Source organism: Balaenoptera physalus (assembly GCF_965194825.1).
Source record: "Balaenoptera physalus genome assembly, chromosome: 1".
Taxonomy (NCBI): domain Eukaryota; kingdom Metazoa; phylum Chordata; class Mammalia; order Artiodactyla; family Balaenopteridae; genus Balaenoptera; species Balaenoptera physalus.
Genome location: NC_138882.1, coordinates 1,924,223 through 2,046,658, shown reverse-complemented (window position 1 = coordinate 2,046,658; position 122,436 = coordinate 1,924,223). Strand labels below are relative to the sequence as shown.

Here is a 122,436-nt window from a genome sequence, read left to right as displayed (position 1 = left end):
CAGGTTTCCTACCCTCCCAGTGGGACCAGCAACCCACCTGGTGACAACGCTGAGTTCTTCCTGCTCCTGTGCCTTGTCGCTGGCATCCCCTCTCCCTCTGACCCCCTCACCCAGCAGAATCCTCCCAATCCTCAGGCTCCAGCTTGACTGCCATTCTCCCAGGACCCTTCTGCAAGCACATGCCAGCCCCCCCAGCACTCTCTCCCCTCCGAATGCCTCTAGCATTTAGCACGTTCTCTGTCACACGCTGGCATTTTACAATTTTGACCCAACAGCTATTTCTCAAGTGCTTATTCTTTCTCTCCAAGTACGTTTTGAAGACCCTGAGGGTAGGAACCACGTCGATATTTTTAGTATTCTCTCCACCCCAGTCCTTACACTAAGGCAACTCTGAGCACAGGGGAAGGGTCTTACAGTTGATTTGGGATTACCAATCCCTCTTGTTACTTTCTCGGTTCAGCACAACCTTGGCACCCTTAATATCTATCAAATGGCCCTGTGCCCAACCCTAGCCTCTGAAAGTGGTCCTTCCCCAAGAAAAAAGACAAGTTCTACTTGTCCAAGAGCAGAAGACGAATGAAAGCTTATTGTGGGGTGGGGGACGGATGGGGTGGGCAAGAGGCATCAGAGTCACTGCTGGCCCCGCCACCTCACGTCCCTCTGCATGGTTTCTGAGGGAGGATCTTCCTTCCTTCACTTTGTTCGGTTGGGGGAAATCTCACAGCAAAACGGGCCCCGGGTCACAGCTCTTTCGTTCACACAGGGAGCTGCTTTCCCCAAAGCAGTACCCGGAGGACCTGGGTCGCAGGGTTCCAGCGCAGCCTTACACTGGGCCGAGCACACCGACTTTCACCAAACGTGCCCAGGGGTGTTGGGTCACCATCTCAGACTCCCCTCCCCTTCAGGCCAGGTCCCTCTCAGGACCCCACTCCTTTCCTCTGTTGGTCTTGATGTCATTCCTTCATGTCACTGACCGTTCAGCTCTGCAGACTTCTTGAAGACTCACTACGCTCTTTTCTTCCAAGATGGATAGGGATATTTTCTGGGGGTGTGGGGGGCATGGGGGCAGCTTCCTTCTCTGACCAAAGGCGAAGTCCTAGGCCTTGCCCAGGCCCAACTCTCTGCTCCACCCTGTTATCTGCTGCAGTTACACAAAACAGAAGGTGAGAAGTCCAAGAACGCTTGCTGGCCACGTGAGCAGTGCCCTCCAGAATGGTAGGCTGCTCCAGGAGAGGGACTGTTGGGATGAAGTGAGCCGGGTAGCCACAGCCTAGAGTCTGGCCCTCAGCTTCGCAAACTCAGCAGCTTGGTATGATCACCATTCCTGGCGACTGATTTGATTCAAGGGAACCAACCTCACAAGAGGTGAATGCATAAACCAATATAACCACCGAGTGGACAGGAATAGTTATGAGCATTCTCTCTTAAGGGAAAATCCATTCAGAAACCAAATAACAATCAGAAGACTGCATAATGAATATGGAATAGGAGCTAAGGGATATTTCCTCTGGGTCCTGGAGAGACCAGAACCTCATGAGAACGCAAATCTCTAGTTACTGAAATACTTATGCCCACTAGGACTCTTGCTGCCTGGTGACTCTTTCCAGGTCCCAGGTTGCCCGTCGCCCACATTATCTTCAGGCTGTCAATTAATTAGATTGAAGCGTTCTTAATCAGAGTCACATTCCAAATAAGCCCTCTTGGACTTAGGCATCCAAATCACAGGACTGGTTTGAACTGTTCTTTTCAGTATGAGACACATTTTGCTGACAGTCTTCATTTGGTTCTACGGAGGGCTCAGTTTATTTGCTCACCTTATTTCCAAGATTTTGGAGGGAACGTCACTCTTCCTTGCAGTTTCCTATTATTTATTACACTAACTTTCCCAGGAAATAAATATACACAAGTTTTAAAGTCAGCCTCATAAGTGCAGGATGGGGAAGAGCTCCCATAGCAGCTGTCACATGACAGGTTTTGCTGCCTGCACGCTGAAAGGGCCCGGGGTCCCCAGCCTTTTGCTACCTCTTCTCTGAGCTAAACACCCCTCACGTCTCCCGGTGATCATTTGGAGTGAGGTCTGAAAGAGGCTTCGTTGTCGCTGTCCCCCACGTCGAGGGCGCCCACGGGACACGGCGCCCCAGATGTTCACAAACATTTATGCAACATCCACTACAGTCCGGCCCCGAGACTCTAAAGGACTCGGGCACCGCCTGCCCTAAAGGAGCTCCGGGTAGTCGGTGGGGCTTCACCAACTCTGACGAAGTAGGCAGCATTTAATCCACACTTGACAGCCAGGTACTAGAACAAAGAAACGTGTTCGGAAGTTCTGGGAACCCTAGCGGAGCAACACCAGGTTTGTCTTCGGCCTGGCCCCGCAGCTTCAGTGATGGGTACCTCTCCGCACCTGGGGGCCCCGGGCGCCCCGCCCCCGCCCGGAGCCTTGCCTTCCGCCCGGAGCCCCGCCTTCTGCCCCGCAGCTCTATCCCCGGCTCCCATTGGCTGCGGGAGGAGGCGGCGAGCCAATCCCCGCACACTCTAACGCCCTCCGCCTGGGATCACTTCCGCCGCCGGGCCAGGTCCCGCCCCGCTCGCCCGGCGTCGCGGAGCGGCGGAGTCAAGATGGAGGAGTACGCGCGCGAGCCTTGGTGAGTCTGCCCGCCGCCCGCCGCCTGCCCCTCTGCCCCTGCCCGGCCCCCGGAGCGAGGCCGCTCTCAGCCGCGGGCTCGGCAGCGCCGGGGGCCGTGGGCACCCGGGCGTGAGCAGCCGGCTAGTCAGCGGGGGCCGCGGGGGCCGCGCCAGGTGACCTTGCGGCAACTCGAGGGCGCCCCGTCTCGGCTGTGTGGCCCCGGCCCCTGCCCGGCCCGCGGGTCGGGAGCAGCCCCTCTGCCCGCCGGCGACCTTGGGCTCGTCCTTGCGCTCGGGCGGCTCGGCCTGCGTGGGGAGGAGGCGGTGCCCGGGGAGGGTCCGCGTGGGCGCGGCGGCCGTGGTCCGGGCTGGGGTTTCCCCGTGGGGGAGGGGCGGCGCGGTCGGGAAAACGGGGAGAGTAGCGTGTGTTCTCGAAGAGCCGGCGACCGGGCTCTGTTCATTCGGCATTTAGCGAGGGGGGGTGGTCTCTGCCCCGCGCTCGGTCGGTCCCAGGAATGAAAGCATAGAGGAGTCAGGCACGCACACAGTTTAAGGCTTCGGAAGTCATGAGTGAAAAATCAAATCTTGTTTTTTGGGTTAATCACCTGTGTTTTTTGTAAGAGCAAGAACCAAGGTATTCTCCAGCTGTGTGAAAAGGCCCAGGGCTTTACATTCTGACCTTGCCAGCATTAGCCATGTTGCCTGCTTTGTGCTTTTTTTCCTCCCTGAAATAAGATACAGAGTGTATGTTTCAGCGCCTCCCAGCTCTTTAAATTTACCTTCTCCAGAGGTAGTGGCCCCCCTTCCTGAGTTGTGCTCAGGTGTGCTGTACGCTGCTGTTGTCACCTGCTCTTGGCTATGATATCGTGAAGCAGGTTGGCAAGAGGGGAAAATACTTGACATTCTTGGGTTAAAGATGTTATGGGAATCATGAATTTTCATCTACTACTTCATTAGGTGGCCCCTTTGCTTTCTCAGTACATATGTCCTGAAGCAGTACAGTCAGTAGTCTGGTTGGTTTTATACTCGAAACTGCTTTGATCTTCTGGACTCCCCTGTTTTGTGAAGTCATCCGAGCGCAAACTATAAGCATATTTCTCCTCCCTCTGCACCCGCCCCAACGCCATAGGCAGCCTGAATTCTTTCAAACCTTCCACCTTTCATTTCCTATTGTCAGGATCTTACCTGGCAGCCTTAATGCCTTTTACAGTAGTTTCCTAATTGCTTTCCTTCTCTTCAGTCCTTTTTAATACATCATAGGTACTTAATCGTCCTAAATACTTTTTAATCATGTGTTTTCTTTTCAGAAGCCCTAGTCTGTAGGATATAGTGGAAAGAATTTGGGGCCTTTGGCGTACTAGATTTTGTATTTAAATTGGTTCTACCAGTTATTACCTATATGACCTTGGGCCTCTGTTCATCTGTAAAATGGAGAGGAGACAGGAATACTCTTCTGCAAAGTTAAAAGATTAGGGAGTCTCTAAGAAAATAAGCTAGCTTTCTTGAAAATCAGGTTATTTGCACTATAAGGCACCTGAAACATAGTTGATACTTAATAAATGATAACTTTAATCTTGTGGTTAGTTATTGGTTCCCTGTTGCCCTGTATTTGTCTGGCATTTACATTTAGAGTCTGGCTTCAACCTTCTTTTTCTGTATCCATCACTTCCCTGCAGGAACCTTGATTTAGCCAGACTTAGTTCAGAAACTACTTCCATCTTGCCTTTGTTTTGGACGTCCTCTCTTGGAATACTGTGGCTGCTCTCTGATCTGAATCCTGCTATTCTTTACTGATTTTTTAAATACTCGTTTTCATTCTAACTGATTGTAGGATCATTTAGGTTCGATCGTTTAGAGTTAGTGACTCTCCTTTGTCTTTCCTTTTTACTTTTTTTTTTTTTTGGCCGCAGCACACAGCTTGTGGGATCTTAGTTCCCCAACCATGGATCGAACCTGGGCCCCGGCAGTGAAAGCACCGAGTCTTAGCCACTGGACCACCAGGGAATTCCCTATCTCTTTACTTCTATTAATGTTTATACCATTTTGAAGGAATTTTCCTAATCCTTTTTCGTCTCTCAGAGCACTGCTTCTCAAACTTTTAAAGTGAAATCAAGTCACCCGTGGATTGTGTTAAGCTGTAGACTCTTGATTTAGTAGGTCCTGAGTGGGATCTCCCCAGAGCCTGCATTTCTAATGAGTTCCCAGGTGTTGCTGATTTTGCATTTACGGCTGCAGGAAGCAAGCCTTGGGTAGCAAGGCCCTGAAGCATCAGGCTGACAGTTGGAACATCTGCTGCATGAGATCGTCATTCTGTACAAGCTCCTGATTTATTAGACTTGGAAAGGACAAGGTGTTTCGTGTCGATCTGGCAAAGTGAGAAATTACTTAGTATTCAGATTCTTCAGCAGCAATGATGCGCTGAACTCACACGTTTACTTGAGCAGTTGGATTGCCCATAGGGTCGGTACAGCATTTTACCCTTGACACTGGAAAAGACATTTATGAATTGAGCTATTCACAGGCTTGTTTTTGTTTTTTTTTCTTTTGGCCATGCCGCGAGGCTTGCGGGATCTTAGTTCCCCAACCAAGGATCGAACCCAGGCCACCACAAGTGAAAGTGCCGCGTCCTAACCACTGGATTGCCAGGGAATTCCTATTCACAGACTTTTTAATAAGCCAGATTCCTAGAATAGTGGTTCTGTTCTACTGATCAGATTACTCATGTCATTGTGCTGCATGAGTTAGGGTGCTGCATTTGGAAGCCGGGTGTACACATTTAACCTCCAATTATCAGATGTTAGAGGTTACCAGTGTGTTAAGTGGATCTGATACAAACTTAAGTTCCAAATGCTAACTTGGACTCAGTAAACCCAAAAAGAAGTTTTAAAATTTAAATAATGTGTCTTCTTCTGCGCCTGTTGAAACTTTATTCTTTGGGTCTCAGCTTTAAATTTTGCTACAGCTGGAGAGCTTTCCTTGATCCCCAGGCGACTGGGTCACCATTGATTATAGTGTAATTTCCTAATGCTTGTTTATTTGCTTTTCACGGTGCCTTGGAATAGATGCACTAGTAGTTGAGCGAATGAATAAAATGCTGTGAACAGTAGGGAGTTGAAGCCAGTTCCATTCCCTGTAGCTTAGAAGACTTGGGCTGAATAGATGTGGATCTGTTTAGAATCCTTAATCTTTGTCTGTATTTTATGGGCCAGATGTTACTGGTTGCAGTGAGCCCTGCCCTGGAATCTGTTGTATATCCCTTATTAACAAAGAGGGTTTTATGGTTTATAAATGAGAAATACGCTCATCTTTTTTTTTTCTCTCTCTTTTCTGTTCTTAGCCCCTGGCGCATTGTGGACGACTGTGGTGGGGCCTTTACGATGGGAACCATAGGTGGTGGAATCTTTCAAGCAATCAAAGGTTTTCGCAATTCTCCGGTGGTAAGTGGGTGAATGGTCTCATGTCATCATTACTTGAGACCCGTTTGCTAATGTCACTTGGGCCCCATCAGTGGGTTGGAAGTGTGTTAGACTCCTAATGTATTTTTGGTTGCTTCCTTTTGTTTCCTTATAGGGAGTAAACCACAGACTGCGAGGGAGTCTGACAGCCGTTAGAACCAGGGCCCCACAGTTGGGAGGTAAGCAGAATGTTGCCATTTGTACTTCAGATGATTTTTTTCCTATTCTTTTGAAGATGAAACTCTGGTTTGTTTTCTTCTATTTTAGATTATACCAGTTAGTGATTTTAGTTTGGTCTAAATAACAGCTTGTCACACGTTAGTATCTATGCGAATGCTTGATTTATGATTTATTTGGAAAGTTAACTTGAATTGTTGCATCCATTTGAAAATCTGTCCTTCAGAAGCTCAGTGGGGTTTTGTTTTTGCTTGGTTTCATTTGATTTTCCCCTCTTATCCAGACAGTGTGTCTGCAGGTTCGGTTTGTGAGGGTCAGGAGTGATAACTTCTGGGTTAGCATGAAACAGAGGAGGATGTGAGCAGAAGCCTTAGGGTGTGTGCTAGGGATTGATGGAACGGGTGGGGCTCCCTCCAGGCTTAGCTTTGGGACATTGTGCCGAGGTCAGTGCAAAGGTGGAGAACGATTATGTTCATCACACTCTTTAAGCTTGGTAACTCAGAAGCTGGGAGAGGAGAGAATAAGAAAGCTGGGAGCTTATATTTGCTTGCAAACATACAGTCAGGCTGAAGAGACCACATATAACACATGAAATGGGCTTAGCACTTTCAGTCGTTCCTTAGTGATTTTGTGCATCAGAAGAAATAATCTTCTCTGTTTTTATAGCATTTGTTTTCTTTAGAAGATAGTAGCCAATGTCTGTTGTTTATTGAGTGCCTGCCATGTGCCAGGCACTCCAGGTGTTTTACAGGATTATTTTATTTAGTCCTCACAGCAACACAGGAGGTGAGTACTATTATCTCCATTTTCCAGATGAGGAAATTGAGGCTCCGAGGGTTGAAGTGATGGTGTATCTGTTTCCTGTTTTTCTCTCTGTAATAACTGTACACCCTGGAAAGTAAACAGTGACTAATTTTCCTTTGTTTTAATGGTTACCGTGTTGTTTAAGAGTGATAAGTAATAAAAAAAAAAAAAGTACACACCAAACCCTGAACCTTTGATAAATGCAGAAATCATACAGGTTTTAACAGGTTTCTTGAGAGGCTGCTTCTATCACATGCATTTTCAGTGAATAAAAAAAACAATCAGGTAACTGTCACAGCCAAGAAGAGCCTAAGGAGGTATGACTACCAAATGCTATGAGGTGTCCTGGAACAGAAGAAGGACATAAAAACTAAGGATATCTGAATTAAGTATGGACGTCAGTTAATAATGTGTCAGTATTGGGTTGCTGTGACAAATGCACGGTGCTGATGTTAGATGCTGGGGAGACTGGGTGTGGGGTACGTGGGAGCTGTACCATCTTCACGGCTTTGCTGTGACTCTGAAACTAGTCTAAGAATAAAGGTTTGGTTAAAAAACAATCAGGGTGAAACAGAGGAAGAGTAGGTTGTGGTGTGAGTGAATTGGGGTCAGCCTTTTTAAGGAAACTACTGAGGAATCTTTATGGAGTCTTGAATTTTAAAAGTACTGGGATGGCACTTCCAGTTAATTCAGTGAGCGTTTACTGAGCTCTTCCAATTAAGCTCCTGGGAAAAGGCAGTGTGGGAAAGTCATAGTTGTGTCCTGAAAGGTCTTGTATTTTCATAGCGGAAATAAGACATGCTTTTGATATGTCCCCATTATGCTTCCAGCCCTTCCTTGCATTTTGGAACAAGATGTTCCAGGCTCATCTTGTACTTTCCCTGCCTGAGTGTAGAGTCAGCCGTCCCCAAGGAGTCCTGCTTCCTTCTAGTTGAGAATGGTACTTAGGAGCCAAAATCTGGGCACTAAGTGTATCATTGCTGTGGGGCATTGCTGTTCCCAGGCCTTCTTAGGAATGTACTGTATGTATATGAACACACACTAACCACGTACACATACATACACAAGTTTGTATCTATGTTTCTGTATATCTATACGTATTAGGAATCATGGGTTCACACTGATACCTCTAACTCCAGTCCAGCCCCACAGGTTCATTCTCTTTTCTCTTTTCATATGAATACTTTCCTCCTTGCCTGACTTGGGCTAGGGCACCCCATAACAGGCCACCCTTCCACGTGGGCACACTGATCTCCATGCACGGGAGTGTCCTTCCTGTGGACGCCTCCTCACCCTGCTCTGGCTGTGGCTGCCCGCACGGGGCCGCCCTTTCGTGTGGACTCGGTCTCCTCTCTCATCAGCCACCATAGCTACTCTGGCAGTCATTCTTGGCGTGGGGAGAGTTCAGACCCTTGTGAGGGAGTGGGAGAGCCTTGTTTGAGGAATTTGGTGACATAATTCTAATATACCTGGACATATCTCTCTCCCAGGGCACAGAGCCACTGAGTTAGAAGGACGGACTATTTCATTTGTATGTAGTATGTGGTATTTAGTGTTGGACTGAAAATGAGGAGGCTCAGGCATAGTTTATTATTATTTTAAAAAATATTTGTCTCCTCCGGGTCTTAGTTGCGGCACGTGGGATCTTCGTTATGGCATGCAGGATCTTTTTATTTTATTTTTTTAATTAATTTATTTTAAAAAAATTTATTTATTTATTTATTTTTGGCTGAGTTGGGTCTTCGTTGATGCACAAGGGCTTTCTCTAGTTGCGGCGAGTGGGGGCTACTCTTCGTTGCAGTGCGCGGGCTTCTCATTGCAGTGGCTTCTCTTGTTGCAGAGCATGGACTCTAGGCACGTGGGCTCAGTAGTTGTGGCCCGTGCGCTCTAGAGCACAGGCTCAGTAGCTGTGGTGCACGGGCTTAGTTGCTCCACGGCATGTGGGATCTTCCCGGACCAGGGCACAAACCTGTGTCCCCTGCATTGGCAGGCAGATTCTTAACCACTGTGCCACCTGGAAAGTCCCCAGGATCTTTTTAGTTGCAGCATGCGGGATCTTTTTCTTAGCCGCGGCGTGCGGGATCTTTTTTTTAGTTGAGGCACGTGGGATCTTTGTTGCCACATGCTGGATCTTTAGTTGCGGCATGTGGGCTCTTTTAGTTGCAACATGTGGGATCTTTAGTTGCGGCATGCGGGATCTTTAGTTGTGGCATGCGGGATCTTTTTAGTTGCAGCATGTGGGATCTTTGTTGCCGTTATGTGGGATCTTTAGTTGCGGCATGTGTGTGGGATGTAGTTCCCTGACCAGGGATCAAACCTGGGCCCCCTGCATTGGGAGCATGGAGTCTTAACCACTGGACCACCAGGGAAGTCCCTTGTGCATGCTTTAACTGGTTATATCTGCTGGATTTAACTCACAGGGTGAGCTCTGGAGAAGGGTGCTGGTGATGATCTGGTTCAGACAGTTGGCAGAACCCAGTTTATTGTCCTTATTAACACACCCCTGCTGCTGTGAGGTTTCAGAGGGTGAAGGATAACCTGACAAGGGCTCCTCAGTGCAGTTTTTCTTCTTTCTTTAATCTTAATATAAGAACTCTTCATAGAGTGTAAGTCATGTGTATTCATTTTAGAAGATTTGGAAAATAAAAGCACAAAGCAGTGAAATCGTCTGTTATCATCTGTCACCCAGAGATGCTGACAATTAAAATCTTGGTGTTGCCTTTTTATGTTTTGTGTGTACTTATACATGTGTATGTGTGGGTGTTTGTTTTTTATTTTACAGAATAGTCACTGTGTTTAGGAAGAGTTTAAAGTGCAAAGTAATCTGACTTAGGGTTGCTTTTAGTTTCATGCTTGAGGAGTAAAGGATAGAAATGAGAGAGGAAAGGTAATTCCCATTCCCTCGAGGTTCCATAATTCGAACTGTTTGTATCACCCTTTTGCCCTTTATGTGTATTGGCTTACGCCTGTAGTACATCCCAAAATAGCCCGGTTTCTTTTGTGTTCACATTGGTGATTCTCGTAGAGCAGGTGCTCAGTGGCACTGACTGAAGAAAAGAAAAATAGAGGTAAGATGAAGCTTTAGTAAAAGAAAAGAAGGAAGGAGGACACTTTTTAAACAGATGCACAGTCTTCTGAAAGGGGGTTTGAATGGGTTTAGCCCAACTCTTTTAGGCCTGGCTTATTTCTTTTAGGCTTTGGGCCATTGCTGATTTCCCTGCTGATGTAATACAAACCAAGCTTTATTAAAAAGATAAGTATTCTGACTCCTGTTCGGTGCTTATTCAAACTTGTTTGCATGTGTTTGTGAGAGTTTTAAGAATATAGTGAGCGTTGTTATTTAAGCTTGTTTTTGACTATTACATTTAAAGTCTAAAATTTAAAAAATGAAATTTATTTGTTTTGTTTTTAAATAAAATAGGTAGCTTTGCAGTTTGGGGAGGTCTGTTTTCCATGATTGACTGCAGTATGGTTCAAGTCAGAGGGAAAGAAGATCCCTGGAACTCCATCACGAGTGGTGCCTTAACAGGAGCCATCCTGGCAGCAAGAAGTAAGCAGTCAGAGACACGCATTGAAGCCAACCTCTGCCTGAATTTAGGGACATCTGTAGTAGATAAACTGAGCATTGTGTAACTCGGTATAGTGTGAGTGTATGTGGTGATTTGGGGGGAAAAGTAAAAGGATCTCTTAACTTGGAATGTTGAGAACAAGAGAGCCTGGGGCTCTAACCAGTGATCACCGTGGTTAAGAGCAGTTCAAGTTCTGGTTCTGCCACTTTCTAGCTGTGTGACTGGGCAGTTTCTCTCCTCAGCCTCTGGAGTTAACCATCGTACCTGTCACACAGCATTGTTAGGAGTGAAGAGCTCACACCCATCTTCTGGGTCTTTGGGACAGAGAGCAACCTAGAATTCCTTTGGGCGCAGTGGGTGGGCCAGGAGTCAGCGCCCTCTTCTGTGAAGGGCCAGGCAGTAAACGTGTGGGCTTCGTGGGTTGTGAGGGCTTCCGTCGCACGTACTCAGCTCTGCTGTCATGAGCGCAGCCTAGACAACACGTGAATGAGCGCGCATGCTGTCCCAATACAACTTCGTTTACACAAGCAGGCCGTGGGCTGGATTTGACCTGCGGGCCATAGTTCGCTGACCCCAGTCTTGGTCAGCGAGAAAGGGGGTTTGGGAACGGGGGGTAGCATGGAGCCCTATGGACAGGTCTTTGCTTTATGGTATCTTACATTAACCTGGATTTCTGTTGAAGTAACCTCTCTGTTCTCAATGTGCTCAGACGGACCAGTGGCCATGGTTGGGTCAGCCGCGATGGGTGGCATTCTGCTAGCTCTCATTGAAGGAGCTGGTATCTTGTTGACAAGATTTGCCTCTGCCCAGTTTCCCAACGGTGAGTCGTCTTTCTGCCTAACACCACAGCTCAGACGTTTGAAATGGTTTCCCGATGTCTGCTAAAATGTGGTAGTTTGAGGTCTTTGCATCGCACGTGAATACGCCGTGCTTCGTGAGGAGTCTGGTAACAGGCCGTGGCTCTGCACAGTGTGGGTGCAGTTAGCTGCGTTTAATCTCAGTAACAGAGTGCTGCGGCTAGCTGATGCTGTCGACCTTTCCTTGCAGTTCTTGGGGTCTAGCAGTGCTCACTGGCTCATTCTAAGAAACTGCCGATCAGTTCAGCGGTGCGGGAAGAAAGGTCCCTGCAGACGTGGAACAATGATGGCCGTCAGTCGCCAACTTATTACTGCCTGTGTGGGGGGCACCGCTCTAGCTGCCGGGGGCCGTGGGAGCGTCAGGCTGACTCGCTCACAGATAAGTGAGATCATCTGGTTGTGCTGCTTCATTGAAGAAGGTGAAGTAGCGGGAGAAGGTGACTCGTGGTTGGAGGTCACTTAGGGCCGGAAGGAGAGTTTTTCTGAGAAGTTGGTGATGTAACGTGTTACTCCTGTTGCTCTTGCCTGGTGCAGGGGAAGGTGAAGTGGTGCGCGGTTAGTGGTCCACAGGCCATCACCACGTGGTCAGGGAGTGTCTGCTCAGCCGTTAATGCGTGCAGATTCTTGTAACTTAGAAAACTTGAGTTGTCTAAATGGGAATATTCCTTGACATTGGCAGGAAGCAGAAAGACACTGAGGGTCATAGTGGGGAAGAGCTGACCTGGCATTTGGGGAAGGAAATATGCAGAATGGTGAGACTTGTTGAAAGTTATTTTTGGAGCTTGGAAAGGATTCGGCATAGAGTTAGGGACAGGTCACAGCTCCCGATTCGATTTGATTTCCCTGAGGCACCAGGCGAGAGATTCGGTGTCTTTTGGGCACGGTTCTGAGGCCTGCTCCTCGTGGCCAGTGGATGACCCGGGTGACTCCTGGGCCCTCGGTCCTCGCTTCTGTTTTCAATCATTATTTCTCACTGAATACTCTGCTGTGATGGCCACTTTCTTATTTTGCTTTTTAGTTTAGCACTTTAGTGTGAAAGACTTCACATAAGATGTGAGAAAAGTTCCATGTTTGCAGAAATTCAGAAATTGATAGAACAAGAACTCAGTCACACTGTCTTGTAGGATTTAGCCTTGTTTGCTTGGGTTTAGGCTTCTTTCCTCGGAAGGAGTTCTCTAAAAGAAGTGCTTTTTATTTTAGACAGGAGGAGTGTTTCTGACAGGCAATGCGGGGGCAAAAATCTTTGAAAAGTTAATCATATTTTTCCAGTTAACTTACATGAAAGGTTCTTAAAACAGAAAGACGAGATAAAACTGTATCGAAATGGTAACAATGGTTATTTTTGGTTTATCTTTTTCACCCAGTGTCTTCTCCAGCTTTCTGTAATGAACAGATATTTTTAGAATATAAAAAAAAAATCACTGGAGTAAAGTGTTGGAAAGAAAGCCCTCTTTACCACTGTCCTCTTTCTCTTTTCCTTCCAGATAATTTTTAGTCTGCCTCAGTTTCCCTGAAGAAAAGAGGAGTGATTATTCCCATTAAAGTCTTTTTTTTAAAGAGCCACATTTTTTCTTAGGTCACAGGCCGTCTCATCCTTTGAAAGCAAATACTACAACACTTAGTTCTGCGCAAGCTAGGGGATGGGGGTGTCTTCCCATTTCAGGACCCATTCCTTACTTAGTTGTATATAAATGGTATTACTGAGTTCTCTTGAAACATGACTAAGGTACTTAAACTTTGTGAAAATAATTTTAAATAGCTACTGAAAAATACATCAGGAGGTGTGAGAGATTCGTCCAGTCCTGATATGGCAGCTTGTTCAGCAGTTGCTTTAAAACTGGCATGTTGTTTCTTGCTGTAATTATTCCATCTGACTTTGCTGGCATAGCATTCGAGAGCTGCTCATTCTGGAGCAGAAGGGACGCCAGGCTGCCATATGTTAAGGCGCTCTCGTGGGAATCGGGCAGCTCTACAAAGAAATTCAGATTACAGCTCTGATGCAGCACTTTTTTTTCTGAGTTGATTGATTTGCTCTCTACAGAGACTTGTCCCTTTAAATTACATAATATTCAGGTGGTGTTTAAATTCCCTCTTAATTGCAGGTCCTCCGTTTGCTGAAGACCCCTCCCAGTTGCCTTCGGCCCAGTTACCATCCTCACCTTTCGGGGACTATCAACAATACCAGTAGGACCTCTCTCCCAGGACTTCTGTAACAGAATGAGCTGCGGTTCAAGGAAGGATTTCAGAAGGTCAAATTCAGTCTGTTTTTAAAACTGTAGGTGGGACAACTATGGCCAAATAGGCTGTGAAGAGACATTTAGCACATTTTTCTATTTAAAGGAACATGGGGGGCGGGGGAGGGTCTTAAAAGATAATACATTTATTTATTCACACTTGGATTGCGTTTGTGATCAAAATAAATGTCTGAAATCTTTAGAAGGAAAAACAATAAGTGCTTGGAAGATGAAGGACCAGTGGCAAACAGCAATGAAGCATGACCATCATTTCCTCGGGGACCACTCTGCCTGGTTTTGTTCTGTTAAACAATAAAAAACGCCAGGAGATTGCTCTTTCTATTAAGATAAGTTGCAGAGTTCTACTTTTCATCCTTGAATTCAAATAATGCAGAGTCCATTGAAAGTTGCACGTGGTGCAGTCACCAAGGATTGGTCCACAGCAAACACTTCTGGGCTGGAAGGCTGCGGGAAAGTGCTTAGCCTTCTCCTTGCAAGTAAAAAAATATGCCACGTCTTGATTTTGAGGGTGTCGGATACAAAACTCTCTTCACCTCTGAAGCTACTGTGTCTTGATTCTTAATCATCAGAAAAGCTTCCTTCCGGTATACCCAGTTCTGTATGAGAAGGTTCCTGGAGGGCATAATAGCCCTGGAAAAGTTTGTCGTTTATGGTATGCTGGAAAGTAAAATACATGCTGTTTTTAATGTGTTGCAAGTCCCCTGAAACTGATCTTCGTCGAGGGTGTGTTTTGGGGTCTGGCCGTGCCTGGAAAATGGATTAGCATTTCAGAATAGGCCATTTTACCGGCTGTGGTGGAGATGCCATGCGGCCTTACAGGAGGCAGGCTGTTACTCCCCATTTGCCTGCCTCTGTGTGAAACGGAGAGCAAATCGTGTGGGTGTGGTGAGCACGCGCATATTTTGGCCCAGTGTCACGTACGTAGTAAGCATTTAATTTACTAATGCTGGTTCGATCTTTGTGTGGTAAAATATACAGGAAATCATATCATTTTAACCATTTGTAAGTGTACAGTTCAGTGGAATTTAAATAGTGTAACAGTCACCATTGTGTATCCCAAAACTTCCTCATCATCACCAACAGAAACTCCCCATCCCGCCTTCCCCCAGCTCCTGGTAACCACAGGTCTACTTGCTGTCTCTGAGTTTGCCTATTCTGGGTACCTTGTATAAGTGGAACCGTACGATATTCGTCCTTCTGTGTCGCTCTTATTTCATGGAGCATCATGTTTTAAGGTCCATCTGTGGCGTAGCATAAACCAACACTTCGTGCCTTTCGATGGCTGGGTAATATTGCATGGTATGCAGAGATCGCATTTCTCCATTCATCCATTGATGGACACTTGGGCTGTTTACACCATGTGACTCTTGTGAATAACATGGGCATACAATATCTGAGTCCCTGCTTTCCGTTCCTTTGGGTGTAGACCTAGGAGTGGCGTTGCTGGGGCATGTGGTAGTTCTATGTTTAACTTTTGGAAGAAGCACCAGACTTTTCCACAGCGCTGCACCATTTGACATTTCCACCAGCAGTGCACGAAGGTTCCCATTTTTCCACATCCTTGCCAACACTTTTATTTTCCTTTAAATAAATACATTATAGCCAGTCTAGTATGTGTGATGTATCTCATTGTGGTTCTGATTTGCGTTCTCCTGGTGACTAACGTACCGCGCTTATTGGCCATTTGTGAGTATTTGGGATTTGTCTTTCAGTCTGTAGCTCTTTTGACTTCCAGGAGTAAATGTAAGGAGATGTTATCAGAAGAACAGTTCAAAGCTGAGGGCATGTTGAATCGCAGATAAAATGCTTTACATTTCTTAAGGTCTCCTAAACTCTTAAATGGTGTATTGGTTTGGAAAGTAAGTTCCTTTCTTGTGAATTCGGAGTCTGACGGGTGTGTGTATGTGATGCTGGCGTGTTTTTGCCATTTTATTGGTTAACTCAGCATATCTGAAGCAATCCTTGGTTACAGATGAATTTTCTGGAAGGAGGGGTGGGGGGGAAGAGAAGAAGCTTGAAAAAGACGGAAAACCAGTTCCTTTTGAAGAACTTGACATTTAATTCCACAATATGTGGGACGGCAGGTAGAAACCCCGAAAACCTTTCCAGTTGTTTCCCTGCTGCTTGCCCCTCTCCTCCTTGGTGGATGCCCCCTTCCTCTGTCCCGCACTTAGGAGAGCTGCTGCTCTGGGCAAAGCCTGGCTGCCCACCTGCCTGCTGGGGCCTGGCCTGAGCGGAGTGGCTCTGTCTCCGTGACGTGTCTAGTGTGGAGATAGGGGGCCGGTGAGGAGAGGTGAAGGGGGAAGCACACTTCATTCCTCTGATTTTCTACTGCAAGCCTCGTGCCGTCTGCGTTTCCAGGCACAGGTGTTTCATAACCGCCCAAGAGCGTCCTCGTGTGCTGTGTCCTCTGCCTGCCCCCGTTTATCCAGCGGGCTCGTTCCTGGTGGTCTGAGGACCAGCTCGAGCGCCCCTGCAGCCTCCCGTCCCCTCTCCGTGTCCTGTTGTCGCACTCTGCACAGCAGGAGGAGATGGTGAGCGGTTTGTTTTGTTTTCTCTCCCCCACCTTTTTCCCCAACATTTTTTCAATGAAAATATCAAACCTGTAAAGTTGAGGTTCACAGTGAACAAACATATACCCATCACCTAGCTTCTATGATTAACTTTACAATACTTTACCGTTGTGTACCTGTTCACCTATCACCCGTTTCCTAATAAAATTGAAATTTATGAAATCCATTGATAAGCTTTATAAGATGTGATTTAAAAAAAATTTTTATTGGAGTATAGTTGATTTACAATGTTGTGTTAGTTTCAGGTGTGCAGTAAAATGAATCAGTTATACATTGATTTTTTTTTTAAGTTTAGCAAATAATAGAAACCAGGTAGTTTAGATTCTAATAAATATCTTAAAATACCTATTTGAAATGTTTAATACATATTCTAAAACTAATTTTGGTATACAAGAACCCAGAATAAAAGGTAAAATCATGAAAATTGTTTTAATTACCAAGATAAATGCAGAAACAAGCAGACAGGAAGGAATTTTTCCCTAGGTCTTTTTCTGGAATAATGGAGTGGTTTCCTCAGTTTCAAGGTTGAAATGCTCATCAGAAAGATCCCATCTGCTTCTCCCTTTTTTCCTTAGTATCTGACACTTTGTGTGAAATTGGCCTGAAATAGTGAATTTCTGAGTCAGGGTTGGAACACGTGGGTTACAGCTGCATCTGTTGAAAGCCCATCTGTTTTCTTATATGAAATGTCTGCAGATTGTGACGGCGTGGTCACAGCTCCACCATGTGGTGCATTAGTTTTAGAACACACAGTACTTTGCTGCTGGTTTTGCTTTGTACAGTACCTTATCTTTTAGAGAAAAAGTCAGCCACCTAAGGCTCAAGGGCCAAATTTACCCTGCTGCCTCTTTTTGTAAGGCCTGTGAGTGAAGAATGGATTTAAAATTTTTCTAAGGGTTGAAAAAAAATCAAAAGAAGAAAAATGTTTCATGGCACATGGAAATGACATGAAATGAAGATTTCGGTGTCCATAAATACAGTTCTATTGGTGCACAGCCATACCACGTCTTCACGTTTTATGAGCGACTGCTCTCATACGACACAGCAGAGTTAAGCGGCCGCGTCAGAGACCTCAGGGCACACAACTGACATGTTTGCCCTTTAGAGAAAAAAAATTGCTGGCCTCTGTTTTAGAGCAGCTAAAAATAAAAAGATTTATTTTATCTAAACTGATTCCATTTCTAGCACTCCTTCTTTTCTTTGTGTGGACCCAAGTTCTTCTCTGATATCATAGTCCTTCTGTCTCAGGAGCGTCCTCTAACATTTCTCATAGGGTAGGATTATATGGGTGGATCCAGATGGATGCCTAGGGATGTAGTGGGTGGCATTATAGGAGAGGAGCTTTTATATAAAAGCTCCTTATGCCCTGAGCTTTTATAGTGGGCAGTAGCATTCCTGCTTTTGCCTCTGAGGGAGACATTACCTTTATTATACTAGATAGTGAGCGTGACTTCCCTTTGCTCCAAAGCGAGACCCTGTCTCTGTCTTGGAAGGGTGTAAGCCAGTTTACCAGCCTTACCACTGTGGACGTTTAGGGCTGGATAATTAGTTGTGGGGACCTGTCCTGTGCAATGTAGGATGTCGGATCCCTGGCCTCTGCCCACTGGATGCCAGCAGCACCTCCTCTCCCAGTTGTAACCACCAAATGTGTCTCTCGATGTTGTCAGATATCTCCTAGTGGGCAAAACCGGTCCTGGTTGAGAACCATTATGATAAGCATACCCTTTGCTCCAGAGGAAGTCACCATTTGTCTTTCAGAGTGGCTCTCTATACAAGCATCCTCGACCAGATGGTCCAGAACAAAGGGCACTCAGCGGCTCATTTCTGCAAGATGTGCAGAAGCGCATGTGATCCGTGGAGAATTGGCTCCCAGCATTGGTTTTAACTTAATTGCATTGTGATTAAAGGAATGTTGTTCTGTGTGCCATCGATTCTTTTATTTGTTGCAAGTTTTTCATGGCCTATCTATGGTTAGTTTTGTGTGTTTTCTCTAATTGTTAGGTGCAAAGTTTGGTGTGTGTTGATTAGGTCAAGATTGTGACATTTTTGTACAGATCTTTTATGTCTGTATGACTTTTGTCTGTTTGATCTGTTAATTGCTGGGGGAGGTACGTAAACCTCTCTGTTGGCGGATTTGCCCATTTCCCTTGTAATTCTGTTAACTTCTGCTTTCTATAGTTTGAGGCTATACTGTTAGGTACATGCCCAGTATGTGAGCTAGAACACTGACGAGTAGTTTACGTCTGGGTATTTATGAGCTCTGCTTCCTCCAGCCTAGGGTAAGTACCATCCTCTCCAGCTCATTTCCTTTTTTTTCCTTGATTTTTAAAAATCATACTACATATTTTCCCATTTGTTGGCTTGTGAGTTATATTCATTTTATATTCCTTAAGTGATTTTCTTGAAAATCTTAAAATGCATACTTAAGAAAAAAATCTCACATTTATCCCTCTCCCTCTCCTCCTGATAATCCAAGGAGTTTAGAATGCTTCAACTTCAATCACCCCCTGTTCTTATATACATTTAGTCTAATATTTTAATTTTATTCTGATTCCCTTATGCAAACATTATTAATATATATTTATTATTGCTGCTTTATACAGTGTTTAAATTTTCCCACTTTTTTTGCTCACCATTCCTTTTTTCATCTCATTTTCCTTCTTGAAGTAATTCCTTTAGAAGTTCTTTAGTAGGAGTCTGTTGATGGTGAACACTGAATTTTTGTCATCAAAAAATTTATTTGCCTTCATTCTTGGATGATAGTTTAGTTGGGTATACAGTTTTAAGTTGACAGGTTTTTTTCCTCAGTGTTTTGAAGATAATGCCTTCTGGCTTCTCTTGTTGCTAATGAGAGGTCTGCCCTTGGTCCAATTTCCATTTGTCGTTTTTTTATAAGAAACCTGTCTTTTTTCTTTGGGTAGTCTTAAGACCTTTATGTCTTGGTCTTCCTCAGTTTAACTAAAACATGTCTAGGTGTAGATTTATTTTTATATTTTTGCTTGCAATTTGTTGTAACTTTTAAATCCTTAGAATCACACTTTCATCATTTCTAGAAGATTTTCAGCCATTATTCAAAATGTCCAAGATACGTTGCATTCTAAGCATTCAAAAGTGAGGGAAGGAGAAACGGAAGGAAGGAAGGAGAATGGATGGGATGAGAATGCTCTTATCCCCGGGGAGATGTGAACGCTGAAAGGAGAAGCAGCATAGTTCCACAGATGCTTGACTCTGCAGCCAAGGATAAAAGGCCCTCGGGACTTCCCTGGGGGTGCAGTGGTTAAGAATCCGCCTGCCAATGCAGGGGACATGGGTTCGAGCCCTGGTCCAGGAAGATCCCACATGCCACAGAGCAACTAAGCCTGTGTGCCACAACTACTGAGCCTGTGCTCTAGAGCCCGTGAGCCACAACTACTGAGCCCTCGTGCCACAACTAGTGAAGCCCGCGCACCTAGAGCCCGTGCTCCACAACAAGAGAAGCCACCGCAATCAGGAGCCGCGCACTGCAACGAAGAGTAGCCCCCGCTCGCCGCAACTAGAGAAAGCCCCCGTGGAGCAACGAAGACCCAACACAGTCAAAATAAATAAATCAAAAAAAAGAATCTGCCTGCCAGTGCAGGGGACACGGGTTTGAGCCCTGGTCCGGGAAGATCCCACATGCTGCAGAGCAACTAAGCCCGTGGGCCACAACTACTGAGCCTGTGCTCTAGAGCCCGCATGCCACAACTACTGAGCCTGTGCTCTAGAGCCCACGAGCCACGACTACTGAATCCTGTGTGCCTAGAGCCCGTCCTCCACAACAAGAGAAGCCACCGCAATGAGGAGCCCGCGTACCACAGTGAAGAGTAGCCCCTGCTCGCCGCAACTAGAGAAAGCCCGCGCGCAGCAGTGAAGACCCCACACAGCCAAAAATAAATAAATAAATAAATTTATGAAAAAAAAAAAAAAAAGGATAAAAGGCCCTCCTCCTCCTGCAACACTTACCTGGAAAGATCAGGCCTGGTGTCTCTCCTTGCTTCCCGTAGCATCCTGTTTTTCCCAGGTCACAGCACAGCACATGGAGTTGTCGTGACCTTTTTCCTTGTCTCTAGGTTAAATTGTGAGCTGGCCCGTGAGCACCACCAGGACAGGGGCGGTGCCAGGCTTGCTTCAATTGTATCCTCAGCACCCAGCCCGGTGGCTGGTGTATGCAGATGCTCAACAAAACCGCATTGCATAAGGGAATGAATAATTTGAGGGTAGATATATTGAGTGACTAATAAGTACCAAGTACTGTGCTCAATGCCACAGAAAAGTGGTTTTCCAAAGTTTTTGGATTTCACTAGCCAGTAAGTTAAAAAAAAAAGAAAACTAACATTGACCTCATATGGAATTAAAAAATATCTACTATAAGCATTTCATGAAATAAAATGTATTTTAACAGTGTAAAAGTAGGAAGAACATACTAGGATACTATTTCCTTTTATGAAAAACTCCCTACATTGTCTCTTAAAATTTCATTTCCTAGCTGATCCGTAAAAATCTCATCGTCGAGTGGCTCCTAGTCACAGAAGGGCGACTGCAACCGCTGGTACAGGAGAGAAACAGCAGGAAGTGTGTGTACCTGGCTCAAAGAGCTGTCTCATTCAGGAGGGGGGGACAAGCGGCACAGCAGACGCCCAGCCTTAAAGGTGCTGTGCTTGTCTCCATCCCTTGGCGGAAGGACAAAGGACTCGCGCGCCCGGAGTCCCGGGAGGACCCCCATCGGTGTGGAATCCCGTGCTGTTTCCGATTGAGCTCTCACAGGTAGCTCGAGAGATAGTATAATTCCTCCTGTTTTACAGGTGCACAAGGAGACTTGGAAAGAGTCCCCTTTCTTGGGGGAGGTTTGCCCAGGATGACACGGCCCTAATAATTGGGCGAGCGCCGAGCTTGCGACCTCCCTTGCAATAGGGCTCAGTGCGGCCTGCCTGGAGGAGTAGGACACGGGAAACCTCAGTAGAGAAGGGCCTGGGGAACATCCCAGTGGGATGAATTCGGGCCAAGATGGATCAAATTGTTCCCCCCCCCCCCCCCACGCCCCCCCCGCACGCCTGTCGGAAGTCCTGAGACGCCGGTGCAGAGCTGGGAGTGGGGGAAAAGTCAGGAAGAGAGGCGGGGCCCGGCCGCGTTCCGGGGCGGGGTCTGCACGGTGGGGCGGGGCCGGAGGCAGGGTCCGGGTGCGGCTGTACCGGGGCCTTGGCAATCGGCGGGGCGTGGTCTGAGCTTTGTGGCTTGGTCATGCCGGTTCCGGGCGTGGTCTGTGGAGCGGGGCCTGCACCGGTGCACGGGGGCCATGGCGAACGGCGGGGCGTAGTCTGAGCTTTGGGGCGTGGCCATGCTGAGTGCCGGGGCGAGCCCAGCGCTGCCTGTCGGGGCCCACTCGGGTGCGCGGCAGAAGCGCCGGGGACCACGACAAGCGGCGGGGCGGCGCCAGGCCTGCGGTGGGGCGGGGCGTGCGCGCTGGGGCAGGAACTGCGGCGGCCCGGTGCAGCGGCAGCGCGGAGCCATGGCGGGCAGCGGGCGTGGGGCTGGCGGGCGGGTGTTGCACGCGGCGCAGGCCGAAGACGTGGCGTCGGCCTCCAACTTCCGCGCCTTCGAGCTGCTGCACCTGCACTTGGACCTGCGGGCCGAGTTCGGGCCTCCGGGGCCGGGCCCGGGCAGCCGCGGGCTGAGCGGCTCGGCGGTGCTGGACTTGCGCTGCCTGGAGCCCGGCGGCGCTGCGGAGCTGCGGCTGGACTCGCACCCGTGCGTGGAGGTGACGGCGGCGGCTCTGCGGCGGGAGCGGCCGGACGCGGGGCAGCCGGAGCCGGAGCCGGAGCCGGTGCCGGTGTGTACGCGGCCCTTCTCGCACTACGGCCAGGCCCTGTGCGTGCGCTTCCCGCAGCCCTGCATCGCCGGCGAGCGCCTGCGGGTGCAGCTCACCTACCGCGTCGGCGAGGGACCCGGGGTGAGTGTCCCAGCCCCGCGCCAGCCCCTCCTCCCGCCCCTCCTCGTGCAGATGCGCCCCCCTCATCCCCCCCACCTCCCCTCCCATACCTCCGCCCCCTCCTCGTCCAGATGATCCCCCATGCCCCCCTTCCCCCCATCCCATCTCTCCGCCCCATCCTCATCCAGATGCTCCCCCCACCCTTCCCTCCCCCGGCACTGCTGTCTCTAGTCCACGTCTGCCCGAGGAGGTCACCTCCTCCAGGCTGGACAGCAGACGGTTCACGAACAGAACTTAGGGTTGTCGCTGCGCTCGGCCTAGGCCGGGCCCTGGTGACGAGCTGATCCGCTGTCCTCCAGGGTGGCCTGACAGTGCTGGCTGGTTACCCGCTGCTGACTCAGTCCTTTGTCCCAGGTGCCCACCTAATGCCTCGGGCTGAAACAGCTCGAAACTGGGCAGTTAGTAGTGTTTCCTCCTGCGAAGTCCTGGATTTGATGAACAAAAAAATCTGAGTAAAAGTGAGAACCAGAATTAGGGTGTACCAGGCTTTGTAATAACTTGGCTTTCTCACTGTTGGTTGACTCAAATCTTAACTGGGGGGCGGGGGTCGGCAAATGTTGGCGATCAGAAAGGGGAAGGTCATGTGTCCACATCTGTGAATGTCCGGGCATGGCTGCCAGTCCTTTCTTGGATGGGGTGCGCTACCAGTCTCAGCTGGCTGCCTGCCTACCACGGAAGCTTGCTTATTTGGTTGCACTTCCCCTTTTGCTGTTGGAACTCGCTCCAAGGGCAGTTCTGTTTCCATCTTTCACCATTCGGGAAGTAAATGGTGAAGTTCTTATGATAGAGCTTGTTTAAAAAATTAAAGTCCAAAACAATGTAGACTGACCTCTAAGGCAGAGAAGAAACCCAGGGACCTCTAGGGATAGTATGCCATCTGGAAATGTGTTTGGTTGCTCTAGTATATTTTGGTTCCTGGTTTGGGGCAGAAATTAAATAGGATAACTGGAAAAATTAGGCCCTCCTAGATGTGCCTAACAAAAGTGGCACCCCAAATTAAATATCGGAACTAAATAGCTTTCATTTAAGACATGGCGGCAGAGATACACGCTTGACGAAGAACTGTCCTTTGCCCTGTGAAGGTCTCCACTGGTGGCACTGTGCCTGTTCCTTCCTCTCATTGCCACCGTCCCAGGGAGGGCTCTCACCTTGGACGCCGTGGGTCGCAGCATCTCCCTGACTTGGACTCTATAGCGTGTGTCCTGCCAGCCTCCTTCATTTTCTTCTCTTCATGTCAATAAAACAAAGCCAAGAACCAAAGAAAGCTCAAGCAAAGATGATGAGAAGGAATTGTGGTTGAGGGGATGATAGTCAGTGTTATTGAGCTAAACCTGACAATCGTTACATGAGTTGTCTTTATATAAGTCCTAATACTGTGCCTGGTACTTCTTACTGCCAACTCATTACAGTTGTTTTCATTAATAGGATTTATTTTTTAAAAAGCTGTGTAGAGGACTTCCCTGGTGGTCCAGTCGCTAAGACTCCGTGCTGCCAATGCAGGTGGCCCGGGTTCGATCCCTGATCAGGGAACTAGATCCCACATGCATGCCACAATGAAGATCCTGTGTGCCGCAACTAAGACCCGGCACAGCCCAAATAGATAGATAGATAGATAGATAGATAGATAGATAGATAGATAGATGTCTAGGTTACCAGGAAAACTGAGCAGATAGTACAGTCTCCATAAACCGCTTCCACACACACACTGTTTACCCTTTACTAGTGTTTTACAAGTTGGATACATTTGTTACAGTTAATGAGACAGTATAGATACCTTATTATAAACTGGAGTCCATAGTTTTTCCAGATTTCCTTAGTTTTTTTTAAAATAATAACTGATATTTATTGAGCAACTTTCATGTACAAGGTATTATTAGTGTTTTTTTAGTTTTTATTTTATATTGGAGTATAGTTGATTTACAATGTTGTGTAAGTTTCAGGTGTACAGCAACCTTAGTTGTTTTTTTTTTAAATTTATTTCATTTTATTTTTTTGGCCGCACGGCATGCCATGTGGGAGCCTAGTTCCCCAACCAGGGATGGAACCCTCGCCCCCTGCAGTGGACGCGCGGAGTTATAACAACTGGACCGCCAGGGAAGTCCACAACCTTAGTTTTTAATGTGTCTTTTTCTGCTCCAGGGTCCCATCCAGAAATCCACTGTGTGTTCCGCTGTCAGGTCTCCTTTGGCTCCTCTTGGCTGTGACAGTTTCTCAGACGTTCCTGTTGTGGTGACCTTGATAGTTTGGAGGAGTGTGATACCCTCTATTGGAATTTGTCGTTTTTCTCATGATTAGACTGGGGTTATGGGGGTTTGTTTGTTTTTCATAGACTATTTTTTAGAACAGTTTCGGTTTCCCAGCACAACTGAGCAGAAGTTCACAGAGATAAGGTGTCGTTTTTGTAACGTCGTATTGAGGGCAACAGTATTGACGGGATTTATGGCTGCTGTGCTGACCTCCGGTCACCGGGCTGAGGCAGAGCTTGTTGGGTTTCTGCACCAGGACGTTCCTCTCTCTCCCCTGCTTCCGTCTGTACTGGACTCTGGAACGAGACTCATCACACACACACACACACACACACACACACACACACACACACACACACACACTCACACACACACACACACACACACACACACACACACACACACTCTCTCTCTCTCTCTCTCTCTCTCTCTCTCTCTCTCTCTCTCAAGCAAAGAAAACCCCAGCATCCCACTGTGTCTCCCTTGTGCCTCTTAAAAATTGGTCAGGACTTCCCTGGTGGTCCGGTGGTTAAGAATCTGCCTTCCAGTGCAGGGGGCGTGGGTTCCAACCCTGGTCGGGGAACTGAGATCCTACACGCCGCAGAGCAACTAAGCCCACGCGCCACAACTAGAGGGAAGCCCGCATGCTGCAACTAAGACCCCACGCAGCCAGATTAATTAATAATTAATTAAAAAGAGAACAAGAGACCCCTCAGGGAATGTTCTCGTTCTTAAGTCTCGTTCCCAGGGGGAAATAAATTGGTCTCAAGTGCCTCTGTGCTCAAAGCCCTTCATCACAGCTGCCGGGTGGGCGCCCACCTCCGCCGGAAGCCGCACTCCCCCGCGCTGTCCTCATGCTGCTGCCCACCTCCTGGAGGGACTCTCCTCCCTTCCTTCCTGCCGCCTAAATCCTGCCCACTTTTGAAGGTCCAGCCAGGGAGTTTTGCTTCCCCTGTGACACCCTCCTGGAGTCACCTGACCCTGTTCTAGCCTCTCCTCGGCGTGTGGTGCTGACACACCCTCCCTACCCCCCCGCCCCGCGGTGGCATCTGTGTTACAGGTGAACTCCTCTTCGCTGTGGGCAGGATTTGGGTTTGTAAAAATCGTTCAAATGTGCTCTTGATTAAGGGCTGACAGAAGACAAGTTAAGAATCATAGCCAGTGCCTATGATGTAAAACACGTTTATTCTGAAAGGGTAGATTGGAGGGATGGAGAACACACATTAATCAGACTCCTTGCTATTAGCTTCTGCTTTTCTGTGTCTTTTATCACAAGTTCAAGAACAGCTTCTTCAGTGTTTGTTTTTTGGTGAGAAGTTACTACAGCGGGGGGGACAGAGGAGGGAGGCAGGACCAGGGGGTCGGAGGCCACCTCAGGAATTCTTGAGACGGCCCATGGGACACACTGAGGAGTGGCCCTTTGGTGGTTTCCACCCTGGGAAGTGGACGTCAGACCTTGGCCTGGACTCCAGGGGGATGAAATACACAGGGGGAGAGAGCGTCTCGGTCTGAGCTGGATCGTAAGGATTACCTCAAGCCTCCCCTCCAGCCAGCTCCGCCCTGGCCGCGCTGGGCTTGTGCAGGATGTCAGTTCCGAAAGGTTCTTGCCTCCTCTTAGGTTTGCTGGTTGGCTCCGGAGCAGACAGCAGGAAAGAGGAAGCCCTTCGTCTACACGCAGGGTCAGGCTGTCCTGAACCGGGCCTTCTTCCCCTGCTTCGACACTCCTGCGGTGAAATGCACCTACTCCGCTCTTATTGAGGTGAGCAGGCTGAGGGCAAATGTACCTGCCCTTGGGATTGAAAAGTTCATTTCTATCAGGTCATGTTTCAGGTGGTAGATTATTACATCCATTGGGGGGTACCTCTGAAAAACTCCTCCACCTACAGAAATTTTGTCTGTGCTAAATCCCATCAGTTTAGCACAAGTTCAGTTTTTTGAAGCCTCTGTGCTTCCCAAGGTGGACCCCAGGCCACTGTCATCACCATGCAGGTTGCTGGTCATGCCGCCCTTCTAGCTGATCAAGAGCAGACTCTGTCCAGGTGAAATCTCCTAAGCTTTCTCTCTTGTCAGGTCCCAGACGGCTTCACAGCTGTGATGAGTGCTGACACCTGGGAGAAGAGAGGTCCAAATAAGTTCTTCTTCCGGATGTGTCAGCCCATCCCGTCCTATCTGATAGCTTTGGCCATCGGAGATCTGGTTTCGGCTGAAGTTGGACCCAGGTAGGAGACCAAGACCCCGCAAGCAAGACTGAACCAGCCTCTGAGCACAGAGGCCTCTGACCAGCGAGCGGACCTGCTGGGGTGGCTCTTGGGGTCACGTTGGAGCCTCCCGAGCCTGGGACCTTTCTGTGGCACAGGGCGCGGCCTGAATGGCCAGACGATGTGCCCTTTCCTCCCCCTCCTTCCCGTCTTCCTCCCATGTCTGCGCTGAGACCATCAGTCCTGCAGTGGCTGCGGTCCTGGGCCATCTTCAGAGGGAGATGGGAGCTCCAGCAGCAGTTTTAGAAGATGATCTTTATTAGCATCTTTAAGGTCTAAATTACCTTCTTGCTACTATATTTGCTTTTTTATCTTTGTAGCAAATCTCCCCATTTTCTCTGGCACTTAATTCCTGGAAATATATGGCCTTGATCTCTCTGTCTCCCTCTGGAGAGGCCCGGGGAAGCTGCTTGTGTCTGCTCCGGACACAGAGGCCTGGACCTGTGGTGGCAGAGGGGCCTCCGTGAAGTGAGATGGGTTTAGTGGAGATAAATAAGGATTTTGTAAGATTTCCTGAAAAACACATTTGACCAGGAGCACAGGTTTTTCCTGCCTGTCATCTTACCCACCAGCGTAGCATAGTCCTGGAGTGAGAGGGTCGGTTTGGACGTGAAGCCGTGGCTCTTCCTGGCCCCGGTGCTGTCCTTCTCTCTGCCGGGCCCTCAGCCCCTGGAGGTGCTGGATTGGCTACAGGCCTCGGGCTTCGCAACTGGGCTCAGCAGTGTCGCCAGGGCCGTGAGATCAGAGGGAGAGATGGGTGGGGCCCCGTTGGCATCTGCTTCTGCCACGCGCTCAGGACAGCACCAGCCCTGAGAGACGAGGGGTCCCTTCCTGTTGGACAGGACGGTAGGTGACCTGCGAGCATGGAAAATAGACAAGGGGAGGAACATCTTTTAGGGTGTTTACTCTTGCTGAGGTTCTGTTAGTAAGAGTAGGAGCTACTAAGGGGAAATGAGAGAACAGTGTATTCTAAATACACTGGATCACGGAGGTTTTTTGAACCCTCTGTACTGAAGTGACGACACAGTACGTTAATCCAGGTGACAGAACCCGTTTTACTGGAGCTGTTGACTTACTCCTGTCCCCTGTCAGGTGGACAGTCCTTACCTCCTGGGTCACGTCGGAGGGTCTTGCGGGAGTCTGTCGAGTGGGAGGGTCTTCCGTCTAGTCCCCGTTACCGCAGGGGGAAAAGCCTGGGCAGGAGAGACTGGTGGACACCCCCAGGGGCCCCCTTATGTATGGTCCCTTCTAACCCTTACAGGCAACACTGAGGGACGTATTGCTGTCTCCAGTTTGCAGGTGAGAAACTGTGGCTTTGGTAAAGAGCCTTGTGCAGTCACCTGGTTGGTAGAACTGGAATTCAAATGCAAGTGTTTCTGTTGCAGATCCCGTGCTTTTTGCCCCTAGAATCCTGGTGATGAGATTCCAGCTTGACTGAGAGCATCCTGATTTCTTTGACAGAAATCTGTGTGCTCTCGGAAATGTCGGGGGCGTCTGAGGCCTAGCCCGTTGTCGCTGAGGGCGGGGCTGAAGGTCTTTGTTAGCTGTGGTGCCCTGGCTGGTGATGGAGCAGCTCAGAGTAGTGCCTGGGGACTTGGCCTCTGTGCCGCACCCCAGGCCTGGACCCGGGCGTGCTGTGAGCGGGGCGGGTCAGAAACTTCCAGCAGCGCGGCCCGCCTTCATTCTCTGCCCCTCCTGCTGACCTTCGCCCTCTGGGGGCCTCACTCCTACCACGCCCCGCCGTGCCTGCGCCTCGCCCTGAAGGGCCGCGCGTGCTCCCCGGCCGGCAGCCTCTCCCGGGACTTCTCTCCCGCCCGGGGGTGACCGGTCATCTCTCGCCCACACCCCAGGCCCTCCGGCTTGTCCCGCTGCCGCCCATCCATCCGGCCCGGGCTCCTGCCATCCCCTTCCTGCACTCAGCACCTTTCTCCACTCAGCGTCTCTCTCTTTTGAGAGACGCAGAAAATAATGCAGCTGTGCGTGGTACCCGTTCACATTTCTGGTTTCTTGGTGAGAAGCTGGAACGAGAGAAAAGGTGATGCAGGCGTTTGAGAGGTTTCCGTGCGCTCAGCCGTCCTTTACTCACCTTTGCATCTCGCGCCCCTTAAACTGCCTCTCCAGTTTTCCTTTCAGACGCCGGCCCCTCCCTCCAAGCACGGGGTCTCGGCTCTGCTTTGTGGAGATGTTTGGTCTGTCGGGTACGATTGTGTCCTGCACGAACAAGGTCCCTCCATCTGCTCTCACCCCCCATTCGTCCGTCTGGACCCCGACGATAGGTCCTTTCTTTGTTAAAGCCAATCTCTTCATCTGACCCGTTGACTCACCCCCACCCCCATCCTCTGGGCTTTGCCTCATCGTTTAGTTCCGTCTTCACACCTGCGGCCTCCACCCCCAGCTGGCCAACTGGCTCTTTCCTCTCCACCCCTGGAGTCCAGTCCCCTAAACTCGCTGAAGCTCGTGGGGTAAGAGGCCGTTCGTTGCTCAGCGTGGAAGGTGCGGGGACTCGAGGACGTGCCCTTGGCCTCCGCTTCCCGATCCCGGGCCCTCCTGGCCGGTCCTCGCTGGGCTCCTTGTGGGTCTGGCTGCCCTGGGCGCAGGTGCCCCCGGTTCGGTCCTCGCCCCCGGCTGTGCCTGGGAAAGCTCACGCCCTCTCGTATTGAGCATGTTTCCTGTGTCCGCAGCTCCCTAGACACAGTCTGATGGTGTCGCCCCCTGCGCTCTGCAGGGGCAGCTGTGTCACGTGGCATCTGAAGCCCTTTGTGCCCCGAGCTTGGGGCCTCTCCCACCCCCAACCTACCCCCATCAGACCTTGGACTCTGGTCACCCCAGACCCCGGCGGTTCCTCGCCTGCATGTGCAGCTCCCTTCCCGCTACGAGGCTCCTGCGTTTGCTGCTGGGACCCCCAACGCGGGTCGCCCCGCTCCCCCTCCTGCTAGAACAGTCCCCGAAGTTCTGCCGAAAGGAAGCTGTCTTCGTCCTGGCCTCGCACCCACCCACTTGGCCGTCTGTCCCTCGACTGAGGATGTCCGTGTAGGGGGCGCTCCGTGGAGCGTCGAGGGGCCTTGACACAGGCTTCGGCTGCAGGGCCCCTCAACTCGGGGTCTGCTCACCCTTGAATCCCGAGGACGGTCTCGGTTCCTCCCATCCCCTCTCAGCCTTGGCTTTCCTTCAGACTGGATCTTCTTGATTTTTTCCCCCCCTCACCTCTGTTTCCTCATCTTTTTATGGTGAAAATTTCATAATTGAAGATTCCTGCAGGAAGTTGAAGGAATGATGCGTTGAACACCTGTCTGCCCATCCATGTTGCTGTACTAGGTTTGCTTTTGTGTGGATTTGTGGGGGTTTTTCGCTAGACCATTTAAAAGCAAGTAGATCAGCCTGCCTGTCCGAAGAGTGAAGACAGTTACCGCTTTTCCGTTAATGTGAATTGGTTTATCTCTAAAGTTTCTTTCAATTCCAAAGATTCGATTGTGAGAATCCTTTCTAGTCTCTCCGGGGGTACACCAGCATTTCCTACCTGAGCCACCGTATGAAGGGCCTTCACACCCGTCTCGTCTCCTTACCGCGCGCCTTGCAGATGGGGACTGAGGCTCGGCGGGGGGAGAGCCTGTCGCCTGCAGGAGCGCCCCCAGCCCTCAGCCCAGTTGGTGCAGGTGCTTTCAGGACGGGTCCCGCCGTGGCCTCTGAGCACAGTGCTGCCTCCTCTGCGCCCTTGTCTCCAGGAGCTGGGTGTGGGCTGAGCCCTGCCTCATCGCAGCTGCCAAGGACGAGTATGACGGGGTCATAGAAGAGTTCTTGGCGACGGGAGAGAAGCTTTTCGGCCCCTACATTTGGGGAAGGTGTGGTATCGCGTGGACTCTCATGTCTCTGTTTTTACAGTGAGCCGGTCCTCCCCCCTCCCGCCCCGATCCGTGGGGGTTGCAGGGGGGAGGGGATACGCCAGGCCTCCTCCGCTGTGGCCGAGGAGGGGCCTGGGAGGGCGGGCATGGCGGTGACAGAGGCGTGCCCGTGCCCACGTTGCCGGGGTGGAGGTGGGGATGCGCTGTCGGGGACGTGGCTGACTTGCCTTTCCCGTTGCTGGAAGCAGCTCCGTACCCATTTTCTCTTTGTCATCTTCAGACTTGAGGTCCCCTAGATAAGAGGCTCCGTTAGGTCTGTGTGACCCACGTGGGCCTCTGGGGAGCTGGGTGTGATGGAGCCCACCGCATGCCCACTGTGAGGGGCCTGGGAGAGGGAGGCCCGGTGAGCCAGGGGCGGGGGCAGGACTGAGGACCGGCTCGCTAGCCCGTACCGCCACCCCCGTCAGTGGCTGGGATGCAGCTGGGCCCCTCACGACAGCCTGCCTCTGGCAGGTACGACGTGCTCTTCATGCCCCCGTCCTTCCCATTTGGAGGGATGGAGAACCCCTGCCTGACCTTCGTCACCCCCTGCCTGCTGGCGGGGGACCGCTCCTTGGCCGACGTCATCATCCACGAGATCGCCCACAGCTGGTTTGGGAACCTGGTCACCAACGCCAGCTGGGGGGAGTTCTGGCTGAACGAAGGCTTCACCATGTACGCCCAGAGGAGGATTTCCACCGTCCTGTTTGGTGAGCCGCCCCCGAGGACCTGCCCCCGAGGACCTGCCTCCGGTCCTGGGCCCGCGAGGCTCCTTCTGGGAGTGAAGGGAGGAGGGCGTAGTGCAGGGAGCCCGTGACAGCCAGGGAGGGCAACTCGAGACAAAGTTACGTGTAAGTAACTGTGCCCACCTCACTGCATGTCACACATCAGCAGGGGCTGGGGGCAGAGGGAGTCTCGAAAATGCCACGCGGCGGGATGAACTAGCGGTGGACGTGCCTCCCGCTGGGGCTGAAGCTGCCCTGTGCACTGTCCTCCCTAAGCCGGCGTCACCCGGGGGAGGGCGGCCCGGGCCGGCCCCCCAGGTACCAGTTCGCTTTATGAGCGAGTCGTCAGATCACTGTCATCATCACCTTGTACTGAACACCTGTTTTGTGCCAGATCTCTCACGTACCACCTTCCCAGCGTCTGCACGGAGATACTGTTATTCCCATTTTACATGTGCGTTCACTGCGACTCAGAGAGGATAGGAAATGTCCCTCAGCCACTTCGCAGGTGAGGGCAGACCCTCAAATTGAGCCCAGCTGTGCTTTTCAAATACATTCTCGGGAATGCCCTGGCGGGCCAGTGGTTAGGACTCTGCGCTTTCACTGCCGAGGCCATGGGTTCGATCCCTGGTCAGGGAACTAAGATCCCGTAAGCCGCGTAGCACAGCCAAAAAATAAAATAAAATACATTATCAACACAATCTCCTTATTGAAAACCCATGGTGTATCAGGTGCTTTTCTGATCAAAATCTATTTTGGCACCTATGGAAAAGCACACACAAAAATACTTATCTGTAATCTCACTGTTCAGAGATAATCGATGGTTATCCTTTCAAACATTTTTCTGTGTGTGTGTGTGTGTGTGTGTGTGTGTGTGTGTGTGTGTGTATCAGACTGTACATGGTTTTAGAACTGCCTTTTTTTTTTTAATATAATAAAGTTAAACATTTTCCCAAGTCATTAAATTTTCTTCTACAGCTCCAGAGTATGGAGGCTTCACAATTTATTCAATCAACCTCCAGTTGTTAGGTTGCTTTCAGTTTTCAAATGAAATAATATTCTGACAAACATCTTTACATAGGTTCACGTGCATCTCAGATGATTTCAGTAAAGATAAATTTCTAGAAACATAATTTCAAGACCTGAACATTTTAAAAGCTTTTTTTTTTTTTTTTTTTTTTTTTTTTTTAAGCATATATTGTCTCCTTCCCAAGTTTACACTTTGATCCAGAGTCTGTAAAGCAATAGTGTACTGGCCGCTAGGACTCCCGCACACAGCTGTTCGTGTGCGCCGTGCGCCTGAGGACACTGAGGCTGGCGGGGGCGGGGGGTCGCTGGCCCCGATCAGAGCATCTCGCGAGCGGCGGCGGTGGCTGGTACACGCCCGGGCCCTCCCCGACACTGTCCCCTCAGTAGTTGTTCTTTTTTTCCCACGGCATGTGGGATCTTAGTTCCCCGACCAGGGGTTGAACCCGGGCGCTCCGCAGTGAAAGCGCGGAGTCCTAACCACTGGACCGCCAGGGAATTCCCTCCCTCAGTCGTCTTTAGAGCCAGAAGGAGACTCAGATGCTAGAAAAATCTTGGGTGACAGTTTCTCTTGTCTGGCAGGACAGTCAGATGAAGAGATTCTGTTTTCGTGGGAGATCAAATTACCATCTCCACAGATAACAACACGCTGAACGGGAAAGGTCACTCACTGTCAGAGGGGAGGTGTGAGCGAGGGAGGCTGAGGAGTCAGCTGGCCGTAGCCCCCTCTGCCCGCCGTCCCTGGGGAGTGCCACCCCCGGGCTTTGGGCCTCCGTCCTCTTTTCGGGGCCTCGTGGGCAGCGCGGGGGGTGCCAGCCGCTTTCCTGTCGCGCAGGACCCGCCTACACCTGCTTGGAAGCCGCCACCGGGCGGGCTCTGCTTCGGCAGCACATGGACATCACGGGCGAGCACCACCCGCTGAACAAGCTGCGCGTGAAGATCGAGCCAGGTCGGGGCTCCTCTGACCACCGCGCAGCCCCCGTCGGGCTGGACGCCCCTGGGTCCCGCCTCGGGAGGAGGAGCCCCCAGGGCGCTTCTGAGCGGCTCCGAGACGCTCTGTGTGTCTGGGTCCCTGTCACTTACTTGTCCCTTTGCCGCCCCTTGTCCATGGTCAGGTCAGCCCCGCGGGCTTTGTAGAGCGAGGTCACCCTCAGCCCACCGAGGGCGTGGCCCAGCACCAGAAAGCTCGTGACTGCTCTGAGGTCATGGATTTTTGTTTCCTAAGACTTTTCTTTAGTTCCACACGTGACTAACTTAAACCTTTCTGGGCAGTTGAAGCTCGTGTTCCTCGATGCCTCTGACTCTGACCATGAACTTCCTGTAGATGGGCAGTCAGTTCTGTTTACTCCAGAACATGCACAGAACCCAGCCCGCCCCGGTCTGGGCAGGCGCAGCGCGTGTGGGTGACGCGTGGGGCTGGGAAGGCGTTGGGTGGAAGGACCCCCCCGAGCACGGAGCCCCGGGCAGGGGGCAGCTGCGGTCCCCCTGAGCCTGCTCTCTTCGTCCTCCCATTGGGTCCGTCTTCAAGCCCCTCGAGAGAGGCCAGGATGGACCCGGAACATTCATGGCCTTGCTGTTCCTGGGAAGCTGAGTTCCGGTCTCTTCCGTGGCTGCCCTTTGAATCCAGAGCTTTCTCTGCAGGTGTCGACCCAGACGATACTTACAACGAGACCCCCTACGAGAAAGGCTTCTGCTTTGTCTCCTACCTGGCCCACCTGGTGGGTGACCAGGACCAGTTTGACGATTTCCTCAAGGTACATCAGCTCTGAGGTGAGGGGAGACAAGCGGGGGCCCTGCTGCCGGGGGCTCTGGGTGACCGACCGTGCCTTCCTCCCTCCCTCCCTCCCTCCTCACAGGCCTACGTGGATGAGTTTAAGTTCCAAAGTGTCCTAGCTGATGACTTTCTGGAATTCTTCCTGGACTATTTCCCTGAGCTGAAGAGAAAGAGGGTGGATTCCATCCCGGGTGAGCAGAGGAGCCGGCCCACCGCTTCTAGGTGGTCGTGGAGGGTGGGGTCTGGCTCGCGCCTGGGGGGGGCTGAGGTGCGCCCCCTGGGGGCGGCTTTTGGGGCAGACCCAGGGGCCCAGGCCCTGTCCCACAGAAGGAGCTCGCTCCCCCGCTGGCCTCCGTTCCCCACTTTGCTCTTCTGCTCCTCTCTGTCCTCTGGTTTCCCCGTCCCTGGACATAGTCAGACCCTTAGCTCTGCCCAGGCTGCCCCCGCCCCGAGGGGCTCCCAGGGCAGGAATGGGGCAGCGGCCCCGCCTGGGGAGCGCGTGAGAGGCCTGCTTCCTAAGAGACGGCGAGCACGGCCCGTCACGGGCCAGGCAGCTCGTTAGGTGTGGCCCCACTTCCTGCTCCGTGCTGGGCGCCGTCCAGCCAGCTCGCCAGCCAGCTCGTGAGGGGCGGGGCCGGGCAGGACCCCAGCTCGTGAGGGCGGGGCCGGGCAGGACCCCAGCTAGTGAGGGGCGGGGCCGGGCAGGACCCCAGCTAGTGAGGGGCGGGGCCGGGCAGGACCCCAGCTAGTGAGGGGCGGGGCCGGGCAGGACCCCAGCTAGTGAGGGGCGGGGCCGGGCAGGACCCCAGCTAGTGAGGGGCGGGGCCGGGCAGGACCCCAGCTAGTGAGGGGCGGGGCCGGGCAGGACCCCAGCTAGTGAGGGGCGGGGCCGGGCAGGACCCCAGCTAGTGAGGGGCGGGGCCGGGCAGGACCCCAGCTAGTGAGGGGCGGGGCCGGGCAGGACCCCCAGTTAGTGAGGGGCGGGGCCGGGCAGGACCCCCAGTTAGTGAGGGGCGGGGCCGGGCAGGACCCCAGCTAGTGAGGGCGGGGCCGGGCAGGACCCCAGGCAGCTGGCTCCGGAGCCCGGGAGCATCAGCACGGCCGTTCTGGTCGTGGGAGCTGGGCCGCGTCCGTGCATGTGGCTCTGACGGCTGATCTGCAGCACAGGACACGCTCACGTGGAAAGGGGCGGCCAGGTCCATGAGACAGTGTCTAGGCCTCACGCTGGCTGGGGCCCTGTGGAGCAGGTGATCATGCCGGGCAGCGGTGCCGGTGTTGGGGGAAGAGCTTGGGACGGACGGAGGCTCGAGGTCTCAGGAGCGGCCTGGGCAGATTGGCCGTGATGCTGCTGGGGAAGTCTGACGGTATCTTCTCCACTTCTGCCGAACAGGATTTGAATTTGATCGCTGGCTGAACACCCCGGGCTGGCCCCCCTACCTCCCTGACCTCTCCCCCGGGGACTCCCTCATGAGGCCGGCTGAGGAGCTGGCCCAGCTGTGGGCGGCCGAGGAGCTGGACGTGAGGGCCATTGAGGCCGTGTCCATCTCTGCCTGGAAGACCTACCAGTTGGTTTATTTCCTGGATAAGATCCTCCAGAAATCTCCTCTCCCTCCCGGTGAGAAAAAGCGGGTTGTTCCTTCAAGGTTGGAGGGAGACTCGCGATGCTCAAGGTTGGAGGGAGACTCGCGATGCTCAAGGTTGGAGGGAGACTCGTGATGCTCAAGGTTGGAGGGAGACTAGCGATGCTCAAGGTTGGAGGGAGACTCGCGATGCTCAAGGTTGGAGGGAGACTCGTGATGCTCAAGGTTGGAGGGAGACTAGCGATGCTCAAGGTTGGAGGGAGACTCGCGATGCTCAAGGTTGGAGGGAGACTCGCGATGCTCAAGGTTGGAGGGAGACTCGCGATGCTCAAGGTTGCAGGGAGACTCGCGATGCTCAAGGTTGCAGGGAGACTCGTGATGCTCAAGGTTGGAGAGAGATTCGCGATGCTCAAGGTTGCAGGGAGACTCGCGATGCTCAAGGTTGGAGGGAGACTCGCGATGCTCAAGGTTGGAGGGAGACTCGCGATGCTCAAGGTTGCAGGGAGACTCGCGATGCTCAAGGTTGCAGGGAGACTCGCGATGCTCAAGGTTGCAGGGAGACTCGCGATGCTCAAGGTTGCAGGGAGACTCGCGATGCTCAAGGTTGCAGGGAGACTCGCGATGCTCAAGGTTGCAGGGAGACTCGCGATGCTCAAGGTTGGAGGGAGACTCGCGATGCTCAAGGTTGGAGGGAGACTCGCGATGCTCAAGGTTGGAGGGAGACTCGCGATGCTCAAGGTTGGAGGGAGACTCGCGATGCTCAAGGTTGGAGGGAGACTAGCGATGCTCAAGGTTGGAGGGAGACTCGCGATGCTCAAGGTTGCAGGGAGACTCGCGATGCTCAAGGTTGCAGGGAGACTCGCGATGCTCAAGGTTGCAGGGAGACTCGCGATGCTCAAGGTTGCAGGGAGACTCGCGATGCTCAAGGTTGCAGGGAGACTCGCGATGCTCAAGGTTGCAGGGAGACTCGCGATGCCCAAGCTTGCAGGGAGACGTGTGATGCTCAAGGTTGCAGGGAGACTCGCGATGCTCAAGGTTGCAGGGAGACTTGCGATGCTCAAGGTTGGAGGGAGACTCGCGATGCTCAAGGTTGGAGGGAGACTCGTGATGCTCAAGGTTGCGGGAGACGTGTGTGCTCAAGGTTGGAGGGAGACTCGCGATGCTCAAGTTTGTAGGGAGACTCACGATGCTCAAGGTTGGAGGGAGACTCGCGATGCTCAAGGTTGGAGGGAGACGTGTGATGCTCAAGGTTGCAGGGAGACTCGCGATGCTCAAGGTTGGAGGGAGACTCGCGATGCTCAAGGTTGGAGGGAGACTCGCGATGCTCAAGGTTGGAGGGAGACTCGCGATGCTCAAGGTTGGAGGGAGACTAGCGATGCTCAAGGTTGGAGGGAGACTCGCGATGCTCAAGGTTGCAGGGAGACTCGCGATGCTCAAGGTTGGAGGGAGACTCGCGATGCTCAAGGTTGGAGGGAGACTCGCGATGCTCAAGGTTGCAGGGAGACTCGCGATGCTCAAGGTTGCAGGGAGACTCGCGATGCTCAAGGTTGCAGGGAGACTCGCGATGCCCAAGCTTGCAGGGAGACGTGTGATGCTCAAGGTTGCAGGGAGACTCGCGATGCTCAAGGTTGCAGGGAGACTTGCGATGCTCAAGGTTGGAGGGAGACTCGCGATGCTCAAGGTTGGAGGGAGACTCGTGATGCTCAAGGTTGCGGGAGACGTGTGTGCTCAAGGTTGGAGAGAGACTCGCGATGCTCAAGTTTGTAGGGAGACTCGCGATGCTCAAGGTTGGAGGGAGACTCGCGATGCTCAAGGTTGGAGGGAGACGTGTGATGCTCAAGGTTGCAGGGAGACTCGCGATGCTCAAGGTTGGAGGGAGACTCGCGATGCTCAAGGTTGCAGGGAGACTCGCGATGCTCAAGCTTGCAGGGAGACTCGCGATGCTCAAGGTTGCAGGGAGACTCGCGATGCTCAAGGTTGCAGGGAGACTCGCGATGCTCACGGTGGCAGGGAGACTCGCGATGCTCAAGGTGGCAGGGAGACTCGCGATGCTCAAGGTTGCAGGGAGACTTGCGATGCTCAAGCTTGCAGGGAGACTCGCGATGCTCAAGGTTGCAGGGAGACTTGCGATGCTCAAGGTTGGAGGGAGACGTGTGATGCTCGTCCCAGGTGGCTGCGGTGCATGGGAGGGAGGGTGGCGGGTGGACAGAAGCCCAGGGCAAGGAGCGCGTTGGGAGAGGGATGCAGGTGCCCGCACGAGTGCTGGGGGATGGGAAATCATAAAACCTGCTGCTTGTGGAGTCCTCAGCTTATTCAGGTCATTCTTCTAAGCTCCCCCGGCTATGATGCCATCTAATCCTCGTCGCTGCTCTGTGACCCCAGGGACTGGGGAATGAACCCGAGGCACAAACTGGTCCCACAGCCGGTAGACGTGGGGCTGGGGTCTGGACCTGCTGGGCCGCTGCTCTTCAGCACACATGCTTTGTCGCTGCTTAGCCAGAGGTAGTATTCACCAAGGGGTGTGAACTCAGAAAAACAGAGCAAGGTGACGTTTAGCAGGTTGGCGGTGGGATATCTGAGGCGGTGCGCAGACTGTAGTCCGGGAAGGAAGGTGGGTGACCACAGCAAGTCTATCTTAAGGGAAGGTTGGAGGAAGAGCCGTGGGAATTACAGCAAAGTCAAGACGAGGCGTGACCATCTCGGGCCTGAAGGAGCAGGAAGAGCGGGTGGTCGGCAGCCTCCGTGGAGTTCCTCCTGGCGCCCTTGGAGGGCCTCGGGCACACACATGGCCGCCTCAGCTCATGGTCTGCTGGCGAAGTCGCTAATGACCTGTTTCTTTTCTCCAGGGAATGTGAAAAAACTTGGAGAGACGTACCCGAAGATCTCAAATGCCCAGAACGCGGAGCTACGGCTGCGATGGGGCCAGATTGTCCTCAAGAACGACCACCAGGAGGATTTCTGGAAAGTGAGGGATTTCCTGCATAGCCAGGTGGGTGACTGCCACCTGCCTGTCCCCCTCGCGCACACGGCAGGCAGGGCCTCTCGGACCGCCCTCTCGGGAGCAGGGGTGAAGGGCCTGGTGGGGTCCTGTGAGCAGGCTGTGGTGCCGCCCTGGGGGAGAAGCCCCGGGCCAGGAGCTCCTGCAGATCAGCCGGGGAGGCCTGCGGGGAAAGAGGCAGTCAGCACTGACCCGAGGCAGGGAAGGTCATGTGTCAGCGGGGCTGGTCTCGGAGGGAGGCCGGAGGCCAGGAAAGGTGAGTGAAGGTGAGATTATAGGCTCCTGCTCCTGGGGGAAGCCGGTGACCTGGGAGGGTTCAGAGACCTGCTGGACCCAGGTCACCCGGGAGCGCTGTCCTGCCGGGGAGGGGCCCACGGCTCTCAGGATGAACCATTCCACAGGATTCCAGAGCCGGGCTGTGGACAAGCCATGAGCAGACTCCCTCACCTGTTGGCAGGTACCTGCTGGCAGGTTCTCGAGCCCCTGAAGGATTCCCAGCCTCTGGGTGTCAGGTGTGGCTGTCTCGCGCTGACGTGAAGGCGCGGGTTTCCTTCTGCTTGGCTGCAGGCGGTCCTTCTGGGGCCCTGGTTTAGGTTTAGGTTCTGCAGCCTTTGCTGTGAGCTGTTGCCTCGGTGCCTGACCACTTAGAGCTCTGAAAGTTTTGAGTCTCCCATGTGCCAACCCCCTACTCGGTTCTGTTGAGTGTAGACATCTCCAGGAGGGTGAATACCAAGACCTAGCCTAGCGTGGATCTTTGGCCGCCAAGAAGATTCTGGAACACAAGCCCTCGTGTCTGGGAAGCCCCCCATTCCAGCAATGATACCCGTATCCCTTTTGGCCCCTGATCACGAGGCTGTCAGATGGGCCCAGGGCAGGGGCTGGGGGCTGCAGACCACCGAGCAGGCTGATAGGCCTCGAGCACGTGCGTCTCTTGCAGGGGAAGCAGAAGTACACCCTCCCACTGTACCACGCCATGATGGGGGGCAGTGAGGCCGCCCAGACCCTCGCCAAGGAGACCTTCGCGGCCACGGCCTCCCAGCTCCACAGCAATGTGGTCCACTACGTCCAGCAGATCGTGGCGCCCCTGGGCAGGTAGAGGCTCCCGCCGTGGCCTCTGTGTCTGCAGACCGCCAATTCCAGTTCTCATCAGCTTCCCAAGTTCACGTCCCCGTGGGGTAACCTGTTCTCTGGGCTTGGTGTTTGGGACTCTGGGCTTCTGCTCTGACTGGACGGCTCTGGACCCGTCGTGCGACCAGCAACCTCCATGCTCTCTGGGCTGGGTGGGCGGCAGGCTTCGCCCTCCCCGCCTGGGTCTTGGAAAAAGCGGGAAGGATTTTCTTTTCTCTCTCTCTTTTCTTTCTTTCTTTTTTTTTTTTTTTTGGCTGATTCTTGAAGTACTGTGCAAAGGGCTGATTTCTGGTGATTCCTTTTTCAGGTTTAATCATTATTTTAATAAATATTTTTAAGTGAAAAGTATTTTGGTGACTGTGAAATCCCTTCTCCCAGGCCCCGCTCTCTGTCCTGAGCAGGTCAGGGGGAGACCCAGAGCAGGACGCTGGCTCCCTGTTGTTAAGGAGCCTGGGCTGGAGGAGGTGGGGTTCCCACAGGAGCAAGTGAAAAGCAGAGGGCACGGAGGCCGCCTCTTCGGGAAGACCCTGCACGTGAGCCGCGTCCCTCCCTCCGTGCACGCCCCCTCCCCTTCACCGTTGCTGCTAATAAGTGCGCGCTGGCGTGCTCTTCCTGCAGCCTCTCGCCCTCCCCGGTCCTGGGTAACCGGCTCCGCGTGGTCTGTAGTAGAGTCTGTGCAGAACCCGGCACTAAGCTGTGATTTCCACGTGGGGATCTAGGCGGTTAGCGACTTGGGGTGGGGTGTGGGGCGAGGGGAGGGTCGCACAGAAGTATTTCAGGATCTTTAAGTTGTTTTCCTAGATCCAGGGTCTCCCTGGTGGCTGGCTGAGAGGCGGTCAGCACAGACCTCCCACCACGCCCTGCAGCGTGGGAGCGAGGACGCGGAGCACCTGGTGGGCGGCCCTTCCGGCAGACCTCCCCGGTGCCTGCTCCTGGCTGCTCCTGGCTGCTCCTGGCTGCTGTTACAGGCGGGGACTACTGGGGGCCGGCCAGACGCCTCCCCGGTGTCCAGCCGCTCAGCTCTGCGCCCAGCGGTGTCCTTCCTGGTTCTGTGCAGACCCTGGGGCGCCGAGGAGCCCCGCGGGACCCCTTCCACAGCAGGAGCCTGAGTGCAGCTTCACAGCCAGGCGTCCTGAGCCGTGTCCCCCGCTGTCCCGCCAGGTGGGCCTGCGACAGCGCCCCTCCTGCCCCCTCCAGAGCCCTCTCCCAGCCAGGTGCTCTCGGAGGGCTGGCGGGGAGCACGTGAGCCGTCTGGAGCTGGAGCCGGTTCTCCCACATTCCAGGGCGAGGGACAGGGTAGAGGGCGTGCCTCGGGCTGTGGGGGAGGCCCCTGAAGGGCTGGGGAGCTGCTGCCCCAGAGCTCGGCTCCGCACCCGTGGCCCGTGGGAGGGACCCTGGACCTTAATGCCCTCTGCTCTGCGGGGCACCCAGCAGTGTCAGAGACCGGACGAGAGGCAGATTCCTGAGACAAACCTCTTAGTCCTACGGAGGGTTAAAGGAAGGGGGGCTGGGGCGTGGCCTTTCACTTGAGGCCGGGCCTCCCAGGACCTTGGCAGTAACCAAGGAGGAGGGGAAAGAGATGTTCAGATGCTGCATCTTTGATGTGTAAAGATCTGAGGGATCAGTAAGTCCAAAGGGCCTTGTCTTCATGGATGGGAAACGGAAGAGGCCCCAGGACCGGCCTGTGCCCCCTCGCCAGCCTGTGCCGTCCCCGCGCAGGTCTCCGTGGTCTGCGGGACATGGCCCTCGTGGTTAGGGCTGAGTTCGTGGAGGGGACCCGGGTAGGAGGGGTTGCCTTGCCCACAGGGAGGGCGAGGGCCTCTGGAAGGAGCGCTAGTTGGGGGATTTAAACCTCAGCCCCGCTTAACTAGCTCCGCGTGGCCCGGGCAAGTCTTCAACCCCCGAGCTGCCGCCTGCTCGTCTGTAAGATGGGGATCACCACATGTCCTGACGATTCTCGTAAGGGTGAGACAGGGCCCTGCTAACACGGCCTGGCCCCTGATGAGCGCTGAGCCGGCCCAGGTAGCCGGGCCTCTGACGCTAGAGGGCAGCAGGTAGGTGCCGCTGAGCCCTGTGCGTGGCGATTAGATGGAGGCCAGATAGAGGGGTAAACACGTCCACGTGGGTCCGGCCCCTCCCTCGGCAGCCCCGCGCGGTGGGCTCCGCCAGGGGCTGGGTAAGTTCTTCGGAGCAGAGCCAGGTCCTCCAGAGGGGGCTGCAGCGACTCTGATGCTTGGATGGCGTCCAGCAGGCAAAGGATGCCAAAACGTTGCCAACAAAGTCGATGCCGGCGGTGGCCCTGTGGCTGGGGATGCTGGGGACGCTGGGGCCCTGGGCAAGGCTGGCAGGCCATGAACATTGCCTGGTGTCTGGAGAGCCTTCCAGCCTGAATCCCGGGCGTCGTGGGAAAGAGCCCCAAACCTCCGCATCTTCCCTCCCTGCTAGGCCCCCTTGTCCTCAGACCTGCAGACGTTTGGGGGCCAGGAGCCTTCCTGACCCAGTTCTGACCCAGATTCCCCACCCCTTCCCGCTTCAGCCCATCCCTGGCCTGGCCCCCCAGAGGAATTTCCTGAGCCAGAGGCTGGCCGAAAGTGCAGATGCCCACCCAGCGTCCACCTGCCACCCGCCCAGGCCACTGCCCTGTGCCCAACCCCAGAGGGTGCGGGATGACAGACCCTGACAATCATTAAACCAGCCGGGCCTGATTTCCCAGCACCGCCGGCCTGGATCCCGGCCAAGTGGCACAAAATATGCAAATCACCTGGGGCCAGGAGCCCAGTCTAAAGGCCAGGAAATCCCCTCGACCAATGAGCCACCAGCTCAGGTTACCGCGGGTGCCTATAAAGGCCCGGGCGCGGGCGGAGCTCGGAGCTTCTACTTAGCGCGGTGGGAGCGCGGCCTGCGCGTCAGCGCTACCTGACTAAGATTTCCCCCTGGATTTCCTCTGCCTGCTGCCCCTAAACCCGCCTGCCACACCCTCAGCCGCCAAGGTAGGACCCCTGCCTGTCACACTCCCCCGCCTGGCCCTGAGGGGATTGGGGAGGGGCCGGTGGAGCTTGGTTCTGAGCCTGCCCAAGCAGGAGTGCAGGGCTGGGCGGTGTCCTGAGGGCCCGAGATCCTGTCCCTGCGAAGGACAGAGTGGCCATGACTGCTGGTCCCACTCGTGGGCCCAGGAGGGCAGAGGAGGGAGCCCACTGGGAGGCCTTGTGCCCCCCACCAGCACACCCTCCGTCCCCCGGGGTTTTAAGACCCTGGAGCCCTTCTTGAGGAGAGGGTGTCCTAAGAGATGTTGACCTTCGTGCCCTTGCGCCCCTGGCTCTCACCAGCCTTGCCCTCCCTTCCCAGGTAGCCTCATGGCTGCAACCTGTGAGATTAGCAACGTTTTTAGCAACTACTTCAGTACGATGTACAGCTCGGAGGACCCCAATCTGGCCTCTGTTCCCCCTGCCACCACCTTCGGGGCCGATGACCTGGTGCTGGCGCTCAGCAGCCCGCAGATGCCCCTGGAGGGCACAGGTGGGTCTCAGGAGGGGCTGGGCGTTTGGGGAGGGGGAGACATCCGTCTAAGAGCCTGGGACAAGCGGGGGATCGGGCAGGGGGAGGGCTGGGGTGAGCTGTAAGAAGCTGGGGTGTTGGGATTTGGGGGCTGTGCCTGGCGGGGGTGCTGGCCAGGGTGCTGTGAGCACCACCGCCTGCCCCGCTCCTGGCTGGGTGCTCTGAGAGTCCAGGCGGGACCCCCGGAATCCCCAACTGGCCCCAGAAGGGGGCTGACCCGTCGCCGTGCTGGCCCCTTGCAGAGAAGGCCAGCTGGTTGGGGGAGCAGCCCCAGCTCTGGTCCAAGGCCCAGGTCCTGGACTGGATCAGCTACCAAGTGGAGAAGCACAAGTACGACGCCAGCACCATCGACCTCTCGCGCTGCGACATGGACGGGGCGGCGCTCTGCCGCTGCGCCCCCGAGGAGCTGCGCCTGGCCTTCGGGCCCCTGGGGGACCAGCTCTACTCCCAGCTGTGGGACCTCAGTGAGTCCTGGAGGGGAGCCCGCCTCCTGCTCCGCCCCCTCCTCAGTTAGGGAGGCTGGTCTGGGGACTGGCCTGAGGGCACCACCAGGGAGAGGGCCCCAGGGAGGGGAGGGGAGACCCCTGGGCTCTGAGCCCCTTCTCATCAGCTTCCAGCTTCCCCGACGAGCTCAGCTGGATCATGGAGCTTCTGGAGAAGGACAGCATGGCGCTTCAGGAGCCCCTGGGGGACCAGGGCCCCTTCGGTGAGAGCCCCCTCCCAGCCTGTCCCGTCCCCTCTCTGCCCCACCCCCCCCAGCTGGGAGAGTCAGGGCCCCCGCTGAACTCTCACCTCCCCCCAGACCAGGGAAGCCCCTTCGCCCAGGAGATGCTTGAGGACTGCAGACAGGCCAGCCCCTTCTACCCGGGCAGCTTCGGCACGGGGGCCCCCTCCCCGGGCAGCTCTGACGTCTCCACCGCAGGTGAGCCCTCGGGCATCTGCCCACAGCCTCCCCTCCCCAGATGCCCTGAGCGCTGGTGCCCCGCACTAGACCCCGGGCTTTCTGGGAGGACCGGAAGGGGCTCACTCTGACTCGCCCCTCCAGGGACTGGCGCTTCTCAGAGCCCCCAGGCCTCAGACTCCGGTGGAAGCGACGTGGACCTGGACGCCCCGGACAGCAAGCTCTTCTCTGGGGGTGCGTGGAAGGAGCCTCCTGGTCCCCGTGGGTGTTCCCCTGGCAGTGCTCAGGGGCTGGCCCCCTGCCCCACCCCCTCAGGGTTTTCCTGGAGGGGGGCTGTCCCCCAGCAGCCCCCAAGCCCCCCTCTCCTGACCTTCCACCTCTCCCCACAGACGGCTTTCCCGACTACAAGAAGGGGGATCTTAAGCATGGGAAGCGGAAACGGGGCCGGCCCCGAAAGCTGAGTAAAGACTCCCGGGAGTGTCTTGAGGGCAAGAAGAGCAAGCACGGTGAGAGGGGGCCCTGCACGGCTGGGGGGGCCCTGCACGGCTCGGGGGGCCCTGCACGGCTGGAGGCCGTGGTAGGGCAGGTGGGTCCTCTCTCCTGAGCTGGGCCCTCCACATGCTCCTGTGCACGGGGCCAGGGTGCGCGTGGTCACTGCCCGGTGGCAGGGCCTGGCTGGTCCTGCATGGTGCGGTGGCGATGGAGCCGCGGCGGCTGCAGGAAGGGTGGGGCTGGGGTCCAGGCTTCCTGCCCACCCCTCATCCTGCCTGAGGGGCACACTTGCTGGCGGGTGCTGGGCAGGCTCAGGCAGGGACAGTGGCTCGGCCGCTGGACGCCCCGTCCACCGAGGGCCATGCGGGGGTGGCCCTTCCACGCACCAAGTCCCTGCCCCTGGCCTTGGCCCTTGAGTGGGCTCCTGCCACCAGAGCCACCGGGAGGGCCCCCGCAGCTCTTTCTCATCCGCACACGCAACCCCTCCCACACGCAGTGGGCCTGTTTGCTTCTTGGGGTCATTCTTCCCAGGAAGCTGTCCCCTTGTCCCCCAGGCCGGGGCCAGCTCTGTGGTCCTGCACCTGCTGAGCTCTCACCACCTTTTACTGTATTTGCTTTTTTTACCGTGACCCCTCGGAACTGTGAGCTCCTCAATGCGGTACCGTGTCTCAACCGCTCTTGTAGCCCAGCCAGACATTTGATCAGTGTCTGAGCGAGTTAAACCTCTGTGCCGTGTGAGACGTGGTCTTCCTGGAGCTTCCCCGGCTGTCCAGTGGGGGAGGCCAGGAGGGAGGCAGCCGTCAGTAGGCTGTGCACCGGGATGGGCAGCGGTCGTGGGGGTCAGGGGTGCCCTGGGCCACTGACCGATGGAGCCTGGCCTTGTAGCCCCCAGAGGCACCCACCTGTGGGAGTTCATCCGCGACATCCTCATCCACCCGGAGCTCAACGAGGGCCTCATGAAGTGGGAGAACCGGCAAGAGGGCGTCTTCAAGTTCCTGCGCTCGGAGGCCGTGGCCCAGCTCTGGGGCCAGAAGAAGAAGAACAGCAGCATGACCTACGAGAAGCTGAGCAGAGCCATGAGGTGAGCGGGCCTCGCTGCCCGGCCGGGGCGGCCGTTGGCACCGTCAGAGCCCTCCCCCTTCCGACGGGTGTGAGTCCCGTGCAGCGACGAACCACGGGGTCTGGCCGCCTCGTGGACTGAGTGGGAGCCTGGGAGGTGGCTGGCTGGCCTGCAGCACACACTGAACTTGATCTGACAGCATTTCTTTGTGTGTCTGCAAGGCTCGTCCTAAGAAAGGCACTTGGTGGTTAAAAAGGGCAGTAGCCAAGGCCCACACCATTGAAGCCATTAAGTTGCCTGTCTCTGGACCTTGGTTTCCTCCCAGACCATCGCTAAGGTTTCCTCAACCCTAAAATCACGTGGCTTCATGATGGGCCCAGGACAGAGCTGTAAGCCACACAGAAGCCAGGGCATGGCCAGGTGCTCGGGACAGAGCAGGGCGAAGGGGCAGAAGCTCCTCCGTGCAGGAAGTGGTTCGGGCCCAGGCCGGCCGGGCTGCAGCCCAGCGGGGCAGGTCACCTGAGGCTTCCTGGCAGGTGGGCCCCTGCCTGGGCACCTCTGACCACCCTTCTCCCCTCAGGTACTACTACAAACGGGAGATCCTGGAGCGGGTGGACGGCCGGCGGCTTGTCTACAAGTTCGGCAAAAACTCCAGCGGCTGGAAGGAGGAGGAGGTGGTCGGGCATAGGAACTGAGGGTCGGACCAGCCCTGCGACCAAAGCTCGGACTTGAGGCTGCAGCCCCCGGAGAGGACCCCCAGGACGTCGGGGCATGTGCCCTGCGCCGTGGAGAGAAGCTGAGGCTCTGGGTCCTGTCGGCCGTCGTCCTGGCATCTGGGGCAGGCGGCCTCTGCTCTCTGTCCTCCTCTTGGAATTACAAGCCTGGTGTTTGGGGCGACTTGTGTGCTGGCTGTAGCTGCGCTCGCGGCTCCTTCTGTCTGGGCCGCGTCAGACCCGATCAGACCCCAGTGGCGGACACCTCCCTCCTACAGAGGCCGGAGCAGGCTGAGGAGGCTGGGGGCCCTGGGCCCTGAGAAGGGCCCCCTCTTTCTGGACTGGCTTCCCCCTCCCCGCTCAGTGCTTGGACTCCGCAGGCAGGGGTCAGAGCACTCCGTAATTTATGTGCTATAAATACAGATATGTACATAGAGATCTATTTTTTCTAAGACAGTCCCCTCCTGCCCCTCCCTCACCAGGTGCTGGTGGCCACACTGACTGTTCTAGGCCCTCTGCTGGACCAGTGAGGAGCAGGGCGATGCCGGGACCCTTGGGAAGGGGCTCCTGGCTCCCTCCTCCTGTGAATGGGGGCAGAGACCTCCAATAAAGTGCCTTCTGGACTTTTTCTAAACTTTGTCTTAGCTACCTGTATACTAAGTCTGGAGCTCTGGCCCGGATGTGGGCAGTGGGGTTGGGAAAGGGGACCAGGGCAGGGGTCTGCCGGCTGGAGGTGAAGGTGGAGGCTGAGGTTGGGGGAGCGTGAGGGCACGGGTGATCCTTCCCTGGAGCTTGGGCTGTCCTGCTGCCACGAAGCACCTGCGGGGCGACCTGGGCTGAGCCAGGCCTCGGCAGCCCGCTGCCCCGCTGTCAGGCCGCTGTGCCCTGGCGTCCGCTAAGGAGTCTGGAATTGCGTGTCTGGCCTTGTGGAGTAAATGTGCATTCCAGCCAAGCTGGCTGCAAGCTGAATATCTGTAAGATGAATCCAAGCTTTCGTTGTCGGACGTGAAATCGGAGTTATGATCTTGCGGAGGGAAAAACAAACAAAGCAAGACGAGTGCTTGAGAAGGACTCGGGGGAGGAGGAATGGTTGGCCTGGTCTACGTGGCACCGCGGACACCGCTGCCGCCGCGTGGCCCCCTCCCCAGGAGGGAGGCTGACAGCCCGGGTCACAGACGCAGAGGGAGGCTTGGCAGCCCCAGGGACTCAGCCATGGTCCCTGCCGTCTCCCCAGAGGCCTCTCCAGGGTTGGGGCTCCTCTGACGGTGTCCTCAGCAGACTCCAGAAGGTGCTGCTCTGTCTGCACAGAATGACACACCTGGGTTCAGGTGGGGCTGTAGGTGGGGGGGTCCTCGTGAAGAACGTCTCCCGGAGTGGCGTTCCTTAAGTCTGAGGCCTCGAGTTCCGGGGAGCAATTTAAAAAGCCATTTTGTGCGTTTGAAAGGCTGTTTAGCTGTCTTAGAAATATCAGATTATTCACCAAAGGGATGCGGGTAAGGAAGGGATCTGAGAAAAACAGGTGTGTGCTGGTGTGTGCGTGTGCACACGTGTGTGCATGGGGCTCACTCAGGAGGACAGGGCCTGGCGGCTAGGAGGGTGGGGAGGTCGCTCAGGAGGGGATGGAGTCATGAAAGAAGCTAGAGTCCTCTGGAGCCCTTGGGGAAGAAGTCTCCTCGTGAAGGCGGGTACTGGGCGGGCGCTGGGGTTTAGTCTCCCGCAGTCCCCACTTCCCCGCGGATGCTACTGGGGGTCCCGGCCTAATAATCGCCTCATTTCTTGAAAATGACCAAGTGCGGGCGCTATGCTCACCTCTCCGCCCGCATTATCTGGGGTCCTCGCGCCCCCAGAGGGTCACCCACGTTGCCTGAGTCCCTTCTGAGAGTGGGCAGGAGCCCCGGGACCAGAGCACACCTCCGGGACCCCAAGCCCCCCAGGACCCTCCGCCTCCATCAGCTTCTTCAGCCCGAAGGAGGCACCGGCGGTGAGACGTGGCCCGGAGGGTCTGCTGGGGGGGAGAGCCGCCCGCGGCCCAGCCCTTCATCCCGTGCCAAAGGGCCCGAGGCCGCAGTGCCCGCACGGCGCGCTGACCTTTGTCCTGCCATTTTCAGTTTATGAGGTGCTTTCCTCATCCTTTATCTCATTCCTTCCGCACCACAGCCCTCGGAGGGGACTGGGCGTCCCCGTGTCCCGGCTGGGGCGGGAGGCTCGTCCAAGGTCGGCGGAGCCTGGACTCCTGCCGGCGCTGGGGGGCGACAGGGGGCGGGGCCTCGCTCCCTCCTAGGGGGCGTGGTCCTCAGTGTCTCTGTCCCCACACTGCCGCCCCTCCCCCCGCCCCAGGACACTGCAGGGCCCGGCGGCCGTGCCCGTCCCCACCTCCCCGCCGGCTGGACTCAGGGGCGTGGCCCACCTCTTACCTGCCCCCCTGGGGTCGGGGGGCTGCTGGGCAGGGGAGGGAGCCCCTCGGGGCGTGCCTGCGGGGGAGGGGCGGCTTCGCCCCTTCAGCTCCCCTCCCGCACGCGGGGGAGCCGAGCTTTCCCTGTCTTCGATTCCTTTCTCTCTGTTTACACCCTTTCACCCTCAGGAGCTGTGGGGCCTCCGGGCAAGGCCGGGCTTACTCATCTCAGTGCCTCCGCAGCGCCTGGCACAGAGAAGGCGCTCGATAAATATTTGCTTGGCTGCCCTGTGCCTCTCCCTGCCTCTCCCTGCCCGGCCGCCCCCTCCCCCTGGGCACACATGCACTCAGGCCCCCCAGCCTCACACTCGCACACAGCCACACACACGGCCTCAGCGCGCCCCCTGCAGTGGACGAAACCCCCAGCCCCTGAGTTATCAGCTCACCTCCTCCCCCCTCTCTGAAGCGGTTCTGCTCCCCTTCTCCCCGCCAGGTGGGCTCAGGCGTGCCCCCAAGTCGGGCCCAGTGCAAAATGAAAACTCAGTCCACTTGTTAAAAATTATCAACCACTCCCAAGTGGCAACAGCAGAGCTGGGCATTCACCCACGCACGGCCCCTCCCGTGGGGCCCTGAGGGACCCCTGAGGGCAGCACCCCTGCCGGTCAGAGCCGCTGAGCCGCCCACGACACCTCCTGCTACAGGTGCATCTGCAGCAGCAGAAAACCAGGAATACGTGGCCAACTCTTTAAAATCAGACCAATTGGGCTTCCCTGGTGGTGCAGTGGTTGGGAATCCACCTGCCAATGCAGGGGACACGGGTTCAATCCCTGGTCCGGGAAGATCCCACATGCCACAGAGCAACTAAGCCCGTGCACCACAACTCCTGAGCCTGCGCTCTAGAGCCCGCGAGCCTCAACTACTGAGCCCGTGTACCACAACTACTGAAGCCCGTACACCACAACTACTAAACCTGCACTCTAGAGCCCACGAGCCGCAACTACTGAGCCCGTGTGCCACAACTACTGAAGCCCATGTGCCACAACTACTGAAGCCCGCGCCTAGAGCCCGTGGTCTGCAACAAGAGAAGCCACCGCAATGAGAAGCCCATGCACCCCAAAGGAGAGTGGCCCCTGCTCGCCGCAACTAGAGAAAGCCTGCGCAGCAACGAAGACGCAACGCAGCCAAAAATAAATAAATAAAAATAAATAAATAAATTTAAAAATCAGAACAATTTTCACACAATAACGGGATGGTGGCTTCTCTTGCACCAGAAGATCTGGCTGTGCTGAGCCAGCTCCCCACTGGACCACAGTCTGCGGAGGCAGAACCGTGGGTCCCCGCAGCCACCATCATCACTGCCACGCAGGGCCCTGTGGCCCGGAAGCAGGAAGTCCTCAGCCTGGGTGGACGTCTCTGTGTCTGCCCCCCATCTACTGCTCCCGGACTAGGAGCTCATCCTGCAGCCCCTCGACCTGCAAAACAATGGCTCGTTGAGGCTGTCAATCAGTAAACAGGTGATGGGGGGGGTCATACCTGGATGTGGATTCCTGCCAGCTGCTTCCACCATGAGGGCCTGGGGACCAGAGCCCCCTGATGCGTACTTGGAAGTATCGAATTTTCTCACCTCAAGACCTCTTTTAGCCCAGTTGGTGCACAACATATCAAGGACACCCTGGAATATGGGTGCCCTCTGCGCTGGGCATAGCTGATTAACCCAGGGTGCCCAAGAGCCGCCCTTGCCCCGCAGCCTTGTCCCGGCCCGGCCCCTCTCCCTGTGGAGGGATTCATCTGTGCAGCACCTCTTCACAGACTCTTCCCGAAACTGACCTCTTTTCAGGAAAAACAGGGTCCCTAGGTGAGTCGGTGAGTCCTGCATCATAACCAAATCCCAATGACTGTGGAACAGGGCACTAGACCCAGGTGAACAAGCCCCATTTCATAGATGGGGAAACTGCGGCTCAGACGAGGCAGGTGACTTGCTCAAAGGCACACAGCGTGCGGTGAGAACGTGAGCTCAATATCGACAGCTGCCCCCTAAGCAGCACCTACTGGGTGAGGGGTCACTCATTCCTCCTCTCACTGAGCATCTGCCTTGCCACCGGCCTGCGTGCAGGGGGCCCAGGAGGGAAGGGCCACCCAGGACTGCAGAGCCCACGAGATCTCAAAGAACAAACCCCCATCAGCCTCCCAGCAGGCCTGCGAGGCAGGATGGACCCCCCTCTCCCAGGGAGGGGAAGCCGAGGCTGTGCAGGGTGAAGAAACAGCCCATAAGGGCCTGAGACCAGGATCTGGAGCCTGGCTTCTTGCGCCTCTTTCCTCAGCCCCACCACGGACTCCGGACTCCGCCTGAAACCCCACCACCAGATGCACAGTTTGAGAAGCGCCTGGGGTGTGGGCTCCATCAGAGTAGGTTTCAGGATGCTTCCCAGTGCCCCTGTGGGAGGATGGAGAGCGAGGTGCCAGTTTTTCAGACCCTCCCAGTAGCCTCCTCATTCTTGTCCTGACTCCCCCTCCCCCTCCCCTCCCCTCCCCCTTCTCCTCCCCCCTCCCCCTTCCCCTCCCCATCTACTCCCCCTCCCCCTCCTTCTCCTCCCCTCCCTCCTCTCCCTCCTCCCCTTGCCTCCTCCTCCCTTCTCCTCCCCCTCTCTTCCCCCTCCCCCATCTACTCCCCCTCCCTCTCCTCCTTCTTCTCCCTCCTCCTCCCTTCTCCCTCCTGCTACGTGCAGGGCTGGGCTGGGGCAGCACCAGCAGCAATTAGCCCAGCTCAGCCACCCGTTACTGGAACCTTCGTGTCAACTCTGGAGCTGGTCCAGGAAACCACACCCAGTGTCCCGAATGACTCAGCTTCACCTGCCCACCTCCACACCTGCCAGCTTCATTGACCCAGGCCACGGCAGGAGGGGAAAGTCCCAACATCCCTTGGTCTATCCTTATCTACCCCATGGGTTTGCAGGGCATGCTGGGATTTATAGTCCTTATATTGCAGGCTTGGTGCCCTGGCTGATTTCTAGCCGTGAGGAAAAGTCAGTGCAAATGCTGGGGTTTGGAGGATGCAGACAGAGCATGTACACTCTTCCGTAGCATCGTCTGACATGCAAGCAGCTTAAGATTAGGAGAGACACCACCTCTCATATATCAAATTGGCAAAGAGTAAAAAGAACACCCCTGGTGTCTAGGCTGGTGAGGATGTGAAGAAACTCAAGCCTGCATAAACCGTTGGTCTAGGTGGGAATTAGGAGACACTTTCCGAAGAACAATTTGACAAGCTGTCTAAAAACCTTGAAAAGCATGCATGACTCTTCCCTAGCAATTTCACATCTGAGCACTTTTCCAAAGAAAATAATTGGGTAGGTGCACAAAGATACGTGTACCAGAGCTCCCTCTGTGGCGGTGGTGTAATCGGAGACAAATGGTAGCAACCACAGTGTCACCCAAAGGGGGCTGGCGAAACTCGCTGCAGTAGAGATATTTACTCACCTCCTAGGCAGCCCATAAAGTGAGGTTGGGCACCTCTATTTACCGACATGTGCAGCTGTCCATGATGTACCATTAAGTGGGAAGAAAGTGGATTTGCATTCACTGTGTGTCGAATGATACACTTTTGTAAAAATGTTAGTGGTTATCTCTGGGCCGAATCATGGAGAATAACTATATTTTCTTTAAAAAACAGATTCTGTGTATATTACTATAAAAGAACTAAACTATTTCCCATTTTGAAAACACACACACACACACACACACACACACACACACAAAATACCAACTTTAGGTATCAATGGGTGAGAAGAAGTTTCCAAAGGCTGTTATTTACACCTACTGCCTCCACATCTTTCTTCCTTTCAGTCACTGAGGTAAGAATCAGTCCTTTCAATTTGATGAGACGCCTTTGGCTCTGAGAGGTTAGGACTTTGTCCAGAGATTCACAACAAATTCCGGTGTTTTTGTTTCTTCTTTCTTTCCTCTGCGATGATCCCATGGAAGCCATGAGTCTTCTGATGATCCCGTGGAAGCCATTCTCCTCTCAGTGTCCTTTTGTACCTCTAGCATCCCTGTGTGCCTTCTACAGCTTTCGTGTCTGCTGAAATTCTACATCTGTTCCTGCGTGCTGTCCACATTTTCCTCTAGAACCTTTAACATCTGAGTTATACATGAATCTGGTTCTATTGGTAACTTTGTTTTTTGACGAGATTTTTTTCCTTTTTTTTTTTTTTTTTTTTCATGTCTCATAATTTTTTATTAAGTGCTGGACATCTGTGTAGAACAGTAGAGGTTGAGATAAACAGCACATGTGGCTGGGAATGGGTGTGCCTCTTCTGCTAGGCCGGGTGTGTGTGTGTGTGTGTGTGTGTGTGTGTGTGTCCAGGAACGTTGAGTTGACCTGGGCAGGAGTTCAGGTCAGTCTGAGCTTCGTGATGGTGATGGTTGGCTGCCCTTCCCTTGGTGCTGGGCTTTCTCTGTGTCCCTGCTGCACCCTGGGCCTTCAGCACCTGTGTCCCTCTGCACCTGTGTCATGGAAGGCGCTCTGTCCACGCTGTCCTCTGCGTAGATGGCTGTTGCTTGGTGCCTGCTGTCCCGGTGGCACGGTGCTGGGGGTCAGGAGGTCCCCTTGTCCTGGTCCAGGCTCCTCCTGGGCAGGCCCCATGTGCCTGGGCCTCCAGGGTAGGAACTTTGCAATGACTCTCCCGTCTGTGGCAGGTCTTGTGTGGAGAAGACCTTGCAGGCCTGTCACGCAGGCTTCCTTACCTGGACACTGTTGGCATTTGGGGCTGTCTGACTCTTTGTTGTGGGGCTGTCCTGGGCCTTGTAGAAGAAGTTCAGCAGCATCTCTGGCCTCCACCCACCAAAAGCCCTCAGTGCACTCCGTCCTCCCAGCTCTGGGGACCAAAAATGTCTCTGAACTTTGCCAAATGTCCCTGGGGACAAATTGCCCAGACCCTGCAGACCCCCAGCTGTTTTCTGCCCCTCTTCCCCAGCACCTGAAGGTTCTAGGTCCCATTCTGTGCCCATCCCTCTCTCCTCCTCCTCCTCCTTTTCCTGCTTCTTCTAGGGGCGGGTCTGGTTGGGGCTCCTGCCTTCCCCCCCTCAGGGGGGCTCTCTCTACTCTCCCACCCGCCCTGTCTTTCTCCTGATCCCTGCGGAGGCCTGTGGAGGAGAGCCCCTGAGCGACACCAAGCAGTGTTCTGTCACTTGCCCTCCCTCCGTCCTTAGCAATGTGCTAAATACGTTAGCAAAATTCTCATCCTCTGGGCTGTCTCCCCCTCGCTCTGCCTCAGGTGAGTCGTTCTCATCCCATCTCTCCTTGGAGGGGCCCGTCTTTCCTTGGGCTCTAGGTTATCTAGTTGCCCTGTGACCTCAGCTTTCTTTCTTTTTTTTAAAAAAATTATTTATTTATTTATTTAGGGCTGTGTTGGGTCTTCGTTGCTTTGCGTGGGCTTTCTCTAGTTGTGGCAAGCGGGGGCTACTCTTCGTTGTGGTGCGCGGGCTTCTCATTGCAGTGGCTTCTCCTGTTGCAGAGCATGGGCTCTAGGTGCGCAGGCGTCAGTAGTCGTGGCTCGCGGGCTCTAGAGCGCAGGCTCAGTAGTTGTGGTGCACGGGCTTAGTTGCTCCGTGGCATGTGAGATCTTCTCAGACCAGGGCTCGAACCCATGTCCTCTGCATTGGCAGGCAGATTCTTAACCACTGCGCCACCAGGGAAGTCAGAACTCAGCTTTCTGATTCTGTAGTTTACCTGACTTTTTTTTGTAATTAGGGCCTGAGCGATGGTGCCTTCTCAGCTTTCTGCGTCCTGAGTGGAAACACACCCTCCATTCATTCTGTATCCATATCAAGGTCACCCTCTATTTTATAATGTGCATATTGGTTTTTGGCGGGGTGGTACAAGGATAATCGTTGTGGACTTTTTGGAAAATAATAAAATACTGGAAACAAAAATGTAAGTCACTTTACTGAGCGGTTACTATATGCTGGATGTTGTTAGTATTTTACCTATGCAAACTCTAAATCTTCACAGTGCCTTTTGAGGTAGGTCTATATCACCCCCATTTTACTGATGAGAAAACCAAGGCACAGAGAACTAAAGCCAGTTACTCAAGGTTTCACAGCTGGTAAGTTTGAAATTGTACTCAGACTCAAGCAGTGTGATTCCAGATCTTATGCTCTTAAGCATGATGTCTAAATGTCTGCTTACGAAGAAGTGGTTAAATAAACTACAATGAATTCAAAATAATGAGGTAGCTACATGTAAATGTGTGTGGACCGGTCTCCAAAAGAGATTAAGTGGAGAAAGCAGCTACATAACAATGTATTTAATTAGTTATCCTGTGTGTCTCTGGGAGGCCACAAAATAAACCCGTGTTATTTCTGGAATAGGAGAGGGAGTCAAGGTGGGTGAGGAGACTTTTTACAGTATAACTTGCTGTACTATTTGAACATTTTACCATATATAAGTATTACTTTCAAAATGCTTTTTGCATTGTTTTAAAGCACGATATCTCATTAACGTCACAGTAATCATATGAAGTAGGAATTACGATCTCCAATTCACAACTGAGTAAACTGAGGTTTAATCAAGTTTAGTGACTTGTCTGTGATTGCACAAACCATGGAACCAGGATTTTGGGGGGGTTTTTGTGTGTTTTGTTTTGTTTTTTGGCCCCTTGGCTTGTGGGATCTTAGTTCCCCAACCAGGGATGGAAACTGGGCCCTAGGCAGTGAAAGCGCCAAGTCCTAACCACTGGACAACCAAGGAATTCCCAGAACCAAGATTTAAATCCAGCATCTCTGATCCAAGTCCAGTATCCCAGATGCTGGGAGTGAGTGCACTTGTCTTCACTCACCCATCCATCATTCATAAAATACTTATTAAACATCTACCATGTGATCATCTGAGAGTTGCTGGCCTCAAAGGTGTTCGATATTCTCCAAAGAGAATAGAAACATAAACATTTCCCCCCATCCAGGGTTGACAAAGAGGAAACACATGGTAATACCCAATATGGGTCTTGGTAGGGGGGATTGGCGCTGCCTTACGTTGCTCTTAGAAGTATAACAACCATCCTGGAGAACAGCTGGGCCAAAGCATTAAAAATGTGCAAGCATCCAACCCGACAATTCAACTTCAAGGACTATATATTTTTTTTCAACTTTAATTTTCTTTATTGAAGTAGAGTTGATTTACAATGTTGTGTTATTTTCTGCTGTACAGCAAAGTGATTCAGTTATACATATATATACAACCTTTTTAAAATATTCTTTTCCATTATGGTTTATCATAGGATATTGAATATAGTTCTCTGTGCTACACAGTGGGACCTTGTTGTTTATCCATCCTATATATAATAGTTTGTATCTGATGACCCCAACCTCCCACTCCATCCCTCTCCCTTAGCAACCACAAGTCTATTCTCTATGTCAGGATTATATTTTAAGCAAATAATTAGATAAGAGTACAAAAACATATCTACAAGGAGATTCATGGCATCTTGATAACAGCCAGAACATCCAAAGAGAGGGGGTTTATTAAATGAATTGCCATATGCATACAGTATGACACTAAGCAATCATTAAAAAATGATATGTAAACATCTAATGACACGGAATGTTCATGAGACACTGTTAAGCTGCTTATAAAACAGCAGGTACAATATGTCTCAATTTTAGTTTTTAAATGTAGAGGTAAATGAATGCTTAGAAAACAATTTGCAAAGGTATACATCAGCTTGATGACAAAGGCCATCTTTGGATGGTGGGCTTATGCATGATTTTTACTTTGTTTTTATGCCTTTCTATATTGCCTGAATTTTCTTTTACAAAAAGTCTGTACTGCTCTTAAAATAAAAAAGAGGACAAATGTTCTCTCCATTTTGAAAAATAAACATTAGTAATTCCAAAAAATGTGAGACAAACAATACATCCAATACTTGGGACAGGTTAACTTAAGTATGACTCATCTATTTATAATCTAGAATACTATGCCTTATTAAAAATGGTGATTCATTTAAGAATCTCTGTGCCAGGTATTGATGATACAAAGGAAGCCAAGACAAGGACTCTCCCCTCGTGAGCTCACGAGTGAGCAGGTGTTTAGACACACTGGATGACTCGTGTGATGAAAGTACTTACAAAGTGACACTGAAGCCACAGAGCAGAGCACAGCTCCTGGAACCAGGAGTGGCTGGGCTCGGGGAAGGTGAGTGGGAACTAGCTGGGCACAGAGATGGGGGCATCCAGGCAGAAAGAACATCATGTGCAAAGGTGAAGGTGCATGAATTGGTCCCGTTTATACAGAGACAGGTGAGAAATTGGGTAGGACTGGAGCCCAGGCTTCCAGGCGGGAGTGGCAAGAAATGAGGCTGTGAGGTGTGTAGATCCTGAGGGTAATGGTTAAGGTGCTTGCAACAGGGTGACAGGGTCGTAATTGCTTTCTGGAAACATCCTGCTGATGGCGGAGTAGCGGGAGATGGATGGGGTAAGACTGAAGACAAGGGAAGCATCCAGAAAGCTGCGGTGGTTCCCAGCAAGAGGGGTAAGGACCCGGGCAAAGCGATGGCAGTGGAGCTTGGGGCGGCGGGCACAGGGCCGGGCAGCCACGGGAGTCCACCTCGCGGAACTCAGCGCCGGGACCCGGGGCCAGAGTCTGGACCGCCCAAAGGTTCTGACTGAAGGCGCAGGGAGAGGGGTACCGTGCTTCCGGAGAAAGAGCTGCCGATCTGATTGCTCGCCTTGTTGGATTTGAGGGCTTGGGATGTTCAGGAGGGAGATACGGGCCCAAAATACAGGTTTTACGGTCATCAGGCACACACACACGATAGTTAAAGCTAAGGTTTGGATATCGCTCAGGGAAAATGTGTAGAAAATAGAGGGGAGGGGGTCCAAGGACAGATGGAGGGGGAGACAGTAGGATCCAAGACGTAGGAAGAAAGCAGGACCAGGAGAGGAGGGTGTCCCCGGGGCGGGAGGGGTGCACACTTCAAACGTGAGGGGAGCTTAGGTAACGTTTCATCCGCAAAGTGCTTACGGTTTGAAAATGGGGTGAGCAGCGGTTTCACTGGGGGCAGAGGCTCCTATAAAATACAGGACTGCCCCACAGCGAAGACCTACCAGCCTAAAATGCCAGTGAACTGAAATTGAGCCACTGGTTTAAATTCCTGTGGCCTCAGGGCTGCCTTTCCCTAGTTGACGTCGCCCGTCCCCGGGGCTCTTAGAGGATCGTTTCGCCCCTCACCTCGTCCCGTCCCCTCCCCTCCGCGCTCAGCCAAGGACCCTGCTCCCTGTTTCCCTGAGAAAATGGAAGAATCAGAAGAGACCTCTCAGAACCTCGGACGACGGCATCCTTCACTCACCGACATCCACCCCGTACCCGCCCCCTTCACCCCTCCTGGCCCAGATGAGCATCCCTCCCCCCCACCCCCCACCTGTGCATGACTCCCCTCCCCCGCCACGTGCCTGTTCAAGGACAGCGGTCCTGCAGTTCCCTCTCCCGCCCTTGAAATTTCCCCTTTTACTTGCTTAGTCCCACGGGCATATAGATTTCCTCTTTTAATTTCTTCCATCTTAAAAGAACCCACAGGGGGTCTCTCGCCCCCATCCCCTTCCAGGACCGCCCATTTCCCCCCTCCCCTAGGGTACCTGTGGTCTCCTAGACCCACCAGGCGCTGGCCCCCTCCGGTGACAACGCTGCTGCAGTGCCAGCGGCCACTCCGGCACGCTGAGCGGTGGCTGGTCTCAGACCTCGCTCCGTCTCTGATCTGGTGGGAGACGTGACAGCCCTGCCTTCGTGACAGCCCTCCTCCTTGAGCTGCTCCTCGCTGGCCCCTGGGCCACCCCTCGGGGCCACCCCTCCTCGACTCCTTCCCCTGGTCACAGGGCTGAGCGCCCAGAGCTGGGGAGTGGCCTCTCTCTGTCCTCACACCCTCTCATCGTGATGTCACTCGGCTCAGCAATAAATGCCACTGAAGCGTTGATGGCCCCCAACGTCCAGCCCCGCGGGCCCACCTGCCCCACGACTCCAAATGCTCCAACCCGACTCCTCGCCTCCCTCAGATACCCCTCCTGTAATAAATGCAAACGTCTTCCTTCTGGAAGGCTGAGCAAGCCAAAGAGGCAGCCTTGACTGCCCCCCTTTCTCTCACCTTCTGTTCTATCCGGAAGAAAGGCCTGTGGGCCTTAGGACCAAAATACACCCCGAATCCAACCACTTCACCCACCTCTGCCCTCCGGACCTGCTCTCTTATCCCGGGTAATTGCTCCTCTGCCCTTTGATCCCGGCAGCCCCAAAGCCCTCTGCAGGTCCTTCTCCTCAGAGGGAAAGCTGGGGTCCCCCACCTCTGGGATCAGCCTTCTGACTGCTCTGCTCTGCCCCCCGACACCTCCTCGCTGCCTCGGGCGCTGAGCAGACGCTTCTTTCCCCCCGAGCCCTCCCTGCACCCAGGCAGTCACCCCGCACCTGCTCCGAGTCTCCGTTTAAACGTCACGTCCTCTGTGATGGCCTCCCAACTCCTGAATGAAAATCGCAGCCCATTCTCCACCCAGCCCTGCCAGCACTCCTCGTCCTCTCTTCCAGTCTGATTTTTCTCCTTTGTCCTGACCCCATCAGACACGCCGTATGAACAGTTAGGTATTTTGTTGTTAACTGTCTGTCTCCCCACGAACGAACGCGTAAGCTCCGTGAGGGAGCGGCACTTTGCCCATTTTGCGCCCAATGCCCGTCGCACAGCAGACGTGCAATCCATAATTTATCGAACAAATGAATGTCCCACCTCATACTTCTTAAAGAAATTAATGGCCATTAGTTATCACCTTTGACCCCCTGACTGGTGACCTCTGGCATGGCTGAAGACCTTTAGCTCTAACCAGTGGGTGAAAGGCTGGCCTCTCTGCTCCTGATGGGTTCTCTTCTTTGTGCTCTTGGGCTGGATGAGATGCGTGTGTGAAGCAGCGCATTACAGGCCTTCCTGCCCGAGAACCGACAGGGCCTGGGGTTTGCAAGGAACGGGTGCAAAAGGGCAGAGGGAGGGAAGGTATGGGATGCTGGGGGTTGGGCGGGGCGGGGGGGGACACAGGGAGGGATGGCGGGCACCAGGCGCGATGGCATCTTGGTCCTGTGCTGGAGCCAGCCCGCCTGGGTGGGGGTCCCGGGCTGGGTACTCCTGGCTCCCTGCCCCCCTTTTCCCGTCTCTCAGGTGTGGCTCACACCCCTGCCCACCGTCTGGGCTTGTTCTGCAGATTAAATAGGGTCCTCCACGGAGAGCAGCTGGCGCGTGGTAGGGGCTTAGAGCCAAAGAGAAGGGACCAAGGAACTGATGGTCTGTCCTCACTTGGGGAGGGGGGCTGGGGCCACCTCACAGGGCCAGGGGTGTGCACGGCAGAGCCAGGACTGAGGTTGGCAGACTCCCAGTTTAAGGCTTTCTGCACGGCATTTCCTGTGTTCTCTCCATCAGCGGTCACTTCTCCCGCCACGCAGCCCGTCCCCGCCAGTGCCCCTCCGAACAGGCTGAGGGCCCTTCCAGGCCTCCGCCCTTCCTGCTGTACCAGAGCCCCAGGGCTGGCCGGGGCTTTCCACCAGCCGGCGAGGGAGGGGACTTCAGCCAGGAATGTGCCCTTCGCTTGAGCCCACTGGCCTGGCAGGCAGCAGACCCTGCAGGGTGGATGACGTCAGCCCTGCGGTGCAGGCCCGGCTGGTTTACCCGCAGGGCCTCGCCCTCCCAGGGAGCTGATGACCTTGCCCGGAGAGCAGAGCAGCGAGATCGCTCACCAGCCCAAGCCAGGGCCCGTGGCCAGGGCACATGGCTGGGAGGCCACACAGTGGGGGACAGAGGGGACCCCCGGGCGAGGGCCGGGGTTTGGGGTGGCCCCTGCTTCATTCTCTGCAGCTCTGCTCATGAGTATTGTACAAATCTGTCTGTGTGTGTATGACTGTACACCTGCTGAGGCAGCTTCCTGATGGCAAAGCACGTTCTACGTTTCGCACGAACTTAGGTGGATGTTTATTTATCTAACCTTGTTCAAAAAGTATATGTTTGCATCTGAACCAAGATGAAGGATAAATATTTAAAAAATACTTTTTACCACTGAAGATTGCAGCCCTCTCTCTGTCCCCTTTAGGTTTTACATGACACAGAAAGGACTTCGCACCCCAGAGCAGACCCAGGAATTGAAGTAAAATATTGAAATGGTGTTAGCAACTTGAAGCAGAAAGTTCTCAGCCGGGGGAAGAAATAGAATTCTTCTCATTAAGAGATGGTGTTCCCCCACCCCGGGCAATGTTGCACAGAAAAGAATTCGGCTGGAGCTCTTTTTTTTTTTTTTTTTCCATGGTGAGTTCATTCACATTAGAATTGTGTCCTTTTTCAAAAGAAGATTCCTTGTGATTGTTCTGAATTTTAAAAAGGAACCACTTTTTAAGACACTTGTGGCTCTTGTGTAAATATTCTGTCTTCAGAAATAGATGTACTGACCGTATAAATTGGTAAGGGGTCCTCTAGCAATACAAATGCAAATTATATGTTAGAAAGCTAATATTTTTCTCTAGAAATATCACAAGATTCTGGACTTAAAAAACATATATACAGGGCTTCCCTGGTGGCGCAGTGGTTAAGAATCCGCCTGCCAATGCAGGGGACACAGGTTCGAGCCCTGGTCTGGGAAGTTCCCACATGCCACGGAGCAACTAAGCCCGTGTGCCACAACTACTGAGCGTGCGCTCTAGAGAGCCTGCGAGCCACAACTACTGAAGCCCGTGCACCTAGAGCACGTGCTCTGCAACAAGAGAAGCCACTGCAAGGAGAAGCCCGCGCACCGCAACGAAGAGTAGCCCCCGCTCGCCGCAACTAGAGAAAGCCCGCGTGCAGCAACAAAGACCCAACACAGCCAAAAATAAATAAATTTATTAAAAACATATATACATATAAATTTAACAAACTATATGCGTATACACATGCATTATATGTACATTACGTATATACAGTCATTATATATATTGCTTATATACGTACGCTATATATCTTTACATAGAATAGATATGAAATCGCACATGTCGACGTTTCTGGTCCGTTGGGTTGTGGTGCCCGGAGCTGGCCTACTCCGGACTTGGGTCTGGGCTCTGCCTGCACCTCCCACCGCCGGGGCGGGTGTTCCCTCTCCTTCTGGAAATGCCTGCAATGCTCCAACCCCAGAAGCTCAGCCCCCAGGGGTGTCCCAGCCTCAGTCTTCCGTCTGCTCGAATCCTGCCCTGGGTTCATCTCCTTCACTGACTCAGATCCGGGCGATATGGGGCATCAGCCACTGGTTTCTGCTTGCTTCTTAGCCGCGTCTGAGTCCAAGCCCTTTGGAGCCCAGGCTTGGGTGCCACCCCTTGAGACGGGGGGGAGAAAGTGGGCCCTTGGTGGGGGGTAGCACGTAGATGAGCCCTCAGGCAGCTGCCCACCAGGCCTTCACAGAGTGGACGGCCAGCCCCACACCAGACGCCGGGAGCACAAGGTCTCCCTGGGCAGCCAGGTACCTTCTGGTTGATTCCCTGCGTGGCCCCCTCCTCCTCCTTCCCTGCATCCTCTTCCTCCTGTTCCAGCACGTTTCCTGCGTTTCCCGGCAAAGCAGGTCCAGTTCTGGGCTTGTCCTTAGCAGGCGGGGTGAGCTAGTCCTCTGCTGTCTCCATCTGACAATTTCCTACCTTTAGTCACCCCCGAGCCATTGCCACATCAGCAAACCTCCTCACCTGTGATTTCTTCTAACGTTTTCCCCTGTAAAGAGGTTCCCCTTGAGATAAGTGTAATACGCCAGACACAAAATGACAAATACTGAATGATTCCACTCATGTGAGGTCCCTAGAGGAGTCAAGCTCATAGAGCCAGAAAGTAGAAGGGTGGGGACCAGGGGAGGGGAGGGGGAAAGGAGTCAGTGTTTGATGGGGACAGGGTTTCAGTCTGGGAAGATGAAAATGTTCTGGAGAAGTTGGTGGTGAGGGTTGTACGACAGTGTGAATGGACTTGATGCCACTGAACCGTACTCTTAAAAATGGTTGATTTCATTTTATGTATTGATATATTTTAACCACAATTGAAAAAAAAAAACCCCAGCTGATAAACATAATATTTTTATGTGACACTTGGAAGAATTTAATTAGATGTGGATTGAGACCTTACAAAAAGACTCCCTTTTTGCTTAAATTTAATTCAAAAGGAAACCTTACATCTCTGTGTCATCAAAGGTTTGCTGCGCTACGTACCATTTTCCTAGGGGATAATGTTTAGAAACGCTTAGAAATGTTTGTCCGTGTACCACCTCGGTCCCTCTTGTGAACAGCTGTGAGTCATCCCGGCAGCATGCTTGCGCACACCTCAGGGTAGCCTGCCCTTCAAGAGGCAGCCTGGGGTACAAGGGGGCAGACGTTGGAAACCTCGCCTCCCATCCTGACGCTGCCGTGTATGAGCTGTGTAACCTCGAGTGAGTGGCTGAACCTCTCTGAGCCTTAGTTTCCTTCGCTGTAAAGTGGAGATGCTAAGGGTTCCTACCTCATGGGACTAGTGAGAGGATTAATTGATGTCGGGCATGTAAGGCATACAGCACAGCACACAGCAGCTCCACCTAAGCCTCTTCTGCTGTTATTATTATTATTATTATTATTATTTTAATTAATTAATTTATTTATTTTTGGCTGCGTTGTGTCTTCTTTGCTGCACGTAGGCTTTCTCTAGTTGCAGCGAGTGGGGGCTACTCTTCTTTGTGGTGCACGGGCTTCTCATTGCGGTGGCTTCTCTTGTTGCAGAGCACGGGCTCTAGGCACACAGGCTTCAGTAGTTGTGGCGCACGGGCTTCAGTAGTTGTGGTGCACGGGCTTAGTTGCTCCGTGGCATGTGGGATCTTCCCAGACCAGGGCTCGAACCTGTGTCCCCTGCACTGGCAGGAGGATTCTTAACCACTGCACCAACCAGGGAAGTCCCCTGCCGTTATTATTATTATTTTTTTAAATCTTTTTTGGAGTATAATTGCTTTACAATGGTGTGTTAGTTGCTGCTGTATAACAAAGTGAGTCAGCTATACATATACATATATCCCCATAGCCCCTCCCTCTTGCATCTCCCTCCCACCCTACCTATCCCACCCCTCTAGGTGGTCACAAAGCACCGAGCTGATCTCCCTGTGCTATGCGGCTGCTTCCCACTAGCTATCTATTTTACATTTGGTAGTGTATATATATCCATGCCACTCTCTCACTTCGTCCCAGCTTACCCTTCCCCCTCCCCGTGTCCTCAAGTCCATTCTCTACGTCTGCTCTACGTCTGCGTCTTTAATCCTGTCCTCCCTGCTGTTATTATTGAGCAGAGGGTGAAACAGTATTTGGTCACCTCCTCCAGGGAGCCTTCCCTGACTGCCTCCTCCACTGCCCAGACTGGGTTAGGTTCTCCTCTGTGCTCCCCAAATTCCTCGGGAATGCCCCATTGTGACATTGTGTCTGGCGGCAGTGAAGGGTAAAGGCTGCTGCGTGCAGTTGCTCACAGGGATCTACCTGGGTTGGCCCTGGGGTGGCCAGCAGCCTCGGGGTGAGCAGAGGCAGCCCTGTTGCATCACACCATGGCGGGTGTGCAGTGAGCAGCAGCAGGTGGCTCGGGGGTCTCCCAGGGTCCGCACACCAGGCCCCCACCCCAGCCAAGGGCAGCGGGGACCCGAGGGATTATTCCAACCAGCTGGCCCAGGGACAGCAGTCACCCAGCACGTGGTGACCCCCCCCCCCCCCCCCCCCCGCCATCCCTTCAGTGTCTGGAAGGAAGCTCAGGACTCCCTCCTACGCAAGTGAGCACACGACCCCACCTCCCGCTGGGCGGCAGGATGGCAACAGCCGGCCTGACCCTTGGGTTGGGTTCACTGTTTACAGAGCGTTTGCACATCCGTCACCTGCTCCGGTCGTCACAGGATGACCCCGAGGTGGTCCTGGCAGTATCGTTATCCCCTCGGGGCGGAAGAATAAGAAACTAGCTCAGGGAAGTGAGCAGACACAGAAGGACAAACGCTCTAAATTCCTTCCACGTGAGGTCCAATTAACAGAGACAGAAGGTAGAATGGGGACGCAGGGGCTGGGCGGGGGGTGGGAGTTGGTGTTTAATGGGGGCAGAGCTTCAGCTCAGGAGGAGGAACCGTCCTGGAGATGACTGTGGCACTTCATGCCCCTGGACGGTGCACTAAAAATGGTGAAAATGGTGAATTTTATACTATGTATATTGTACCACAATTTGAAAAAATTTTAAACTAATAACGTAATAATTATGTATTAATATAGAATATACTATAGATAAGAATATGTCATCACATGTAAGTATACACACATATCCCTAACCAGCAGCCTGAGCGGCCCAGGGAACTCCCACGCCAGCTCTTGACTCTCCTCTGCTGAGACCCCCCCAAGGCTCCTCTCGCCAGAGAACGCTCGGAGCCCCATGAGGCCCCGGGTGCGGACTCGGACTCGCTCGCTGGTCTCCTAGCTGTCTCCTGGCTCGAGGCCTTGCGTGTCCTGTTAGCTCTGCCCCCAGACTCCCCTCGAGATGCTCCCAGGCGGCTCCCTCCCTGCCTTGTCTTTACTAGATGACCTCTCTGCAGAGGCCGCCCTGGCACCGCTCCACGCCCCCCGCGCCCCCCCCCTCCACCGTGTGAGATGCACTGCGTGTGGACGCATTCCTCTGGTCTAGGGTCTGTCCTGGGACCCCGGCTGGGATGGAGGAGGGGGGCAGGCAGGACCTAGAAGGGTCCCTGCATCTTCGCCGACTGCAGCAATGTTTGATTTCCTATGGCCCAAGCACTCACAAGCATGTTACCTGCAGTAGCCCCGCCAGGCGGTAAAGGTGGTACGACTTTCTCCTCCTACCTGGGTCCTGGCTGACGTTGCTGAGGCCCTTTTCAGACGCCCTCGATCTCCCGCCCTCTACCCCTCCCAGCTCCTGGAAGTGGGGAAAGGAAACCTACAGCCCCTCCTCTCCCCTGAGCAGCCCCACGGCCAGCTCTGGCCAGTGACTCAGCAGCTGCCTCTCCAGCTGTGTCCTGGCCACAGGCTGAGCTGGATGGCCTTGCCTGAGGCCGGGACCCTGGTCGTGAGGGGGACAGGTGGGCTGGGGGCAGCCCCAGGGGAGGGGAAGGGGGATCCATGGGGGCCACGGGGACAGCCCGAGGCTCGGTATGGTACCCCTCAGTGGGGGTAGGGTCCCCAGGTCCCCGGGTGCCAGCCCCCCGGGATGCGATGTGGGCAGCCCTAGGGCCAAGTGAGGGACAAAGACCCAGGTCGCCTTTGTCCTCCACCTGCCCCTTGTCCCCTGTTTACGTCCTTCCTTCCCGTAAGTGGCTGGGCCCTGGCCTGCTGGCCCGGAGCCAGGCACACCTGTAGGACAGGTTGGGCAGAGACCTTGGGGGTGGGGCGAGGACGGCAGGACTGGCGGCGATTCAGGCCCTTGGGGAGCATGCTCGGCTCCTTTTCAGGCCACCATGGTGCAGCTCCCGCCGCCCTGGGCCAGGGATTCTCAGCCGAGGCCAAGAGGACGAGGGGGTCTGCCTGGGCCAGGGAGTCATGTCCAAATCCCCAGAGACTCTTCATCCTCAGTGGGCGTTTCCTGGAGGAACCGAGGTCCGGGAGAGACAGAGTCGGGTGGGACGTAGAAACCACGTGAGAGCCACTGGCTCCCCATACGAGGCCCCACAGAGCCGGGTGCCCTGGGCGGGACGAGCAACAGGTCACACCTGGAGAAGCAGCGAGGGGGGGAGCGCGGGCGTGGGGAGGCCTGTCCGGTGGAGAACCAGGGGGAGACCGTCCTCCCAGGAAGGAGACTCGGGGTGTCCAGCCCGGGTCTATCTCTGGCTGCAGGTGGGGGAGGGTCAGGGCCTCGGGCGCTGTGACTCAGTCGGGAGAGAAGTTTCCTCCTCCAAGGGACCGACTGCCCCTTTCACGGAAGATGACCTTCCGCCCAGTCTCCTCTGTCTCCCTGGACCACGATGACCAGACAGTCGCCAAGCATGGACTGACTGCGGCCGGTGGGATCCCGGCAGTGTCCGCTGGGGACGTCACGGCCCACGGCATCCGTCCCCTGGGGGATGGCCGCCAGCAACCCCCTTCCCCTCAACACTCCTCCCCACAAGAGTCGGGATGTCCAGCAGGACCCCCTTCCCTTCCTGTCCGAATCTGCTCAGCTTCTCAGAACGGGCGGTCAGTGCACAGAGGCTGCAGGACTGCGGGGCTCAGGTCAGGGGTCCCGCCGCGCCCGCCACTGGGCGTCCCGGGGCGCAGCACCCTGATTTCACGCTCGCCCCGCCTTTGCCAGGAGCCTTCGCGTGTCGGGGGCGGGGCTTCCTCAGCAGGGCCCTGGAGCGCCCCTCTCGGGCTTCCTTCATGGTGGGCGTGGGACGAGGCTCTGGGGTCTCCTCAGCGGCCCCGGCGAAGGGGTTCCCGCTGCCTGGGAGGGTCAGGCTCCTGTGCCCGGGTCTCCGGTCCGCTGTTCCCATCGTCTCCCAGAGACCTCGTTTCTGCTCTCTGTTCCCCGTCTGTCTCCCCCACGCCCACGGCCCATGGCCCACGGCCCACGGCCACTTCCCGGGGGCCCACAGGGCCAAAGGCCAGTGGAGCAAGTGCCCAGGCCTGGGAAAGCAGCCTTGTCACTGCCCTGCGGCTCCCGACTGCGGCCCCCGTCTCGCCTGTGCTCGGGCCACAGCTGCAGCGACTGCTCCTCAGCCTCGACGGCTCCCCCTCCCGCCCCTCCGTCCACGCCCCCCCGCCTCGGTGCCTCAGTGGCCTGGCAGCCACCGAGCACACGGCAGGCTTCCCACAGGGACCCCGGGAAGCTCCCTGCAAAGGACCAGCTGCTGGACGTGGGACCTCGGGCTGCCGCCCCCTGCCTTGCCCCGGCAGCTCAGGGTCTTACTGGGATGCACGGTCTTCCTGAACGGGCTCCCTGGGAGGCGGGCCCCTCCGTACGCCCCTCCACCGGGGCTCTCCAGCCCCCCTCTGCCCCCTGATTCTGCCCACCCCCAGGTGCCCAGCTGCTGTGGCTCCTTCTCTGTCCGCCCCTGGGTTCTCTGTTGGTCAGAGTAGATGGTGGTCAGAGTAGATGGTCCTAGAAACGGCAGAAGGGACGCGTGGCAGGGGTGGGGACTGGGGAGCCGCTCCCCCCGAGATCTCATGTAGCTCTGCCACCATCCCGTGAGCAAGTCCTACTGTCCTGTTTCCATGGCTGAGGGAGCTGGAGGTCTCGTGGTCAGCGAGTCCCCTCAGGCTGAATTGTCACCCCCAGCCTCTCCAACTAGTCGTGCCGAGGGACCAGTTTGGTTTTGCTTTGTTATGTTTTGATTTGATTTTCAAATCTCATGCTCTTGCAAAATGTAATAAAAATGAATGACTGGAAAAATGAAGAGGAAGAAAAAAGACCTACAAATTACAAGCCCTTTCTGTTGCTGCTCTTGTTCTATCAACAGATAGAAAGTTATTTGTCAAACTGCCGTAAACATTTCTAGACACGGGCCAGTGCTGGTCTCTGCACCACATCCCAGGCTGCACGAAGAGGGTGACCCTGGGTGACCTTCCTCGGAGCTGCGTCCTCAGGAATGACCTCTTGATGGGGGAGGGGGAGGCTCCCTGCTCAGCCCTACACCTTGGGAGGGGGACTTGGAGTCCCCCGGGCAGCGGGGGTGGCGATGGGAAAACACTGGAACACCCGGATTTTAAATTACGCACTCTTCAGTTTCTGGGGCGTGATGGGTGGAGCTCAGATAATCAGGCTGGCGTTAGGACACACCTGCTGGACTTTACTGCCTGCAGCCCCCTGGCCGGGAAGACCCACCTTCACTCTTCAGCTCTGGAGTGAGCCCAGTGGTGGGGGGAGGCGGGGGCTCCCCCTTGGAGACCTGGGGACGGCAGGTCAGACCTGCGACTTCTCTGAAACTCAGCTCCGTCAACGCAGAAATGGGGCAGATAATGCCTTCTTGTCTGCTGACATTCAAGAGATGTTTAAAAAAACAAGAAAAAGGCATGTGCAGGAAAATGCTTTATAAATTTGAAAATTACCCAAGGGTGGAGGGAAGATGGTTTTTCACAACCTCGGAGACCCCTTGAGAGCTGTCCCAGGCTCCGATTAACTCTTTAATTTCACTCCTCGGTGTATTTATTAATTCATCCCTCCTTTGCTCATTTAGTAAGGATTTACCTGCTGGCGTGTGCTCTCCGCTGGGGCCCTGCAGTCTGGCGAGGAAGCAAAGGCACCGGTGCACAGGCCCCACCATCGGGAGGTCCCAGGTCACGGGGTTCTCCCCCTGGAGCTTGGTGGGTTGGTGCGGGGGACCCCCAAGTCTTCCTGGAGGAGGTGGCCTCTCAGGGGGACTGTCGGGTGAATCACGCGGCGTCCACACATTGGACGGTCGTGCAGGTGGTACCCGAGCTGGGTGGAGCCCCCCGTGGCAACATGATGAGGTGTCTGGGGTGCAGGGTTGGGAGGAAAAGACAGAGGCAAGCAGGTTCCAGCAGAGCGTCTGTAACTTGGTGCCGTTTCTGTAGGGTCTCCACTGGTTCTTTGCTGTGTCAGAATCGCCCTGTGGTGCGAGGGCGAGAGAGCTCCTGCACAAACCACAGAGTGTCCCCTCCCCTCATCAGTCCTGTCCTGAGCCGACCCCCCAGCAGAGGAAGCTTGCGGTCAGACTTTCCCGACGCGAGCCGGGGTCCTGAGGGACAGAGTCACAGTCTCAGAAAAGGCTGTGAGGGACCGTCCACCCCCATGTGGGCGCCGAGTAATGTCTGGACCGACCTCACCAGTGGGTTAACGGCCGTTACCTCCAGGGGTGAGATTTAAGATGATTTTTCACTTCTTTTTCCTCTCTCGGCACAGGTTGAAACATACAGTAACCATATACTACTTTGTAAAAATAACAGTTTTATTGAGATTTAATTCACAGACCATAAGATTCACCCTTTTAAACTAGACAAAGCAGTGTTTTTTGTTTGTTTCTTTGTTTTTTGGCTGCATTTGGTCTTTGTTGCTGCGCGCAGGCTTTCTCTAGTTGCGGCGAGCAGGGGCTACTCTTCATTGTGGTGCACAGGCTTCTCATTGCGGTGGCTTCTCTTGTTGCCGAGCACGGGCTCTAGGTGCGCGGGCTTCAGTAGTTGTGGCTCTCAGGCTCAGTAGTTGTGGCTCGCAGGCTCTAGAGCACAGGCTCAGTAGTTGTGGCGCACGGGCTTAGTTGCTCCGCAGCACGTGGGATCTTCCAGGACCAGGGCTCGAACCCGTGTCCCCTGCAATGGCAGGCGGATTCTTAACCACTGCGCCACCAGGGAATTCCCAAGGTAGTGTGTTTTAGTATTTTCACACAGTCATGCAACCATCACCACCATCTAGTTTCAGGACATTTTATCCAAAAAGAAATCTGGTGCCACCAGCAGTCACTCCCCACTGCCCACCCCCCCTTCCCTGGTGACTGCTGCCCTGCCCTCTGTTTGTATGAATTTGCCTATTCTGGACATTTCCTTCAATGTGGCCTTTGTGACTGGCTTCTTTCATTTAGCATAATGTTTTCAAGGTTCATCCAACTCGTTGCATGTACGTCATTCCTTTTTATTATTTCCTATTCTATTTTATTATATTCCTATTTTATTATTTATTGAAATATTGAGTAATATTGCAACCATCTGTTATTGTTACAAATATTTTACAAAACCCAGCAGGCCTTGACTTTGGCATAAACGTGGGGAAGGTACCTAAATCGTCAGCGTCACTCGTGTCTCAAAAGTGTTTCTACTGAGCATGTGTTGTGTGACGTGTTGGAAAGGCACACGTGAACACGTGGTGCCTTGTAGTCGAGGCAGAAAGAGTTGTGTAATAAACAGGCAAAGAGAGACACTGGATAATTTCAGTGCCCTGCAGACAGGATGGCAGGGCAGACTGGGACGTGTTGGGTAAAGGCGTCTCTGAAGGGGCGAGATTTGAGCCAAGACCTGTCTGGGGAGCCATGAGCCCCAGGAGGGGGAGGTGGGCCTCAAGGCCGGAGCACGAGGTGGGTTTTGAGAAGCAGAGAAGCTGTGCGCTAAAGCTGCTGGGTGCCTGGTGGCACGGGGTCCTGCAGGCAGAGTGAGGAGCTGGGGTGTCCTAAGGCAGACGGGAAGCCATCTCTTTAAACTGCGGGGTAACCCATCCCATGTATGCTTGCAAAGCTCACTCTGGTGGCCACGTGGAGAGCACAGGTGGGAGTGAGGGTTTAGGGGACACAGATGGGACCGTGGCAATGGTCCAGGGTGGAGGGGACGGTGCTGTGGACCAGGGTAGAGCCGTGGAGACGTGACAAAGGAGCAGATCAGGACTGTTTTGGTGGCAGAGCTGAACAAGATTTGCTGATGTGATGTGAGGCACAGGAAACTGTCAGCTGTTGGCTCAGAGGTAACATGGGGGTGGGGGGGGAGGAGGGGGGCGGCCCAGCGACCGTGGTCACTGCTGCTGTGCTGTTACCTGCAACGCTTTCCCAGCCCAGGGGGGTCCAGATCAGAAGGGCTGGGGCTGGCACTGAGGCCAGACTCAGGTGCGCCCGACAAGTGTGGACAAGCCCTGAGTGGCTGGATGAGGCCTCAGATGGTGAATCCTGGGAAAGGGAAAGTGAGGCTGCCCAGGCTTCTGTATCCATGACAACCAGGGCTGCAGCCTGACTCTCCTGGTGACCTGGGCTACCTGGGGGGTGGGGCGTGGCTCTCCCTCCCGGTCCTTGGCCGCCCGGTGACCGTGGGCACTGGTGTAACCTGAGCGGCTGTGTGTGGGCGCTGTGGCTGTGTGGCCTGGGGCAGGGGGGGGCGGGGGGGGGCAGGACAGCCGCTCTGCTGGCGCTCAGCTGGGTGCTGCTCTGCAGACAGACTCCAGTCACGCACCCAGTGGGGCTCAGTGGGGCTGTCACCTGGCGCAGCACCCAGGGCCACTGCAACTGCAGAGGGTGGGGCCGGTCACACTGCGCTGACCAGGTGGCCCCGCTCCGGTCCGGTCAGGGTTATCCCGGGAGACAGGAGGACAGCTGAACAAGATGAGTGTGGGTGGCCTGGGGACCCTGTGATTCTCCCTGGAAACATATACTGGGGCAATGGAGGTGGGTGGGGAGCTGGTAAAACTGCCTTTTCTGGTTTCCTTCCCTGCAGCCCTTCATCTGGAGAGACAGGCTCTGCTACACCCACAAGGGGTTAATGTGCAGAGGGGCTGATGGTCGGGGCTGGGGGCTTTGGGAGGAGCCCCCCATTCTGAAGGTTGCAGGCTCCGACACAGGGAAGTCAGACCCCAGTGTCTGGTGTGCCTCAGCTGGGGGAGCAGAGGGCAGGCTGAACACAGACCCTGTGGCATCTGGACACAACCAGGGACAAGTTTATAGTCACTCAATAAATTCCTGGGCAGCACTTACATATGCGTAAGACAAAGCTGGATCAGGCACGGGTTCTGTGCTAGGGAGCTGAGAGTCCAGTGAAATTAAGCCGCGGGCAATTGATTCCTTCACAGCCTGTCCCTAGCTCCCTCTCAACTGCTCTCTCTCTCTTTCTCTGCTCTTCCTCCTGATCCACCCACCCATCCATCCATCCACCCACCCACCCACCTACCCATACACCCACCCACCCATCCATCCATCCACTCACCCACCCATCCACCACCCATCCATCCATCCACCCACCTAACCACCTACCCATACACCCACCCACCCATCCATCTATCCACCCACCCTCACATCCACCACCCATCCATTCATCCACCCACCTAACCACCTACCCATACACCTACCCACCCATCCATCCATCCACCCACCTACCCATCCACCCACCCATCCATCCATCCACCCACCTACCCATCCACCCACCCATCCATCCATCCACCCACCTACCCATCCACCCACCCATCCATCCATCCACCCACCCACCCACCTACCCATACACCCACCCACCCATCCATCCATCCACCCACCCACCCACCCATCCATCCACCCATCCATTTATCCACCAGCTATCCACCCACCCATCCATCCATCCACCCACCTAACCACCTACCCATACACCCACCCACCCATCCATCTATCCACCCACCCTCACATCCACCACCCATCCATCCATCCACCCACCTACCCATCCACCCACCCACCCATCCATCCATCCACCAGCCATCCACCATCCATCCATCCATCCACCCACCCACCCACCTGTCCACCAGCCATCCACCACCCACCCACCCACCCATCCATCCATCCACCCACCCATCCACTCATCCATGCATTTATCAGAGCCCTTACCACACTGACTCAGCATTGTGGGTTGATGTCCTGTCTCCTCCTCCAAAAGCAGTCACAGATTGTGTACTCAGCAATTAGTACAGGGCCTGGCACTCAGTAAGCGCTCAGTAAAAGTTTGTTGAATGAATAAATAAAAGCACAATTGACTATAATATGACACAGTGTGAGATAAGTGCCATCAGAGGTGTTTTGTGTCTCTTGTTCACCATTAAATCTCAGAGTCTGGAGCATAGCAGTTGCTCAATAAACATTAACATTAAAATGAACAAGCAGGGAGTTCCCTAGTTGCCTAGTGGTTAGGATTCCGAGCTTTCACTGCCTTAGCCTGGGTTCAATCCTGGGTTGGGGTCTAGATCCCGCAAGCCATGAGGCGTGGCCAAAAAAAAAAGAAAAAAAAAAGAAAATGAATGAATGAGTAGAGCTTCGGGGAGTTCCAAGAGGAAAACTGTTAGGTCCTGCTGGCGAAAGGGGCCCAAGAACAGAGAAGAAAAGTCTACAAGGCTTTCCTGTGGTGGATTAGCTGAAGCCCTCTGAGGTGGCCAGAGTGCTGTGAACCCCAGTTTTTGGGACCCACTGCAGAACTGGCCCTTCTCACCCGTGGCCTGTGGAGTTGTCCTTGCCTTGGATCATCAGGGGAAACCTTCCGATGCTTGAAGTGGGGCGAGGCAGCCTGGAAGCGGGTTCTCTGCACCGCGGTTGAGCAGGGGACACGTCTGGGACCAGGGAGGAGGTCGCTAGAAGGCAGATGTTGCGTTAGTAGGGAACTGCATCCAGAGGACGGGCCATTTCCTGAGAAGGGAGCGCAGGGTGAGCTGCAGAGGCTCCGTCAGGAGCGACAGAGTCTCGGGAGCAGCCATCTCCCTGCCAGCTACACCGGGACCAGGCCTGCTGTGGCCGAGCCCACCCTTTCCCCTTATCCTTATCTGCTCCGGTCACCTCTACCCTCCCGTGACTCCCTGTCCCCACCAAACCCTCTGGCTAGGCCCAGCCCTGGGGACGCTGCTCCCCTGGTCTCAGCCTTCCGCCCTCAGGGACGGGGGGGGGATCGACAGGCATCCCCCCGTCTCAGCAGTCAGCAAGTCCACCCGCTCGCTGCGGCCCAAAGTCAAGGAATTATCCTTGATTCTTCTGTACCCCGCACACCTCATATTAATCCACTAGAAACTTTTATCAGGCTTCAGAACTATTCCTAATGTACCCAGTTCTCTCTGTCTTCACCCCTCACACCCCAGCCTTGGCCACGCTCATCCCCCACCTGCACTGCTAACTCAGCCCTTCGACTGGAGTCCTGTCCCCCCTGCCCCCCGCGAACATCCTTCAGAGTAGCCACAGTGCCTGTATTTAGTTATTGACGTACAGTTGATTTACAACATTGTGTTAGTCTCAGGTGTACAGCATAGTGATTCAGTTATATATATATGTATTCTTTTCATATTCTTTTCCATTATAGGTTATTAAAAGATACTGACTATAGTTCCCTGTGCTACACAGTAGGTCCTTGTGGCTTATCTATACTATGTATAGTGGTTTGTACCTGTTAATTCCATACTCCTCCTTTGTGCCCCACCTTTGGTAACTATAAGTTTGTTTTCTATGTCTGTGAGGCTGTTTCTGTTTTGTAAATATAAAAGTCTCTTTTGAAGGAAAGAATTTCCTGCATGGAATTCTATACCTAGCCCAACAATTCACCAAGTGTGAGAGTGGGATATACATTTTCAGTTTTTAATAATCTCAAGAAAAGTTACCCTCCACATTTTCTTTCTCAGAGACCTGCCCCACCAGTGAGGGTCTGAATCCGTTTTGGTTCCTGGTCATTTGAATGTGACCCCTTTCTCTGTACGTTAGAGAAGCTGGCAGGGTCTCCTTATACCTGGCCTTCTGCAAGTTAGCTATGCCGTGCCTTTGTGTATTTCTATTTTCAAACAAACACTGTCCTGGGCACTTGCTGTGCCCTTTGAACTTGGAAACTGAAGGATATTTCAGGTCAGTTTTGGGAAGTTTTCTTGGACTGTTTCAGTGATGATTTTCTTACTCCTATTTCCTCTCTTCTCTCTTCCAAGAACCCCTGTTTTTTAGAAGTTTAACTCTCCAGGACTAATTCCCTAATTTTCTTATTTTTTCTCTTGTATTTTCTATCTCATTGCCTTTTAGCTCTACTTTCTGGAAGATTCTCTCAACTTTATTTTCTGTCTATTGAGTTTATTATTTCTGCTTTCATGTGTATAATTTCCAAGAAAATCTTCTATTGCTACATAACAAACTACTCCAAAACTTAGAAATTTAAAAGAGCAATAGGGGCTTCCCTGGTGGCACAGTGGTTAAGAATCCACCTGCCAATGCAGGGGACACGGGTTCGAGCCCTGATCTGCGAAGATCCCACATGCCGCGGAGCAACTAAGCCCGTGCGCCACAACTACAGAGCCTGTGCTCTAGAGCCCGCAAGCCACAACTATTGAGCCCGTGAGCTACAACTACTGAAGCCTGCGCACCTAGAGCCCGTGCTCTGCAACGAGAAGGCCACGCACTGCAACGAAGAGTAGTTGCCACAAGTAGAGAAAGCCTGCGTGCAGCAGCGAAGACCCAATGCAGCCAAAAATAAATAAAAATTAAATAAATAAATAAAAGAACAATAAACTTTATTGTCTCACGGTTTCTAGGGGTCGTGGAATCCTGGTGGGGCTTGGCTAGGTGGGCTCAGGGTTGAGGTCTCTCATAAGGTTTCAGTCTAGATGTTGGCTGGAGGCTTGATGGGGCTGGAAGATGCATTTACCACGTTCTGTTCTTGTAAGTTGGGCTGCTTCTGGCCTTTCCCGCTGCTGTCTTAGCACACAGGAACCAGGTGAAAGACCTCCCAATGGCCAAGGCTGGGACGACCTGAACAACAAAATAAATAAAGTAGGATTAGAGCATAACCCAGTGAATACAGCAAGTATCCACACATCTATTCTGAAATAAATCAATGCTTGTCCCATTGGATGGCTCTTGACCCCCAGCCCCGCCTTCCAACCCCGTTTGTAATAGTGTGAGAAACGTCAGACGAATCCCAACCGGGGAGCATTTTCCAAAATATCTACCCAGCAGTCCTCAAACTGTCAAGGTCATCAAAAGCAAGGAAAGCCTGAGAAACTGTTATAGCCAAGGGGAGCCTGAGAAGACGTGACAACTGAACTTCACGTGGTCCCTGGACAGGATCTTGGAACAGAAAACGGACATCAGGTAAAAACTAAGGGCGTCTGCCTACAGTATGGACTTGAGTCAGTAATCCTGTAGCAGGATTGGTTCATTCACTGTGAGAAATGTACCAACGTAAGATGTTAATAGCAAGGGGCGACACTGCACGCGGGGTACGTGGGAGCTCGGTATTATCTCTCAGTCTTTCTAGAAAGTTAAAATTATTCTAAATGCCACTCCTAGGCGAAAGTTGATTCCAAAAAAAGGAAGGGAAGCCAGCGATATCCCTTTCAGTTTAATATCCCCACAACTTCCGATCACACTTGAAATCTGAATCCTTTAGCCTGGCCCAAAGAGGCCACCGATTCCAGTCTTCCTGGGGCTCCCGTGCAGGTCACGCCGGGCCCAGCGGGGGCTTCGCATCGACTGTTTCCTCTGCCTGCTAGTCTTTCCCTCTCGGTTTAAATGGTCCCTTCTCAGGGGTCCCCGACCTCCTCCTGTAAAGTAGCCACCAGTCCCCGGCAGGGATCCCAGCTGCCGCCGTGCCCTGGTGACCGTCTGATGTTCTTGTTGTTTTGTTTGTCTGTTGTCTGCCTCCACCCGAGGAAATGTAGATCCCACGAGGCCGGGGCTCTAATCCCCAGAACCTAGAAAATCAGGAACAGGAAAGGCACTCGATTAATATTTGTTGAATGAGGACAGGATTTTCTGATGTTCTGCTTTCAGATCCTGTTGCTCTGTTTCGCTTAGAAAATACGGTCGCTCAGTCCTGTTCATTGGATGATCTGTCACCCCCTATTATTTACTGCCCTGTGTTCTCAGTTATCTTGTGATGTTGCCCTAGTCAGTGGTTTTCAAACTATGATTGACAAAGTTCTAGTTGTTTCAGGGCCATTGCCATCAGGGGGAGGCTCTGGGGAGACACTGGGCAGGGCGGCTTGAGCCCGGGTCCCTTCTCGCCCTGTCACCCGCCCCAACCCCAGCTCTGGGTCTCTTTGTTTTGTGTATTAGACTTTCCTACTGTAAGAGTTCTAAGGCTCAAGCAAGCGTGAAAACCCCTACACTGGATCATTTTAATTCCGAGCTAAAATTATTAAGGCCGTTGATTAGCACATGAAAGACGCCGACATCATTAGCAGGTAGGGAGATGCAAATCAAAACCACAACTTTACACCCACCAGGACGGCTATAATCAAAAAGACAGGGAATTCCCTGGCAGTCCAGTGGTTAGGACTCAGTGTTTTCACTGCTGAGGGCCTGGGTTCACAAGCCGCATGGCACAGTGAAGAAAAAAAAATAAAGATATAACAATACAAAAAAAAAAAAAGACAGACGACAACAACAAGCATTGGCCAGGATATGGAGACATTGGAACCCTCATGCAATGCTGGGGGCGATTGTAAAAGGGTGCAGCCACTTTGGAATAGAGTCTAGCAGTTCCTCAAAATGCTAAAGATCGCGTGATTACATGACCCAGCAATTCCACTCTCAGGCAAGAGAACTGAAAACATACGTTCACACAAAAACTTGTGCATGAATGTTCCTAGCTGCATTATTCATAATAGGGAAAAATCCTGCAGTCGATAAATGGATAAACAAAATGTGATCTATCCATACGATGGAATATTATTCGGGCATAAAAATGGGTACTAGCGCACGCTACACATGGATGAAACTTTTCTTTTCTTTTTTTTTTTTTAAGATTTATTTGATGTGGACCATTTTTAAAGTCTTTATTGAATTTGTTACAGTATTGCTTCTGTTTCATGTTTGGTTTTTTGGCCGTGATGCATGTGGGATCTTAGTTCCCCGACCAGGGATCAAACCCGCACCCCCTGCATTGGAAGGCGAAGTCTTAACCACTGGATCACCAGGGAAGTCCCGTGGACGAACTTCGAAAGCATTACGCTAAATGAAAGAGGTCAGTCATAGAAGACCACGTGTTGTGTGATTCCATGGATAGGAAAAGTCCAGAACAGGCAAATGCACAGAGACAGGAGGTGGGCTGATTAGTGGCTGCCCAGGCCTGGGGTGCGTGGCTGGGAAAATGGGGAGTGACGGCTAATCTGCATGGGCTTTCTTTCTGGGGTGACGAAAATGTTCTAAACTTGATCGTGGGGATGGTCACATAATTCTATGAATATATTAAAAACCATTGAATTGTATGCGTTAAACGGGTGACTGCATGGTGTGGGAGTGCTAGCTCAGTAAGGCGGTTTAGGAAGGTAATTGTCAAGACCACACTGTGCGGGGCCTCAATCCTTGTCTTCACACCGTAACGCAGACCCGCGGCTGCATGGCCCCGAGCTGACAGTCTGCTGTCACAGGCATGACTCTCTGTGAGAGACAGGCTTTGTCTCTGCTCCGTGTACCTGCAGCGCCTGCAACGGCGCTTCTCGGGCAATGTTTGCTGAATGAAGGACTGTTAAACTGCCCAGCCCCTTTCAGAAGAACCAGCCGCCCGGACATGGGGAGTGAGGTCTCCAGGCTGCTCCAGGGTGTCAGCCCTGTGGTCTGCCCTGGTGGCAGAGGGCCCGGGTCACACCCTTCCCAGGGGAGCCCGGATCCGGATCCGGGGACCGAGAGAGGTGGAGGTGCAAACATCTGGCATCTTGGCCCAAAGTGGACCAACCTGACGGGCGGTTCTCCTCCAGGGCTGTCCACTGGCGCCCGGCTTCCACGGGCCCGGTCCTGCGTCCCCTCCCTTCTGTCCAGAAGGGTCAATCCCTGATCAATTCTCTATACTCCAGCTCGGTGTCAGCGTCTGCTTCCAGGGAACTCGGTCGGGAGTGGTCCAAGAAGCAGGGGATGAGATGGGGTTCGGGGCTGGATGCCTCTCTGCCCAGCCAGCAAGCAGGACCCCAGCGCGGGTCCCTGGGAGCCCTTGGCACAAGCTGGCATAAGCCACACTTCCCCCGGTGGTAAATCAGGAGGGCTAAGGCGCTGGCTCTGGGGAGTCATTGTGGGAAGGCTTGAAAAGGAAGGGAGATGACAGCTGTGACCCAGGCCGAGGGGGTGTGTGGCACAGATGCCATGCCGCACGCACTACTGGCCCCTCATTATCACTCCCTGTCTTGACTTATTCACCTATAAAGTGGTGGAGATCCACTTGCAAAGGAGGTAATTCTCTCTGTTTTGAGGACCAAACAAGGTAAAGCACTTGGAACCTTCCAGCACTCTGAGGACACTGGTGGATCCCCTCCCAGTGTCTACCCTGTTGTCCCGGTGTGACTGCCCCCTTTCAACCTCAGGTGCATCGCCATTTGGATAATAAATTACCTTAACAAGCCCTCATTCAGTCCCTGAATTCTGTGCCTCAGCTGTGGCTGTCCCAACCAGCACGTAGGGAACTCTGGGACCTACACAACCCCATACTTTGCTAGATGGCCAGTCCAACTTCCTGAGGACCGTCTGTCCTTTTCATCCGAGGGGCCCATCCCCAACTGCAGGGCAGCTCCAGAACATTCATGGCAGGCTCGCTGGGGAACTAGGAAGGAGGCCCCAGGTGTGGGGGGGGCACCGTCCAGCGGGACCGGAGGAGCCTCCCTGAGCCGGGCTGCCCCGGGCCAGCGGTGGCCCTGATGGGTGGCCCGGCCACACCAGTGCACACCGGTGCCCCCCCCACCCCGTCACCACCCCGGCCAGCCTTCCCTCCCCTCCCTTTTGCTTTCCTCATCCCTCAGTTTTATAAATTAAGACAAATGCTGTCTTCACTTTGGATCTCCTTGTTCTTTGACCCCTGGGGTGCCTTATCCCTGTAAGAGCGAGGCCTTTGAGGTGCTGGACGGCGGACTTAGGGTCCGGGGGTGAGTACACTGGGTGAGGCCAGCACAGCACAGCTCCCGTTTACTCGGCATTTGCCAAACTCTTGCCGTGAGAGTCCCGACTGTGTACCCCCATTTCCCTGCTGGAACTTGTGCCGTCCTTGCCCTCACTTCTCTGGGTGGAGACAGACGGAGGCTGGCTGCAGGGGCAGCCGGACCGTCGGTGAGCGTGCGGCCAGGGCTTGGGCCCTGGAGCGACCCCCGGCGCGGAAGCCCGGGGTGGAGGGACGTCAGAGAGGAGTGCCATCGCGCTCTGGTCACTCAAAGGGACGGCGAGGGCTTCAGAGTGTCACTCGACCCCTCACCAGCATTAATTGAATACCCACTGTGTGCGGGGCAGTGAGAAAGGCCCACCGGCAGCCCTCCCTCCTGGGTAAACAGGGCATCGCAGAGCAAGCCGGGTGCTGGGTGTGGGGATGGGTGAGCCCAGCTGGGGCAGGGTGTGCAAGAGGGCGCGGGGGACTCCGCCATGTGTGAAGCAAACACCTGACCGAGCGTTTGCCGTGTGCCAGGCCCTGCGCCGGGGGGGCGGGGAGTGAGACCCGGGAGCGGGGAGGGGACAGAGTACTGACCGAGGTGTCGGGGCACCGGGTCCCCCCGGGGCCGCGGATGGGGGTTGAGGATGGGGAGGCAGGTGGGGACCAACACCCCTTGTTCTCTGTGCTTTCCCTCACGATGCTTCACAGACACTATGTGTTTTACAAATTGAAGGTTTGTGGCAGCCCTACATTGTCAGATGATGGTTAGTGTTGTTTTTTAACAAGAAAGTATTCTTTAAGTGTGTACATTGTTTTTGTAGACGTAATGCACACTTAATAGAGCACAGGATAGAGTAAACATAACTTTTATAGGCCCTGGGAAACCAAAAACTGCGTGTGCCTCGCTCTATTGCGATATTTGCTTTATCGAGGTGGTCTGGAACCCAACCCGCCGTGTCTCCGAGGTTTGCACTTTACCCTGTAGCTGGAGGCTGCCCCAGCCTTTTGGACTATGAAGACCCCCTTTTCAAAAACAGTTTAAAAACCCTGTGGGCCCTCCACTTGGTAGGAGTTTGGCTTCCAGCATCTTCATAGTGAGAAATACACGGGAATTTGTGCTTCTCCGGAGGCACCCGTCTCTCCCTTCACTCCCAAAATGTTTTTGCAGGTCTGTGTCTCTCCCTCCCCTCTCGCTGCAGCCAGAGGGTCTTTCAAACCTGCAGATCTGGTGCTGGAGATCCCACTCCAGCCTCCGACAGCTTTCCTTGGTCCCCGGGGTGGAGTCCGAGCTCTGTACCCCAGCTCAGGGGGCCCTGTGGGATCTGAAATTCGCCTGCCTCCCCGGCTTCTCGTGCCCTTTCCCTGTCTCTGCTCCGATCACTCTGGCCTTCATTTACAGACTAACTGCTCTGCACAGGCGTGCACATGGCGTCCGAGCCCTACTGCCCCGTGTGCTTCCTGTTCTCACTGGCAGCCCCCTGCTTCCCTGTGTGATGGTGCAGGGAAGTGCGGGTCCGGCCTGCTTTCCCGGATGCCCACGCCCACACTCACATGCATCCCTAAGCCGTGGGAGGAAGGGGGCAGGGGACGGCAGGTGGCACCCGTCCCTCAGGCTGTGTGGGGCTGTTCCCGCCTCCTGCCCCTGCCCCGAGGTGTGGGGAGAGTCGCCTCCGGCTGTGAAACTGGGTCTGGGCCAAGGCCCCACCTGGTGTGAACAGAGGTGAGGCAGATGTCAGCCTTGGCCTCCTGGACTCTGCTTGAGCTTCTAGGGAGCCTGGGTTCACTGGGGCAAGCGGGGGCGGGGAGGAGGAGGAGGAGGAGGAGGCAGAATCCCGAGGGCCTGACCTGCGCTGCACAGGGACCCCTACCCCGTGCCCATGTGGCCGCCGAGTCCTGAAGGTGACTCGATCCTGGGCCAGAGGAAGGTGGTTTCCCAGGGCACCGTGCGCTCCTTCTCCCTGGCAAACTTCTCTTTCTGCACCGAAGGTCGAGGCAGACAGGGATGCTCTCAGAGGAGGCCTGTTTGGGGGGCCCAGGGGCCCAGGGTAAGACCTGAGCCCAGGCTCTGTTGCAAGAGGAGGCCAGTCCCTGGCCCTTAACAGGCCAGAGAGACCAGCTGGGCCCCTGGGCTGAATTTCTTAGCCCTGATCCTGCCTGAGAGATCCCGCTTCGGGGAGGTTCCACCTGTCTGCTGTCTCTCCCCAGACTGCGAGGAGGGGCCCTGGGGGCCTGGGAGTGTGGTCTGGGAAGGGGAGGGGCCCTGGGGGCCTGGGAGAAAGGGTAGACACACAGCAGCCTGAAAATCTGTTGTTCTAGAACCCGATAACTGCCTGGGCTGGGCCAAGATAAGAGGCAGCTGTTTGAAGTCCAGAGAGATAACGGCTTTAGAGAAAGTTGATAAGAGCAGTGAGATGCACTGGGTTAGGCTCACCAGTCTTGCCTGTTTCCCTCTTGCCAGTTTCCACGGCCAGCACTCCACCCTGGAGTCCAGCACGGCTGGAGCTCGGTGTCACTGGGCCCATCATTCCTGGTGTTGGCATCCCGGCCTACAGGGCTCTGCTCTTGCCCCGCAGGGCAGCTCTGGTGGCTGGCATTGCCTTTCCGACCTCGTTTCTTTGCTGCCCACTGGGCCTCCTTCCCAAATGCACTCACTCACACATTCATTCACTTAACACGTATTTCATGGGTGCCCGCTTTGTGCCGGCACAGTTCTGGGCCGGAGATACAGTGGGGAAGCCGCCAGGCAAGTCTCTGCTCTCACAGGGCTTATGCTCTGGGTGTCGGGGACAAAGTATAACCCAGTGATTACAGGGAGTGGTGGGTGCAGTGGGGGAAATGGTAGGAGGATGCAGTGGAGGGTAACAAGGGGAGATGACCAGGTGGCTGTAGATATGGTGGTCGGGATGGCCTTTCTGCAGAGCCCTGGAGGAGAAGGAGTTGTGAAGGGCAAACTTTTCTGGAGAGGAGAGAGCGAGTGCAAAGGCCCTGGGGTAGGAGCGAGTGCGATCATCTGGGGGACAAACAAGCGGGGCGGGGGGCAAGAGGAGTAGACAGTGGTGGCAGGCAGAGGCCTCTGAACGCAGCCGGGTGGGCCCAGGCGAGGAGTCTGTGGTGATTATACGCAGACTGGGAAGCCGTGGGAAGTCGAATCAGAGGGAATCTGACTTACGCTGTGAAAACTCACTTTGGCTGCTGTGCAGAGATGGGGCGGGAGGGGCAGGCATGGGAGGCCCTGCTCTCACATCTGTTAACCTCGAGCGAGACTTGGCCTCTCTGGGTCTCTGTTTTCACAGGTCTAAAATGCAGCTTATTCAGCCTGCCTTTCCTGAGCCCCTGCTGTGCCCGGGTGCCGCTCTGGGTAGAGGTAGGTGAATGGGGCAGGCTTGGCCCTCCGCCCCCGTGGGGCTGATGTTCTAACAGGGGGAGGATGAGGCCGAAAACCAGCCAACCTGCAGGGAGCAGGGAGGGCCCCGAGGCTGCGGGAATAAGAGTGGACACTTGGAGGAGGTGACCAGGTGCGGTCAGGAAAGACCCTGGAGGAGGTGACATCAGCCGGAGAGCAGGTGCCACCGGAAGGGCCTCCAGCCGCGGGGTCTGGGGAGGGGCGGCGCTCGAGGGGTGACAGCCGAACCCGCTTCCCTGGGCTTTGGAGGTGCTCGTCACTGACCAGGGTTTATGAGGGCGGCTAACTCGCAGGGGGCGGGGAAGGCTTGACTTCCTAAGCTGATTGGGTGTGGGGACTTGGGGAAAAGGAAGGGTCCAGAAGGTGCCCAGGGCTCTGGCTCTCCGGGAAGTGGGAGCTCCTTACCCAAGCACTGCGTCCCAGCCCCTAAGCACAGGCTGCCCTCGCCTGGGCCCTATCTCCTTCCGAGGAATTTTGAGATCCTCCCCTTCACAGGGCCTGCTCCTGCCCCTCCCTGCACTCCCCCTCGGCCCAGGCCTGGGCCTGTCCTCAGAGCCTGGGGGCCCTGCCCGCAGCTCCTCCGCACCCTCCCACCCAGGCTCCCCAGCACGACCACCGTGTGCAGACCGGGGACTCTCAGAGGCCACTCCACCCGCTCCCCAGCGCCAGCCCTCACATCCTCTGGAGGTTTTGATGTAACCTCGGGGCGTTGCTCTGAACCCACGTGTTTACTCCCGTCCCAGTCTGTCACTCTTATCTATTCCATCTCTGCTGGATTGTAAGCTTCCTCAGGGGAGGGACTGGGTCTCCCAGACATTCAAATTCACCTCGACCTTGCAAAAGGTCCTGAGCGCAGGTGGCAGCTGCTGGCAGGGAGACAAGTCACAGAGACAGAGCAGGGACCCAGGTGTGTGGCCCACGAGCTGGAGACCTAACGTCCAGCCTCAGCTGCGCCGTGAACTTGCGGAGCGACCTCTCCTCTCTGAGCCTCAGTCTCCCCTCCTGTGCTTGGGGCTGGATCAGTGATTGTCATATTATTCTGAAATACCAGCGACATCTGTGGATCTCCCCAGAGTGATGAACAGACGCACAAAACTTCGCATGTGACAGGAGGCGCAGGGTCACGGGCCCCTCCATCTGTCCGTCAGGCTTCTTCCCCTCCGATCATGCGATTTTCCTGGCCCAGGGAGGCTCCAACCTTGAAGGAAGGACTGGCTTTAATCCCCACGTGACCCAGGACTTGTTTTTGTTGGGTCCTTAAAAAAGTCACGTGGGCTCCGTTGATGGAGGTAGAGGCGGAATGTGTGGCCTGGATGTTGTGTCCTCAGCCTTGGCCTCGGCCTGGACGTGCCCCCGGGTGCCGGCTGGGCGGCTCCCATGTGGGGGGTGCAGGGGAATGCGGGGAGGAGCAGAGACAGGAGCGGGGGTGGCCGGGTTGTAGGCTGCCGGGCAGAGGGCTGCAGAGCGGGGGGTGGAAGAGACTCAGCTGTGCTTCTGGGCAGGGAGTCAGCTGGTGCCAAAGCAAGTGAGGGGAAGAGGCCCCTGTGGGCCGAGGGCCGCCCCCCCCCGACTGAGGATCTGGGGGCAGGGGCAGCCCTGGCCAAGCCAGCCTCCACCTTTCTCACCAGCTAGTGCCTCTCTGCACGTTCACACCCAAGGCGCTGGCAGGGGCTGTAACCTGAGCGCCGGATGCCAGGAGGGGACCCACCCGGCCCCCCACCCGGCCCCCCACCGGCTACCCCGGCTCCTTGCCACTCCTAGGCTCATGCAGGCCCGGCCCAGGGAGGAAAGGTTGTTTTCGGAGGGGGCAGGTAAGGATTAAGGGCTCGTGACAGGCTGTCGGGGTCCCCGGTCCCCGCCCCCACCGTGCTGCAGTGCCCTTTGATCCAGCCTCTGAAAGCTTGATTATGAGACACAGCCCATGTTTCCACAGAAGGGAGAACAATTGTTTGCAGCCCAGACAAAGGACTCTTTGTACAGCCCTGGGACCCGCTGGGGGAGAGGAAGGAGGCGCCCTGGGTGGGGAGGGGAGCTGGGCAGGGCAGCGCTGGGCGGGGCTCCCACCCGGCCTGCCCCTGGCGGGCAAAGGGCGTCTGTGCGCCCACTGCCCGCCCCGGGGGCACACCCAGGCCCATGTGGGGTGGGAGGGGGCTCAGGGGCCCAGTCTCTGTCCCTGTGGGTGCTGGCCTTGGGGTGCTGAGCTGCCCCCTCCATCGGGGGGAGGGCGGGCTCCCTGTGGCCAGGTTCCCACACCTGAGCGCGCACGCAGGTACCAGGCTGGGGAGTGAGGGACTGCGGTGCAGAGTGCCGGGTTAGGAGCGCTTGGAGGACCCTGGAAACAGGGAAGAGAAGGGGGCTGCTGGGGGTGTAATTCTTCAGCGGACTTCACCACCTGCTCTCAAGGCCTCCCCGGGGCCTGGGCGTGGACCACCTGCAGACTGTGCAAAACAAAATCAGGCTGTTGCTGAGCTTGGCCTCCCCTGTCTGGCTCTGCTCAGCCCCGCTGTGCCTGCACCCCCATGTTTGTTGGTTAAATCCAGCCCGTTCTCTCCCTGCCATCCCTCTGTCCGTGTGTGACCAGACCTGGGTGGGTCCTGGCCCTACCCCGGCCTCCCCATCAGGGGCAGCTGTAGGGCGGGGGGCCGGGCTTGGGATCCTACTGGGACTGCAGGGACCAGAATGTGGCTCATTTCGGGGGGAAGATAAGTAGCCAGTGCCCAGGGCCCGCTCCCCGGACATCCCCAGCACGGCCTGCTGGTGACACCGAGTTCACTGCTCACCTGGACAGACGGCGAGACGACCACCTCAACGGGGTGGGGGGTGGCGGCCAGCGTGGAAGTTTGCTTTAAGGTTTAAGACAGGCCTTTCAGGGCCAGGGGCCTGGAGTAGAACTGGGCAAGGACTGGTGGAAACAGCCAGACAAGCTTTTCTGAAGCAAAGGACTCAAAGACTTTGAGGGGGCACATGTTGGTGAGTCGCTGGGTCTTCCGGGAAGCTCCGCGAGTGAAGGAGCTAGTGAACGAGCAGGGCTTTGACCTGGCCTGGCAGCATCGCGCTGGCCAGACGGCGAGAGAGCAGAGCCCGTGCCGGTGTGACCTGATCACGGGCGTGGGGCAGGTGGTCTCTGTCTTAGGGGTAGGTTTAGGGCCTCAGCTCTCCAGGGTTCGGGGTGGGAAGTGGTCCTGCCCAGCGGTGGCCCCGGCTACCCGAAGGCGGCAGAGGGCTGGGAGACAGGAACTCTAGGTGACCCAGGAGAGGCCGAGGCCGGGGCTTGTGGGCTGGAACCAGGCCCGCAGGTGCCAAACCAGTCCCTGCCCAGGGACACGGGCATGTTGACTTTGGCAGCCCCTCCCTGGGCCTCCTCCCACCCCAGAAGGGCCTGAAACTGACACTGGGCCTGTCGGGGGCTGGAGACGTTCCCAGCACAGTCCTGCAGGCGGCCGCCCTGGCAGAGCAAGCCGGCAGGCAGCGGCGGGGAGGGGCTGGCCCCGGGCCCAGCTGATTGAGGCCCGGGCTGGGGGCAGCGGGACCGCAAGAGTGACCTCTTCTTGGTCCCAGGCTGAAGACCCCGACGGACAAGGCAGGGGGAGAAGAGGCGAGCTTCGGAGGCATCAGCTGTCACCCTCTGGGGTGTTCGTGGCAGAGCTGGGGTCTAGGTGCTTGCTCACAATCCAGCACCACAGACCGTTTCACAGATGGAGAACCCGGGGTCTGGGGGGCTTCAGCAGCTCGGGCGGGCGCTGGGATGGGACGCAAAGTCAGACTCTGGGTCTTCAAAGGCCAGCTCTGCTGCGCCATTGGCCGCGTCCTCCTGGTCCCCAGGACCTCGGCCCCGCGGAACCAGGAGAGGAGCTGGCATCACTCCTGTCTTGGCGACCTGGGAGGGAGAGGGAGAAGAGTGAGGAAAGGGCAGCCTGTCCACAGGGACGGGCAGGAGTCGAGACGGAGGGAAAGGATGGAAGTGGAGTGGGGGATGGGCGTGCGCGTGTAGGACGCGAACGATGTTCCAAATCAAAACTCTCCTTCATCTCGGTCGTCCTTTTTGGAAAGAGATGGGGACAGTGGGATGCGGACCCAAGAGAGCCAGCAAGGGACAGGGACGGGCAGAGCCACGCGCAGAGCTGGGGGTGCGACTTCGGGGAGAGGTCAGTGGGAAGACAGGGCAAGGGGACAGAGGAGCAGGGTGCTGCGGGCGGGTGGGGTGGGGGCCAGATGGATCCGTTCTCCTCCGGGTCAGCGCCCCACAGCGTCCTCAGGCCCTCCAGCTGGTGGCCATGGCGACGGCTGGCCCAGGACTTTGTGTCCGGCCTCTGCTGCCCATGGGTGGTCCTCCGGCCAAGCCTTGGCCTCTCACAAGCTGAGAGATGCGGTGGGATGGACAGGGGACTAGGGGTCAGAGACGCTGATGGGAGGAGCGGGTGGGGGGCCCTGGGGGGGCCCAGGCTCTGGGCAGCAGGATGTGAGGCTTGGCCGACCAGCGGGGGACTTTCTGTCTGGGGATGGGAAACCCTAGTTTCAGACAAAGAGGAAGCCTGGGTCCTACGAGACCCTGAGGGCCACTCTTCTCGCTGAGGCCGGTTGAGGGTGAGGGAGGGCGAGGGAGGCGAGGGGAGCACGGGAGGGCTGGGCCCTGAGCTTTCTCAGGGCCCAGGATTCCACCCCCGCACCACACCCTCTCTCGTCTGAGCCTCAGTCTTCCCAAAGGGACTTAATTATAATAAGAAAAATAAGAGCAGCTACTGGGTACTGAAAACCTACCTGGGCCAGAGACTCGATTACATGCCATATTTTAACTTTATTTCTAAAATTTGCAATGACCTGGCAAATTAGGTATTCTTTTTTTTTTTTTTTTTTTTTAATAGTTATTTATTTATTTATTTATTTGGCTGCATCAGGTCTTAGATGCGGCACGTGGGCTCTTCGAGGCATGAGGGCTTCTCTCTAGTTGTGGCGCACAGGCTCCAGAGCACGCGGGCTTAGTTGCCCCGCGGCATGTGGGATCTTAGTTCCCGGACCAGGGATCGAACCCCGCGTCCCCTGCATTGGAAGGTGGATTCTTAACCACTGGACCACCAGGGATGTCCCAAATTAGGTATTCTTGTACCCACTTTTCAATTGAGGAAATTGAGTCCCAGAGAAGTTACATGACTTTCTCACTTGGCCTAGAATTCCTTTAAAGCCCACGGGTCCTGGCTGGGGCTGTTCCTTCCCCCAAGGCCCATCCATCCTTCCAGGGAGGCCTCACACCGGCCACACTGGTCCTGCGGGTGGCCACCCCCAGCTTCAGCTGCCCCGGCCTGTGTTCTCTCCCCGTGTCCCCATTCCCTGGCTGTTCTGAGCTTCCCCTCCAGACCACCGCTTCCCTCCTTCTAGGTCTTTCCATTTCAACAGCTGAAACTCTTGACCCCTGAACACTCTACTTGCTCAACCCGCCCCTCCCTGGGGCTCCTCCCAGGACCTGTGGCCGCCCTGAGGGCCCCGCTGACCGACAGTCCTGACCTCCAGGCACCATGCCCCACCCCCAACTCAGTAAGTCCCCCCCACCCCCCCCCCCCGCCCACGGGTCTCCCAGAGGCCCCTCCCCTCAGCTCTGCCACCTCTCCCCTCTTTGTCACTGTCTCCACCACCTGCTGGTTTCTTGGCCTCATTCTTTATGGATTTGGGGGCCTGCTCTGGGATCTCTCATCCTGCCATTATTTGGGTGATTTCATAGACCATGGAGAAACCCCATGCACCCAGTAACCTCCCTGTTCCTTGCCCTCGGCTCCAAAAGTCTCCGCTCCACTGTACGTCAGCTGCCCAGCTCCATAACCACATCCTGTATTTTGTCATCACTAGGAACTGCCCTGCCGCTTAAATCTTGTATTCAAATATCACGTGACTACCCCTCCCCCACATAGTTCTGAAACCTCCAGACTCTGCATCTACCTGCAACTTTCTGCTCCTGTCCTTCCAAATCCGACGCAGACCCTCGGCCTGTCACTCCAGCCCCTCCGAGCCCCTTGTCCTCAGCTAGCCTTTTGCTTAAGTCTTAAGTGTTCTTAACTGCAGACAGTAGCATCCATTCTATTTTAAGCAAAAGGGGATTTTTGACGGATAAAGATGGCTCCCAGAACTGCTGGGAGGGCCCAAAACAGAGTCTCAGCTCAGCTTCCAGGGAAGAACTGTCCAGAGCACATCGCATATCAGGCCCCATGGAGAAGCTGTGTCAGCCGAGGGCTGCTGCCTGGGGGGCCCCGTCTCCCTCCACCAGCCAGCGTAGATCTGTGAGGAGCTTTCTCCACGTCAGGAGAGGGATTGGCCTTCAGTCTTTACTTCAGATGCTTTAGTATTGCTCTGCTTTCAAGAACACGCGTTATTTTTATCATTAAGACCGATTTTAAGCAGCTTTGCCCGTTGTAACCTCTTTCTGCATCCAGTGCGACTTCTTCCACTCAGCTCTTCTGCCCAGCACACCGCGATTGCCTGCTACCTGGTTTCCAGCCTCCAGCCACGTGCCCACTCCCCAGTCCCTCCGACCTACCTTCCATTCTGCAGCCCCTTGCGCCCCTGACCTCAGCACTCTTCCCTCAGGCCCTCTGCGGCTCCCCACTGCCCTCGGGACCGAGCCTGGATCCTGAGTGCTGACCTCTCTGGCCTCCTCCTCCCCACGCCCCCTGCCATCTAACTCCTGTGAGCTTGTTGATCCCCGCTCCTGTCTCTGGGCTTTTGTGATCATATGCCCTCTGCTGGGAAAGCTCATCTTTCCGTCTTTGCCTGATTAATTCCTATCCTACCCTATGAAGGTGTCACCTCAGATGGCACCTCTTCCAGGAAGCACTCCCTGACCACACCCCCTGGATTAGCTGCCCCTCCCAGTTGTTCCACAGAGCCCCGTGCCTCGCTGTTTTGTCATCGCTGGTCTCCCCAACCAGACTGCAAGCTCCCCAGTGTGAGGACTGTGCCTTGTCTGCTGCTTCAGGCCAACACCTAGTAGAGCCAGAGGACATTCAGTGCCCGTGAAACAACTAAATTAATGAACGTGGCCCGAGTCTCCCTAGGAAGCACCATATAAACGCGCAGCAGGCGCTTACCTTTGTGCCAGGTTTTTTTTTTTTTTAAACAATTTTATTGAGGAATCATTGACATACAGTACTCTGCACATAGGTAAATTGTACGATTTGATAAGTTTTGACATTTGTATACACCCCCAAAACTAACAGCACAATCAAAATAGTGAACACGTCCATCCACCCCGAAAGTCTTCCCCAAAGTGAGAGGCAGAACGATGGATTTTAATGTCCCAGGGCACAAAAAGTTCATTGACATGCTTTCCGATTCCTCGTTGCGGCAAACCTCTAAGAGACTCCGTTTGTTGAGTTTTGGTGTCGTGTCAGAAGCATCCACAGTGATATGAAAAGGCTGTTAAGATACCCCTTGCTTGTGAAGCCCCGTGTCCACGTGAGGCTGGGTTTCATTCAGACACCCTTCAAACAGCCTATCACAACAGATCGAATGCTGACTCCAGCTGTAATCTATAAAGCCAGAGACTAAAGAGATTTGGAAAAAATGTAAAACAATGCCATTATTCTCATTAATTTTTTTGTTTGTTTGGGAAAATTTAGGTCTTTTAAAAACATGTTATTTCTGTAACATAGAGTGGGTTTATTACTGTCATTTAAAAAGGGATATTTTTAAAAATTCCTTAGTTCTAATTTCTAATTGGATAAATAGCGATAGCTGTAACCACATAAACAAAAGCTGTTTGGAGTCCTCCATAATTTTTAGGGGTTATAAAGGGTCTTGAGACCAAAACGTTGGATAACAGCTGACATTCAGACCAGTACTTAGGAGAGCAGCCCCTTCGGCTGGGCTGCCTGTGTTTGAATCTGGGCTTTGCTCTTTAGAAGTTTGCCATAGAGGGACTTCGCTGGTGGTCCAGTGGTTAAGGCTCTGCACTCCCAGTGCAGGGGGCCCGGGTTCAATGCTGCAACTAAGATCCCGCATGCCGCAACTAAGACCCGGCGCAGCGAAATAGACAAACAAGTGAATAAATAAATAAATAAGTAGGGACTTCCCTGGTGGTCCAGTGGTAAAGAATCTGCCTTCCAATGCAGAGGACAAGGGTTCCATCCCTGGTCAGGGAACTAAGATTCCCACATGATGAGGAGCAACTAAACCCGTGAGCCACAACTACTGAGCTCGCGTGCCTCAACGAGGGAGCCCACCTGCCACAAACTACAGAGCCCACACATCCTGGAGCCTGCGTGCCACAACTAGAGAAGAGGAAACCCGCACACCACAACTAGAGAGAAGCCAGAGCTCTGCAATGAAGATACTGTGTGCCGCAACGAAGTTCCCATGTGCTGCAACTAAGACCCGATGCGGCCAAAAAGATAAGGGGGGGAGAAAAAGAGAAAAAGTTTGCAGTAGCATTTTGGGTAAGTTCGTAATCTCTCTGATCCCTACTGCCACAATATGAAAAATGGGGAGATTATAATGGTACCTACCACAGAAGGGTTTTGAGGACTAAATGCATTAATGCATAGAGAACATTTAGAACAGTGCCTGGCACGTAGAAAGTTATGAATGAGACCTAGAGATGTCTATGAATGTTAGACATCGAGGGGGATCAGAACACGCCACCCCAAAATGTGCCACTTTGGCATAAAGATTACTTTGAGCTGAAGGCAATCGAAAAAAAGCAGACACAGGAAAGCTCTCTGTCTGTCCCCTGCCTGAAATCAGGGCGTAAGTTCCCCTTTGAAGGTGCCCCCCTTGGTCCCAGGAAAGGAAGAACAATTTTAGTCGCTGGAGATGGAGATGGTGTCGAGATGCGTCTGCACAAAGTAGACGACACTCATCTTCCGTTAGATCCCCGAGATTTACCTTCCCTCCATTTACCTCTTTCTTCTGTCTTCTCTCTTCCCCACAATGTGTTAAAATGGTGTACAAGCCCCCAAGCTAACCACTTCTTTGCATCTTCACTTCTTTTTTAAACTAAGGCAGCTACTTTATTTTGAACAAGAAAGAGGCATGAGCAACTGTGAGCGTCTCCCTAATATGACAGCTTGTCCACCACAGCGCCCCCCAGCCAGCCTCCCCCGAGTTTTGGTAGAAAAGCGTCTTCTCTCTGGCCAGTCCTGTCGCCCACTGTCACACGTGCGCACAAGGCAGGGCTGGCCTCGCCTGGTATCTGCTTAAAGTCCAAGAATCGGGTCCAGGGACTTCCCTGGTGGTCCAGTGGTTAGGACTGTGCTTCCACTGCTGGGGTCTTGATCCCTGGCCGGAGAACTGAGATCCCACAGGCTGAGCAGTGCAGCGAAAAAAACCCCCAACAACAAGAACAAAAAATAAACAAACAAAGAAAAAAACCCAACAAGAAAGCAACAACAAATAAAAACAAAAAAACAAGAATCGGGTCCAGATGGGGCAGCGAAGCGGTTGTGTCTGGGGAACCGCTCAGTTAGAGCTGAAGGCGTGAGCTGACACAGGGCCACTGACCACTGATACCAAATCAGAGAAAACAAGTGGAATTGTGCAGATTTGCACAGGGGCTTCCATGTAAATACAAACCAGTTTTATAGCTCCTTTCATTAAAACGTATTCTGATCAAATAATCTTGCGAAGGAAAGCTCACCTAGCCTCAAGCCTACAACATAAAAGCAAGGAGAAAATGACATATTTCCTGCGGCTACCACGTTCGGGACCTTCACAAGGGGGACCGGGGTGTGCGAGGCCCCAGGGCACTGGCTCTGCTGTCTGTGCCAACACCCCGTGTACTGCCCCCGGGCCTCAAACTGGTCAGCTAGCTGGCTCTGCGCCACCCACACCGGTTCTCCCACAAACAGCCGCATAACCTTCACGTAGTTCTCATCCAGGGTGGAGCCGAAAAATCCCTGCAGGAACAGTGACCATGTCTCCTTTTCCAGGAAAATCTGGATCTACTTGTCCCCTCATCTCTCACATCAAAGCATCCACTGCCATCCAAGACGTAGCGAATCTCAACACCCAAGTGCCAATGCACCTCACAGAACATCTTAATCTTTTCTTCATAATTTGGTAGTTTATCTTTGTATATGGTTATTACGTCCACCCAAGAGTAGTTTCTATCTTTTCGGATCTTTTCTAGTTCTGGATCATCTTCATATTTGTCAGCACCCAGCTTCGGGGGCCGGGCTCTGTGCTGTGGGGCTGCCTTGGGTGGTTGGCAACTACTCCGTGTACCAGGCCTGCACCATGGCTGAGCCGGGGATGCCGAGATCACCCTGACCTGCACCCAGCTTGTACTTGTTTTGTTTGTTTGTTTGTTTGGCTGCACTGCGCAGCATGTGGGATCTTAGTTCCCCAACCAGGGATCAAACTCTCTCCCCCTGCAGTGGAATTGTGGAGTCTTAACCACTGGACCTCCAGGGAAGTCCCTTCACTTCTTTTCTATGAAGACCTTCATGCATATAAAAATTAAAATATTGACATCAAATAAAATCTGTATGCCTTTTCTCCTGTTAATCTGTCTTTTCCTAGTTTAATTTGCAGATACCAGTCACAGAACCTAAGAGGGTAGAGGAAGTATTTCTCCCCCACCTACACTCTCACCGTCAGCAGCAGTAGCAGCACGCCAAACAGCCCAGAGAAGCAGAAAATGCTGCCAAAAAGAGTCCTCGAGGTTTAAATCCTTTATTTTAAAGACCTCTCAGCAAGGCTTATCCTACCTGCTGTGGAATGAGAACTGCCCCAGTGACCGTAAAACAGAAGCACACGTTAGGTCTCTGTCTTCAAGGGGTTCATAACAGGACCAGCCACACGCAGGACGGAGGGAGCCAGTGGGACATGGACAAAGCCCCAGGACCATCCCTCACTTACCTACTTATGGCCCCTGCAGTGAAATGCTTTTATATGTGTTTTCTGACTTCATCCTCACAAGAACCCTGTGATAGCTGGCAGGGACGGGGTTACGATCCACATTTCCAGATGAAGAACCTGGGAATTAGCTTCTGGGACCGAACATCAGTGGTAAAGATGAGAAAGGGTCCTCAGGGGCCTGTATGGTGTTCCTTCTGAAACACTGGGGTGATGTGCGTCACGCAGGAGATGGATGGTCTGAACACCGAGCTGAGAGCTGTCTGTCCTGACCGCAGGGCTGGGGCCTGCCAAACAAAGCCTGCTCCACTGCAGCTGCCTCTGGACCCCACCAGCCCTTATCTCCCCAACCCACCTCAGCAGGGACCTTCCTCACCCCTCTCCCTTCCCCATCCCCTTTAAAGCAATCACAGGAGATGCCTGTTCTGCACAGTAACATTGTAAGTGTGGCTCACGAGTGCAATCCCATAACCACCCCACAACGAGTTAGAGCATCTCCTCAGTTTCCCTGGTGCTCTGTCTCCCTGACATCAGCCAGGGTACCTGATCCTGGAAGCCCTGCCCAGGGTGTGACGTCACAGGGCTGGACCGGCTCTGCTGGGAGGACGGTCCAGCCTCTGTGCCCCAATGGCATGTCTCTCCCTCCCTAAACCTCTCTCCTCCTCAGGCCTGAGGTCGCGGGTCTGCTGTCCCCCGCTGCTGCTGTGTCTGGATTTGGGCGCTTCCCGGGCTCCCGTGACCCCCCAGCTGCCCTCGTCCCAGACCGAGGTCGTCACTGCCGCGCCAGTCTGCCTGCTTGGCTCCCTCAGGGCCACTGTCTTTTCAGTTCTGTTTCCTGGGGGCTTAGCCCACCCTGTGAGGCTGAATGATGGTCCTGATACAGAGCGAGGTGCCGGCTGGATCCGCCTCGAGGTCCAGGGTGGATGGTTGCCATGATGACTCATCCTCAGTCCCCCTCCCCCTCTCTCCCGCCTTACGAAAGCCCCTGGAAGAGGAAAGGCCTCCCCATCCCAGTGAGGACTGTGGAGTAACGCAGCCCCTGCCCCGGGGGGTGCACGCAGCCCCGGGGGTGTGGGCAGCCCTGGGACACCCCGCAGGTTTGAGGTTCACGTTTGCTCGTGTTTGGGAGGAGGGTCTTCAGGTCTCTGCCCCTTGACCCTGGGCACCTGGGGCTGGGGGTTCACTCTCTCACTCACTCTGGGGGTAACAACCCACCCCTCCCCCCAGGGACTCTGAGATTTAGAGACCCTGGGAGCTTGATTGATGGAAATTTCCTCCACGTTCCTATTGAATTTCTACTGAACTCATCTTTGTACCTTTACTGCCTTTTGTTCTCAGCCCTCAGGGTCCCGGAGAGGAACCTTCCTCACGGGGAGGCTCTGCCCTCCTCACAGCCAGCTGAGGTCTTTCTCCCCGACAGGTCTCTCTCTCACTGCCCACCCCCCATCCCCCGTGGCCCCCGCTGGAATGGAGCTCTCCATCAACACCCCACAGCACAGCTGGGAAACGACCACAGGGAAGGGTAACACGAAATCCTTGGCTGGCGAGACAGGGCCTCCTGTCCAGGCCTCTCAGGCGTGGGGAGACTATAACATTTATTCTTCAAACGCAGACACTCTGGCAGGTGACAGGGGCACTACGAAGGACCAAGACGGGACAGCAGCACACAGCGCGGCTGTCTTGGGCTCCTGGGCTGTGCGGTCAGCCAGGGCCTCTCCCAGGCCCAGATCCCAGAGGGTCCTCTCCTCGTGCATTCGCACTGTGAAGGTTTCCTCTTCCCTCTGCAGGGAGCTCAGATGCAAGAGGTCCCTGGCTCAGGGAAGCCTGCAGTCAAATGTGGGAGGTGACGGGAGGTGGAGGCGGCGGACGCTGGGATCAGAAAGGGGATAAGCCCCGTGACAAACAGCAAGAAGGAAGGAGCAGAGAGAGTGCCTGGGAGCCCGCAGGAGGCCCTGATCCCCCTGGGGACGGGCCGGCCGTCTGGGTGAGCCTCGGGCTCCGCGGGAAGGAGAGGTTGGGCTGAGCAGCAACGGCTCCGGTAAGAACAGCAGCCTGTGAAGAGGCGCGGAGAGGAGGTGCCTTGGTTTCGGGGTAACAGAAAGCTCCGTCCTCCTACCACCACCCCGAGTGCCCTCTTCCGGAGGGCGCCCGGCTGTCAGAGTCGGTGGCTGAGTAAGCGGAAGGCAGGGACCCTACACTGTTCTGAGCTTCAGCATATTAATGCTAGAGTCCCCTTCTGGGACATTCCATCGTCCAAAAATTGAGCCTTGGTTGCCACATGCCAGGCCCTGGGCCGGAGTTACACGCAAGTCATTCCACTTAATCTTCCCAGCAGCCCTGCGGGGGACCTGTTTACACAGGAGGCTCTGTGAGGCCAGACACCTGCCCAGGGCTCGGCTGAGGTGACAGGCTGAGATCTGCTAGAATGACCCGAAACTCTGAATTCTCTGGATTCCACTGTTCCTAACCACCATACCAGCACAGCCAGGGAAGGCCTGACTTTATGCTACTCATGACTTGGTCCGGGAGCTGACTCAGTCGCCCGTGGGAGCAGCACCGGGAGGTGAGGGGAGCAGGAGGTGGGCAGCAGAGAGGTGCCTACGAAGTTTCGGGGGGCGGAGCTAGGTCTTGGGCCGACGCAAACTCAGACCCGGATCCCTCCGCCCCGCTCTCCCCCCGGGTGGAAAGTTCCTCCCAGCAGAGCTGGTCCAGCCCAGCCCATGACGTCACACCACTGGGCGGGGCTTCTTGGGACGGGGGACACCCGGCTGACGTCAGCCCAGTGCCCAGAGCAGTCCTGGGGCTTGACCGCATCTCTGTGATGACTGCAATTGCAAGTCTCTTTCCCCAGCGGGCAGCGGGTCTGACCCGGGCAGGGCAGGGCAGGCCTGCTGGAGTTCTGTTCCCGGCTCTGGGATCTGAACCCACAGCTCAGAAGTCCTGGGACCACTACTATGCTGTGTGTCTATAGACAAGTCACTTGCCCTCTCTGGGCCATCTCTAGGGTGCAGCCGCCTAACTTGATGAAACAAAGAGGTTGTAGGAGAGGTTTCTGAGGACGATTCAGGAGTCCCAAAGGAGGGAGTGTGGGCCTGGACCCGCCAGTGTCCTGGTCCCCCACCCTCCCTCCCGCTCCCCTCCCTGGCGGCCGCAGAGCGAGAACGTGACTCATGCGCTCCCGGCACCCAGTTTCAGCTTTGGCCGCCCCAGCCCCGGGCCTTTCCTTTGCTGTTTACTCGCAGGAGCAGGTGGACCTGGGTCACCTCACCGCGGGCGGGAGAGACGTCGGGCTCCGAGCCCGGGACACGGGCGCCATCTGACCCCATCCCTACGGGTGGCCTGAGGCCGGCACGGGGGTCTGGCTCCCCAGCAAGGGGAGGGATGGGAGGGGCAAGCGGAGGGTGCCAGCCCGCCAAGTCCCCTCGGCAGGTCTCACCCTCCACCCGCTACCGCCCCCGCCTGGTGCGGACTCCCCGGCTATCTGCTTGTAATCTCTCCCCATCTTCCGGCCTCTGTGGCCATCGTGGTTTCAGTTGTCACATGCGCAGGGACGCACACACACACACACACACACACACCCCAGAGCTGCTTCTCAATGTTGAGCTGGGCAGGGCAGACCCACCCAGCCGCACCAAGAAGGGAGGGCAGGGTGTGTGTGGTGGGGGCAGGGGGCCAGCAGCCCAAGTGCAGCTGGGGTGGAGGAGGGTCGGGAGAGGCGCTCGGGAAGCCTGGAAGCTGTGGTCAAGGGCTGTGAGTCTGGGGCCTGGCTCGGCCGCCACCTCTTCCTATGACCTCGGTCACGTCATTGCTCTCTTGTGCCTCATTCTCCCCGTCCGTTCAAGGCGGGGGCTCACTGGGTGAGCTGGGGGCCTTCACGACCCAGAGCCAATAGCTCCTGCGTCTCCGAAGGGGGACAGACACTGTCGGCTGTCGTGGAACAGGCGAGAGCTGGCCGTTCCCGTGTGGGCGGCCCGAGACAACCTCCGCCCCAGACCGCAGCGCGGGCGGCAGAGCCGGGCAGGTGGAAAATTCCCCCTGGCCTTCTGCCCAGACGCTGTGCCCGCCTGGCGGGCGGGAGCCGGGCCTAGGGTACCAGCGGACAGTCTGGCAGCCACAGGGAGCTGGCCAGGGCCTCCCCAGCTCAGTGCCCACCCCCGCCAGACAGAAATTGTGTTCTGCTCAGGTAGGCAGACGGAGGGGCGGAGGAGTGATGGCGGGGCTCTCGGTGGTTTGCTGAAACCTTGGAGCTTCTCAGAAGTTGCAGGCCTGGGTCAAGGTGGTTGTTCCAGCCCCTCCCCGTCCCCAAGACGAGTGGCCCCAGGACCCTAACGGAGGCCTAGCGGCTGCAGCTGTTGAGCGGTCAGGCAGACAGAGGGCTTTGTCAGGTGTGGTAAGGCGGAGTCCCTGTGTCTGCTCCTGCTGGCCGCCGGCCTCCACCTGGTGACCTTGGGCAGTGCACGTCCCTGTCGAGGCCTTGCTTTGTCCATGTGGGACTGGGGACAGCCGTCAGGCCCGCCCTCCTGGAAGGGCCTGGGAGGTGAAAAGCTCTGTGGGTGCACGTGACGTGGGACTGGGAGGCAGGACGTGTCCCCTGGGCCGCAAGCCCAGGGGTCTCTTGTGTCTGAAAAGCCAGGGTGCGGGACCCTTGCAACCTGCCTCTCTCCTCCTCTCTGCCAGAGCCTCAGAAGATTGCCAAGTTACCATGACAACACCTCCCTGCCCATCTCCCTGGAGGCCCTTCCCAGAGCCCGGAGCTGGTTTCTAGAATGTTTACCCACAAACATTTTTATGCTGCTGGTCAGTTCAGGTGGGTCTTTGGGAACTGAGGAAACCCCTTTGTGGCTTTGCCAGGTTTCAGTCAGCTGGCAAGCTGGCCCCTCGAATCGCTCCCACGCGGGGCCGTTGGACCTGGGTGGGCTGCAGTGTCAAGGCGTGGCGTGGTCGAGGTGAACCCACGCCCCGCCAGGAAGATTACCCAGAGGGCATGTCCCGCTGACCCGGAGTCAGCAGCCTGCGAGCGCCACTGCCGACACGGGGAATGTTGTCCGTCTGCGCCGGCAGAGAAGGCGGTAAAGATAAGGCAGGGCATGACCCCGGCTCCATGACAGCCAGCGAGCCTGCTCCAGGAACCCAACCGCCGTGACTCACTGACAGCCAATCAGGAGGCTGGGCCAGGTGCCTCTTCCAGCCAGACACACCTGTAACATGCCAGCCATCTGTTGGACCACACCCCTGCCCCAGCCGTTCCGGAGAGAAATATAAATCTCTTTTTACAGCTGCATGTGGCGAGCTCTGTGAGTCTGCCGTGGAGGGCGACACACACTGCCCCGTACTGAGCACAGAGGCCCGCAGACGCATACACGCGCACCTGCACAAGTGAGATGGGTACCCCCTCCTGCCCCTGCCAGGGCTGCCGCCATCTCCATTTCCCTCCACCCCCTGGTGGAGATGGGCAAAGGGAAAAGGTCCAGCAGGTTGCGGTGTCCAGTGCCAGCTTTCTATGGACCGTTAGGCCAACAGGGGTCCAGAATTTTCCCTCATCTTCTGAAAAAAACAAAAAACAACCAACAAAAGCAAAGAGGCAAAAAATCAACTCGGTGTGGTCCACGGAAGTTCCTCTGGGAATTCTGGGGTTGGAAGGGACTGAGAATTCCCCTAGCAAAGCCACGTTTCACAGGTGAGGGCCGGGGGCCAGTGAGGGTCCTCCCCCCAGGGGAGGCAGGGGGCCCGTGCTGTTGGCCAGGGCGTCTTGCCCAAGTTCCAGGAGCCCAGACAGACTTTGGCCTTGTGGGCCCACCCTGGAGGGCGTCCTGGGCAGTGGCGGTCAGACACCCCCAGAGGGAGACCTGGAGAAAGGCAGCGCATCCTGGGACACGCCGAGGGCCAGGAGAATGGGCTCTCCTGTCGGTTCCGCCGTCAGAGGACCAGGCTGAGCCCAAGGGCTGCTGCTGGTTCATACGAACGTGGCTGCATGCGGAGGGTTGTCCATACAGGGAGACGGGCACAATCTAGCTCGGTTTCGGGGTAACCCTGGAGGGTTGAGGAAACGCGCACTCACATTTTCAAGACCCCGGGTTTTGGGGTGCTTTTGTTGTGAGTCCTGAGCCCCGAGCACGGCCTTGGCTGAAGCCAGCGCAGCCCTGCGGTGCTGTGTAGGAAGTGACACTTAGCGTCAGGATGTCAGGGGCTGTGCTGGGACGGGGGTGGGGCCGGGGCCGGGTCAGCGGGCACCTGCCTCCCTGAGTCTGTACTCATGTCGGCGGCTTCAGCAGAGGACCTCCTCCCAGCTCCTAAGATTGAGGACGCAATCCAGTCCAGTCTGCAGACCCGCAGACTTTGTGCTGGTCTGGACAGTAGAGGAAAAAAAAAGCGAGTCCAGGGGGAATCAGGAGGGGGCCAGATTCGACCCCCGCAACCAGGGACGTCCAGAGGTGGGGTGTCTTGCCTGGGCCAGAAACCATTCTCTTCGTCCACAGGTTAAGTCTCACCCTAGGTCTGGGGCAGCTGGCTTGGCCCTGCTTGTTTCTGGGAACAGAGCCTGGGCTGCGATTCCGGGTGGGAAAGACCCGGCCGCGGTGAGGGCTCCGAGTTTGTCCTTAGCCTCCCTTGCATACAGGGAGGAAATCCACCCCGTCTTTCTCCCCTCCTTTGAAGCACTGCCCCCCTCTTCACCCCAATCTGGGCAATGACTGAGTAGGGCATGCAGTGACTTTTCACCCTAGGAGGGGCCCTCAGGTGCTGGGCTCCTGGCCGCGTGGCCCCAGGGCCCTCAGCACTCTGAGTCACAGCCCGTTTCCAGGCAGGCGGGACGGCAGGCCCAGGGACCTCCCAACAGGGGGGCTCCAGGGGGACTGCATGCACATAAGGGTCCGGGGCCACTTGAGGATGGCTCTTCTTGGGACCAGGGGATGAGGTGGGTGTGAAGGAGGAGGTGGACATTTATGAGGAGCCCAATGTGTGTCGGGAACGCCACTTAGCCCTGCAGTTTCATGTTCAGTACAACACTTTGAGGTAGGGTTTACAGCCAGGAAGGCTGAGGGCCAGAAGGTAAAGTGGCTTGCCCCAGGCTACACAGCCTGAACCCTGCGTGCCTCCATCTCATGCTGTGTCCGGACCACCCACCGACCCCAGAGAGGGAGGAAGTCAGAGCAACTCTTGGGCTCAGAAGGTCCCCGGAGCAGAAGTTGAACCATCCTCCCTCAGCACCCCAGCCTGTGCCCTGATGCCAGCCGGGCAGGTGCCACCCGGGTAGGGCCGAGCCCTCCTCCCCGGCTCGGCTCCGTGTCCCTTTGTGCTGAGCCTGGCTGGCAGCTTGTGGCAGGACATCAGGGCAAGAAGGCCGAAAGGACACGGCCAGGGCACCTGGCAGTGAGTAATCTGCTTGTCTCAGCCACGCCGCCTGAGGCTGTGTGAGTGGGAGGGGGGCGCCAGTGCCAGCACCTGGGGGCGAGGGGCGAGGGGCCTGCGCTGTCTGGAGCTCACCTGTCTCCCAGACACTCACCCCCCAAGCAGAAGCTGCAGTGGCTTCCTGCAGGCCCCCCTGTCACAGTCACAGCCGGGCCTTGGCTCTCCCCGAAGATTTCATTCTGACCCTCCCCGCCCACCCCAGGGCTCTGGAACCAGGTTCCAGACTCCAGAGAGCCCTCTAGCTGCCCGAGGATGGGAACCCTGTAGAGGCTTCTGTAGGGAAAGCTACAGAATGTGCAGGGACTCAGGTGCCCTCCTGCCCGGGATCACTTGGGGAGGGGCAGACGGGGAGGAACAGGGCGAGGGGTTGCCCTGCATGGGTTTCCCAGGCTCCTCCAGCCTCACCCCACCCTCGCCCTGCCCCTCAGTTCCTGGTCTTGCGATGCTGGGGACCAGGCTCCCTCCTCCCACTGGGTGACCCTCTGCTCCACCAGCTGGAGGGATCTTTCTGGAATCAACCTTTCCTCCCCACCAGCCACCTTCCTGCTGGAACTTTGGCTCCACCTCCTTTCTGCCAAAGGAGCATCCCCTCCTCCACCCGGACTCTGCTCCAGGAGAAACCCCTTCCAAGGCTCGTCTCTAGGAAGCCTTCTTTGATTCCCCAAGACCGGCTGGTTGGCCCCAGCATTCCCGTTCTGGTCACCCTCACACACCTCCACCTGTTCTACTCCTTATGGATTTGAATTTATGTCTCCTGACCGCTTCTCCCACCTAGATCCTGGGTGTGTTCTGTCTCCCCCAGGGGACAAGTGGATTTTCCTGGAGTCACATTTCTAATAAAGGAGCAACTTCCACGTTCGAGCCGTCTAAAAGTGGACGGGGCTGCGTGGGATGGAGTGACCTCTTCAAAGATGGCTGGTTGTGCGTTAGTAACAGGTGCTTTTGAGTCTGGCACATAATAGGCATCAGTAATCATCTGTTAAGTAAAGGCCAGCATGACTCACTCGCCTCCTACAGTGTGTAAGTATCTTATAAAAATTTGGGATTTTGCTCTGATGGGGCCAGCCAGTTGGGTCCCAAAGTTATGCTGTTATGGGAGGGTCCTTACTGGGAGACGCTAACCTGGAGGGCCGTCTTTAGGTAAGAGGACCTGACTTCACCACGGGAAGAGAGCATCGTCTATGGTGAGCTCAGGGTGCTGAGTGCTGGCCGGAGCTCAGCGGAGGTGCCCTGGGGTCTGGAGGGCGGGATGACACGTTGCAGGCCAGATTATCGGTTCCTCATAACAGGCTGTGCTTATCTCACCGTGGCATCCTGAGCCCTTCCCTGTGTTTGAGCATCCCAGCCTTGCCTTGGCTGGGCTGTGGGAGACAGCGGGGAGGTGGTGAGACCTGATTGGCACCTGACAGTCTCGGGGAGCCAGCACCATGCTGGGGAGAGGAATAGCGAGTCCCAGGGAAGGAGCGTCTTGGGGTGGTGGGAAGTCTTCCCACTGACCATCTGGGCCGCTGTAAGTCTTCCTTCTGTCGAGGAGGCCAGGGGTTTCCTCGCCCCAGCTCCTTCACTGAGGGGAGGTTGGGATCCCCGAGCAGGGAGGACTTGGTGGGTAGTTCTGTGCCTCTGCTGATGGTGTGTTCTTTTTTCCTTACACACACGTTCCAAGCAGCTCCTGGATGCCAGGCGCTGAGGAAGCAGACGGGGAGACAGGCCCTGCTCGTCAGAGTTGGGTGGGTCTGAGGTCCAGGAGCTCCCCAGGGTCAGCATTCCCTGTGTCTGCTCCCTCCTACAAGCTCAGCCTCCATTCCACCCTGTCTGTTCCATGCAGCGGGCATTCCTGACGCACTGCATCGAAGTCCTCCGGAGGGTTTGCTGAAGCGTGGGGTGCCGGTCCTGCCCGAGTGTCTGCTTGAGCCAGCGTGTCAATCAGCTCCCCAGGGCTGGCGATCCAGGGACCACACTTTGAGAAGCACTGACACTCATGACAGTGGAAACCTCGCCTTCACAGTGCCCGCATTCTACTGCGACAGCATCCTTGGGAGGCCTCAGGTGCCAGTGATACTCCCGACCTTTTACCCAAGAGAAAACTGAAGGGCAGAGAGATTCCAGGATGGCACGACACCCTCTCCTTTTCCCGTGTCCTTCCTCACAGTTTATAGTTATGCTATTTGGGGGTTAGTTTTTTCAGTGGCTGCCTCCTTCCTTGAATGTGACTCTCGGGGGGCAGAGGTCATGCCCATGCTGTTCACTGTTTCCCGAGTGTCTGCGACAATGCCTGGCACACGGTAGGTGCTCAGCGGGCATTTGGACGAGGAATGATGACTGATGGCTGGCTCGTCCCAGAGTTGGGAGCGGGTCCTGACCCTCTGACCTTTATTTTATTTTATTTTATTTTATTTTAAATGGTCTTTTTTTTTTTTTTTTAGAAATTTATTTATTTATTTATTTATGGCTGCGTTGGGTCTTTGTTGCTGTGTCTTTGTTGCTGCGCACTGGCTTTCTTTAGTTGCGGTGAGCAGGGGCTACTCTTCGCTGTGGTGCATGGGCTTCTCACTGAGGTGGATTCTCTTGTTACGGAGCTTGGGCTCTAGGCATGTGGGCTTCAGTAGCTGTGGCTCGTGGGCTCTAGAGCGCAGGCTCAGTAGTTGTGGCGCACGGGCTTAGCTGCTCTGCGGCATGTGGGATCTTCCGGACCAGGGCTCGAACCCGTGTCCCCTGCACTGGCAGACAGATTCTTAACCACTGCCCCACCAGGGAAGCCCCCCTCTGACCTTTAGAAGCACACCTAACCATGGCCCTTCACCTGTCCCCCAGTGCCCCTGGGCCCCAGGAGCCCGGAGCCCAGAGGGCTGGCACAGTGGGGTCCCGAGGACACCCCGCCCAGGTCTGGTGCCAGCTGGCAGGGAAGGGGTGGGGTGGGGGAGGGCTTGTCTCAAATTTGCCCCCCCACACCTCTTCGGCTGCATCCTCCCTCTCTGTCCTTCAGTTTCCAAATCTGTAAAGTGCAGATAATAACAGCATCTGCCTCGTGAGGCTGTGGTAGTAAGTGAGTTACCATGGCAACAGCGCATCCTCATCTAGTGCTTCCTGTGTACCAGACGCCGTTCTAGCGATGGACATAGACGAGCGCATTTAGTCTGTTACTGTCCCCTCGTTACAGCCGAGGCCCAGAGAGGTTCAGTACTCGACCAAAGTCACACAGCTCGTAAGTGGCAGAACCATAGAAGAAGTCATATCTGGACTGTGTGGTTCCGTTCTCTGGACAATGCCGGCTAGTGGAACTTGCTCAAGAAAATGTCAACTCTGAACTGTCTTCTCGGGCGGCACCTCCCCGGCAGCCCCAAGGCCCTCACCCCCCTCCACGCTGCACGCCAGGGGACAGCCCCAGCCCCGCTCCCACCGCCTCCCGCCCCAGGACCTTCCGGCGGCCAGCTCGCTGGGGAATTCCCAGGGAGGAGGATGGGGAATTCCGGGGATGGAGGAGAGCCGGTCCTAAGGGCTGGGAAATCTTCGCCTCCTGCATGGCCTGCCTCTGAGTCCAGGATAGGTGTCTCGGCTGGGGAGGCCGACCCGTGAGGGGCCGAGTTGGGCACCCCAGGAGGGTGGGGTGGAATGGCAGGTGCATCTCCACAGCCCCCGGGGTCGGCCCGGGGAACCCACCCGGTGTAGGACAGCCGCAGGGTCTGTGGGCAGGGCTCGGAGCGCAGGCAGCCCTGAACTTCCATCTCTGAACATCTGGTTCCACCTAGTGGCCTCTGACATCCCCATGCCCCAAAGAGCCAAGGGAGCCCAGGACTGGCAGACGGGGTGCCCTTGCAGCGGCCAGGGTTTATGGAGCTCCTGCGCCGAGGTGCAGTCAGTAGGGAATATTCAGAGCAGAGGGCTGACGGGCTGGGGTCGGCGCTGTGTTGGTGTGTGCCTGGCCCTGGCGCTCGACTTCTCTGGTTGCAGTTTCCACATCTGAAAAATACGAGAGTTGGTGTAGAGCCTCTTCAGGATCCCTTTGGAACTTCTGTCAGGCTACGCAAAGGAGTGGCTAAGAATTTCAGCTTTGCAGTTGGACAAACCTGCAACTTGGATCCCAGCTGTGTGTCCTTGGGAAAGTTACTTTACCTCTCTGAGCTGGGGTAAGAATGTAAAGGTGAAGTACGATGATTCTAGCAAGCGGTTACCGTGGCCTGGCACTGGTGAGGGCTCACTACATGGATGGTGATGGCTCTGTTTGCCCGAACCACCACGAGGCAGGTGGTGGGTTCCAAGGACAGCAGCTAAATGCCGGGAGCCGCAGGTGGGAAGGTGCTGACTTGCTGCGGGGTAGGTTAGGGGGCAGCGCTCCAGGATTCGGGAAGCACATTCCAAGGGTGGACCCCCAGGATGCTTAGGCCGAGGGCGGGGCACCCCGTGCATCTCCTGCAGTTCTTCCTCGGCCCTTTCCTGAGGCCGGGGAGGTGGAGGTAGGAGGCCTGGCCTCCCTCCGCCGTGGAGGCTAGGGTGGTGACAACGAAGGGGCCAGTTTGGTCCTCGTCTGATCTGACTTCTCGATGGACCTCTCATCTTCGCTGTGACACTCTGAAGCCCAGACGAGCCCGGACCTGCAGCCCGCATGTCCCTGTCCCAACACAAAGAATAAACGAGAAGAAGGCAGAAAGGTAAGATCTTCCAAAAGCCCAAGATGCTTCCCTTATCTTGTCTGAGGGTGCGTGAGGTTTTTTCTTCCTCTTCCTCCTCCTCCCCCTTTCCCTGGACCCCTGTTTTCACACAGCACGTTGGGCCTCCGGGTAGGACAGAGCTTTCTGGTCAGAAGGTCTTCTAGGAAAGTCAGTTCTGGGTTGGTCCCACTCCGGGAGCCCTGGCTGGTGTCTGCTGACTGACTATGTGAGTTATCTTTGACTCTGGCCACCCAGATGGCCCGCCTTCCCTCTCTGGCCTCAAGGGAGTGGGAACCCAGCCACTTCCTCTCCTGACTTTCTCTTCGTTTTCTCATGAGTGTGGGAGCTCCTGGGGCCTCACCCTGCGCCCTCCCCGCTAAGTGTCTGCACACCCCTGGGCAGCCGCAGCCCCACCTCAACCCCCGTATCTCTGCATCCTGCTGCAGCCTTTCTCTTAGGCCGCAGGTGACTCTTTCCTGCATCTCTACCCAGACCACTCACCTGCACAAGCAGAGGTTTTCGCCCAACCTCCCACCAGACTCCTCACCTTTCCTGCCCAGGTGAGTGTCTCGCTGTCCACCGCAGGCCTGGGCTCAGCTTTGACCTGTCCCTCCCACGCACAGCCTTCGGCTTTCCTGGGCTCCGCTTCTCACCATCTTCTAGACAGCTGCGTCTCGACAGGTGCCCCTGCCCCAGGCTGCGTGACCCCAGCCGCCGTCAGGGACCCTCCCCAGGGACGTGCTCAAGCCACGTCCTCTGCTCAGCAAGCCGCAGCCCCCCAGCTCCTCCAAGGTAAGGCGTACACCCCGGGCCTGGCGTACAAGGCCCTTCCCTGTCCTTCCTCTTCTCGCCTCCCAGGCTCCTCGCCCGCACGCCCCTCCCTGCTCCCTTGCTGCCCTCCTTGCTGTCCTCGTGCTGCACCCTGCTGTCACACCCCCGTGGCTTTGCAAGTGCTGCTTCTTCTGCCTGAGTACGCTTCCTTCTCTGTTGTCTGTCTGGGGAGCTTGAAGCCGCTCTTCAGGGTCCATTTAAAAGTCGCCCCCTCTGGGAGGCCCTCCAGGTGCCTCCAGGCTCCTTCGGGCTTCCTCGGCGGCTGGTCCCTTGCCTTTCATAGCATCCATCCCTGAGCTATAATTATTTATTTACATATTTATTCCCCCCTGCCCTGCACTGAAGGCTCCTTGATGGCAGAGGTCTTTTACATTTTTGTACTGAGTGTCTAGAACCCAGCAGGTGCTCAGGAAAGACCTGTTACTGCAAATGTCCATCCACCTTGTGTCCGGATCAGAATGCGGTGCTTTAAGTTTTGGGCGGCTGCTCCTTCCAGGGGAACTTTGTGTGGTTCGCAGGAAGCAGGTGGACCCGTGCCCACTGAGAACAGCGATGGTCAGAAGGTCTGGAGTCAGGCCCAGGCCCCGGGCCAGCTGGGCCAGGTTTAGCTCTGGGTGACTGGCCAGCTCTCTAACCCGAGACACGGGAATGAGGGCGCTCGCCCCGCAGGGCCGTGGTGAGGGTTCATCCAGAAGCTGGCTGAGCGCGGGATCTCATCAGGTTCAGTAAACGACAACGACGGTGATTATCCGGTCTGCTGAGGAGGGGCTGGTGCCCTGCCTCCACCCCACCCCGCCCCCGCCCCGCGCCCCCAGGACCCCAGCATCTGAGGCCGGGGGTGCCCGGCCTCTGGGGGCCCCACAGGTCTGAGCGCCGCTGCCCGGGGGCCCGGGGAGGCGTGTCCTGCGGATGGCACAGAGCGCCCTGTGTCCAGCAGAGGGCCCAGCCCTGCCCTGCCTGGTGGCTGAGGGGTGGGGATGGAGGGGGGTGCTGGAGCCGGCTGGCAATGCCAGACGCCCGATGGGGGCGGGCCCACCGGCCAGCTGCCCGTCGAGTCGGCCCTGCACTCGGTCCGGCCTCGCCTCCGCTCGTGGGCAGCCACTGCCGCTCATCCGGCCATGTGGTGGCCGTGGCCTCTGGCCATCTCTCTCGCCGTGGCGTTAGCGGCGGGTCCCGGCAGGGTCCCTGGGGGCGTCCCCCTGCGCCGGGGCGGTCGACAGGCCGCGACCCAGGAGCAGCCGAGCCGGTCCAGGCGTGGCACCGAGGAGGAGGAGGAGGCGAAGGGGGTGCAGCAGTACGCGCCCGAGGAGTGGGCTGAGTACCCCCGGCCCATCCGCCCCACCGGGCCGCAGCCCACCGAGCCCCAGGTGGCCGCCAGCGCCCACCCGGACTGGGCTGTGGTCCCTGGGGGCAGCAGGCAGGAGCCTCGGGGCAACACGACGGGGACGCCGGGCCGGCGGCTGCAGATCCAGAACCCCCTGTACCCGGTGACGGAGAGCTCCTACGGGGCCTACACCGTGCTGCTCCTGGCCCTGGTGCTGTTTGCCGTGGGCATCGTGGGCAACCTGGCGGTCATGTGCATCGTGTGGCACAGCTACTACCTGAAGAGCGCCTGGAACTCCATCCTCGCCAGCCTGGCCCTCTGGGACTTTCTGGTCCTTTTCTTCTGCCTCCCTGTCATCATCTTCCACGAGATCACCAAGCAGAGGCTGCTGGGTGACGTGTCTTGCCGGGCTGTGCCCTTCGTGGAGGTGAGTGTGTGTCCCGCTAGAGCCCACGGGGTTGGGTGGGGGGGGGGCGCTGCCGGATGTGGGCTGCGAGGGTGCGCGAGGCCCCTCAGGCCTGGGGCTCTGTCTCGCTGCTTCTCCCCCAAGACAAACGCAGGATTGGCTCCTGGGAGCTCTCAGGTACCCGAGCGAGCAGGCGGGTGTCAGGGCCCTGGGGTCAAGTCTGTATCCACTCCCGGGAGTGCAAACACGGAAGGAAGGAAAGACCCTCCCTCACTGCGACCCTCGTCGCCGCCATCACCATCAGCCGCCTCCTCCATCCTCTGGAAGGAGACACCTGGTTCTGGGGCTGGAGCTAAAGCTGGGGCTCTAGTGTCAGCTTCTGTCCCTGGCATGTTGGGATGTCCCTGGGCAGGTCACAGCTCCTCTCCCATTTCACTGTCTCCTGACCAGAGGGTAGACCAGTTGGCCCTCCAGCTGCGGCTCCAAGGTGACCACTGGCCCCACCCCTGGGAACTTCCACGCTGGGCTGAGCACGTGGGTGTTGATAGATGTGTAGATCACACGGATACAGCTTAATCAAAACAGTGCAAAAATATACCAATATGTGTGCATTTACGTGGGACACAGCAAGGCCAACATGTCTGCCTAGGAACAGGAAATCAGGCTGCAGCCTTTTGCATGTTGCTTACGTTGTGGGAGGAGGAATAATGAGTGCTGGGGTGACTGTGGCCTCCCTCCCCCCAAAGGCTGCTTTCCTCCCGAGAGAATGGGAGATGCTGAGTGAGCGGGCAGCCGGCCTGGGTGGGGAAGGAATCAGGATCAGCGTCTGGACACCGTCCTATTCCCAGCTCTGCCCCCGTCCCGTGACCTAGCAATGGTTTCATATCCGGACGGACTCTCTGAGGCTCAGCGGGTGGCACAGCCCTTTCCTGTCCTTCCCAACCCAGGGAGACCACCTAACTGTGGCCCAAAGTTGCTCAGACCTGAAAGAGGCCCTCTGGCCGGGGACAGCCCTTGCATCTTAGTGACCTGGCGCTCAGAGCCCAGGAGAGCTGTGGGAGGTCAGACCCAGGGCCTTGGAACGGGGCAGACTGGGTCAGAGCCCGGGCTCTGCTGAGTGGCCGTGGTTAGCCACTTAACCTGCCCAAACCTCTGCTTCCCCCTCTGTGAGTCGGGGCTGACCGCCATCACCATAGCTGAGTGAGTCCCTGAAGGCTCACATGTGTGACGTCTACAAAGGGCTTCGAACTGAAATAATTCAGTACGCGGTGGATTTTACTGAGAAAGGTCTAAGACCCCTGTGAGCGCTTGTCTGCATGGAGCTGGTGGCCAAGGAGAGCCCGGCCCTGCCCCCTGCCCACCTGTGGGTCCCAACACACCTGATACGCGGGCTGCCGCCTAACCCCCTCCACGGCCTGGAGGGCAGAGGTGACCCCTGAGCCCTCCCTGGAGGCTGGGGTGACGGGTGAGAGTGGAGGGACAAATGCACCGCCCAGCACCCTTTTGTAGGGAGGCCCCAGGAGACCCCAGGGGGGAGCAGGAGGCAGCTGAATACAGCTTGGGGCCATTTTTGAGGTGTAGGAAAGGAGGGGGCGTGTTGTTTTGCCTGAGCCCTGGCCTGGGGCCTGCCTGGAGAGGGGGTGGGAGCCAGCTGGAGAGGGGAGTGCTTGGACGGAGGGGGAACTGAGCACAGCCCTGAGTGTGCCCAGACATCATCTGAGCTGGGAGTACCCCCCAGCCCCGTCACTTCTCTCTGGCACTTTCTTCCCTGCTGCTCTGGCTTCCTCTCTGCTCACAGGGTGGTTTTCCTGTGTGCTCTGTGAGCTGCCTGCGGGGAGGTGGGCGCAGGCCTGCCTGGAGGGGCTGCTTCCCCACTCGGGCTGGCCCTGGGCCTCTCCGGGCAGGGCGAGGAGGGCGGGAGAGTGTGTGCCCTGCACCCCCCAAGGCCACTCCCCCCATGGACGTGGTGGGTGAGGCCATCCAAGGACCCGCAGGCCCAGGAGCCCTACGTCTCTGTCCATGTTTGTCCTCAGAGATGATTTCCCAAAGTCTCAGGAGCACAAGGGGCTGTAGGGCCCAGGTCGCTCATCCCTGGGCCCAGAGGCAAGGCAGCGGGCGGCGGGAGTCGGGCGGCCTGCAGGGGAACCTCAGCTCTGCTGTCCACCAAGGCCCTGGTCCCGCCTGAGCCTGGTTTGTCCCGTCAGACGCTGGCCGTGAGATCTGAAATGCCCCTGAATGGCGGTGCCGCCACTGTCCTTCCCACACCTGCCGTGCACTTCCAGTCTGAGCCAGCCCCTCGGTTGCCTGGGGCTGACCCCCGCCTCTCCCCCACCCCCCACGCCCCCCTGCAGGTCTCCGCTCTAGGCGTCACCACCTTCAGCCTCTGCGCCCTGGGCATTGACCGCTTCCACGTGGCCACCAGCACCCTGCCCAAGGCCAGGCCCATCGAGCCGTGCCCGTCCATCCTGGCCAAGCTGGCGGTCATCTGGGTGGGCTCCATGACGCTGGCTGTGCCCGAGCTCCTGCTCTGGCAGCTGGTGCAGGAGCCTGGCCCCGCTGCGGGCCCTGTGGATGCGTGCGTCATGAAGCCCTCGGCCCGCCTGCCTGAGTCCCTCTACTCACTGGTCTTGACCTACCAGAACGCCCGAATGTGGTGGTCTTTCGGCTGCTACTTCTGCCTGCCCATCCTCTTCACGGTCACCTGCCAGCTGGTGACGTGGCGGGTGTGGGGCCCGCCCGGCAGAAAGCCGGAGTGCCGGCCGGGCCAGCAGGAGCAGCGCGAGGGCCAGCTCAGCAGCACCGTGGTGGGCCTGACCGCCGTCTACGCCCTCTGCACCCTCCCCGAGAACGTGTGCAACGTCGTGGCTGCCTACCTCTCGGCCACGCTCACCCGCCAGACCCTGGACCTCCTGGGCCTGGTCGGTCAGTTCTCCACCTTCCTCAAGGCGGCCGTCACGCCCGTGCTCCTCCTGTGCGTGTGCCGGCCGCTGGGCCGCGCCTTCCTGGACTGCTGCTGCTGCTGTTGCTGCGAGGGCTGCGGCGGGGCGGCGGCCACCGACGGCCCTGATGCCAAGCTCCAGACGGGGCTGTCCACCTCTGTCTACTTCCACAAGCCCCGGGAGGCGCCACCGCTCCTGGCCCTGGGCACGCCCTGCTGAGGCTGGCCGGCCGTGGCAGGGGGAGCTCTGTCCAGAGATGGACTTGGTTCCCCTGGCTGGGGTCTGGGTATGTCGGAGCCCCCTGGCCGAGCCCCTTCTCGGGGGCCGGCCCGCCCGTCCTCTTGCTGGGGGGCGGTGATCCTCCAGGTCCTCAGAGCTGCCCAGAAACTCTCCATCCCGCCGGCTGGGAGCCAGAACCTCACCTGGTCCCAGCCTCACTCTCCCCTCTCCATCTGGAGCCCGACTACACTATACTTTGCCCCTCTCAGCATCGCCCATCCTGGACGGGGGCCTTGGGGGCCAGCAACCGGGCTCTTCTCTGCACAGGATGGGCCCAGCCCTGGAAGCCTCCTCCAGGTGCCGTCTCTTCTCCAGGAGCATTTCTCTCTCTGTCCTCCTCCTTCTCTGACGTACCCTGGTTGCCCTGTCCACCCCCCCCCAATCCCGGTCAGGTGCTCCCCCGTAGAAGACCCTTCTTGGAAAACAATAAACTAGGTAGAACTACCCCTGTGCCCACGGGCCTTTCTTGTGCCACATCCTGGCTGTGCCCAGATGCACCTGGGCTTTGCCCTCCTGGCTACCTTTGGCCCTTCCTGGCCTGTGGCTGGTGTCCTGTCCAGCCTGGGGCCCTGTGGCTTTGAGGGCAGAGTGGACGGAAGGGTTTGGGAGCTGGGGCACTGTGTCCTCAGGCTGGCCTGAGCCCAGCCGTCCCTGGGAAGTAGAAGGCTGCAAGTTTATCTCCCATGGAGCCCCCGCCGCTCTTCCTCCCTCCCCACAAAGCCCCCATTCGAGGGCAACCAGCAGCCTGGGGGGCTTCCAGCCTCTCTGACTCTGAGAGCTGCTCTTGTTTGGCTTCTTAGAACAGACTGTTTAGCTTACAGACGGCCCAGCTGCCTGCCCCCGCCCGCCCCTACCCCGCCCCCTTCCCGGCAGCCAGAGTTCCATCGACAGCCCCACAGAGCCTTCTTTCCTCTCTCTGGTCCCCCCCAGCCCAGGGGGCCCTTCCAGAGGCCCCTTAGCCCCGTCCGGGCCCAGCGAAGTTGGCATGAGGTCAACCAAAGGGACACCTCGGCCTAGGCCACAGACCACTCTCTGTCCTGCAAGCCCACCCTTCCCATCTGAAGCGCAGCTCAGGGTCCCGCGGAGTTCCTGCTGCCAGCTCTGCCTGGATCACCTGAGCAGGGCCGGGGAGGGTCCCCAGGGCAGGGCCAGGGAGGCACAGGCATTGCCTGGTGCCCTGGGCTCCGTTCTCCTCTGGCCACCCCACCCATACCCACTGGCTTCAGCCCCGGACCCAAGCCTCCTTCCCCCACTCCTGCGGATCTTAATGGCCTTGTTCTCTCTCCCTGGCACCCACCCCCAGGACGGGTGATGCCAAGAGAGAGGGAGGCCGTTGCTAGGCGATGGCGCTGCTGGGCGCACACTCTTTGTGCTGGAGAGACACCCACCCGTTTCTCGGCCGACCGCTGCCACAGTGACCAAAGCCCCCAGCTCTGTCTGCAGCAACTTAAGACGGTGGGGGGAACAGGCTGGAGAGGAGACCAAGGGCAGGTTTGCAGTGCTGAGGTGACCAGGGCCCTTCCCTCCTCATCCCTCCCCCTGACTTCCTCTCTCCCCCCACCCCAACCCCAGTCCCAGATGCACCAGCAGCCTCCTATGGGATGGAGGAGGGGGGCCAGGGTGAAGGCAGGACGCGCAGGCTGAAGATGGGAGGCTGGGGGCGGGGAGGGGGCACCGCCGCATCCTGTTTGGGGGCTCTGCCACAAAGCGGCCCCTGCCCCTCCCTGCGGCTCCGAGGCCCTGCCACCACCGCTGCCCTGGGCCCCGCCAACGTGAGTGGCTTGCAGGATTAGTCAGCAGGCCAGCGGGCCTTGGGAAAGAGCCACTGTCTCTCCGGCTAGGCCAGCTGGGGGGACAATGCAGCATTTGTTGCTTAGGGGTCCTGGGCATGGGGTGTGGGGGCAGGCTGGCAGTGGTGGGCAGTGGACTTGAGCTGGGTCTTTAGGGGACCAACCCTGAGCCCTGATGTCAGCCAGGTGGGAGGCGGGCCAACCCACTGAGCCCCCCTGACCCCGTCAGCATGTGCACCTTGCACTGAGAATTGCCTCCCTTGGGCCGGACTGGACGCAGTTACTGGACCCCATCAGTTAAACAGGAATAAGGCCCCCTCACAGAGGCCTGGAGTCATTGAATGAGACAAGATACATAAAGCTCCCGGCACGATGCCTGATGCCTGGCACCGTCCTTCCCTCCCTCCCTTTTGGGGTTCAGTCCTCCAGAACTGCAGAGCAGGCTTGGCCAGGCAGTGCAAAGGGCCCCCCGTGATGGTGTACACACACACAGTCTGTCCTACGAAGCACCTGCTGTGTGCTGGGTGCAGGCCCTGGGGCAGAAGGATGCCTGCTTGCTGGCGACCAGCCCATCCTGTCTTATCTCGTCCGAGGACGCAGGAGGCAGGAGGCGAGAAAGGCAGCTTATCCCTGAAGCTCCCCATCCTGCTCGCCAGACCAGTGCCTGTTGGTCCTGTCCCAGCCTCCCAGGCCATGGCATCTCCAGCCACCTCAGCAGCCAGGAGAGCCCAGGGGACAGCCAGGCCCCAGCTTCGACCTCCTCGACCAGGGGGCACGTGTCCTATTCTTCAGGGGTTGGAAGGAACCTAAAGTCATCTAGCTCCCTTCGCCAAATTCCATCTGCTTTCTCTCCTCAAACTCCCCGGCAGTGGGGAAGCCCTCTCCAGGCAGGCCATTCCTCCCTGCGGTTCTGATGACCACAAGGAGGCTCCAAGAGGACGCACCAAGGAAGGGCCGGCGAGCTCAGAGCCACCAGGGCAGGCCCTGCTCCCGGGACCGTGGAAGTGGCCTCCTCCCTGCAGAGGTGCGGCGAGAAGGGGTGGAGCCTTCCGCAGGGCCGCTCCATCTCCGGGCTGAAGGGAGCCCAGGGGGCGGGGCTTACTGTAAAAGTGGGTCAAGATGGCCCCGGACTTGGGAAGCAGGGCGCAAGGCTCCGAGGCCACGGCTGCGGGCAGAGGGGACCAGCTCTAGGGGTGGAGTGGGCTGGGAGGGGCCGGGGGTGGGCAGGGAAGGGAGGGCACGGCTTCTCCCGGGAAACCAGCAGCTGGGACACCAACAGAGGAGCAGCCAAGGGTGGTAAGCCGTGGGCTCTGCAGGCCCGGCACTGCTCCCGCACCGCCCAGGACAATTCACCGGCTCCGCCAACCCTGGCTGCAGGTGGGGGCCTGGACAGACTCCCAGGAAGCAGGCTCCGTCCCGCACACACCGGGTGCAGCCGGGCAGTTCCCGACACAGACCCCCTCCATTCCCCTGGCAGCTGCTGGCTCAGAGCTGGGGACACAGGAAAGTCCGACTAGAGGAGGAGGCGGCAGGGCAGGAGCCGGCACGCTCGCGGGGGCTGCTCTGTAAAGGGCCATTGTGCGCCCGGGCGAGCGCGTGCCTCCCTTTGGCTGGGTGCGCCCAGGGTCGGGGACCAGAGTCCCCAGCCTGCCGGGCTGTGGACAGAAAAAAAACCCGCACCGCGCACCCCCCCAACACAAAATTGTCATTTATTCTTGTTGTTAGGAGGCAAAAAAATGTACAGTTACAAGAATCATTTTCCAAACAGAGGTTAAATATGAGCTGAAAAGTGTAAAAAAGTAAGAGGGACATCACTTTACAAATCATTAAATTAAACAAACAGAAAACAAAACCCAAAGAACCAACCCCCCATGCTGAGTTCTCTCCTTGTGCAACTCTGCAAAATGAGAACAGAAAAAGAGGTGGCCCGTGGAGGTGAGGGCCCGGGGAGGGGCAGGAGCTGGGAGCCAGGAACAGGCGGGAGGGGCTGCTAGGGCGCTGGCCTCCTGCCCCTTCGCCCCCAGTCTCCGGCGCCTGGTTGAGCCTGGTGGCCATGCTGAGGCTGGGGGCAGAGAAGGGCGTCTCTGGAAGCTCCCTTCAGCCAGTGACATTCAAACACTGCGGAGACAGGCCAGACTGGGAAGTGGAGACAAACGGGACGTGGGGACGGCCACCCGTGCCTGGGCTGGTACCTGCCCCTGTGCCAGCCTTACCTTTCCTGACCTGAACCGGCCCCAGCTAACCCCGCTATTCTCCTTCTCTCCAGACCGCCCCCTCCCAGATCCTGACTGGCCCCTGCAGCATCAAATGGTTGATTTTAGTCTTTGCTTAAATTAAAAAATTAAAATATATATACATATATATACTGTACACACAGGACAATAACAGAAGAGTGTGGGAAAGGAAAGCAGGGAGCGGGACAGGAGAGGAGGCGGGGCTGTGGGGCGGGGCTGCAGAGGGGAGGGAAGCAGGGCGGCGGAGAGACAAAGGGAGAGGGGAGGGGGGAGGTTAGGGGACCGGAGGGGAGCAATTTATTTTACAATAAAATCGGGAGTTCAAACCTCAGCAGAACAGGACTCTGGGACCCCCAGAGGGCCCCTCCCCACACCAAGTAAGGAGGGGTGGGCTTGGGGGGGCGGCAGGGGGAGGGGGCGGGAGCTCGGCTTCAGATCCGGAGGGCGGTCCCTGGTCCGAGGGGGCGGGGCCGGAGTCTCAGCTTCTCCGTGACTTTGAGTGCTGGATAAGCCACTGTAGGGTGATGTCTGCGGGGCAAGAGAGGTTACAGGGCTTCAGGGCTGGTTCTCCTGAGGGTAGAGCATACACCTGGCGGCGGGGGTTGGGGGGTGGGAGGGGGCGCGCTGCAGCTAGGGTCAACCCTAAGAGCATCACAAGCTCAGCTTCCAGCTGTCAAGCTCCGAACAGCCCCTGATGGGTGCAAGGGCATCTGGCTGCGGTGAAAGAGACGGAGCCACAGGACGAGTCCCTCAGACCAGAAGGGTCCGACCCTGCGATGTCACAGGCGGGGAGTGAGCCCCAAGGAGAGGGGATCTGCCCAAGATCACACACCAGTTGACGGCAGAGCTGGCGTGATGATCAGGATCGGGGCTTCCCGCTGCCTGTCCTGCCCAGGAGAGCCACGGCGCTCTGGGCTCCAAGGAGAGAGCCACCGGATGCCTTCCCCTCCTGCCCCCTCCCCGCGAGCGCAGCGACGTCCCCAGACCCACCGATGTTGTCCTTTTCTTTGCAGGAGATGGAGTAGCAGCAGATCTCTCGGTCCTGGATGGCAGACAGATTCCTGCAGGAGACCAGAGCTGTCTGCTGAGGCTGCCACTGAGCAAGGAGCTGGGGTCCGGGGACCGGGCGCGGGGGCGGTCGGGGATGGAGGGACGGGGAGGGGGATGGGGGCGAAGGGCGGGGCTCGGGCAGGCGCGCTCTAGCGCCACCAAGCGGTGGGCACCGAGAGCAACAATAAGCCCTCTGCTGTGGCGCCTGGGAGTCTGGGGAGCAGGGAGGAAGGACAGAGAAGAGTCGCCAACTCACATTTTCTCGATCAGCTCCTTCTCATCCAAGGCTCCCGGGAGGTCTCGCTTGTTGCCCAGGACTAGGACCTGCCGAGAAGGGAGGGCAGGGCTCGGTCCAGGGCAGCAACGGCCAGGTTGCCCCGGGAGGGGGGCTGGCTTCCGCAGCCCCGTTGCCTCCGCACCCCTCCCTCCCCCCGCTCTCCACCCCCTGTCGCCAGCAGTGTTTACCCCCACCTGCCCCCAGCGGTCCCTGGGCCTTCCTGGCGAGCCCCCAACCCTCCCACTCCACTCGGGGCTGACCGGGATGCCCTGCAGCTGGGGCTTGTCCAGTAGGTTGTGGAGTTCATTCTTGGAGGCCTCAATCTTCTCTTGGTCAGCGGCATCCACCATGTACCTGGGGGGCGGCAGGTGGGGACAAGCTGACACCACAGGCTGCGGGGTTGGGGGGGAAGGAGCTGCAGCAGCTCTGGCTCGCCCCTCGGGGTCTCCAGGCCACCTGGGACGGCTCAGGCAGGTGCTCTGAGAACGTCTTCTGAACGGATGGGAGTGAGAACCTGCAGGGGCCGCTGGGCCTGCCCTTGTCCCATCCCCCAGACCCCTGGAGAAGCTGCTGCTCCCGTGGCAGCGCTGGGCCCCATAGGATTAGACCTAAGTCCTTCCCAGAGTGACCCGCTTATGTTCTCAGGGCAGGGCTGGCTAGACAAGGGGGTGAAAACAGCAAAGGAAGCCCCAGAAGACTTTCCTGCATCAAAATGCTTTTTAAAAAAATCAGGTTGGGGACTTCCCTGGCGGTCCAGTGGTTAGGACTCGGAGCTTCCACTGCAGGGGGCAAGGGTTGCATCACTGGTCTGGGAACTAAGATCCTGCATGCTGTGCGGCCAAAAAAATTTTTTAAATAATAAGGATAATAAAAAAATATCTGGTTACTGGGTGTAAGATAGGCTACAAAAATGTACTTTACAACACGGGGAATAGAGCCAATATTTTGATATAACTATAAATGGAGTGTCACCTTTAAAAACTGCATAAAAAAATAAAAATACATAAAAATTTAAATTTAAAAATCAGATTAAAAACAACGAAAGCTAAATGATCTTTTGTTTGGGCACATACATACGTAGGATAAAATTATTTTTAAAAAGCAAGGGAGAGAATTCCCTGGCGGTCCAGTGGTTAGCACTAGGCGCTCACTGCCAAGGGCCTGGGGTCAATCCCTGGTTGGGGAACTAAGATCCCACAAGCTGTGTGGCACGGCCAACAATGAAAGGAAAAAAAAAAAGCAAGGGAATGAACCACTAAATCACACAAAATTCAGGATAGGGGTGAGTCTGGGTTGGGGGTAGGCAGGGAGATGAGCAGGGACACACAGATGCTTCAGCATGAAGTGGTCAGTCCTCTGGTTCTCAGACTGGCCGGTGGGCGCCCAGAGCGTCTGCCAAAGGCAGCTGCACACAGGTGTGAGTCACCTGCCAACGACCACGGCCCTGCTGCGCACTTACACGATGGCGCTCACTCCTCGGCAGTAGCGCTCCCACATGCTGCGGAAGCGGGGCTGTCCCCCGATGTCCCAGAGCTGAGCAAGAGAGGTGAGCGGGTGTCAGCAGCAGGCAGGCCCCCAATCCATCCCGGCTCCCGCGTGCCCCCCGCCTGCCCCAACGGAATTCCTTCTCTCCCTATGTCCCTGACTCCTAAGCCTACCTGAGCTCTTTCCCCAACTATCCGGTCGGACCCAAGCCTCTGCTTTCCTCTAGCTTCTCCTCCGGGGGCCCGACACATACAGACACGTGCACACACGCGCACATGTGCACACGCACACACACATCCTCTGCGGCCGTGGGCTTGCGCCCAGGGGCCAGCTCGGCTGCGCACCTTGATGGTCACGTTCCCTTTGGTGATCTTGCGCATGTTGAAGCCCACGGTGGGGATCATGTCCTCATTGAACTGTCCCGACTGGAAGGAAGAGTCAGAATTGGAAAAGGGGCAAAAATCGCCAGGACCCAGATGCGCTGTCCGCGGCCGCCACGGACCAAAAGGCTGCGGGAATGAAGCAGAGGCCAGGCCGGAGCCTCTCAGGCGCCCCGGGGTCCCGGGCAGCTCCCGCGCGCCCCCTGCTTTCAAGCAAGACGGGCCATGACCAAGCCCGGTGTCCACCTCACACCCAACCTCCCCTGTGACAAAGAGGCCCCTCGAAGTCGCTCGACCAGGATGGAGAAAGTCCTTCCTGAGGTCTAACCCACCTCTCTGTTGGACCAGAGCCCCCTTTCTGTATCTAGCCTCCAGTGGAGCAGGTCACGTTAAACAATCTAGGTTTACACTTTCACGCGGTAGTAAATGTTCACATCAAACTGAGGGTCGGTGAGTCAGCCACGCCCCAAATGCAATGCGCAGCAAGCAACTTCTGGGTTTCTTTGTACTGTACCCATTTGTAGGATGGGTACTCCTCACCGTGCACCCCGACTAGACTGAGAGCTCTCGGGAGAGGAGCCACGTCTACACTGACATTGGTGAATGTTCACCCAGTAAGTAGCAGTTAACCGTAATCCCGTTTCCCATAACCCACTTTCAAATTCTAACAATTCTCACGTCTCCCCTCTAAATTGTCTCTAAGATCTCTAGATTGTTCTAAACTAGCCACAGGCCTCTATTAAGGCCAGACCAAACTCCGCCCAAGGTCATCTCCACGTTCACATGTAGGACACCTCTGCTTCTCCCCCAGACGCAGGCTGAAGGAGATGGGGCTTACTTAACCTTGAACCTGAGGGGACAGCCTTGTTCTGTTACGATGTCATTGTCTTCTACCAGGTGGGAGGAGTAATTTGCCTAAGGCCACACAAAGTGGTCAGCGGCTCTGACCATTGGCCAAAGTGTAGGACACGATGTTTTCTCGTTCAGAGCCTGTGAGTCTGAATGAAGACCCCCCTACCCCCGAATGAGATGGATTGATTCCCTTTTATCTTCAGGAATCACCTGAGCTCGTTCACCAAGTCCCTCGGATGTGAGCACTGAATGCTCAAGACCTGATGCTCAAGATAAGATGGTTGAGGGTTCCTAACCTGGAGGCCAAAGAGGGGCTTCAGAGACCCCCTGAAAATGCACACAATCTGTATGTGCACATTTTTCTTTGTATGTACACGCCTCTGGGGAAAGGGTCTCTGATTTTTATCGGATATCAAAAGGGTCCAAGAGCCTCTAAAAGTGAGGAAACGTGAGGAAAAGGTAGTGCCCTGAGGAGGTTTTGCTTTTGGCTAAGTAGGGAGAACCATGTATGGTTTAACTCCACAAATCCCAGCAGGGTGCAGGTGGAATGGGGCACCCACTGGACCCCAGCCCACTCCATCCCCAACCGGGCAGATGAAGAATGTGGAGCCTGAGGAAGGAAGCCCAGCTCTTGTTTATCACTCATCGTGGAGGAGCTTGGACAAGACACTTGGACCTCTCTGGGCCTCAGGGTTTCCTTCTGTGAAATGGCAGAAAAGGGTTTTGGTTTCCTAACAATTGGCAAATAGGGCTCACAAAGTGCTTGGAAATGGTTTCCATACATGAGGAACCATCATTGCTCTTTGGCAACCCAGAACATTCACAGGCTCCCATAGAAATGAAAAGCCTAGCCTGGCAGAATGTGATCCTGGACAAAGGCGGGTTCCAGGAGGACCCTCAGGCAGCCAGGCTCCCCGGCCCCAGTATTTCCAGTTCAGCTGTGAATCAAAGCTAAGCTGGAACCAGTCACAACTTCATTTCCCGGCTGAGGCCTCAGATCTCACAAGCTCCTCATTCAAGGTCAGCAGGAACCCTAAAGTCATCCGGTGGAACCCCTGGCTCAGACTTGAATGCCCTCTGGCTCATCCCTCCTGGGTCAGCTCCAACACTCCAAAGTGCTTTATAATGAGTCAGAAATCCATCTTCCCAAGTCTACCCCAAAACTAGTTCTTCCATTGGACAGTCTTTTACACTTGGAAGTATTTGAAAATGGTCCTCTTGTTTCCCTCGGGCAAAACATCTCCTACTTTCTGGCAGCACAACTTTTTCAGAACTCAGAAAGTGAGTTTTGGGTTCTCAGGTGCACTGGAGAGTCTCTTTGTGATGTTTCCCAGCTCACATTAGCCCGCTGAGCAGCTTACACATAAGCTCAATTTCTATTTACAGTCGGACTCATAGAATGAGTAGGAAAAAACCAAATGGGTAAAAGCTGAGACAAAGAAAGGCCAAAAGAAGAGGCAAAGGGGATTCAGAAGGTCAGTGGTGGGCATGGGACAGAGCCCGGGGTCCTGACTCTTCATTTCTTTCTGAAAGACACTCCCCTGTGATCATACACTGGCGGGCGGAAATGCTGTGGCCCTGGAGGAGCTGAGAACTCTGGACTCACCCAGACTCGGGCACTCCCACTGCAGCCCACAAGGGATGGGTGTTCTGGAGAAGCCTCTTTCTAGGGAAATCCAGGCTGCACTTTTAGGATGTGTGAGTTGAGGTGGCAAATTTATGTCATAAAGATGAAGGCCCAGCTAGGGGAGGGGAGCCCTCGCTGCACCCCTCAGAAACTCCTGACCCTGGCAGTGAAACCTGTGACTCTTGGATTCCGTTTCTGACCTGCCAGAGCATCCCATTCTCTGGACACGACCAGGACACGGAACCGCCTGGGTTCCTGTGGATCCCCGCCTAGGAACACAGCTTTGTAAACGCTCCAGGAGGAGAGACTCCCTGGGGGCCAGAGGTGATGTCCAGGCTGAGCCACGAGAGCAGCAGCAGCACCGACTGGTCCCCCCTCGGCCTCACCCTGGAGA

At 55.9% G+C, this 122,436-nt stretch overlaps 5 protein-coding genes and 1 long non-coding RNA gene across 15 annotated transcripts in view; 4 read left to right on the top strand and 2 right to left on the bottom strand.

Annotated features, from left to right (window-relative positions):
• Positions 1-2,534: 2,534 nt before the first annotated feature.
• Positions 2,535-14,072, top strand: TIMM17A (translocase of inner mitochondrial membrane 17A). Of its 2 annotated transcripts, none has more exons than XM_082413448.1 (6): positions 2,535-2,645; positions 5,963-6,062; positions 6,196-6,259; positions 10,483-10,611; positions 11,340-11,450; positions 13,590-14,072. In XM_082413448.1, exons 1-6 carry the CDS (start codon positions 2,620-2,622, stop codon positions 13,673-13,675), a joined length of 516 nt encoding a protein of 171 aa, XP_082269574.1. In that variant the 5' UTR covers positions 2,535-2,619; the 3' UTR covers positions 13,676-14,072. The 2 variants fall into 2 exon arrangements, with proteins under 2 accessions (XP_082269574.1, XP_082269575.1); XM_082413449.1 differs by lacking the exon at positions 2,535-2,645 and adding an exon at positions 4,874-4,998.
• A 984-nt stretch (positions 14,073-15,056) lies between these two features.
• Positions 15,057-21,458, bottom strand: LOC309638011. The gene is made up of 2 exons (XR_014250950.1): positions 20,297-21,458; positions 15,057-16,256 (listed from the first exon to the last, which is right to left on the bottom strand). It is a non-coding gene; the product is annotated as an uncharacterized lncRNA (long non-coding RNA).
• Positions 21,459-21,586: 128 nt separating this feature from the next.
• RNPEP (arginyl aminopeptidase) lies at positions 21,587-40,280 on the top strand. Of its 2 annotated transcripts, none has more exons than XM_082413402.1 (11): positions 21,587-22,280; positions 26,184-26,324; positions 26,636-26,784; positions 30,546-30,701; positions 31,176-31,411; positions 33,288-33,401; positions 34,094-34,206; positions 34,309-34,417; positions 35,617-35,841; positions 38,653-38,795; positions 39,742-40,280. In XM_082413402.1, the coding sequence occupies exons 1-11, from the start codon at positions 21,669-21,671 to the stop codon at positions 39,898-39,900; spliced, it is 2,157 nt and encodes a 718-aa protein (XP_082269528.1). In that variant the 5' UTR covers positions 21,587-21,668; the 3' UTR covers positions 39,901-40,280. The 2 variants fall into 2 exon arrangements, with proteins under 2 accessions (XP_082269528.1, XP_082269529.1); XM_082413403.1 differs by having other exon boundaries at positions 21,593-22,280; positions 30,546-30,662.
• Positions 40,281-42,772: 2,492 nt separating this feature from the next.
• ELF3 (E74 like ETS transcription factor 3) lies at positions 42,773-47,287 on the top strand. 3 transcript variants are annotated; one of them, XM_082413436.1, is made up of 9 exons: positions 42,773-42,922; positions 43,278-43,448; positions 43,730-43,951; positions 44,098-44,193; positions 44,290-44,409; positions 44,533-44,622; positions 44,778-44,894; positions 45,766-45,961; positions 46,521-47,287. In XM_082413436.1, the coding sequence occupies exons 2-9, from the start codon at positions 43,286-43,288 to the stop codon at positions 46,633-46,635; spliced, it is 1,119 nt and encodes a 372-aa protein (XP_082269562.1). In that variant the 5' UTR covers positions 42,773-42,922; positions 43,278-43,285; the 3' UTR covers positions 46,636-47,287. The 3 variants fall into 3 exon arrangements, with proteins under 3 accessions (XP_082269562.1, XP_082269564.1, XP_082269563.1); XM_082413437.1 differs by having other exon boundaries at positions 42,791-42,922; positions 43,259-43,448; XM_082413438.1 differs by lacking the exon at positions 44,533-44,622.
• A 56,447-nt stretch (positions 47,288-103,734) lies between these two features.
• On the top strand, positions 103,735-112,791 carry GPR37L1 (G protein-coupled receptor 37 like 1). Of its 6 annotated transcripts, XM_082461816.1 has the most exons (5): positions 103,735-106,046; positions 106,495-106,568; positions 106,682-107,128; positions 107,232-109,150; positions 111,481-112,791. In XM_082461816.1, exons 4-5 carry the CDS (start codon positions 108,377-108,379, stop codon positions 112,285-112,287), a joined length of 1,581 nt encoding a protein of 526 aa, XP_082317942.1. In that variant the 5' UTR covers positions 103,735-106,046; positions 106,495-106,568; positions 106,682-107,128; positions 107,232-108,376; the 3' UTR covers positions 112,288-112,791. The 6 variants fall into 6 exon arrangements, with proteins under 6 accessions (XP_082317942.1, XP_082317944.1, XP_082317941.1 ...); XM_082461818.1 differs by having other exon boundaries at positions 103,735-105,769; positions 105,871-107,128; XM_082461815.1 differs by having other exon boundaries at positions 106,495-107,128.
• A 3,038-nt stretch (positions 112,792-115,829) lies between these two features.
• ARL8A (ARF like GTPase 8A) overlaps positions 115,830-122,436 on the bottom strand; it is an 8,423-nt gene continuing 1,816 nt past the window's right edge. The window contains exons 2-7 of the mRNA XM_082432303.1: positions 119,528-119,608; positions 119,158-119,231; positions 117,959-118,052; positions 117,678-117,745; positions 117,362-117,432; positions 115,830-116,899 (exon numbers count right to left, since the gene is read on the bottom strand). Of these exons, the coding sequence (XP_082288429.1) occupies positions 116,850-116,899; positions 117,362-117,432; positions 117,678-117,745; positions 117,959-118,052; positions 119,158-119,231; positions 119,528-119,608 (438 nt within the window). The 3' untranslated portion in view covers positions 115,830-116,849. The remainder of the gene's footprint in view (positions 116,900-117,361; positions 117,433-117,677; positions 117,746-117,958; positions 118,053-119,157; positions 119,232-119,527; positions 119,609-122,436) is intronic.

Coding starts and splice junctions, on each gene's coding strand:
- ELF3 (XM_082413436.1), top strand. CDS start 43,286: ATGGCTGCAACCTGTGAGATTAGCAACGTTTTTAGCAACTACTTCAGT. Junction 43,449..43,729: donor GATGCCCCTGGAGGGCACAG/GTGGGTCTCAGG, acceptor GGCCCCTTGCAG/AGAAGGCCAGCTGGTTGGGG. Junction 44,623..44,777: donor CAGCAAGCTCTTCTCTGGGG/GTGCGTGGAAGG, acceptor CTCTCCCCACAG/ACGGCTTTCCCGACTACAAG.
- RNPEP (XM_082413402.1), top strand. CDS start 21,669: ATGCTGAGTGCCGGGGCGAGCCCAGCGCTGCCTGTCGGGGCCCACTCG. Junction 26,325..26,635: donor CCTACTCCGCTCTTATTGAG/GTGAGCAGGCTG, acceptor CTCTCTTGTCAG/GTCCCAGACGGCTTCACAGC. Junction 31,412..33,287: donor GATTTCCACCGTCCTGTTTG/GTGAGCCGCCCC, acceptor CCTGTCGCGCAG/GACCCGCCTACACCTGCTTG.
- GPR37L1 (XM_082461818.1), top strand. CDS start 108,377: ATGGAGGGGGGTGCTGGAGCCGGCTGGCAATGCCAGACGCCCGATGGG. Junction 109,151..111,480: donor GGGCTGTGCCCTTCGTGGAG/GTGAGTGTGTGT, acceptor GCCCCCCTGCAG/GTCTCCGCTCTAGGCGTCAC.
- TIMM17A (XM_082413448.1), top strand. CDS start 2,620: ATGGAGGAGTACGCGCGCGAGCCTTG. Junction 6,063..6,195: donor GTTTTCGCAATTCTCCGGTG/GTAAGTGGGTGA, acceptor GTTTCCTTATAG/GGAGTAAACCACAGACTGCG. Junction 6,260..10,482: donor CAGGGCCCCACAGTTGGGAG/GTAAGCAGAATG, acceptor TAAATAAAATAG/GTAGCTTTGCAGTTTGGGGA.